General features: G+C 43.0%; 1 protein-coding gene and 1 long non-coding RNA gene across 2 annotated transcripts; both read left to right on the top strand.

The window, feature by feature from the left end:
• Positions 1 to 29,201: 29,201 nt before the first annotated feature.
• Positions 29,202 to 62,750, top strand: XPNPEP1 (X-prolyl aminopeptidase 1). Its single transcript, XM_028730331.2, has 21 exons — positions 29,202 to 29,321; positions 32,378 to 32,477; positions 37,260 to 37,380; positions 39,992 to 40,055; positions 41,751 to 41,855; positions 44,077 to 44,169; positions 44,968 to 45,111; positions 45,392 to 45,487; positions 46,987 to 47,068; positions 47,788 to 47,998; positions 49,327 to 49,416; positions 49,672 to 49,722; positions 50,603 to 50,661; positions 52,216 to 52,293; positions 53,426 to 53,497; positions 56,159 to 56,219; positions 56,910 to 56,979; positions 58,118 to 58,291; positions 59,642 to 59,718; positions 60,657 to 60,755; positions 61,423 to 62,750. Exons 3-21 carry the CDS (start codon positions 37,264 to 37,266, stop codon positions 61,549 to 61,551), a joined length of 1,872 nt encoding a protein of 623 aa, XP_028586164.2. The 5' UTR covers positions 29,202 to 29,321; positions 32,378 to 32,477; positions 37,260 to 37,263; the 3' UTR covers positions 61,552 to 62,750.
• A 6,034-nt stretch (positions 62,751 to 68,784) lies between these two features.
• Positions 68,785 to 79,122, top strand: LOC114596727 (uncharacterized). The gene is made up of 2 exons (XR_003706615.2): positions 68,785 to 77,987; positions 78,411 to 79,122. It is a non-coding gene; the product is annotated as an uncharacterized LOC114596727 (long non-coding RNA).
• Positions 79,123 to 144,179: the final 65,057 nt, after the last annotated feature.

Below are 144,179 nucleotides of genomic sequence, written 5' to 3'. Positions count from 1 at the left end.
GTAAAGGTAAAGGGACCCCTGACCATTAGGTCCAGTCGTGACAGACTCTGGGGTTGTGGCACTCATCTCGCTTTATTGGCCGAGGGAGCCGGCGTACAGCTTCTGGGTCATGTGACCAACATGACTAAGCCGCTTATGGCGAACCAGAGCAGCACACGGAAATGCCGTTTACCTTCCCACCGGGGCGGTAACTATTTATATACAGTGGTACCTCGGGTTAAGTACTTAATTCGTTCCGGAGGTCCGCTCTTAATCTGAAACTGTTCTTAACCTGAAGCACCACTTTAGCTAATGGGGCCTCCTGCTGCCGCTGCGCCGCCGGAGCAGGATTTCTGTTCTCATCCTGAAGCAAAGTTCTTAACCTGAGGTACTATTTCTGGGTTAGCAGAGTCTGTAACCTGAAGCGTATGTAACCTGAGGTACCACTGTACTTGCACTTTGACATGCTTTCGAACTGTTAGGTTGGCAGGAGCAGGGACCGAGCAACGGGAGCTCACTCTGTCGCGGGGATTCAAACCGCTGACCTTCTGATCGGCAAGTCCTAGGCTCTGTGGTTTAACCCACAGTGCCACCCGCGTCCCTTTTAACCCAAGGTACCTCTGTACAAATGTTATTGTGTTAATGGTTATTAGAGGAACTTTTCTCATGAAGCCTACCAGGAAATCTGTAAGAACTTCATCCTCCAGGGATCATATATTTGCAGGCATGTCCAAAGTCCATTCCGGGGGCCTAATCCGGCCTGCTGGTTGGTAATCCAGTCCAGTTTACTTTGGGGTAAAATCCTAAAAAAGGTCAACAACTTTGGTTGGCCCTTTGGCTGGCCCCCATGGCCCTTCACTCTATCAAATCTGGCCCTCTTTGAAAAAAGTTTGGCCACCACTCTATGACTACCGAATGTCTAGAGCCCAAAACTGACCCTGGAGTCGTCTTGAGCTGAAAAGAATTTGGACATGCAATAATGCACTAAGACTGTATGTAGAACAAAATCTTCTTCATTCGAGACACACAAATAGCTGCACTCGTTTGATATAAAGTAAATGTGCAATAGTTTTCTGGTCTGGGCTTGAGCCATGCAGTTCTATACCTCCAGTCCAGTGTGTTGACTTGTTCACAACTGCTGCTGCCCTTTAGAGCACAATCCCATGCTGTTTGCTCAGAGGTGAGTCCCACGACATCCAAAACACATTAGTCCCTAGTAAGTAAGGTATAGAATTGCTGTCCTGGCACTTACTCCAAAGCAGCATCAATAAACTTGCAATGAGTAAAGGGCAGTGGTTAAGTGACCTTATACAAGCCATTCAAAAATTGTATGTAGCAGTCTTTTCCCATGCATTAAAAAGTAAAACTTCCTGTGCAGATGACTATAAACAGGGTCAATCAGTGTATGCAGTAATTGCCACTCGATGGAAAACAGACCAAAATGTTCTCATTGGCTACTCTTTAAGTATGATTCTCTGTATTCTAAGGCTTCTCCAACCATCTTTTACTGAGCAAGAAAAATAATCTGCTATCTTGTTTGAAACTTGTAAGGAGTGGGGAATCGGTGGTCCACCATAAGTTGCTGAAGTACAGCTACCATCAGCCCTAGCAAGCATTGCCAATGGCCAGGGATGATGTGAGTTGTATTTCAGCAACATCTGGAAAGCCAAATGTTCCCCACACCTGTTATAAGTAGTTTCTAACTAAGCGACAATTTCAATAGTTCTTACTCGGTTACCATAAAAGAAATGAAAGTACCGTAAGTCTCCTAATGTGTGGTCCTGAACATGCCTATTTAGAAGTAAACCTCCCTGAGGGACGTGGGTGGCGCTGTGGTCTAAACCACAGAGCCTAGGGCTGGCCGATCAGAAGGTCGGCGGTTCGAATCCCCGCGACGGGGTGAGCTCCTGTTGTTCAGTCCTTGCTCCTGCCAACCTAGCAGTTCGAAAGCATGTCAAACTGCAAGTAGATAAATAGGTACCGCTCTGGCGGGAAGGTAAACGGCGTTTCCGTGCACTGCTCTGGTTCGCCAGAAGCGGCTTAGTGATGCTGGCCACATGACCCAGAAGCTGTCAGCGGATAAATGCGGGCTCCCTCAGCCTATAGAGTGAGATGAGTGTGCAACCCTAGAGTTGTCCGCGATTGGAACTAATGGTCAGGGGTACCTTTACCTTTACCTCCCTGAGTTCAGTATACTCTAGAAAGATTGCAACCATCATTTTCCCATCGCAGCAGAAATGAAACCAGGCTCACATTCTTGGGATTAAAACGCCAGGATTACAAAAATAATCAAGCAAACATCTTCCTCTTATGTAGTACTAATATTGTCCCAATAGTATTACAGCTCATATCATGCCAGAAAACCTAGTTCTCATTTCCTGCTAGTTCCCTCGGGGCAAGAAAGAACATCCTGTTCTTCTAATAGCATGAGCCAAGCAACAACTATTTTTTAGGGGAGAGGGGGAAGGAATCAAATCAATTTGAAAGTATATGAAAAGACAAGACAATGCTAATCCTGGATTCAGATTACATAAATGTAATAAGAGCAAAACAGATCTTTTCGAATCCATTATTTATAAACTCCAGCCTCACAGAAGCTTAGCAGGGAGTTCATATCAGTTCAACAGTGAAAATATCCAGGTGTTATCATATGAGCGATAGCTTATGATGCAGAAGGAAGGAAACACCCAAAGTTGAGGGTGTGTTTATGCAGTCCTTCACCCAGGGACCCGTTTTTGTCTTTTTGGAGAGGGAGTACATTACAACTTTAAGTGGGGTGAAGGAGGTGATAACAAATACTGTTCCAATGTGAAAGGTTGCAGGCTGGGTAGTCAAATTCATGCTATTTCAGTGACTTCGCAGGGGAAGTGTTAAAGTTCAATTTAAACACTTTTGTTTTCTATATGTTTGCAAAGAAAAGGGTGAATTCTTTGGAGGCTACATATGTCTCTCTTACACACAATATGATTCTTTAAGGGTACTTCCAGTCACGAGTTTATTGAGGGAAACACACTGCTCAGGCATGCAAGTTTTCCACAGTGTCTTCACAATGTTAGCAGCATAAAAATGACAACCTTGTATTTCCCCACACCACATTTAATTTGGATTTACCCATTCCATGGACAATCCGATAAGTTTTTTTTTTAATTAAAAAACCTGTTGCCATGTACGAGAAGCATGCTAGCTAAATGGTTTGTTAGCAATTTTATGCACCACCCTAAAAAGATGGACTAAATCACTCTTAATTTTTGCCAGCTACGTACTGGGAGGGTGGAAATAAACTCTTCAAGGAATAAGTCATCTGGAGCCTCTGGCCAGTTCTGGCCTCACCATAATTTGAGGGTGGAGGTGATTAGCTATTCCTGGTTGGGAAAATGCTCTTCCAGGAGTTTGCAACAAGGTAAGTAGCATGGTTTGGAGGCGAGGGGTTCACGGCACCCGTGTAAATATGTGAGTAATGTTGGATAGAAAATGGAAGAGAAGTTTTAAATAATTTACTATTTGAGCCGTTATGAGATTTACATTCAGATTACATAAGCATGAAATTCAAAAAGCATTTCTAGTATCATTTGTAAACATGCCCTGGAATACAGCCCTAAGCTGCTTCCTTGGGAACTCAGCACATTGAAAGCACTGGTGTGTACTTCTACATATTAAGTTCAGGTGACAGACTGCAAAATGAAGTTCTAGATTTTTCTAAACATAAATTCCAAGTTGGCAAATATTTGGATTATCTTTCTCCTTAAATATGCTTAAGTATTTGCACACAATCTGCTAATCTAAGTATATTTATAAATATACATGTAGACAATTACTGAGAGAATAATTCTCTGTCTACATACTGTATTTATAAAGAAATATGATTTTTGTTTATCTTGCTGGATTTCACTTCAGTCAATAAGGTTTGTCTTCCAAGAAGAAATTACCTCACACCCTACTATAAAGCAACACTTGTTATGGATTTTTTGCCTGTGTAACATAGGAGGCATGGTGTACTTCCATGTTGAGTTGAGTTGGATTCTCTGGGTGCTTTCAGGTGAGCAATTTATTGAACATTCATCCTGATGTGTTTACAGGGAGATTACATGATGTGGACTGCCTAATGAGCCTAGTCACTCTGGTGTTTTGTTTTGTTTTGCAGGAAGGCTAGACAGCCTTGCATCAGAGCAAGTGTTACCCTACACTTTCCAGTGCATTTCCCTATCAGTTTCATAATTGCAGAAAGACCAATATCTTGAGGGAGTGGATTTGTTGCACAAGACCTCCCAATCAACTATAACTGTGCAACCTTAATTTGCTGGTACATGATTGAATCCCACCCCAAAATAGCAACAGCCTACAAGAGTCCTATTATTATTATTATTATTGACTACTGATTATTGTTAGCAACAAACCTTCAACTCTTGATTCATCAAATCATTTGAATACAGTGTAAAAGTTACTCTTTATGTAATCATAAACCTTGGTGAGGCCAGCAAGGGTCCCTTCTCTGTAAAACTGACCAGTATGAGGAGGAAAAACATTTAACTGCACAGATTATTAATGGACATACCCACTGCCACTGTGAACCTGGTCATATGAATCCTGAGCACCTTGTCTACCAAGCTGGGATTCTCTTATCTTCCATTCCTTTGGTTATTTCTTTGCAGAATCTAGTCACATTCTTGGCTTTCACCACAATCTCCGTCAACGGGTCTTAGAGATCAGTTTTGCTCCATATGAAAACACACTTTTATTTGTTCCATGATTGCTTTTTCTGTTCATCCCATGAGTTCTAGTCAGGGGTCCAAGGGGTAGTATTTTTGTCCCGTCGCTTTATCCAGGAAAACGTGTGGAATCAGCAGTTTCAGACCTAGAGATCCAGGCTTGCTGTGTTTTCTAATGCTGCAATCCATGTTTACCTGGAAGCAAGCCCCACTGAAGTAAATGGGACTTACTTCTCATTAGATATTATAGGATCGCATCACAACTTTCAGTTTAATGTCATCCCTTGCTAATTAAAACTATATTGCTTTTCTCTACTGATTGATCTACAGACTGAACCCATTAAAGCTTGCAGAATGTGTTTATAGTTAGCACACAGTATGACATATTTCTTCCAACAGGATCCATAGAGCTCCTTTCAATACCAATATCATCTTTCCAGTTTCAAAAGTTACCACATTTCAGACGAATGAGGAACATTACACATTTTCCTTAAAGGGTTTACATCACCTGATATCTGCCTAGTCTCTGCTTTCTTTTCTCTCTTGATAAAAAATCCTACCTCATTTCCTCCTCCCATTCCTGTTATTGCTCTCTTTTGATTACTACTTCTTTTAACACTTCTCTTTCTAGCCAGCTAGATGGTACTGTCACAAGCCATCTGTGGTATTCATTTCAGTCAGGTCTAGCCTTCTGTTGCATTGCCTTGGCAACAAGATTTTTCAGTGAGGCAGCAGCTTTGAAGTTGTCCAGGTTTATAACAATATGCACCCAGCATGTTTTACTCACTAACACATCAGGTTGCCATGACAACTGTTCACAATATAACCTCACCTCCCTTGCTGCAGCATTTACCAGTTAGTACTGAGATGATCTCAGTCTGCAGACTGTCAATTCTGAGTTCATTAATCTTTTCTAAATGAGACCAATTGCAAAGTTGCTAAAGAATCAGGAAGGAGCTAAGCATATAATGTGGTCATCAGTTCCGCAGATAGAAAAGTAATGTCCATAGAAGAGGAATGAAGAGTGGAAGGAGAGAGCAAATATTTCAAAGTCTAACTGGGTATTCAGATGACAGAATGTGGATTGGTTTATTTACCTTTACCTTCCTGGCATGTTTTAAAGGGCAATCCTTAAGCCCCATTGTGTCCAAACAGGCTTGCTCTTAGATAAGTCTGTATAGGGTTGCAGCTTAAGTTTCCTTTTAGGCAACACTCTTGGGGCATTTTAAGAGTCATGAAATATTGGATTTACACCAATGGATATTCATTGGATTATGACTGCAATGGTAACTTTAATATGTTATTTTAAATATGGGAACTGTGCTTATTTATTCAGATTGAGCAATCTGGAACTTGAAGATGTTGATTTATGGGAATACTCCAATATATAACTGTGGTCCAATTTCTCCAACCATGAGACCCACTTCAATTTAAAAACAACCAAGCAGCTTTCTCCTCTTTCTCCATCTTTCTCCATCTTTCTCCTACTTTCCTTCTTACGCAGTTTAGCCAAGATTTACACATCAACAACAGACACACGTCTCCAACAGCATCCACATTAGATCCGATATGTGAAGGATCCTGCTTTGCTTTGTAGCATTAGCCCTGATAATGGTCTAATCCCCCTTTTGCCTTTGAACCCATAGCTGCATCTAGCTGGCAAATCCTCCCAGGCTGACTTACCACTAGCTTTCAATCTTTTTTATTATATGAAACTCTATTGACTTCTCTGCCTTGAAACTGCCCTTCATGTCTGCTATGCAATCCTCACGAATTCCAGTGAATTATGGGAATGTTCTAGGAGAACTTGTCCATCATCCCTGATCATCTATTTGTGGAGTTCTGAAAAACTTCAAAGAAGCCTCTGGATTCCCTAGAACCCAGAAAGCTATGGCTTAGGATAGAACAGGTGTAAACAATGTGGTATCGTCCAGATGTTGTTGCACTCTCAACTCCCATCAGCCACAGGAAACATTGTTGATACATTGTCAAGGACGCTGGGAGCTGTAGTCCAATGGCATTTGGAGAGCATCACATTGGCTATCCCTGGTATAGAGGATATACAGAAGTGGAACCTGAAACCAAATGTTGATATGTGGAATGCTCTTGGTCATAGTATCAGCCAGCTGTAGACTTTTCTCAATTCCACCTCCTCCAGTTTTCTGTCCCTGCTCCAGAGACATTAGTATTCTATGGTCATTGAAGCTGTTCAGTCTAAGGGACAATGTAAGGAACTTGATAGACATTATTGAATATTTGGATATGAGCATAGATAGACAAGCGGCCTTGGTATTCATAGATGCTGAAAAAGCGTTCGATAACATCTCGTGGGATTTCTTGAAGAAAAGTTTGGAAATGATGGGAATGGGAGAGAAATTTAGAAAAGGCATAGAAGCTATATACAAGGAACAGAAGGCAAAATTGGTAATAAACAACACCACAACAGAATATTTTAGTATATATAAAGGAACTAGACAGGGCTGCCCCCTGTCCCCTCTATTGTTTATAACAGTATTAGAAATACTAAACGAGAGACTGAGGGGGGCAACAGAAGTTACAGGAGTCAAGGTAGGAAAGAGGGAATACAAAATCAAGGCCTTTGCAGATGACATTGTACTAACCTTAGAAGACCCAAAAAATAGCGTAAAAGAAGCTTTACAAAAAATTGACGAATTTGGAGCCGTGGCAGGACTTAAGGTAAATAAAAATAAAACCAAAATGTTAGTTAAAAATTTAACAAAGGAAGAAATGATAGATCTAGAAAGAAGGACCGAAATTGCGGTAGCTAAGAAAGTGAAATATCTTGGGATCTGGGTTACAGCTAAGAACATAAATTTATACAAGGATAATTACGATGCCACCTGGAGGATTATAAAGAAAGACATGGAAATTTGGGGGAGGATGAAACTCTCCTTTTTGGGGAGGATAGCTGTTGTTAAAATGAACATTCTGCCCAGAATGTTATTTTTATTCCAAACCATCCCCATACTTAAAGGCCTAAAACAATGTAAAGAGTGGCAGAGAGCCTTGGCAAAGTATATTTGGCAGGGGAAAAGGCCACGGATAAAAATGAAAATTTTGATAGATAAAAAAGAAAGAGGGGGTTTTTCTCTCCCGGACCTAAGTTTATACTATGAAGCGGCTTGTATACTTTGGTTAAAAGATTGGATAAAACTGGAGAATAGAGAGCTACTGGACCTGGAAGGCTTTAATAATCGGTACGGATGGCATTCGTACCTTTGGTATGGGAAAGTGAAAGTCCACAAGAGTTTCTTAGACCATATTTTTAGGGGACCATTATATCAAGCATGGGAAAGGAACAAAAACCTCCTTGAAAGAAAGACCCCATGGTGGATTTCACCAATAGAGGCTTTAACGGTCAAGAAAATAAATATGGAGGAGATAAACGCCACCTATGAAGAAATGTTAAGAAAAACAGACCAAGGGCCCAAACTTAGACCTTATGAAGAAATAAAAAATTTATTCACTGGTTGGCTGCAATACCACCAGGTGAATGATTTGTTAAAAGAGGATAAGAGGAAGGTGGGTTTTGATGATAAAAAATCAAAATTTAATATAGAAGTAATAGAAGGCAAAAACAAAACCCTGTCCAGAATTTATGATATACTATTAGAGTGGTACACAAAGGACGAGGAGGTGAAGGAGGCAATGATTAAATGGGCAATTGACTTTGGTTATAATATTGATTTCGAAAGGTGGATAGAAGTTTGGAATTGTAACATAAAGTTCACAGCATGTATGGCACTGAGAGAAAATATCTGGAAGATGCTATATAGATGGTACCACACCCCTGTGAAACTGGCCAAAATGTATAGATTAAAGGACAAGAGATGCTGGAAATGTGGCGAGGTGGAGGGTGACCTATATCATTTATGGTGGACATGTAAAAAGGTGAAAGGCTTTTGGGAATCAATTTATAATGAACTTAAAAAAATATTTAAGTATACCTTTCCCAAGAGGCCTGAAGCCTTCTTGTTGGGAATGATGGATAAAGAAATTAAAAAGGAAGATAGGACGATATTCCTCTACGCCACCACAGCAGCGAGAATTATGCTGGCACAATATTGGAAAGTGGAAACTATCCCCAACATAAAGGACTGGCAGATTAGAATGGTAAACTATGCTGAGCTTGACAAATTAACAGGTAAAATAAGAGATCAGGATGAACAGAAATTTCTGAAAAATTGGAGCAAATTTTGGAAATATATTGGAATAAATGTTTAAAGTGAACTGACGGGGTTAGAACAATACGACCAGCGAGTGAATTTAAGACTATAGATTGAAAATCAAATACGTAATGGAAGGAGATATTTGATACTTATCAAAAGGATGGAAGGAAGTTCAGATTGTGTGTTTTTCTTTTTTCGGATGAGTGTTTTTTTTTCCCTTTTCTTTTTTCTTTGTAATTTTCTCTTTGTATTTTCTTATATGTCTGTTTTTGTGTATAACTTCAATAAAAATGCATTAAAAAAAGAAGAAGAAGAAGAAGAAGCTGTTCAGTCTTCTCTCAGCTGTTTTGAGAGGTGGGGTGGTTTTATTTGCTCCCTTAGTTTTTTATTATTAAATAAATGTTTTCTACTGCTGCAAACCTTAGGTTTCCCCTCTTGTGCACTGGTGGTACTGTTCTGGTTGCATAATAATTGGCACTCACCCTACCTAGAACACCTCCAATAGAAGAAATGATGGCTAAGGTTCAAACTGGCACACACACAATTCCATACATGCATTGGAGGTTTGGGGAAGTACTTATTCCCTGGCAGTGGCCAACAGCAGAAGCACTACCCTACCTGTGGCCCCAATTTTGTTGTATAAACCTGAGCACACACCTCTCCCTTTCACTAGGAAATAATAGCTCATGTATGGCTCTAGTCTTCTGCATCACAGCCTGGACAACAAAGAAGCTTCTTAAGCTCCTCTCTCTCTCTCTCTCTCTCTCTCTCTCTCTCTCTCTCTCTCTCTCCCCCCCCCCCCCTTTCATGGTCTTCCTGTGGTTTTATTCACTTGAGTTGTATAAAATAATGCTTTCACTACTTTTCATAATGGCTAATCCTTATACTTATTTTCCATCTCAATGACCACAGTCAGACTTTTCTTCTAGGGAACATAATTCAAAGGCCAAAACGTTGAACAATGGGGAAGTTTGTTTCAAAATGTAAGGCACTAGCAGAAAGACAGGATGCAGCATGTTTCAAGTGCAGCTTGTGCTTGCAAAAAGGAACAGGAAAGAAGCTACAGTTTTTCCTTCTTACTGAACTAACTTATTATCATCCCCAAGGCAGGAAACATCCACAGCAATGGGATAATTTAATGTAGGTTTATAAGGACAGATTTCCATGTCAGGCGTATTGCCTATATGAGCAGAAGTATAGGAGCAGTACTTCTAACATCATGAGCCACAATGTATCTACAGCCGTACCTTGTTTTGCGGCTTGGATCCATTCCAGAGCCCTGGCCTCTAGCCGAAAAGGACACAGGGCAAAGTGCCACGTCTGCACACATGCATGGAGCGGTTTGCACTTCTGCACATGTGCGAGCGGCAAACCCGGAAGTAACCTGTTCCGGTACTTCCGGGTTTGCCGCGGACGTTCATCGGAATGGATGCTAGACAAGGTGGACGTTCACAGAGGTATTACTGTACTTGCTATAGATGTGAATGTGCCATTGAATTGAATAAAGCTGAATTCTTTATAAATATAAAAGAAATGGAGAAAATTAATGGAGAAAAATCTTAGTACACTGACTTGAAATGTATGAGAAAGCCAGTAGGACTTACATTTAAGTAAACATGTTAGGACTTAGTAGATGAGATTCCCTTAATGTGTATAAAAGTTAACCCACCCTAAACTTGAGTGTACCAATTGGCTCCATATGATTAAAATTATAGGTGATGGGTCATCTCTATCTGCAATGGCCATCAGGCACACACACGTGCATAAATTTCTCACCTTCAGATGTTCTCATTTACTTCTGCTTATTCTTTCCATGTGAATCCTCACAGGAGATGAAGGACTACAGACTAGTTTTGATCTCACATTTTCCTGCCGTAGAAGAATATCCATGGAAGACTGCAAAACCATATGGGCAATGAAAGAAAGTGCCATGAACAGAACTTGGAAATCATGACACACAAAGCAGTGTCACATAATGGCAGTGTGACAGAGACAGACCAAAAGAATCAGGTGCTTTCGGGAAATACTGAAAACAAACTAGCACAGTGACAGTACTTTTGTCATGAGAAATGCTAAAGAGCTATACTTAAAAATTACATACACCTAAGGATGGGGGAGAAATTTGATTCAATTCATGTTTAAAGCCAAACCTACATAACCCACACTTTCTGAAATAAGTGAACCAAAGCATAGGCAGCTTTCAATATTCACACTTCACCAAAACTAGCGTGTGCAAACATGCATATGCTGTGGTAAAGTGTGCATTGAAATTCATATATTAGTGACAATAACATAAAAATGCATTATATTATGGAGAAAAATATTTCCAAACTTAAAACCCTTACCGCAGAGGTATGATGATCTGAGGATGTTTGAACCTATTGTCTATTTTAGCTTTCTACAAAGTGCATGGTTAGCATTAATGAGGTGTTGAACAGCTGTTTAGCTTTCAGTGCTAATCTGCTGTTCACATCTGTCAGAACTAACAAGTTAATTGGCCTTGAAAGCTCTAAACAGGCTATCATTAACAATATTGCAGGTCTGCAATATTGCAAAATGACATTCTCTCTGGCTGGGCCCTTGATAGTGCGTGCTAATGCAATATGAACAAATGTATCAGGAATATAAATCATATCCATGTACTCAAGCCAGGTGGTTTGAACCACTTTCTTACCTGGTTAGAAAGCGGCCAAGGGGAACGTTGGTGGACAAAGCTTGGATTTGGGTAGAGTGCTGATGCTGCTTTTGGACTTGCAGCCCTTCCTGCCTGAATGCTCGCTTCTGCATCCTCATAATACCTTTTCTGCCTCTAAAAGTTCTACTGAACAGATTGTCCTGGCTCCCACTCTTGAAAACAGCACTCAGGCTCTCTGCTTGAGGAAACCCAAAAGCTTTATTCACCAGATCAGCAAATGAACTAAGCATTAGCCCAGAGTACAAGATTTGTAAGTCTACAACAGAGTTCCAAGATACATGACGAAGAAGCAGCTAAGACAATGTCGCGGTACCTGACATGCACCTCCCACTCCACTTTTAAAAGAGCAGGGCAGGACCAGCCTTCATGATGGTGAGAAGTGAGAAGACAGTGCTTAGTTCTCGGGGTGGCGGCAGCCAGATCTTTCCCTGGTAGCAGGACCTGAGTCTATTCCCTCTGATTCTGCCAGCCCTGCTGGTTCATCAGCCACCCCCTTAGATTCCTCTCTGATGTGAAGCCTTATTCATTCTTGCTGAGAACCAAGGGCTCAGTATCATATAGTTATGGATCCATTATCCTCTACTTTGAAAACAATCTTGAATGAGTTGACATACAGAACGGCTTTTGAACTTTGACAGTTCCTCATAAACCCACAGTGGTGTGATAAGACCATGACAAGCACACACCTAGCAAGAGATCAGGGATCTTCCTCGATAATAAACTATCTTAAGCTCCATTTTGCTCTTACTCTGAATCATTTACATTTTCCACGTTCTTTCCCTTTCCCACTCCTTTGTGTGAACAGTTGCAAAAACAAAACAAAATCCACAGTAGGTCAACCCAATGGGAGTGTGTGGGGGGAATCTTAACCTCAAAACATACAATTTTGATTCAAGAGGCCTGATTTTACTTTATGTTTTGAACAGATGAAAATCGGCCTGTGTGCTACAATCCTATCCCGGAGGTTTTGTTTTGAGGGCTGGGGTTCAGAGCTCTAAGTATCCTGATATGGAGACATAGAACAGAAGCAGGTTCTGCAACTCCTTTCAACAGAATATACATACATACGTACATGCACTCCACTGTGGCAAGGTTCAATTTACAGTTGGCAAAAGTCCAAAATCAGTTTCCAAAGACGTGTTGATAAGCAACCGCACAGAGCAAGGAATTGCTTGCTTTTATTCACACAGTGTGCATTTTTAAAAGAGCTTGCAGGGCAGAATGGAGTGGTGGCACAATGGGACAAGGAGGAGGGTGTGTGTGATTCAGGTGATCAAAATCCATCACTTGAAGAAGGGCTCAGATGGGGAGCATCTGCTTTCTATGTGGAGGGTTCCTGCATCTCCAGGAAAGGCTGGGAAACCTGGAAAAGCCTCTGATAGTCAGTAGAGTCAATGCTGAGCTGATGGACCAATGGCCTGACTCACTGCAAGGCAGCTCCCCATGGTCCATACTTCTGAACAAGTCACACTGCTTTTTCTTTTTCTTTAAGGTGGCTTGGTGCTATGTTTTGCGTGTCATGCACAAAAAGGAACTGAAGGCTAGTGAAATTGCCTGGCTTCTTTGAATGCAGCTTGAGCATGGTCACTTAGCAGTCTGGATAGAGGGCTTGAGTGTTTCCTTGAAAAACAATATACAGCAACCAGATGCTGCCCCTCATGGGAAATAATGCTTCTGAGGCTTATCTGGAATGAGAAGGAAAGGAGCTGATCTAACTCCTTTTTTTTTTCTTTTTAACAGAAGCCTATTAAAAAAAAGGACTGGAGATACTGAATATATCATTATTTCATTAGACATCCAAGTTGAAGTTTATGGATGGATGAAGGCAGAAACGACTTGGACGAATATAAGGTTTCTCTTTAATATATGCTGCGGAGAGGAAAGAAAAGTAGGAAGAAATCTTGAAATTATTAATGGCGTAGCAAACAGTTCCCTCCCCCACACCGCCCATTAACTTCTTGTTTGGTTTCATGCATTGCATAGTAAAATCTCTTCCTTTGCAGTTTGGAACAAATGGAAAGAAACAGGAAGGTTATCTTGAAACCCTTCCCTTTTAACTTCGTATCTGTAATGATACTCTGTAGTGAAAAAGGTTAGGGTATTGGGCTCATTTAACTTATAGGAACATGGCAAGTTTATAATATATGAAAACATAATCTAGGGCATGCCTATTGTTTCTTAATAAAAGGTTGTTTTAAAATAGGAAGAAAATATTTGGGTGTGCGATATCTTCAAGCTTGATCGTATTGTAAGGTTGCTAGGCAACCAGGGGGAAAAAATAACACCACAAAATACAAGTGCTGCCTGGGATTTTCATCTTTTTTACTCTTTTTCTGTAGAAATGAGGAACAAGCCTTTCCCCATCTCTCTTTACCCTGGCCATTAAAAAAAAAAGATATATATCTCAAGTGAATTTTTTTTGTTTTAGGCTGTTTCCCCAGACCCACCCCAAACTTCTCAGCCACACCTCGTGGACCTATATAGAGAGCAGCAGCAAAGTATCTCCACTTCTCAGTGTCAAATTGGCACCCCTTTCTTATGCACCTAGCAGGAATGGTGAACCTGTGACTTTCTGGGCGCTGTAGAACTCCAACTGCCATCAGCCCCAGTCTGAATGGGCAAAAGTAAGGACTGAGGGGTGACAGTCCAGGAACACCTGGACGCCACAGTGTCCCCACTGCTGATCTACAGAAATCAAATAAGGTGAATAGCTCCCTCTCAGATACTGAACATGCACTATCTAAAAGGAAATGATTTTATATATTTAATATTTAGGGTGTGTGTGTGTTGGGAAGCTCAGTTGGGAAGAAGCACATGAACAGCTGATAGTTTGAAAAGTAAATGAGGGATAAAAATATTTCATCCTTTAATAGTTTAGTAGTTGTGGGGTGAAAACCCATAATAAGGTTCCAAGGCATACAAATAAATCATAGGCCATGAATAAGACCATTATTGTACCCACATCCTGACAGTCATAGGCATCTGGTTGGCCACTGTGAGAGCAGAATACCTTACCAGATAGGCCTTTGGTTTAACCCAGCAGCGCTCTTATGTTCTTGAATATGTCTCATTCACATGAATGTGCTTCCAAAAACAATTGTGTTTTGTGTAAGCTGGGAAAATTACCCTTTACAATGGTTCACTCTAGCAGCAAGCAATGGGATTTACTGGTGTTGGGTTGTTGTGAAACAGGTAAGTTAAGACTCTGGAAATTCATGACATGATCATATTTCAGAAGGAGTGTTATTGTTCAGTGCATAAACAGAGCTGGGTAGGGTACTTAAGGGGCCTGCCATCCGCCCCCCCAAGCTTCACAAATGGTAATTTGCTGTGATGAATAAGCTCCAAACCTAACCAGTTAACACACCACTGAATAAATTGTCTCCTCCCTGCAAATTGTCACATAAGTGTGCTCTCACATTTCACTTTCTGCAGTAGAAAATATTTTTTCCATGAAAAATAAGTTGACAGGCATTGGGCAGCTGACAGTCTTTCAGTCTAATTCTCCTCAAAGGGAAGTTGGGAGGATAATGTGAGGTAATGGACTCATGCTGCTTTGAGCTCCTTAGGTGGAAATAAATAAAGCTACAATCTTGCAAACAGTGGCTGCAAACGGGGAGAACTGCATAAGCAGCTGAAGTGATGGTGGTGGTCTTTGAATTTTCCAAATTCCACAAACTATTCTGGAGTTTTGGCAGCTCAGAATGGATTTATTGCTAGCTCTGTTAAACTAGTGGAACATCCTGCTCATCCCTAATTTATTTATACCATGCCTTTTACGATGGAATTCCAGCTGGTATACAAAGGGTTGTTTTCAGGCTCGTACAACCTTATGAGGTAGATTAGGGTGAGAAACCGTGATCTGCCAAAGGATAGCATGGTCCCATAGAATTCAATATGTTACAGACCACACACTGTGGCTGGTACAGTGTAACCAAGTGTCATTTCATCCTCTTTTCTAATTGACAATCCTTGTTGCTTTAGTGGTTCTTGCAAGGAAGTAATATTTTGCTGGGACACAATTTAGAAAGGGCAAACAGGCTAGAGGCCTCAGGGGATGGAAGCTCCCCCCCCCATTGCATGCACCCCAAACCTTCCCCATATCTGCTCCAGGTAGAATAGATTGAGGGGGTACACAGGGGGAGAAGAGGAAGAGAATTGTCCATAGTACAAGCAGAAATCCTTGCACAGATGGGAGAATTTCTTTAGTGCTACATTGGATTCCACCCTTAGCGCAGTAGAGGCTGAATATGCACCTATCTCCCATACTATTTCACTGAACTGGCAAGAACATCCAGAAAAAGACAAGTCCTGAATCTGTTCCCAAAGGGCTTTCTAAAATCCCAGCTAGAACTCATAGGTCTGGCCTCAGCTGACATACAATTCCACCTCCGTCTCACATTTGTTATATTACTGATTCACCTTACAGGTAGGATAACGAGACAATGTGTATGATGTTATTAGACACTCTAAAATAACTCTTTGAATGCCAAGTATTGTGAGCAAATAAAAAAATCATGGCAAATAGAAGGGGAAGAAATGGAGGCAGTGAGAGATTTTACTTTCTTGGGCTCCATGATCACTGCAGATGGTGACAGCAGTCACAAAATTAAAAGACGCCTGTTTCCTGGGAGAATAGCAATGACAAACCTAGACAGCATCTTAAAAAGCAGAGATATCACCTTGCCAACAAAGGTCCGTATAGTTAAAGCCATGGTTTTCCCAGTAGTGATGTAGGGAAGTGAGAGCTGGACCATAAAGAAGGCTGATCGCCGAAGAATTGATGCTTTTGAACTATGGTGCTAGAGGAGACTCTTGAGAGTCCCATAGACTGCAAGAAGATCAAACCTATCCATTCTGAAGGAAATCAGCCCTGAGCGCTCACTGGAAGGACAGATCGTGAAGCTGAGGCTCCAATACTTTGGCTACCTCATGAGAAGAGAAGACTCCCTGGAAAAGACCCTGATGCTGGGAAAGATGGAGGGCACAAGGAGAAGGGGACGACAGAGGACGAGATGGTTGGACAGTGTTTTCGAAGCTACGAACATGCGTTTGACCAAACTGGCGTGCTCTGGTCCATGGGGTTATGAAGAGTCGGACATGACTAAATGACTAAACAACAACAACAATTGTGAGCAATGACCATGTTCACTTCCGTAATTCTCCCTGCAAGTTGTAGGCATTGTAATGAACGGTAAAAGGAGGCAGCAGTTTTAGAATGGAAAGAGGATGTAAATACTAGCCTGGAGGACAGTGGAAATATGTGGGATATAATGGGATATGATGGCAGACACATTGGGTTAGCTGTGAGAGAGGTCTGAAGACACATGACTGCAACCCATCTGCTGAAGTCTGGCCTTGGGCAGTTTCTGGATGGCAGACATGCAGGCAACTGAATGGAAGCTGTTCTGAGTTCTTTGTAAGAAGAGCTGTGCTCAGGTGTAATAAATAATTAAGACAGCATGACAAGGATCTGTGTGGAACACCAATTCTTTTTACCCTCTGGCCCAGCGCAGCCCTTAGTCTGGATTCTGCATATCTCTAGTGATATCACTGGTTGCATGTTTTCAGATCTCTCTTTGAAGTAATAAAAGGGCTATAAAAAAAGAAAAGGGAGTAGTGTCAAAGTCCATCTGGATAGATATATACAATAGACATATATAGCCTTGCTACATGATAAATCTTTAGTGATTTCTCTCCCTAGCACTTAAAAAAAATATTTGTGAATTCTCTCTCTCTCTTTCTCTCTGTTGACTTTGGAGGGTGGTGTTTGGAAACAGCCTGCATCAGATACAGAGATAGGGTTGGGATATATACATATATATTTTTAAAAACATACGTTTGGAAATGTGGGAAATGAGATTTGGAATAGTGACGAAGGTGCAACATTTAGGAGTCGTGATAAGGGGGTGTTTATTTCCTGCTATGGGTAGGATAACAAAAGGGTAACATCCTCTGTCATATGACAGGCATTAGTACCTTCTGATGTCATATCCTGTTTTTTTAAATAATATGATCCAAATGAAATGGAAAAAGTGCAGCTCCAGATTCCAAACCCATGTTGCAAAGGTGAGGAATCATGTTTTTCAATTACTGAACTAAAAAAATAAAAAATAAAAATGAGCCATCAGGCATAGTCAAGATCAAAATGCTCTAAGTAGTAATTTCCTAGTCTAAATATTTAAATATAATAGGTTTGATAAATTAATTATTAAATATTTTACATTATGCACAGAGGATGGCATTTGGATTATTGAAGCTCCTACTAAACACCCCAAAATTAATATCAAATCATCCTTGGGTTCATTGCAAATCTCTCTCTCTCTTTTTAAAAAAGATATTTATTAGAATTTTACAAAATGAAAAAAGAAAAAAGAAAAATGCAGGGTTCATTGCAAATCTCATCCCACACTCTGGTATTTAAAACATTAACCATACATTATTCAACTATAACCAAGAATAAGGTCACCAGGAAGAACATTAATCTCAGTAAGCCTTCGAATAGTTCTCATTTACAGCTATACTAATCAGTCATGCCAATTCTAAATTTTGCTTATTCTAAATAGGACTGTAGATTGAATGGGCTCTTCTGCTCATTTATTTGTGTTTGTGCATCTACTGCTCCCAGTAGGTGCATTCCTTTAGTTAAAGCAGAAAAATAAGGAGGATAATCCAAAATCCAATTTAAGTGGTGTGTGTACACCATGTTACATGACTGATTATGTGGAGCAGGTATAAAATTATTATTATTATTATTATTATTATTATTATTACAGAAAGAAAGGAAGAAGGCAAATGGACAAAAGAGCTCTGTGGCTCAAACCTGACCAATCCTAAGCTATTTACCGTACTTACAATACAGTGTTCTGGCCTCTTCAAAAGCAAAGCAGCAAGCATAGTCAGTTGCAGGCTTCCTGGTGGTCAGTGATGGATGGTGGACCCCAATGGTAGGATGGTAGGAAGGAGATGACAGAACCTGATGTGAGAGTCTGGGACAAAGGCTTGTGTGCCATTGTTTTCTTTGAAGGACTCTCCCACCCACATTGGGATGAGTGATACCTGGCCCACCTTATGAGTTCCTCTCATGTTTGGCAGGTAAAAGAGAACTGACTCCTTTCAGGGAGTGGAGGGTGAGTGAGTGGTAGACACCCTCCAGGATCAGAGGAAGATGCTGATGCTGATGTTAATTAATGCCTGGATTTTCCCTGAGTTTCTGCAAGATAGAATCCATTGCTAACTTGTGGGGGTTTGATGGGAATTATGTTCTGACCTCACATGAGAAAACTAGAGGGCAGGTCTGGGCCTCTCTCAGGCTTCGGGGAGGGCAAGAATCACCTTGCTCAAGAAAATGGAGGCTCAAGAGACTGGACTTTGGTCAGAATATGAAACAGCAAAAAGGTTAGTTGTTCCAAGTTAATACCCAAGCTACACATACCTATGTTGGCTGGACCATTAGCTTATGTTTACTCAGTTACTAATACAGAGATAGAAGCAGATGGAGGGTGAAAAGTTGCCTTATCTGGAGCAGGGCAGGTGTGTGGAAACTGGCAGGATTGCTGATGAAACCTAAACACACAAGGGGCAATTCCTGTATGCAAATTACCGGGGATTAGATTATGTGAAGACAGGAAAATTTGAGAAGTGAGAAAGGTACAGAAAGGAGCAATGAATGAGACACCAATAATTACCAGTCTTGAGGAAGGGAGACTAAGGAGGTTCTTGAGTTTCACTGTGACCTGCAGGTGTGATGTTATGGCTGTATATGGGTTCCTGGCAGCAGTTTAGTTGATTAGATGGTTGGCTCTTCCAACACAAAGAGTTGGTTAGCGCTGCCTCTGTTTTCTGGGAAATACCCACAGGGTCAGGCCCTTAATAAGGCATCCATTCAGCCAAATTCCAAGGAACACCCTGCTGTGCTTTAGAATCTTTCTCATGCAGTTCAAAGATAGAAAGAGGTTTCCTCATAAAAGGGGTAACCAACATGGTGCCCTCCAGATGTTTTGGACTACAACTCCCATGATTCCAGAGTATCAGCTGCACTGGCTGGGGCAGATGGGTCCACAGCATGTGGAGGGCACCACATTAACTACCTCTGCCTTGTAGGACAACATATTGGCTTGTGCTCCCTGCAAGATCCTAACTAATATGAGGAAAACAGGAAATGTGGCTGAAAAGGATAGCGAGAGAAGACAAGGGAAAGGAAGCTGGAGAAGTCTTGCTCCTACAGGAATCCGCAGGGCTGGAGTAGGCTTGAAGAAGAGAGAAGTGGGGACAAGCTCAGCTCCTATTGCAGACATAGGTCAACTAGAACCAAATTGTGCATATTTTTTAAAAAATGTTTCCAATAAAAACCATTGCCTGGTATGCTGGTTCGAATGAACAGGGGACACACAGGTCACAAGAGGGAGCAATATCAATTTACTGCTTTCAACTGCTCTGACCAGAGGAGAACTATCCAGACAGCTTTATTTCTAAGTACGGTATTTGATGCACTAGGGACATTCCAGTTTTCTTCTAAGCAACAAACAATGCAGACATTTAAAATAAACGTCAATTTTAGGGTGTGTATGGAGCTATCTGTTAGCCATAAAGACTGCATCCAGCAATCATTTAGAAGCTTCGATAAAATCTAACATCTGATTTGACCAGCTGTCCTGAACATTTCCCTAAACCATGGTGATCCAGAATTCCTTTCACTGAATCAAGGTCATGAGCAACATGTCAGAAGAATAAGAAGAGGGGTAATAATGATGAGCCACAAAGGAAGAAGAAGAAGAAGAAGACGAAGAAAAAGAAGAAGAAGGGAGGGTCAGCTACATTTATTTTAAGTGACAGTCTTAATGCAATGTTGATATAAAAGGCGGAACTCCACATTAACTTGCATATGCAAGTAACAAAAGCCAGATGGCCGCAATTCCAGGAAAAAGCAGATTTAGGAGGGGGATTTAGGCTGCAATCCTATACCCACTGGAGAGGTGTGTGTGTTTGGGCTGCAGTACTACACACATGGAACTCAGTGGGGATTTTTAGTAGGCAGAAATAGGATTGTATTGTTGAGAGAGGAGAAATAGTAAAAGAATGTGATGCTTTGCCTCCCTTGCCTCTTATCAACTCCTCTCATCTCCAAACGCATTCGTGCCATCTTTGTTTTTTGTGCTGTGTATTCCTTTGGTGTGAATTTTTTTTACGAAGCATTGATTGTGTTTTTATGCTGAATTTTCTTTTTTTCTTTTCAGCTGCCTGTCTTGAGCAATGTTTTATTGGAAAGGCAGGGTGTGTGTGTATTCTTAACAACTAAGTACTATACGTAAGAAGTACGTACATTGTAGTTAAGCCCTGCTGTAACTGTAGGGCCTTGGGCTGCAATACTCACCTCACTTACCTACTGAATTCATGTCACAACAGACATGGTTAGGCTTGTGCTGGAAATCTGTAGTGCATCCTAATATAGTTTACACATTTCTAGCTTAAAGTAGGAGAGCGTGCTATTACAAATATGACAACAAGACCACAGCGGTCCGCAAGGTGTTTTATGTATGGTGGGTCACAGGGAAAAGCTAAAACTAGCCAGAAAGAGGTGGTGTTTGCCATGTCCCTCTTCCTTGCCATTCAACACTGAAAGAGCAGAAGAGGGCCTTCCCATACATTCTCAGCTTCCTGATTTGACCATCATGAAAACTGATCTGGAGGATCCATTGAGGAGAAACTTGAACTCCCTTCTCTATCCCCTAGAATTTGAGAACCGGAGGTTTAACAGGAACTGTTGCGTCCTCCTTGCCTGGCCACTGCCACCTGTTGTGCTCCTGGATCTGATTTGAGTGAGGAAGGCTTCCATGCATGGGAAACCACTCCTGTTTATCAAGGGGAAAACAGAATTTCTACAGGCATCACAGAGGGGCTGCTGCTATTCTAGACAGCCAGGATATGCATGGACAGAACTATATAACTTCATTAATAAGAACAGTAACTTGAACTTGAGCTTGAGCTTGCTTTTCCTTCCTTCCTCCTCTTCCTTTTCCACAAGTCTTTTGTCTGTTTTAGATTATGGACTTGAGGGAACTGCTTTAGAACTGATATCCATAAGCTACCCAAAGAGCCTTTTTGGCTAAAGGGCAGCATCTAAATGCCTTAAATAAATAACAGCCAATAGGCAATTACGGAAATCTCACTTCCTGCAAGGGTCTTATCATGCCAATTGCCCTTTGCTGCTGTGTGGGAGAGGGACTAAAACTAAGGCCCTTCCCTTCACAAATAGCAATGGGAGCCACGGCTCCTTTTATTACCGAAGGAAGGAGAGAAAACAGAATGTTTCCTCCAGGAACAGAAAGCTGTCCTATCCATCTCTCCCATCTGCTACAAAGAACTCAGACCCACAGCTCCCACTTGTGCAAACCCAGCTTGTGACCTTCCGAGTGTAACTGTAGACTTGCGTAAATAGCATTTCTGTTTAGATGAGCAGTTAGATTTCGGAATCCAAATGTTTGAGATGTCCGTGAGACCATTAGATACATTGCGGTCTGCATTATTTATAGTAATGTATAAGATATTTCCATATTTGTTTGGATTCCCTGCCCCCCATCCAGAGAACATGAACTCATATCATGGTTCACTGGCTGTTCCAAGGAAATGGGCTTGCATAGTATGTTATTTGCTGCACAGAAGTGCTGTACATTGAGAAAATGAATCATGTTGAAAGCTGCTTGCAGATGTTGTAAATAGCCTTTTGTATCCATATCTATTTCACTTCGTTTTTATTGTAAATTATGTTAAACAAAGTTGTAGAACAGGGATGGTTGATGTTGGGACACCAGCTCCCATCAGCCCCAATCTAGCCAATGGTCAGGAATTATGGGAGTTATAGTCCAATGGTGACTAGAGGACCACAGGTTCCCTATCCTGCATCTAGAGACTGGATGAGAAGTAGTGCCAAGACCAAAGTTAATAATGCAAGGTTGTAGCCAACTCTGACTCAGAGTACACTCATTGAAATTAATGGCTTTGGCTCACTTAGATTTATTGATTTCAATGGATCATCTCTGAGTAAATGTTGGTTGATTACAACAAAGTGTAAGAAGTACTAATCTAATGTTTTCAGTAAGCCTTCTTCCTCAGTTATTTCTTGTGGTTTTGTGCATTTTAACTATGTAATTTAAGATGATTTCATTGTTTCCACTAGATAAAAATTCTGCATGTCTCCGGGTGTTTCTAGGCTGTCACTATTTTGCAGGAAGTATTCAAGCATGTAGGGGAAATTTAGGTTTGCGCCCTTAAAGTGTTTGTGCCCTTAAGGTGGATTAGTTGTACCAGGGCAAAATACCGGTAATACTCTAATCCACAGTTTTTTAAGGCAACGAAACAAAACATCCAACTCATTGCAGTTAGGAAAGTGATGAGGAAATGCACTGAAAACTGTGGGGCAAATGAATGAGCAACATGAAGATGTATAAGCAACTCAGGGTCAATGTTGTATAATCACCTTTCAAACAAACCAGAATGAATGCTCCAAATAAGGCTGGAGATAATCTAACCTCTGCATATGTTTTGGGTAAACAAGTCAGGATGAATGCTCAGTAAACATGTTATTTGGAGGAGCCCTTAAACTGGATTTGGGATTTCTTCCTTACTGTGGAACTACCACAGTTTCCAGATCTGGTGTTTCATAAGCAAAAAGCTGTATTGCTCATGGAACGGGGATCATATTCCTCACTCCCAACTGTTTGTGAGCAAGCATTACTTACTTCCTGTTGTTGCTTAAGGGTAGTGAAGTTTTACCTTCTTCTTGCCTGGGAGTTTGAGTGATCAGAAAACATGATGTCCTGGCACTATCATGCAATGTGCTGGTTTGTCTTTTCTTTCCAACTCTGCCTGTAGAGGACCAAAATCTGGTTATTCATTTTAGACTTACTGGGTCCATTTTGACTTCGCTATGTCCTGTTTCCTGACTGGTCTAGATTTAGCAGTCCAGAGAACAGGGGCAGGGATATTTGATTTCTGGGGTAGCTACATGTTCTACTTTACAAAGGAATATTCTCTCTTTGAAGGTGTTTTCTACTTGAAGGGCTGTCTGGACCAAGTCCAATAAAGAACTACAAAAGAGCAGGGGCTTTGAAGTTGTCCATCAACAGCTAGCATCTGAAGAGCAGGTTGAACAGGTACACAGATCACCTGCCTCACTGTGTTGAGATGAATTGCATTTCCATTTAAATTACACTAATTATTTCCATATTTGCATATATACATACAAATTAGAATAAGCAACTTTATACAAAATTGCATATAACACTCGACTGGAAGCTGCCCAAAGTGGCTGGGGAAACTCAGCCAGATGGGTGGGGTATAAAAATAAATTATTATTATTATTATTATTATTATTATTATTATTATTATTATTATTAATATATACTGTATATATTTTGGCAATTATGTCCTGGTCTTGTGGTGATGCATTTTCTGGAAACTGAGCCCCTGTCTTTAACCTTTGTTAAGCAGCTCCAATATTAACACTATCCATCAAATCCACTGAAATTATTAACAATGAAATTGTTAATAACTAATAAGGTAACAAATATTCTCATATTTTGCTGCCCCATGCAATTCTGTCGCAGTATTTGTGAAAAGCACAGTTCATAAATGTATGTAACTTCATTAATAATATTTAGCTGTGACTTCAGGTTAAGTCAATTTTTAAAACAAAAACACAAAAACCAAATGAACCACCCCCTAGGCATCAATAGATCAAACTTTACAATCAGAGTACCATAAAATTCTCTTGCACTTGCTGCTCACTTGATGGATGAAGGGAAATTCCTCCCAGATTTAGCCTGTTAGCAATAAAACCAAGCAGATGATCTGCTGTGCCTTCCCTTGGCAGTTATAAACTGGGGGCTGCTGCAAGCCACATGATTATATTACTCTACAAGCCATGCTGCAAGTCCTGTGGGTAACCCCAGACTGCAGCAAACACGCTCTAACCTGGAAGCAATTATCCAAAAAATCCGGCACCACAAATCCTTTTACCTTCAGTCATAGCAGTTCCCTTTGCAATCCTATAGCAGTGGTCATCTGTAACAAACTCCCTTTTTTAAAGGGGGCTAAGCAAAAAGCCACCTGTGAAAATGTGCTCGAGGCTAAATAAACTGGCAAGCTGTTATACTTGAGGGAACAATCAGGGGAAATATATCAGATTTTGCAGTAATTACGCCTGTCATTTTGAGGCTATATGGATTTGGATGGGAGGAGAGGACTGAAACTGAAAACTGGTATCTGCTGAGATGCAAGGAAAACAGTGTATCCAATGTAGCACTAAGTTGAAGTCACTTAGCAGGACGTATTCTGCTGCCAATTTTTTTTACTTCAGCAGAATGTTGTTAAGCAAGATAATGCACAAGCAGGTTCCTGGTAGCTTTGTTGCAGGTGAGATAGCGCGACCTGTTGCGCACAGTTCTGCCTGCGCAACTATTGCATTGGATATCTCTGTAGTGTAAAATTAAAACTTCCCAGTCTGCTAGTGCAAGGGTCCTTGCACCAGTGGGCAGGGAATGCTGGATACATACCTATGGCTTCTATACTTTTATTAGAAGAATAAAATGACAATATTTGAATGAACATGTAAACATTAGATCAGGCAGCATTATAGGTCCTTGTGGGGCATCAATACTAGGAGCAAGATCATGTCCCTGGAAGTTTTGCAAGTTGTTGCAGGAGAGGGCCTGTAAATTACAAAATGAGAGGGATGTTTCAGGCTACTTTATCCTACCCACTGCCTTTGGGTCTTATAAGAAGCTGTTGCAGGAGAGAGACATAACAGGAGGGGTGTTTCTGGGTTCAAGTTGAAACTGTCAAGCTCCCTTGTTATTTGTTACTACTTCCATCCTGTTAATATAATCTTGTTATATTTATGGTGCTGAAAATTGGTTTTTTCATGTTTTTTCACATTTGCTATTATGTTGCTGTTTTGTCCTGTTTTGGAATTGTTTTTGCAATAGTTGCTTTAGACATGTATATTTGCTTTCTTTGTTGTTGCTTTGAGCAGGAATCATTTTGTGGAAAGGCAACATACAAATAAAATTGATGCTGGTGGATAGGAAGAATCTGCAAACATTTGATTGTCATCAAAGGCAAACCAGGTCTAAGCTGCTTACTTGATTTTGAACTAGCAGCAAGGCCTGCTTCCTGTTTTGCACTGCCCCACAAATATGTCCATTTGCTGCAAATTATGAGGAGCAGACACATGGGGAAACATACAGAGGAGCTATGATTGTTTTTTTGCTTCCTTAGGCCTATTTGGATATTTATAAACCAGACAATGCCAATCATGGGGTGGGGAGTGGAGTCACGTTCAGTGCCCCCCTCTGCACTGTGTGTGTGTGGGAATCCCACCTCTACAAATTCAAAGAAACCATCAGGTCTGTTTTTCATTTGCCTCAGACCAACACAGCCACAACTGTAGCTTACAAAAATGATGGGTAAAAAAACATCACCATGTGCAGGCTGCAACATTAATCCTACACGTTTGCTCAGAAACAAGTTTCATCCAGTTCTTGAAGGGTTTAGTCTTATCATCTTCTTCTTTGGCAATCACTCGGAGCTGAGTAAGATTGTCTTCCATGAGCACGGTCTTAACAGCGAGTCCGTAAGGACTGTGGAGGCCAATTCTGGATCCACACATCCTTCCACAGTGGGGACATAGGTTTCCGGGTGGGAGTTGATCACAGTGAGGGTTTGCCAAACATGTCTTCTTCTTAGCTTGTTTCTCCTTTTCGCCCTGAGTTCGTGCTTCTTCAAAGTTCATGACACCTTTGGTAAAGGCTCTTCTCCAGTTGGAGCGCTCACAGGCCAGTGTTTCCCAGTTATCAGTACTTACGTTACATTTTTTAAAGATTTGCATAGAGAGCATCTGTAAACCTCTTTTGTTGTCCACCGGTATTTCGCTTTCCATTCTTGAGTTGGGAATAGAGTAGTTGCTTCGGAAAATGATAATCAAGCATCTGAACAACATGACCAGTCCAATGAAGTTGATGTTGGAAGAATCATTGCTTTGACACTGGTGATCTTTATTTCTTCCAGTACACTGGCAGTGGTTTGCCTGTCTTCCCAAGTGATATGTATTTTTCCCAGATAAACACCGTTGATGGAATCTTTCAAGGAGTTGGAGATGGCGTTTATAAGTGGTCCATGTTTCACAAGCATACAGTAAAGTTGGTAGTACGATAGCTTGGTAAACAAGCATTTTGGTTTCCCTGCAAATGTCCTGGTTCTCAAACACTCTGCATTTCAGTCAGGAGAAAGCTGCACTTGCAGAGTTCAAGCAATGCTGGATTTCGGCATCAGTTTCTTATATATAAGTGTAGCACTGCAAGCTTAGGTTATAAAGTAATGATAGTTTGTTTTTTTAAAAAAAGGTTGTGGATTGAGTGCTGCATATGGACTAGAGAAACCCTATTATATCATGAAGATCATTGGGAAGGCCAACCACTGGGTGATATCCAACATTTGTTTCACTCAGGGTAGACCCATTTAAATCAAGTGTATTATTCCAATGGGTCCACTCAAGAGTATTATTTAGTTAGCTCTCACCCACTGTTTCTCTGCCTAACCTGCTCTGCTGGCGTTATGTGAAGGTAAAAAAAAAAATAGAACTCCATGTAGTGCTAAAAAGTGTAACTTTCAGGGGGCCTGACTACCAAGATCTTCCCAAGGGAGCCCCTACCATCTAAGGCAGGGGTCTGCAACCCGCGGCTCTGGAGCCGCATGTGGCTCTTTTACACCTTTGCCGCGGCTCCGGGGCTGATACTAGCGAGGGGAGGAGGCGCATTGTGCGCCCCGACACTCCCCACTGTGGTGGGCGCTGTACTGGCTGTGACGTCGCATGGGGGCGGTGCGTGCATTAGTCACGCACCGTCCCCACGTCACCTTCCCGGTTTTGCGGCTCCCATTTTTCCCCCCTTCGAAAATGGGTCCAAGTGGCTCTTTTTGTGTTAAAGGTTGCAGACCCCTGATCTAAGGCATGGTGGGGAACAATGAGGAGCAGGGCCTTTTCTCTAGGAACTCCTCTCCCTATTTGTCTGTCAGCCTCCACCATTTTTATGTATTGGAAGCAGGTAGATATATTTTTGTTAAATAATATTTGATTTTAATGAGGCTGATTGCTTTATCTGTTCTGTTTTACTGTGGATTTTGTTACATTATTGCATATGTATGTACACGTCTACAAACACGACCGAAACCATACAGCTAGCCATCTGTGGAATCACAGATCGAGAGGCCGTGTATTCATACATAAATAAACAGACACTGATTTGAACTGCTTGGTGAGGGATAAATGCAATCTTTATAAGGGATAAAAATTCAAATAAACTGATTGCATTGCTTTGCATTGCAATAAACAGTCCAATTCTGAGCAGCCCATTTCTTTCTCTTCCCATTTGCCTGGTACATATAAGCTTTAGTGAATATAAGCCACTGCTTCAGAAATGCCCTGGGCCTTATCTTTTGTTCTAGTGTGGCAGGCAGAAATTACAGCTTTACAGATAATCATGGGTAAACTTCACCACTCAAATGTCTGCCTATTACACTTGTGGCCTTGCCAAGGGGGAAAGGGTTTCTACCATAACAAAAGCAGAGTTCATTTTTGCATGGAAATAAACGAGCCCAACATCTCTCTTGCCCCTTTCCTTTTTAAATATATAAAACTTGAATCTAATTCTCCAATTTATTTTGAAGATGTATGCCTCATATCCCAGTCTATTGTTGTTTCAACTTTTTTCAAAAGTCTTAAATTATTATTTTTCTTATTTTATTGTCAGGGTAGCTCACCTGGCACCTTCATTACTTATCATTAGGCGCAAGCTGAAAACATTCTTCCCCCAAACCTTGGGCTAATGAAACAATCAATGGCCTCTAAAACTGTATGTGTGTTTGTGGGGGCGGTGATTGTCTGCTAGATACTTTTGTGTATTTTTGTGCTTTTACAGTGCAAATCTCCCTGCGTTCCTCAGATAAAGAGCGGTGTATTCTGGGCGTAGCCAAGCAGGGAGCAGGGAGGGGCAGCTGCCCCCCAAAATCAATAAAAATCAATAAAAATACATAGCAAGCTGAGGTTCTGCGCCCCCTAACAAAAGGCCTAATAAAAATCCTGGCTATGCCCATGTATTACATATAGTAATAAACAGTGCTTTTTTCTGGGGGTACACATACCCCTAATCATTTTGTGAATCTTTGTACTTTTGTCCATTTACTGTATTTGTTTACCCCGACTTGAACTATAAAACGGTGAATATCTTGAGTCAAAATGAGAGTGCCCCTAAAATTTGTTTTTAAAGAAAAAATCGCTGGTAATAAGTAACTAAAATTATCCATTTATAACAAAATTGTATTTATCTTTTTTTTTTTTTGGTAAGCGGCTTTGAGGGGCGTTAAATATCAAGCGGTGTGTTAGATCTTATGAAATGGCTAAAATAATCTCCCCGGGCGACTTTTCCTTCCTTCTGCCTCGCACACCAGCTAATAACTGAAGAAGCTCAGAACGCCAGAGCCAAGGGAAGCCCCCTTCCTGCTTTCCTTCCCTCCGGCGGGCGGCGAGCATGAATGGGAGCCGCCGCCGCCGCGACGTCACTGGCACGGAAGCGGAGGTTGCTCCGCCCCTTCCCTTTCCCCGGCCTCGGTGGCTCACGGGGCTTGGAGACGTCAGATTTGCATGGCAGCCTCCCGGAAGCGCTGAAGTGAGGGAGGCAAAACAGTAGAGGCGGCCAGGTGAGCGATCCGAAGGGCCAGGATGGCCGCTGGGTACAAACGGGGTGGCGCGCCCGGGAGGAGGGCAGGGGAAAAGAAGGGACGCGGAAGCTGCAGCTTGATGCATTGCAGGGGACCTCTGGGAAACAGAGGACCCGGCTTTCCAGCAATCTGAAATAAACTAATCAAATAAAGCTGTGAAGAAAATGGCTAGGCTTTAATTTCCCCCTGATCTCTGTGCAAAGCCCAAACGAAGAGTCTTGTGGCATCTTTAAAGAGCAGCACGTTTTCGCTTCCTTGGAGCACAGCTCATTTCATCAGATGCAGACCAGACTTATTAAGTGTGTGCATGCATATGTATGAGTGTGGCGTGGTGTGCATCTATCGAATCCAGGGTATTTTCATTGAGAAGGAAATCCCCATAGGTTCACTGGGGGTTATTCCATAGTAAATATGCAATAGGATCCCAGCCTTCAACGGATATTCTGAATATTGGCTGCATGGGACTTCCTGGGGGGGGAAAAATCCCCCCCCCCCCAATTTTGCTCTGTGCTTTCACTTGTTAGGAAATGTTTTTTAAAAAGCAGCTGATGGAGCCAGAAGGAAAATATGAGCTCTCACTCTTAAAAACAATTGTTTTATTAATGAAAGTGAAACTGCATTTGAGTATGACTGACGGGCCAGATGAGAAGCTTTCTTTTCTTTTACAATAATGAGCAACAAGGAAGAAAAAGAAGAAGCTGTTCTGTCAAGGTTATAATGCAAGATTTCAGGTGTTTATGCACCTGAGAAGCAAACAGAATTTTAGACATACTGACCACACACTGTATTCTAGCATTGGTTTAGTATTCCTTAACTAGTCTTCTAACAAGATAAAACAACACTTGGCTTGTATGAAGTCAGCACTTCTAAACTCAGAGCACCAGGTACTTCACAGAGTTCCCCGATGTAGCGAACCTGCAAAAGGCAGGTTGTTCACTGAAAAGCTTTATGCCTCAAGCTAAAATCCTGTGAACACTTGGCTATTGAAACACATTGAACTTAGTGGGATTTATTTCTGAAGAAATGTGTATGGTTGGACTGTAAGTTGCTTATGTAGGCCAGAACGTTTCTTAATGGCAGAACTCTCTAATGTACAGTCCTGGGGACCCATTTCCTGAATGCCCATGTAGCAGCCATAGTAACCGTTTCATAAATAAGCTATTTTATATACTCTGCATATTTTGTGGAGAACTTATTTTCCCAGGAGCTACTTAAAGACGCTCAGTGGACCCTGAAGGAAAGTGGAAGAGGAGAAGCTATGAACAGAGAGCTCATTTCACCAGCTCCTGAAGATGCCACCAGAAAAAAAATCTGCTTTTTGTGGCGTGTGTGTCTTTTGAACCTTATTTCTGTTATTACTCATTTATAGGCCTCCCTTCCACCCCATTTAGTATGTTACATTTCATTGCGGGTATACAAAGGCAGTAGATAGGTAGATAAATAAATAAAATACAGAAATAATATTAGTGTGTAGGGCTATTTTTAGCTACTATTTATTCTATTTGATTTGGTAGACTAGTAGAATTGTAGAGTTGGAAGGGCCCATGAAGATCATCTAGTCCAACCCCACCCACAAGGCAGGAAACCCCTAACAATTAAGAATATAAATAATCAAACCATTATTATTATTTTGGTTTGATTAGTTATATTCTTGTTGAAAACAGCTTTGATAGTTTTTAATAAAAAAGCAGGGTACACAAATTAAACAGGCGTACTGCTATTTTAGCTTAGTTAGTTGAACCAAGGCACCTTCCTTTGAGAGTGTTACTTTTGTGGGGAGGCCCTTGTAAGTCATCCTGAGCCCCTTGGAGGAAAGGCCTGATAAAGAAAGAAAAAAAAAAGGAAAGAAGTCTATTGCAGAAAAAATGTGTTCTTTGTAGCCATTTAAATGTGGTTATGTTGTGAGAGCCCTGGGTGCAAATTCTGCCCCTGAGAAATGACTCCTTTCTTTTTTGAAGTTCTTCCTACAGACAGAACGCCAGGTCAGCGCTTGTTGGTACATAATCCTGCAACTGCATGAGCAACTTCTTGTACTCCTGCCCGCCCCCAACAGTTCACATGTGTGCACACAACTACAATGTACTTTGTCCTCCTTGAAGTGTTGCCATCCCCCGTTATGTTTTCTAATATGTAGCTGTTCCAGTCTAAACTGATTACATATGGCCTGGACCTTGCTGACATTTATCACAATTTGGATCCTTCCACCTGACGTGCAGTCTGAAAGCACGTCAAAGTGCAAGTAGATAAACAGGTACCTCTCCGGCAGGAAGGTAAACGGCGTTTCCGTGCGCTACTCTGGTTCGCCAGAAGCGGGTTAGTCATGCTGGCCACATGACCCGGAAGCTGCACGCTGGCTCCCTCGGCCAATAAAGCGAGATGAGCACCGCAACCCCAGAGTCGTCTGCGACTGGACCTAATGGTCAGGGGTCCCTTTACCTTTTTGTCAAGCAGTTCAGAGCAACATAAATGGAACCATCTTGTGTATCTTCATAGCAGCCCTGTGAGGAAGGGGCGTCCCTCTTGGGAGTTCTACCTCCCTCAGAAGTTTGGGTGTGTGTGTGTGATGGCCTGGGAGGGGGCATCCTCTGTGGCAGCCCCTAAATTGTGGAATTCCTTTCCCACAGAGGTGTGCCTGGCTTCTTCGCTATACAACTTTCATTTCTTTACCCTGGCCTTTGACCCCCGACTTCTGCGATTAAAGGGCCCACCCAAATCCTCTGGTTGTAATCTGTTTTGAGTTTCGAATTGTAAATTGTGGTAGCCCACCCTGGAGCCTGCTGGAGTTTGATGATGATGATAAAAATCATCAAGTTTCACACGACCTTGAGCCAGCTGACTGGTTTGAGCCCAGATCTAAGTGCAGCCCTCTCCCCTCCACTATGGCACAATGCTTTCTGTTCTGGTGTTGTGAACTGCAACTAGAACAATCCTATCGCTGCAAGGATCGCTGCTTGAGATTAACCACTGTGGGAAGAGAAGGGTTATTGTGGCAAAAAGTCTCTGTACCTTTGAAGTTTTGCCCTTTGCTTTTTCAGGCACTGCTGAGTCAATGAAGAGCAAGGAAGGAGCTGAATAGTGTTTGTGCTGTCCAAAGCTGGGGAACCCAGGATTCCAAGGAAGGACTAACCAGGACAGGTATATATATATATATATATTTTGTGGGGGGTGGAGGTGGCATGTATAGACTGTGGTTCTGTCCTTTAAACTGAGGCAGTATTTTACACTGATGAGAAAATGTCGTTTAATTCCAGCTTTGTTTGTCTTTGAATACCACAGGGGCAGATGATAGCAGGGAAAGAATTAAAAGTTACTCCTTGCCTATAATTTAGTGCTGTCAAAGTGATGGAGGTAAATGGCACCATTGGGAATCTAGTGAAATTGGATAAATGACCACCCAAGGAAAATGGAAGGGAGAAGAAAAAGAGCAGCCCTCCCCCCCGCTTTTTGGCTAGAGGTCGAATAGGACTGTGCCAAAAACTTTATGGACACACAGTTTGAAGGTCTGGTCTTCTCAAGTCATGAAAGAGGCACACAACACAAATGAAATGAGAATGAACAAGTTTCTTTTTTAAAACAAAACCAAAATGTACTTAGCTATCCATGGAAAAAGTAAAATTGTTACTGCTTAGTTCTCTAACGGTTTCTTGATTTAGAAAAAAAGAGAGCAAAACAGCTTAATATTGTGAGATACATTCCCTTGAGTTCTGAAGGACTTGTTTCCTTAAGACTGATTTCTTTAAGAGGGAAGCTAATATAGGGAAACATAAGTGAGGACTTGTGGAACTGGGCAGATCTAAAGTGAGAGAGTGATTTGCAGGCTGCGAGGAACCCTGTGAGGAATCTAACTGTTTTAGAAACATAAACCTTCTAGTCCTCATTGCTGTGGTGTTTTTTTTTATTATAAAAACTGTTGTATTAAGGGGGATTTTGGCAGTAGAATTTTGTCTTGGCAATAAGGATATAAGGAGCTGGTTTAGGACAGTATGAATAATAGTACAGTATTGGCTAGACAGGCCACCAGAGGCTTTTCAGGAAGTTCTGAGACAGTGACCTGTCTCATAAAGATATTTTACAGACAAGTGGGCTAGAGACTCAGGAATAAACTAAATGTGTGACATGACACACACTGTTTAAAGCAGCTGGGGCGGGGGTGGGAAGAGGAAAGCATTGGATTGGGAAAACAGTGCTGGCGAGGCAGGGAATTTTCCTGATCAGAACTGCCTCATCTAAAGCTAGCTGCTATTTGCCCTGTGGGAGACAACGTGCACACTTACCCTGTCAATATTTTCATTACAGTGTCGGAGCGACGATTTGATCTTGCTTAATTATTATTAGCTTTTGCACCATAGCTTTTCAAGGGACAGAAGTTAAGGTTGGAAAAGATATGTGTGTCTTTGGGGGGAGGGTTAACCCCTTCCCCTAGTCCTGCTTTCCATCCAATTCAACCCCCCCCCCCCCCTGCAGCTACTTTTACCTTTGGGAAAAACAGGAGATCTGATTACAGATCTCCCAATGTCACATGCAGTTTGGTCCTCAAAAGCGAACCACGCTGGAGAAATGCTTGTGACATTTTTGAAGTGTTGCAACTGCGAATGCATTAGCACAGGAACTAGGTCCAGCCTCATGATACTTACACTTGATTTTTAATGGGAAACCTTTCCTCCCCAAAGCAGATGTGCTTTAAAAAATACCCACAAAAGTGGGCTAATGAGAGCAAATTTGTTACTTGTGTGCACCCCTGAACTATTTTTTTTAAAAGAGCTACTGTCATGCGTTACCTATGTTGTTTTAGACCTTGCTGTGTCAAGATCGCAGTTTTGGAGTGTGTCATTGCCTTTTGATCCCAAATCCTCCTTTCTGGTTGGACATTTGAAGTTAAATGCCTTGGTCTGATTGTTGCTTCACAACTGCACTTCAGTCACATTTATTGGCCACGTGCCGTACTCTTGCTGAGAATTAGTTAGCATGCAGCAAGGCCCTTTCTATTTTAGTGGCTAATCAATGGCCATTGAAGATGGTGGCCTGGTGACATGCCGGCAAGGCCATCTGTTATTGAATTTCTATCGACAGAGGAGGCCGGTCCATTAGGGCAAATGAGACACTGCCTCATCCCACCTCGCTGTGTCCTCAGCAGTCCCACTTGCTTGCCTTCCTTATTACAAGCAGTCCTCAAAAAGCATATTGTCTTCACCACAAAAAGAATATTGTGCAGTTGGAAAGAGTTTAGGAAAGGCATCCAAAATGATCAAGTGACTCTCCTGTGGGGAAAGGATGCAGCCTTTGTGACTACAGTGTGGTGTAGTGGTTAAGAGTGGTAGACTCGTAATCTGGTGAACCAGGTTCGCTTCCCCGCTCCTCCACATGCAGCTGCTGGGTGACCTTGGGCCAGTCACAGTTCTCTGAAGTCTCTCAGCCCCACTCACCTCACAGAGTGTTTGTTGTGGGGGAGGAAGGGAAAGGAGAATGTTAGCCGCTTTGAGACTCCTTAGGGTAGTGATAAAGCGGGATATCAAATCCAAACTCTTCTTTTTCTACTACTTAGTTTAGAGAAAAGGCAGGCAGGAGGAGACATGATAGATGTTCATACATTTATGCACGGCACAGAGGAAGTGGATAGGGGAAAGTTTCCCTCCCTCTCTCACAACGCTAGAACTTGCTGACATCCAATGAGGCTGAATGTTGGGAGGTTCAGGACAGATAAAAGAGAGCACTTTGCACAGTGCATAGTTAAACTTTGCAACTCACTCTCCCCTCAGAGGCAGTGATGGCCTCCAACTCAGATAGCTTTAAAAGAGGACTGGACAAATTCATGGAGGATAGGGCTACCGATGGCTGCTAGGCCATGATGGCTATGCTCTGGTTGGAAAATGTAGGAGGGGAGAGTGCTCTTGTGCTCAGATCCTGTCTGCTGGCATCTGGACGGCTACTGTGAGTATAGGAGGCTGGACTAGATGGACCATTGGCCTGATCCAGCAGGCTGTTCTTATGCCAGCCCCTCCCCCTCAATCTGCCTTTGTAGAACTCAGCAGGGAAAAATAGGTGGGCAAAACTAGAATTAGTTGGCTCTACTCACCACTGACTGATGGCCTCTCTGTTTTCTGTCCTACGGATCCTGATGGGCACCAGCATCGTCGTCAATCAGCAATGGCTTCATGCCCTTACGCCAAGGCAAGCTGCAAGTTCCAATAGAATCCCCATGGAGGGATTCAGTAAATTGGTGATATGGTAGTGGGCTACAGTGAGGCTGATCTTATTCCAAAAGAGCTCCAGTTTCTTTAAGTGGTGTAAAGAAAAACGAATTTCCACGGGCACAGTTCCCCCCGCCCCCATTACAATGTTGGAATAAAAAACAACCCTGCACTCACTGAACATTGTTCCGCAGAATAGCTCTTCCAAAGATAGAATCTTGGTCCCTTTTGGAAAATGGTTACCCGCCCTGACCAGATGGTATGTTCCTAATTAGAAGTATGATCTTGTAGCTTCTGTGTTGTGCTGAATGAATATTAGTGACTCAGTAGCTGACTCAGGGCCAATTCCAGTGTGAAGTTGCTTATTGTATATGCCAGTTTCCCCTTTCCCCCGTTTCAGATGTTAATTGACATATCTGAATGAGCACCCACTGTTCTTTGTGAGTGCCAAATTAATAATGTAGATGTGAGCCCAGGTTAATCTGCAGATGGACCTGCATGATTTTGTATAGCGAATATTCCAAAGCACTGGAATAGTACAAAATAACCTCAGTCTTCTGGGTAATGGAGTCATTTGGGAATCTGCAAATGGTGCCAAAAAGAGTTGTAATCCTGAATTGTAATCTGGGATAGAGATGATCAACGTATGCTGCTTTCTGGGATAACTGACCCAAGATTGTTTTGGCATTAAGTGGCATATAAATAAATGATAATGATAACTAGAAAGAAAGGGTTTTACAGCTGCCAGATCATCTATGATGAGAGGCAGGGTATGAATTTTATAAAAATAAATAAAAATATAGACATATCTTCCAGTAAGTGGTAGCTCTGGGGATTCAGTGATCTGTGACACATGAATTGCCCAAAGAATATTATTATGCTCGTCTTATCTAAATACACTTCCCCAACAAACCATGTTTCTTATTTCTCTATTTATTTTGTTTATATCTTGCCTTTCCTCCACGGAACCACAGGGCAGTGCACATGTTTTCCCCCTCCCCATTTTGTCATCACAACAATCCTGTAAAGGAGGTTTGGTTGAGAGATAGTGGCTGACCAAAGGTTCATGGCTGGTCGGGGATTTGAACTGCCAGTTCCCCACATCGTAGCCCAAGATACTAACCACTACACCACACTTACTTGGATTTTGGGAAGGAGACATGGAAAGTTGCAAGGGTAGGGCTGCCAGATCCAAACTTAGAAAAATGAAACGTTTTTTTCCCTTGGGAAATGTTTTACTGAGAAAGGAGGGATTGTGGAACCTACTGACTGTCCTTGGCAGTAAACTATAATACGATGGCACATAGGAAGCAGTGAGAAGCTCTAGGAACATTCCCCACAACTGAGAGCAGCAGCAGCTTGTGAATTGCTTCCTTCCTGTTCGATGTCCTTGCCCTTCTCACATGCCTCAGAGCATCTGTTGTGCTTCGTTTCCTAAAGTTTCCCATGCACAGTACTTCCTCCAATCTGCCACTCATGAGGCATCCACTGCCAAGAGATTCAACATTACAAATGCAAGGTCCTGGAAGTTGGTTGAGTGCAGTTGGGGTCAAACTGTACTACAGTAAAGTTGACTGGGAGAAGAAAGGGAGGGAGCGAGGAGAAAGAGAGTTCACTTGCAGGTTCTGGTTGGAAACCATGGAGTTTCTTTTACATATTTGAAATATATAGGTATGAAATCCACAGGACTCTCAGACTTTTTTTAATAAAAAAATATAATTCCAAATAGGAATATGGCTCCCAAGAAGACTACAGAGCTGCTTCATCTGCTTCGACAAGCAATGAGAAACTCCAAATATGTTCCAGAACCGATCCAAGCCTACATTGTACCCTCCGGAGATGCACACCAGGTATGGGATTCATCAGAATTGTCTTCTGTCGGTAGGATTCTTCCCTCTCTCGTGCCCCTCCTCCAAGAGCTAAAGATTAAGGTTCTTTAACCAAGTGTGCTTAATATGTAGAGGTATCCCTATTCTATGCTGCCATATCCTAAACCTATATCAAGGTGATGCACACTGTGAAAAGGTCCAGTGTTCTATTCTCACAGTGGGAATGTTTATGGGAGCCCACAAATAGGCTGGGAACACAGTAAGATTCCTGTCCCCCAGCAGCTACCACTATCCACTTATTAATCACCTTCTGAACTGCCATCTCAAGTCAATTTACATATGAGATTGTTAAACACAAAATCAGCAAATACATTTAAAACAAGACTGAAACCCTAGGAAAGCAGACACTCGTGGTTAAGACCCATTTCTTTGACTGGGAACAAAAAATATCTTCTGTTGTTTCTGGAAGGTGCAGGTAGTGGGGCAAAACGGGGGCAGCCACGTGGAAAGCCCTGCTCCAGGATTAATGGCTACTCCATTGTCCACGTTTTATGCTGTATGCAGAGAACAATGCCTCCAGCTGCCAGTGCGCAGTGTTCTTCATCTAATAAAGCAAGCAAACCAAACACGCACACAGCTATTCTGCTCTCAAGTTGCTGCAGGCAAGAGGGTTTTATTTTTATTTTTTTGCAGCTGCTACAGGTGCTTCTTTTCCTGCCTGAGCCTGCTTCTCTGTAGCTCTGGTTACACTTGTGAGACTTTTAATATGTTCCTGTGGATCTTGGAATATGACCTGCAAGATTCTTTATTTCTTTGTGTCGCTTTAGGGAATGCAGTAATGCAAAGACCTCGCATTATGCTTTTCCTGCTGGGCAAGTTTATCAGGTTTGTTCTGTTCCGTTCAGAGAGCTGAATGGACAGGAAGAAACCCACCCCTCCTTATTTTGTATCCACTAGATTTGCTGCATACCATGACTTCAGCAAAACCGTGTCCCCCCATGTACATGGTTTAAGCCTTGATTCTCAGGACACAAGTACATGCGTGCTGAAGTAGACAGAGTGACCAAGGAGTCCTGGGTTCAAAACCCCACTTGGTCATGAAACTTACTGGGAGATCTCGCAATCTATTAGTCTACCCTACCTCACTGAGTTGTCGGGAGGATAGAAGAAGAAGAAGAGTTTGGATTTGATATCCCGCCTTTCACTCCCCTTCAGGAGTCTCAAAGTGGCTAACAATCTCCTTTCCCTTCCTCCCCCACAACAAACACTCTGTGAGGTGAGTGGGGCTGAGAGACTTCAGAGAAGTGTGACTGGCCCAAGGTCACCCAGCAGCTGCATGTGGAGGAGCGGAGACACGAACCCGGTTCCCCAGATTACGTGACTACCGCTCCTAACCACTACACCACACTGGCAATGCATGGCTCCCTAAAACTTCTTAAAGGAAAGGTGGGATAAAAACATAATAATGAATTAGGGGGGGGGGGGGGAGAAGTAGAATGAACAGCCTGACTGATTTTCTACCAGTGTTCCTCAGCAAGGCTTCAAGTGGGGTGGTGGTGGTGGTAGGGCTACCTACCATTTCACAGCATCTTATGCAAAGAAAGCATATATACTTAATTTCATAAATTATTTGCGGGGCTGGATGGAAGCTGACGGTGGTTAGCCGTACTAGTCATGGTTAATGCTAACCAGAGGTTCCATTGGAATTAGGGTTTGATGCACTTGTAAACCTCGGTTGAAGGGTACCTGGCTAGGTTGAAGCATGATTAGCATTGATAAAAAATATCATTGTAAACAACAAGAAAATGGAAAATAGGAAGAGTAGGAAGGATGCATTCCCTAGGTTGCCTCAGTTTGCAAACCACTCTTTGCATGGAGCCGGTATTGTGACTGCACTAGTCTGTGAACATCAGAGCTGAAAAGCTACCTTTCTCATAGTTTTAGAAAAAGTAGATTCTGCCTTAGCAAATTAAGTTCTGAATTGCATGGGGTACATGCCGGCAGTGGAGACTTCTAGGCTGCTTTGCTTTGAGCTTATAATCAAGGCCAGAACAGCTTGTTGTCAGTGGTTGAAATTCTTAACGAGGAGATTTTAGGCAGACACCCATTTTTGAGTACTTCTCATAAAATCCAGTTAGAGGATGCCAGTAAAATAAAGCAAAGGTTACAGATTTGAGGCATATCGTCTATTACAGGTTCCAGGATCAGAAGATATTGGGGGCGTTTCTTCTGCTTGTGTTGCTACATCAAAGGCCTGACTTGTTTGGCTGGACAGTGGTGTGGTCAAGAGTGAAATAAACATGAGCGCTGGGAGAAATGTCGGAGGAAAAAGTACTGCAGATCTGAAGTAAACAAATGAAGAATAAACATGGAGGTTTAAATGTCTCAGTGGAATAATTATATGAAGGCAGCCTTCCCCAGCCTGGTGCCCACCAGATGTCTGGGATTCTCACCAGCTGTGCAGAGGAAGAGCTTGTTCAGATTTTTCAGTATTTCTTTGCATCTGGAAGAGCACCTGATAGGGCAGCACAGCTAATTCAGGAAGCATGTTCTGCTGCTCTTGGTGCCTCTCTCTGCTGTTGTGCATCATTAGGCTCACTTTCCCCTTTTTCTTTTCACTATTCATTTCTAGAGTGAGTACAGTGCGCCTTGTGATTGCCGAAGACAGTTCATCTGCGGGTTTGATGGCTCAGCAGGTATGTTCCCAGAACTGTGCTTGACCCCGTCACATTTGACAGTTCTTCAGCTTTGAATGCCAAGCTCCTCCTCTGAGGTTCACGGGCCAGAACATGAATCTCTCCAACTTCCTCTAAAGCTAAAGTGCTGTATGGTTGTTGCTGTTATTTTACATCCAGTCTGGATATGGCTGTTTAATAATCTCTGTGAAATTTGCAAAATGTCTTGATACACCCACCGCTTAAGACAATTTCTAAGTGGTTTACAAAATGCATTCAAGAGGTATAGATAACCCAACACCGAAACTGCAAAACTACAATATAATACAATGCAATAAAACAAAAGCATTCCTAAAAACAACAACGTAGCAGCTCATTTTGAAACACCGTTAGAGTCAGCTCCATTCTCTCTTTTTCCTTCCTCTTGCCAAAGCACATCCTGACTCACGAAATACAACACACAAATACAACACTTGCGGGGTGAATCGGGAGCAGTGAGAGGTGTGGCATGGGGATATGGGGTGTGATCTGAGGAGGATTCCGGGAGCAAGACAGGGACACAGGCTTTATGTTCTCTACCGCTGGTGTGTAGGATTGCAGCCTTAATCATAGTGGCATTTGTCGTATAAATTAAAAATGAAATGGGGAAGGTGATGTCAGCATCTGTTTCCTGATGCTTTTATATACGACAGAGGAGTAGGGACTGGTCCAAACCTGGCTGCTGTTGTGTGTAACTTTTTAAGGGGAAGAAATCTAGTCCCTACCATGCAGCATAAACAGTTCTCTCCACCACATTTAAGGCAGACTTGGTATATATTCCATATTACCTGCTCTGGGCAGATACGTCTATAGCAGTGTGGCTGCTGAACTTTGGTATGTGCGTAGGGGTGGGGTGGAGAGAGTTGGCTCAGCTCACTTCTGGAAAAACTGTTGTGCTTTGCAGTTTGCGTGCTGGGTTGAAAGAAAAACACGAAGGAAAAGTTTGACTTGTCCCTTCCCCTTTCAGCATCTACACCAGCTGGAATGGTGACGTAATACCCGTGTAGTAATGAGCTTTTGCCGACCCCCAGATGACCCTTCAATAAAGTGAAAAATCCTGTTAACTGTTTCATACAGTGATCGCAGCTTGCCTTTCTTTTTCCCTCTGCGAAGCCAGTGGAAACAGATTTGCTTGTAGTTTGGCAGATTGGGGGATTAAGTGGTAAACAGCGTTGGTTAGCCAAGTTCAATCTTCTTAAAAAACATTTTTTTTCTGCATCTGAAATCGCTGGGCATTGAAATTCGGCTAATGGGCGGGAAAAGCCTTGTTTATCTTTCATAGGGACAGTGTGTTCTGTTTAGCAGCATGTCCCGTGGTAACACGCATTAAACTGCAGCTATGAGATGTAGGTTTCATTTCAAGCTGTGTGTGTGATATATATGCATTGTAAGCATTGTCAAGCCAGCCATTTTGTGTTGCTTTGTTTACCCCTTACTGTAAAACAGCCAAGTCCAGGTGTCAGCAGCCTAACTATGGTTTATATCCCAGGAAGTGAGTATTTTAGCTCAGGCCTTCTCAAGGTAAACTCTACTGTTCTGGCCTGAATTTCAGATGCTTTGGAACAAGCTTAATTCAAGTTCGATTGTTTTATTTCCCTTCATTCAACGGGCACCACTGGCCATGTGTGTCTGTGTGTATAATATATGACCACCTCTCCCTTCTTCACTCTTTCTCAGGAACCGCCATAATAACAGTACAAGATGCTGCCATGTGGACCGACGGACGCTACTTTCTCCAAGCTGCTGAGCAAATGGATACCAACTGGACACTCATGATGATGGGTGTGTGAGAGCCCAAACTAGTGCTTTGCTTTAGTTCCCCTAGTTGTGCTTCTTAACCCATTAACGCTCCCTTGGTCCTGTTGTTACATGGAGAAAATAATGTTTTCTTGAACATGTTACAAGAGCAGGCCTCTTGCTTTCCCTTCCTAGTATATCTGCCCAAAGTCAGCGGTTATTTGCAGGCAGAAAGCAAGCAAATCCTAGTTTTTGGCTGTACCCTTCACCAAGTGTGAGTGCTCTCTGGAAAAATGCAATAGCATTTCTTGTGTGAATAGTATAAAAGCAAGTTGCAGCTTCCTGTACCAACCCTATGAGAAGAATATAATGGAGTTTGCTTGAATGCAGCCTGAGTGATTGACAGCTGCTGAGCAAAGGCGATAAAGGTGATGTGACCTTGCCCCATAGTGACCTCTTCATTTTGTGTTAGGTCTGATTACTTCCAGGCTCACTTGAAGGTGCAGCTGAGGGCCTGTGAATTGTGCACCCAGCTTTCCAAATGCCACAGTAAAGAGCCATACTGTGCTTGCAGAAAGTCCGCATTTAATATCTGAACATGTAACTCAAAATTAAGAAAACTCTTGTAATTTTTTGGGGGGCATAATTCTAGCTATGGAAATTGTACTGAATTGCTGTCATTTATATGGGCGTGTTGGGGAAAGATTGAGGAACAGAAACTGTGTGTGTGAGAGGCATGACATTAAAATGTTGCAACGTTCAGGGTACCATGAACCACAGAGATGGTTTCAGCTTCCCAAATGGAGGCACTAAGACAAGGCATCAGAATTTCTGACTAGTCCAGCACTCCCCATTCTCTTCCTTGTGCTGATCCCCCCTTTCACCATTGGGCTTCCTGAACACACCAGTTCCTCCTTTATTGCTGAACTTAGTGCCAGTACTTGCAACTTGTTGTTCCTCGGCCCATCCCTTGGTTGTTTAGCAACTGCAGTGCTTTCTGACCTTAGTGCTGATGAGGGAAGGGAGATAGGAGAAGGAAAGAGCTCGCATGGGACCACTTCTCTTTTCAGTGGTACTCCAATCAGTGGAGGCAGGCAGGGAAAGGAAGGGTGCTCTGTTTGGCTACCTCCCAGGTGCTTTGCTTTTGGGACTATCAGTAGCTATAGCTGAAAGGAATCATGCTTCAATGTGAGGAGAGCATGGTTTGCGTGCAGAAGGCTTCAGGTTGAAGGGTATCGGTTGGCAGAAATGGAAAAGTTCTGACATCTCCTAGTTGGAGTAGGCAACACTGGTCCATCTAGCCCAGGGTTCTGACTCAATTGTTCTCTGAAGCTGATTGCTCATATCATATCCGAGGCAAATAGTAGGGAACAAACTGAGTTATTAAAGGGGCAACATTCTGGGCCACACTGCACTGTATCACAGTGCTCCAAGCTCCAAGTCATTAATTTTGCTGGATATCTGCAGTGTTTTTAGGTGTATGGAAAGGAATCCATAAATGGGGTTTGTTTTGGGAGCAGAGGGCTTCTATGATAAAGGTTGGTGAGGGGTCATGGTTTTGGAGTATCTGTTCCATGGTTTGTTCCCCCAAAATACTATTGGGTATTCCAGGCATGGGGAAGTGGACCTGACCTGTGTGCTGGGTCCTTATCTCCCTCACAGGGGAGAGGGCACTTAGCCACCTGTCGGTAACCTGTGTTGCAATTATGTGCGCTGCACTTTGAAGTCCTGACAATTAGTCGACCGCTGCAACTTCAAAGAGCCTTGCATAGCTCTGTGCAATCACAGCTCATCAGCCGATTGGCAAGGCTTTCAAAAAGCCACGGGCGGGGCTCTATTGCCGTGTTTCTCAACTGGGTGCCATATGGCTCCCGGGGGGGTCCAGGATATTCCAAGGGGGCCACAGGTGAAAATCGCGTAAATGTAACCGCAGCACGAGGTTAGGGGGCCACAGAGGGTAGTGAGAAGTGAAGAAAAGAAATCATTTTTTAGCCTTTAGCTGCCCAAGAGGGGTGTGGCTTGGCCAAAATTGCATTCTGGTCAAATAGGGAGGCCTGGTGCGCTGGGGGTTCCCCACCGCTGGTGCTAATTCCATCTCTGGCACTGCAGTCTTACTTGGGGTTTGGGTATGCATTTCTGCACTTAAATTTGGTTATAAACCGCTGTGTTGAGATTTACTGCTCCCTGTCTTGTGATCAAGGTCTCCATGCTTGTGTTTCTTTTCTTTAAACTTTGCAATCTCTCTTGAATTCTTTCTTGCCTTCAGGTCTGAAGAACACTCCCGCGCAGGAGGACTGGCTTGTGAGTGTTCTCCCCGAGGGTTCCAGAGTTGGAGTAGATCCTTTCATCATTCCAGCAGGTTAGTTTGCCCTTAAATGCCTTCTGATTTGTGTAAATGGTTAGATTCTCCTGACCTGTGCTGCTTCACCACACAGCATCAAGGGGTTGGCTCTAACCAGGGTAGTTGAACTTGTCCTGAAACCCTTTCTCTGCAGCCAAGGTAGTTGGGGGTAGGGAGGCTGATGTTTTTCCAAGGAGGCAGTGAGATAGCCTGATTATTCAAGAAGGAGGTGGATTGGTTGCCCTATCGAGTTTCAGCTGCAAATGAATCTAGCAAACTTTTCAGTTGGGAATTTGAAGAAGGTCACAGGAATCTGGTTAATGGCAATATTTTTACTACTTTCCCTCTACAATCCCACAGTGGTTTGTAAGCTAACCATTCCTCTCCGGTTTCTTCTTCAAAACCATAAGGCGTAAAAACTTTTGTTTCTTGAAAAATGGAGAGCGATAAATTGTCAGAAATGTGATACGTTTCTGGTCCAAAGTTTTCTGATGAAAGTCTAGGGTTTAGTTGACCCTAACAGGAGAAGTTCTTGTTCCCTAATTCTCGTTGTAATGTACAGAACATGCACACACAATTTTCTTCAGTTTTTTAAATTGATTTTATATTTCATGAATGCAAATGGTGAGGTTCTTAATAAAATACTTTTTTAAGAAATGCAGTGGATAAATGATTCTGTTACCAACCCATGTGTTTAAATGTGTACTGTATCCCCCACGTTTCTGCTTACACAATGTCGCTTCACAGGGAAAGCTTAGCAGGCTGGGGATCTCAACAGCAGCATCCTTCTTACGTCACTCTTTCTGTCATCCTCAGATCAATGGAAGAGGATGTCCAAAGTTCTGAATAGTGCTGGCCATACTCTTGTGCCTGTCAAAGACAACCTAATCGATGTCATATGGACAGATCGACCACCACGGCCTTGCAAACCCTTGATGACTCTAGGCTTGAATTACACAGGTTAGCAGGATCCCAGTCACATCTGTAAGGATGTTGTTGATAATGAAATGACAATCTTGACAGGCTCCCTGTTGAATTGCATATTGGGCAGAGGTACTGTGTGTGTGGAAAGGATGAGACTAGTCCGGCCGCAACCATCATTTAATATCCCTAAAAGCATCTGAGATGAATTGGGCATTGGACATAAACGGCACCTGTGTGTAGATAAAAGAACTGCTTTGTTACATTAACCCTAGAGAATTTGGCTGGATTAAGTTCTCGCTTTCATTGCACGATGCAGGGATCAGCTGGAAGGACAAGATCACAGCCCTGCGGGGGAAAATGGCTGAGAGGAAGGCTCCGTGGTTTGTGGTGACCGCCTTGGATGAAGTGGCTTGTGAGTACAAGTATCCTGTTTCCTTTAGCATTGTTCAATTCCATGTTGGTTATCTACTCAGAAATCTCTATGCAGCTGGAAATGAGAAACCCTGCAGCATCCCCAGGGGTCAGTAGGACTGTGGGCCAATTTGGACAATAGAAGTCTGTCCTGGTGTCATCTTTGGAATGTAGAGATTTCAGTTGCTGGCTGTTCACTGGTCAATGGCAAGGAACCTTGTGCCAATTCCAGGAGGGCTGCTGCTGGGCTCAATATTACTAATTACCACGAATGGTTGGAAAGACCACCTTGTGCTGCACTTGTGGGTAGCTGCTGCCTGCTTACAGTCTGCTACCACTTAGTTCCCAAATACCCACCAAGCACAGCTGAGGAGCAGCCAGGAGCACAGTAAAGTGCAAAACAGGAAGTGGCAAGTTTGCCTATTGGGAGGCAATGGGGCCCAAAGGATAACGCGTTGGATTTGATCTGGGGAAACTGCTCGGTAGGCTGTGGGCTTGTCTTGTGGCCTGCTTTCTGCAGGGCTTTGCTGCACAAGTGAGTTCACAGTGGCAAACATGCTTGCACACCCTCACCAAGCAGAGTTGAACTCCCTGCCCATCATCAGAATGACTGCTGGGGCTGGTGGTGTAGCAAAATGCTTGTGATCTCCTCTCTGGGAGCCTGGCTTGGCTTAGTGTGATATGTCTCTAGAGACAGATGTGAGTAATTCCTGGATTTTACATTTTCAATAATAAGGAGTGAGCCGCTGAACCATGGGATGTTCTTTTGTTTTTGTTTATAATCCCAGGTGTAACCCGCAACCTGCACAGCACCTTGATTACGTTCCTTATCTCTTCCTGCACTTGGTCACAAGACTGAAAGCAATGCAGACTTTATGGTTTTAATACCAGCCATGTTCCCTCTCCACAATCCCACTCCTCCTGTTTCGCTTCCCTCATCCTCCAGCCCGATAAAGCGATCTGGAGACCTTGAAAGTTTGCTCACTATTTTGTGGGTGGTCCTAATAAATATAGGGCCCCGCTGTGGGTTTTCTGCTTTTTCCTTATGGTCCAACTTGGCTTCCTTTGTACTTCGTTTGTCTTATTTTCTTGTTACCAAAAGATCTTCCTTGTGCGTAGTCTGGAGTTCTAATGCCATCTTGTGGCAAAAGCCCCTTATTGTTCATTTAAGTGGTTGTGCTGCATCTCACGATGGATGGTGCTTCCCCACTGTTTTCTTAAAAAAAAGGAAGTACAGTGGTACCTCAGGTTACATACGCTTCAGGTTACAAACTCCGCTAACCCAGAAATAGTACCCCGGGTTAAGAACTTTGCTTCAGGATGAGAACAGAAATCATGCTCTGGCAGCGTGGCGGCAGCAGGAGGCCCCATTAGCTAAAGTGGTGCTTCAGGTTAAGAATGGAGCTCCGGAACAAACTAAGTACTTAACCCGAGGTACCACTGTAATGTTGAATTTTAACCAGGTTTGTGACACTGTCTTCTCCTTCCTTATTTTTTTAGGGCTCTTTAATCTCAGAGGCTCGGATGTTGAGTACAACCCGGTCTTTTTTGCTTACGCCATCATAGGAGCCAATACAATCAGGTAATGGAAACCGAGGCTTTCTCATTTATTTTGCTCACATTTACTCTGATGGTCAACATGTGTATATATTTTCCTTCAAGAAACTGATTGGCTGAGTGGGCAAGGACAGCAGGTCTTTAAAAGCAATAGGCTGCAGCCTCTGAAGGGGGAGGAATGGCAGTGGCACTGCACTCACTAGGAAGTGCAGTGTACTCACTAGGGGTGGCACTGCACTCACTAGAAAAGAAATAGGCAGCAGTGAAGTCTGGGGAACTTTGAGTAGGCAGCAGCCCCACAAGGCAGCTGTACCTGCAGAGACATTACTGTCCATCTAGATTTCCTCTGACCTCAGTGCCACCTCACTCTGCTCCTTCCTATGGTAGCACTACCATATGTTTTTCACCTATAAGAAAGTCTGTGCCCAGATTACCAATACCCTGCTACTGAGACCTGGAGAGCCAGCCAGCGTGGTGTAGTGGCTAGAGTGTTGGACTAAGGCCTGGGAGACTGGGGTTCAAATCCCCACTTGTCCATGAAGGGTGGCCTTGGGCCAATCACTCAGGATTGTTGTGGGGATTGAATGAGGAGGCGGAGAACCATGTACGACACCTTGATCTCTTTAGCAAAAAGCTGAGATGCAAATGCTATAAATAAAATGTTCAGTCATTCACTCTTTATTTAATTGTGTTTCCCGCAAGGCTCAGGCTGCTTTTCTCTATCTCTCCAATGTATCCCTCTAGGTTGTTCATTGACGGCGATCGCATGTCCGACCCAGGCGTGAGAGAGCATCTGTTGCTGGACTCTGCTCAGGACCCTGAGTTCAGCATCCAAGTGCTGCCGTACGACTCCATCCTGACCGTTCTGAAGTCCATCTGTGACACCCTTTCTCCCCACGAGAAAGTTTGGCTCAGTGACAAAGCCAGCTATGCCCTGACCCAGGCCATCCCCAAGGTCTGTAGGCTTTGGCAAGGCAGCAAATTCCTCTCACCCCCCCAGCTCAGGTCTGTCGCTATGCACTTCCACTCGGGGCGGATGCTTCCAAGCTTCCTTCTGTGGGGCTGTTGCAGGCCTCTTGTCCTCTGCTGCAACGTGGCTTTGAAACCCAAGCCAAGCTCTCCATGGGTTGCTTACAACCCCTATGGCAGGAGGAAATGACTAACTCATTAAAAGAATTTATCTGAAAGAGTGTCAGATTAGAATAAGGCAGGGATTTGGAAAAAAAAAATTGGCCCTGGAGCAAAAAACTACTTTTGCGGATTGGGCTGGAGAGGAATAAAGAGGTTTTGTTCTCATCGTTTTGTTGGGGGACAACGACACAGCAGCCTCTTCTGGCTTTCTGTGGGGAGGCTGTGACAAAACGCACCGTGAGACTTACTGTTATCCCATGTGAGGCATTTTTCTTCTTCACCTGTATGTAGAACATGAATATAGAAACCTCCATTAGCTAGAGCAGTGGTAGCTCTTGTGGTGCCTTCAGATGGCGTTGGACTCCAACTCCCCTCATCCCTGGCCATTGGCCATGGTGGTGGGGGCTCATGGGAGTTGGAGTCCAACCACACGGAGAAGGCACTCCACTGGCTACCCTGGGCTTCAGGAGCATGCCTTCTGTTTGAAATGGGCTCTCCTTTTTCTTTTTGCTTTCTGTGCTGTGTTACATACCTAACACAGAGTGCAAGAAGATTCTAAGGTACTTTTAGTTCAGTGTCCCATGTATATGGCAGTGTTTTGGCACAGTCCGCAATGTTCTTTGAGACCAGACTTCGCCCTGCTTCCTGCTCAGCTCATAAAGTGGCTTGCACAGAGCTGGAGACTTTCCAGAGAGAACTATATGCAGAGGTGTATCTGCTTCATGGAACCATAGAATTGTAGAGGGACCTCACAGATCATCTAGTCCAGCCCCCTGCAATGCAGGAATCCTATCTAAATATGTAGATCCATGGAATTGTAGACTTCAGATGGACCATCTCCTGGAGGGCTTAGAACAGTCCGAGCAGAATCGAGGGGAAATGACTGGAAAAGGTGCAGGAAAGGGCATGCAAAATGATCTGGTGGTCCCTTGTAAGGAAAGGCTACCCTTTGCCTTTCATGCAGACAGAAGATGATAAAGGATGCTCTTGGTCTGCATGCATCCTTTCTGTCTGGTCCCTGAGGCTTGGAAGGATACGAAGATGTAGCTAGCGCACTTCAGCTTAGTCTTAGTGGCCAGACAGCTCCAGGGCCAGCAGGCAGTTTGGGCTCCTTGCCAAATTGTATCTTTTCTTTTTTCTTTTTGGTCTTAGGATCACCGCTACCTCACCCCCTACACTCCCATATGCATTGCAAAAGCTGTGAAGAATGCAGCGGAGTCAGAAGGCATGAGGAGAGCTCACGTAAGTGATCTGCCCAGTTTAGTGGCTCTTTTCTGTTTCAGAGCTGCAAGTTATTAATTCTACTGAACTCTGCAATAGTTTTTGCAGAGTGCGGAGTGAAGTGTAGAAGTTTCTGCTTGGAAGTAGAAATGTCGTCTTTTTGCTACTGCCTACTAATATATTTCTTCCATTAAAATGTTTGGGGCCAGTTTTTCAGTGGGTTATTCAATTTCATTAATCCCTTTATCTTGTTTCTTCTTCTCCCTTTATTAACAGATTAAGGATGCTGTGGCCTTGTGTGAGTTATTTAACTGGCTGGAGAAGGAGGTATGGTTTTTTAGATTTTTACTGAGAGAAGACTGTTACTGTATAATAGAAGATTGCATGAATATAAGCTTTAGTATTGCTCACGGTAACTACTGATTACAATGGCCTAGAGGGAGGGAGAAAGCCACTGAGACTTGTAGGGACTGTGAGGGCTGTTCATATTTACACCTTGAGAGGAAATGATGACTTTTGGAGTCTGTTTTCGCTTGCCTTGTGTGATCAAAAGAGGAACGGTAAACGATTGGCTTGCATACAGGAGAAAAATCATGGCAGAGATTGCCATAGTGGAATGTTACTGGAAAGCATCAAATTCTCTTCTGTTTTTTATATGCTATATTAGTTTTCTCACAATGGCCATGTTCAGATATCACACTAAACTATGGTGCTTGGCACTACGTGAATGGGCCTGCGTTAGCCTTGGATTCAAACACTTCCCCCTCGCTCTGCTTTTCCAGTGCAGCCACATGGAGGGGATCAGAAGCTTTTGCTGCTGTTTGCCACCAATCACAGCTTAGTGGAATGTCCAAACTCAAACAAACTGTGACTAGTCTTAACCATGGTTTATTGAAAGAAGTCAACTTAGGAAATCAAACTATAAAGCTGGTTTCAATATAGCATAGTTAAGATTAGCCACACTTTTAAGTTTTCCAATGTAACACTAATATTCAATAGCTGTAGTCTACTGACGAGAAAGTACTGTTGGTTTAGCCACTGCTAATGTCGTTGAGCCCTGATATTGATGCCCAAGGATAGCATGGAGGGGTGGGGAGTCAACAGTGGCCTCTAAAGGAAAAGAGAGGGTGACTGGGCAAGATCCCATGAAAGCTACAACATGCTGTGTTTCCATTGTTGTTTACCAGGCTGCCATCTTTTCTATTAGGTTCCCAAAGGGAATATTACTGAAATAACAGCAGCAGACAAAGCAGAGGAGTTCCGTAGGTAAGAAGAAAGACAGATGTGGGCAATCTCTGGGTCATTATAGTCACTGAAGTTTTATATAGACTTTGGGGAAAACAGGGTCCATTTGTTTTATTGGGAGGCTGCGGAAAGAAGGGGTCCGACTTCCAAGGCAGGCAGTTTAAAGAAGAGCAAACCTTTAGGAACATAAGAGCATCGGAAGAGCCTACTGGCTCAGCCTCACAGTGACTAGCTAGATAACTTTGAGGAAAGCCACAAGCAGGACCTGAGCATAAGACACTCTCTTCTCCCTCAGTTTTCAGCACCTGGCATTCACAGGTGTGGCTGCCTCCTGGAGGCAGAGCATGATCCTTCATTAATTTGCCCAACCTTCTTTTAAAGCCATCCAAGATGGTGGATGCTACTGCCTCCTGTGGGAGTTTAACTATGTGCTGCATGAAGAAGTACAGTGGTACCTTGGGTTACATACACTTCAGGTTACATACACTTCAGGTTACATACGCTTCAGGTTACAGACTCCACTCACCCAGAAATAGTACCTCGGGTTAAGAACTTTGCTTCAGGATGAGAACAGAAATCGTGCAGCGGTGGCGCGGCAGCAGCAGGAGGCCCCATTAGCTAAAGTGGTGCTTCAGGTTAAGAACAGTTTCAGGTTAAGAATGGACCTCCGGAACGAATTAAGTACTTAACCTGAGGTACCACTGTACTTTCATTTGCCTGTCCTGAATCTTCCAACATTTGGCTTGATTGGATGTCCACAAATGGTTTTGAGAGAGGGTCCATGTCCTGCATAATTTCATGATCAAACTGGTGCCTTGTCTTCTCCTTGTTTGTCTTGCCTGGTTTCATACCTCTGTCTTAAACAAGCTCAGAACGAGATTGTGCTGTTCTTGGCCTTCAGGCTTATTCATCACATAGAATACTGTGCATGTCATTTTGGGCAAACAAAGTCAACCCTGTATCTAAGACCAGATTGGCAAACTTGGCTAGGGAGTCTGCTGTGCATGATGTGGGGAAAGTACACTAACTCAGTATGTTTCAGTACTCCAGCTGATACTTTTTTGGATGAACTAAGCAGAGGGTATAGAGCAAGCTCTGGTTTGAGATCATCACTAGTCCAGTTCCCAACCTTCTTTTTTTGGGTGGTAAAATAGGACGCATCTTTATAACACGTCTTCACACCATTGGTCCATCTAGCGCCATATTGTCTATACAGAACTGCAGTGTGTCTCCAAGTTTTTAGAGGGCATTCCCAACCTTACCTGCAGATATGGGATTGAACCTGGGACCTCCTGCAGGAAGAGCATATGCTCTACCACTGAGCTACAGCCCTTCCCCATACTTTAGGTTTGATGTTCATTGTCTTGCTAGAACAACTTGAGCAAGTTTTGGCCCAAATGGTTAATTGAGACAAATTGCAGGAAGACTCAAAAGGCTGATCATGAATGATGAAATCTCAATGAAGGGCAATGGCAGAAGATGAAAACCTTTGTTCTCATCCTTTGAGAGGCAGGATGTCTCCTTTCTGTAGAAGTTCTAAATGACCTTTGCTCATGAAATTTCTCTTTTTTCCAGCCAGCAAGAGAACTTTGTCGACTTGAGCTTTGCTACGATTTCAAGTACAGGCCCAAACGGTGCTATAATTCACTACAAGTAAGTAAGAGCAACAGAGTCCTTGCACTGGACACTTCACTACATAGCTGGAAGAACCTAGAGCACCATCATGCTAGTGTATCACTGCTTAGTTTAGATTAGGAAATGTTCGCTACTGTTAACCTTCAAGTTGGCTTCTATGACCAAATCTTTTCTCCAGGATCCCATTGCACTTGGTGTGGTCCCCATGCTATCTGAGGCTTAACAGAACTTCAGGGAATCACGTCAGTTGATGTTATTTTCCGTCTAGTGATATAAGGAGAGTTTGTGGTTGAAGCAGCAGAACAATGTATCTTGTTCTGTAACCATCTACTGTGTCCAAATTGTTTTCAGGCGGTTGGCTTCATGAAGATCAGTTGTCCCTGTTTGGCTAGCTTCCTGTTTTTTTCTACTAATGAGAGAGTTTGAGGGGTGGAGTCATTGTGGAGGGCTGAGGTTATTTGCTGCTGCAGAACGCAGAGACTAGAGGATTTTCGCTTGTCCTTTACAAGTTTCTCAGGGATTGCATGATGTTGAGGCTGGAAGCGTTTTTTTTTTTAAAAAGGAAAAAATCTTGACATCCACTGATTCAGTGAAAAAATTAACCTTGTCCCAAAGTGCAGCTTTCAGTGCAAAAACTGATAACTGTGCAGAATTTAGCACAACCCTAGTTGAAATAATGGTTGAATGAAGTGCAAATACATGCAAATACTTTACTTTATATTTTTTTTTTAAAGTGTTGGAATATTTCTTGGTGGCTCATAGACCTGTCTCCTGTTAGCTGTAGAATTTTCAATAGAGAATCATGTGATCAACAAGTAGGTGTAGATAACAAGCTCTTCCAGCCTTCTGATAGTCATTGTGAATGTGCTTCCACCACCAAATATTGTGATGCTATACAGCCTCCTATATAATTTAGAATAGTAAACACATGCTGTACAATGCTGAAGATGCCCTCAGACACATGATGCTGACCTAAATGGGCAGCTGATTTGATCTAACAGTCTATGAAAATTTACTAAGGACAAATAACACTCGGCCCAGAGTTCATAATTTAATTGTATAATTGAAGGAAGAACTTGTAATTCAGTCTGTTTTCACTTGCTGGTTTCAATGAAAAGGTGAGACAAATCATTTTTCTTTTCTTGAATAGGCCTACACCTGAGACAAATAGGACTTTATCCATGAATGAAATCTACCTCCTGGATTCTGGGGCTCAGTACAGGTAAATGAAGCTTATAGGCTACTTCACATTGGTGAACCTACACTAAATCAAATCCCACCTCAGATATAGATTTGGTATGGAAAAAGACACAGCCTTATACTATACTTGTTTAAGATAAACACCATGGAGAAAATATGAGTCATAGCAATATTATTCTGGCAAGTTGGGGGCTGTGCTGAAAATTATTTTGTTCAGCAAGGAATGGAGCGGAACTGATCTGTGGATGGAAATTGCTTCTTTAGAACTGGGATGGGGAACTTGTGGCGCTCGAGATGTTGTTGGACTACAAATCCCATTATCCTTAACCATTGGCCATGCTGGCTGATGGGAAGTGGAGTCCCATAGCACCTGAAGGGTCACAGGTTTTCCCTTCCTGGCTTAGAGGCTTGGCGTTTTTGTTTTTCTGAAATTTTAATGGCCCCCTGAATGGGAACTATGTGGATAAAACTTGTACAATGAGCGCCTTCTTCTCAGGCAGCCTAATTATCGGCTTCCTCGGTGCCACATTGTGAAGCAGCCACTTGAATATAATGAGTTATGCATCCATGACATTCTCTAGGCTGTGGGGCAGCCGGGCTGAACCGGCTGATGTTGCAAAGTTAACTCGAGTGTTTTTAAAGTCATGTGCTAGGGCAGAGTGCCTGGAGAGAGACTTTGCCCAAACCCCACCCCCCCAGGGGGAAGTTCTCAGGGTCCTGCTTAACTCCTGTTAATGTCAACAGAGGTTGTGGAAGAGCAGTTACGTGTGGATTGTGCTCTTTATTTTCAAAAGTATGGATAATTTGGGAATTCTCAGAGAGATACAGATCCCTTGACTTCTTTTCAGCACGGTACATATAGTTAAATTAGATGCTTGAGCAAAGCTCCATGACCTGTAGGACCATAGAGATGAAGGAGGCTTCCTTGGTCAGCGATCCCAACCCATTAGATAGAATTTCTTGATGAACTTGAAAACCTACTTTGCACCGGGTCCGTCTAATGAAATTAAGTGTGCATTGCACTTTCTGAACTCCCATATTTCAGACTCTTAAGGATTTCCCACTGTACCTGCCTTTTTCTTTTCTTCCCCATTTTTTAAAAAGTGCCGCTTAACACCTAGCCTGCAGAAGAAGTTCTGGAGAACTTGAAATATTTGCTCACCCCTCTGGGACAGGGTAGAGGAGTTATGCAGGGGTCCTGATAGCTTCCAACAACCCATGGATCAATAGAAATCCTGCTTGACTGGCTTTGAATACTTCCCCAAGCACTGCTCACATGCTCTCCAACTCACTTTCCCTAGTGCTGTTCTCGGAAGGTTGATTTTCGTTCCTTTGTGCTTCATGCACAGAGCTGCAGGATGCACATTTTGCCCTGATTTTTACTGGTTTGGCAGGATTTATTTCCCTTGTTTTTGTTGGTTTGACGTAAGGAAGTGTGTCCCGCTTTTCTCATCCTCAGAAACATGCCCCACAGTACCAAATTATGTATCATTTATGAAACATAGCATCCCAGAGCCTTGAGTTGCATCCAGTGACTTCAGTTTGTACGCTGGCAGAGCTAGCCGGGAGGGGGGGGGAAGGGGGGCAGAGGTCTTTTAGTACAATCTCTTGTGCTGGAGCCAAATCCTTTGTACCTCAGCTTTCCGAACAGCTTGCCCTGTGCAGAGACAACAATGCAGATGGTTATCCAGATTGGAATGTTCCATAAGCAGAGAGCGGGAGGAACCAACGGACACCAGGGCCGGGATAGCTGGAGGGATAACAGAATAGATTTGTTGGAAGAGAGTTCATTTCCTCTGAGCTACAGTTACAGATTCCGCTTGACATCTCTCCAGTGGCCTTGCAGTCTGTGAAAGCTTACTTGAACATGCATTAACTAGAGAAAAGTTGGGATAGGGCTGGAGCCAGCTTCTAGAAGCTGCTCCTTTTAAAAAATAGCATAACTAAATAGATTATACTTTGAGGTGTGGCAGAAGACACCTGGGTGTCCATTGGCTAGCTGAGACCTTATCTCAGGAGGGCGGGAGAAACCATCTGCTTTGGGGGTCTCTAATTGGGAGATCTCTTGCTAGCAGGTTTGGAAGGTCACAGCTGCCATGACCAATTACCCGTCTTGTTATTCCACCCTCTGTAGGCATACCTTGTCCTTCTCCTGCCCAGTGAACTTCTGCCAGTTGATTGCTATTTCTGCACTTTAGATTCCAGTAAGAAGGACGAGGCCCACAGAATATCTTCCTTGTGTGAGCTGATTGGTGGGCAATGGTCTCCTGGCATTTCCATGACCTGTTTCATAGCCTATTTCGATGCGACTCAGCAAGACCAGCAATGCCCATTCTTGTTACAGCTGAGCCTTACCCACTGCAGAACACTTGGAAGAAGCTCACAAAATTTTGCACTAGGCTGGCTATAGATTAAAGTATGTTCTTGCCTTTTCCGGGAAGTGCCATAGCTCAGTGTTAGAGCATCTGCTTTGCCTGCAGAAGATACCAGTTTCAATCCCCAGCATATACAGGCAAGACAGGGAGAGACCCCTGCCTGAAACCCTCGGGAGTTGTTGCCAGTCAGTGTAGACATCACTGAACTAGATGGACCAATGCTCAGACTCGGTATAACGCAACAGCCTATGCCTCCACCTTTCCCTTTGGATAGTTAGAATATGTTTTTCTCTTTCTCTTTTTGGAAGGGATGGAACTACAGATGTGACAAGGACAATGCATTTCGGCACCCCAACAGCTTATGAAAAGGTATGCAAGAATTCGGTTTTCATCGTTGATTTCCCCAAAGGGGTTGACTTAGGCAATTTTAGATACAATAAGCACTGTAGGTTTGTATGTGTGCAGATTTCACTTACTACAATGGACCGTGAGACGATCAAGTAGCTCTGCTTGACACCAAACCACCCCTGAAAGTCAAGGGTGGCCTTATTGTCCCTGGGCACCTGCAGCAACTCTCCCTCTTTATGGGTCCTGGTTTCATTCCCACCCCCACCCCCCGTTGTATCTATCCATCGAGAACCTTTTGGATATTCAGTTTTGTGGCATTATTTTTTCATAATCAAAACCACCTGAATATTTATAGAAGCAGTGTTTTCTCCAAAGGGGGTGGGGTGGGGCAGATGTTCTGGATGCCAATGTGTACAAGAGCCAATTAAAACATCTGGGGTGTAGTCCACATGTAAGCTGTACACCCAAGCTCTGACCACTGCTAGAAATTGCCCTTTATTTCACCCCTCCCTCCCTGCACACACACACACACATCTTAGGGAGATGAGATATACACTGGTTGCTTTTACTATCAAACTGAGCTGCTGCTTCAAATATATTGGCAGACCCCAGTCCAGAATTCTTTATGCACTTGTTCTAGGTTGCAAGTGACTCGTGGGCCAGGCCTTCCAATGGCTTCTGTTTTGTTCATCGTCTTCCCTTTCCTTCCAGGAGTGTTTTACCTATGTGCTGAAGGGTCACATAGCTGTCAGCGCAGCCATATTCCCCAACGGGACCAAAGGTTGGTCAGTTTCCCTTTCCTCTTCCTCAGCTGCAGTGGCACTCGGAATCAGATTTGTGTTTTCTCTGTTATCTAGTCATCAGGCCTTCACGAGGGAAGGGTTTAACAATGTGGAAGTACATACCCCTATAAAAGCAACTTAGGATGAATAGAATTGCCACAGACGCAGATAAAGCATATATACAAACTAAAGAATCTTAAAACTAAAATTGAATATTTCCCTTGCAAATCACAACAATTCCCCTTTAAAAATGGGGTTCCGGTTTTAGCACGTTAAGTAAAATAAAATTGACACCTGAAATTTAAGCCTGAATAAAATTATATGGAACCTGAATATAAGAGTGTTAAGAAACTTAGAACATAGGAAGTCGCCTTCTTTCTATGGAGTCAGACCATTGGTCCATTCAGTTCAGTATTGTCTGCTCTGACTGGCTGGCAGCTGTCTAGGATTCCAGGCAGAATTCTCTCCCAGCCCTGCCTGAGGATGTGGGGGGACCCCTGGCACACAATGCCAATATTCAAGCCCTGAGCTATGGCCTGTTTCCCCTCAATTTACAATTCTGAAACTCTCAGGCAAGACACAACATTATCCCTTTTAAAAAATAAATAAATTCTGCAAGATTGCAGATAAAAGGGGTATCTGTATTGTTCCCTCAGCACAGCACACAAAAGGAAAGGACACGATTATCTACACATCACACAATGGAAACAGAACGTGTGGTCAATTGCTTTATCTGAGAAACTAACTAAGAGAGTACATGCCCCAATGATGCAACTGATACAGATGATTTTGCTGAAATATGGCATCTCTTTATAAAGTATCCAAATGAACTCTCTGATGACTAGCATCCACTATATATGCATATAGATTTATGGGGAAATTTGTTGTATGAATTAGTTTTTGTTCTGGGGGAGTGGGAAACCAATTGTTTGGATAATATTATGGTCATGCTTACATCCTGTTTCCAAAGCTGTTTTTTTTTTAAAAAATCATAGTATATAAAGGACAGTATAAAATTGTATGCACATCTTTTTCAACCTGCAAGTTCAGGATATGACCGCCAGAAATAAGGCTGCTTGCTTTCTGCTCAGCTTGTTAATATATTGTGGACCTGCAACTTCCTTTTGTGTCTTGTAGGTCACCTCCTGGACTCCTTTGCACGCTCTGCCCTGTGGGACCAAGGCTTAGATTACCTGCATGGCACAGGACACGGAGTTGGGGCTTTCCTAAATGTCCATGAAGGTCCATGTGGCATTAGCTACAAAACCTTTGCAGATGAACCTCTGGAAGCCGGGATGATTGTTTCTGATGGTAATTAATTTATTCCCATTGACTCATGACTCTTGTTACATGAACTAGTGTCTTCTGCCTCTTTGGCTTTTAATATAAGAATTTCATGTGATCCTCTTGGCTCTCTAGGTTGTTGCTTCTGGGAAAGAATGGGAGGGTGGCACCTCTCCAGTCCTTAAATATCAACAGTGATTATATTAATACTTAGCATTTATATTGTGCTTGCAAGTGTCCAAATATATTTGAATCACAGACTCACAGACACCCCCCCTCCTGGTAAGCATCAGTAACTCCATGAAGAAATGAGAAAGAAACAGTTAAACAAACAAGAAATTAGACCCGCTTTGAGGAGGAAGGAAGTCTATTAGAATAGGATAACAATCGAAAATAGGGTAACATAAGTCCGTGTGTAAGAGCTTTCAGCTTTATGGTTATTTGTTTGTCATTTGTTTTGTGTTTTCTTTTTAGTTTGTTTCTTAAGTATCATGTGTTTATGTGGTGTAATAGAAAGTTAATAAAAAGCATAATAAAATAAAATAAATAGAGTAACTCCATCTCCAAGAAGCTGCTGCTCTGAACTACTCTTGCTTCATTTTATAGATGAGAGCCTGAGAAATGGTGCCTGGGCTCACCTTGCAGTGAGTGAGATTTGAGGCAGGGGTGTCCCTTAGCTGTTATGGCAGCAATTTGTCAGCCCGGGATGTATGCATTAAGGTCTGATTTTGCTGGCACAAGCGTTCAGTAGATTTGGTGCACATTATCTCTTGTCTGCCATGTGAATTTTGTGGGGTTTTCAGGCAACATTGCTGTTCAAGGGCCTTGGTTCTGCCCCTGCATAAAAAAAAATCACCCATCCTGGTTTCCTTTCTTACGGTTCTGGTATTTTCACCCCCAAGTGTTGCCTCACCAATGCAGCTTCTGTGATCAAGCCACAGAAGAAGCCTTTACAGTGGTACCTTCAGTTACAAACGCCTCAGGTTACAAATGCTTCAGGTTACAAACTCTGCTAACCTGGAAGAGTTACCTTGAGTTGAGAACTTTGCCCCAGGATGAGAACAGAAATCGTGTGCTGGCAGCGCAGTAGCAGCAAGAGGCCCCATTAGCGAGAGCACGCCTCTAGTTAAGAACAGTTTCAGGTTAAGAATGGACCTCCAGAACGAATTAAGTTTGTAACTAGAGGTACCACTGTACTGCCTTTCTCTATGAAAGGTGTAAATGTGTCTTTGGGTGTGATATGGAAGATTCTTTGAACTCCAAAATCTTCAGGTTGCTTGAACAGAAAAGCTGGGCCTTACTCCCAAGGTTGTTAGGAGGTTTGCCCTTTGGGGGAAATTTTTCTAACAGTGTTCCTGGCTAACTTTGTCTCTGCAGAGCCTGGTTATTATGAGGCTGATGTTTTTGGGATCCGAATAGAAAACGTTGTCATTGTCGTTCCTGTTAAAACCAAGGTGAGCGGTTCCTTTGCATGCTTGAGAGGAGCAATGCCTCCTTGCTGTGATTTGTGAGCGCAATGTCTTTCCAATGGGGAGTGAACCCACCTTCTTCCAAATGTTGTTGGGCATCATCCCTCACAACTGGCCATGTTGGCTTGGGCTGATGGCGCTTGGAGTCCTCCAGCATCTCAAGGGCTACAGGTTCCCCACCAATGATTTCAAAGCCACAGCTTTTCCATCCTTGCAGTGCTTGGTTGTTTCTGCCGTCCTGGAAGCTGAAACATAACTTTGGAAAGTATCCTTAATCTTCTATTAACTTTCCTAGTTGCTGATGAAAGGGAGTTTTTATGTAGGAATGACAAACGTAAGAGAACATTGGGTTGAAACATGGTGTTTGGCACAAGATGGCCAACCTTCACATTAGGACCGTCAGTGGTGTCCAAACTTTTTTCAAAGAGGGCCAGATTTGATGAACTGAAGGGCTGTGAGGGCCGACCAAAGGGCCAACCTTTTTTTAGGATTGAAGCTGTTGAGCTCTTTTTAGGATTGAAGTTGTTGAGGCTTTTTAAGGATTTTACCCAGGAAATAAACTGCCACAGGGACCAGATTAAACCAACCGGTAGGCCGGATTACACCCCCAAAACGGACTTAGACATGCATTAGGTTACTTGACTGAAAACATCTTTATAAAGGTGGTGAGAACAAATCTAAAGTCAGTTTTATGCACCAGGGACAGTTCTCCAGAGGGATGGATGACATGTCTGGATTTGCTTAGTTAAACTGTCTCAGAATATACCCTTAATGCCACCGTTGTCCAGTTTTCTGTCATCTCATGAGAGTTGGAGGACACCAGAATGGGGAAGGCTGCATTATGGGAAATCTGTGATGGTGAGAGGGGCACTTTTACTCAGCTAGAAGCTTTCTCCAATGACTAGGATATTTTACTTCCGTAGTATAACTTCAGCAACAGAGGGAGTTTGACGTTTGAGCCTTTGACCCTGGTTCCCATTCAAACCAAAATGATAGACGTTGATTTGCTAACTCCAAAAGAGGTAAGGAAAATAATAACTGTGTTGTAAAACTTGAGACTTTTACTGTGAGGACTTGAAATGCTTGGTTTTCTTCCCCCTCATTTCCAGACAGACCAGGTCTTGATGAAAACCTCCATCTTAGTACTTAGCTGTCTTAGTATTTACAGCCAAACCTGTCGTGGTCTATTGCCCAACCTGACAGTACAAATGGCACCGTGGTTATTTTGAGGATAGAATGTGGGAAGGGGAACTTCCAGACTGACAAAATTTCAGGAACTGAGTATATATCAGGTGAGGTTGTTTTGTTGTGATGTATTCATAGGTATCTTAAGAGCTGAAATTTAAAGACAAAAACAGAAACATGCTTGCTGGTACTCTTCCTGCCCAGCTTTTCTCTGCGCATCATGGTAGAGGGCATGGCTAGCTGCCTGGAACAGTGAACCTTCCACGCTGCAACATTTTGTTGCGAGTTCAGCTTGCCCTCACAATTGCCTTTGACCCCCCCATCCCTCCAAAAGTGATGCACAAGGGACTGTTGTATCCAGCTGCACTTCCCCATAGACATCAGTACACAAAGGGCTGCTCTTCACTTCAACTATTTGAGCTTTTTAGACATATATAATCCCTTCCCCCCTTGCAAGTAGCATTCACAGTGGCTGGAGATCAAGGTGCTCTCCTTTCTTTTTAGTGCGACTGGGTGAACGAGTACCACAGAAAATGCCGAGAGGTGGTCGGGGCAGAGCTCGAGCGACAAGGACGGCAAGAAGCTCTCCGGTGGCTCATTAGGGAAACGGAGCCCATCTCCAAGATGCACTAACAGCAGCGCACATCCTCTTTGTGTGTCTATGTGCGTTTCTGCGAGAAAGTCATTCCTTTTCACAATTGCAAGTGCAGTATTGGTTCAGCTTTACAATAATATACCATGCCTGGGGAGGGAGAGTGAAGTGGGGGGGGGGGGATGTGAAAACCCTTTCATATCGATCAGGAGAGAACTTGGTGCTGGGGCTGGGTGGGAGTGGATTTTTTTTGGGGGTGGGGAGGGGATTTCTTTCCTCACGATTCTTTTATTATTATTTTCTTGATAATGAGCAAAAATAAAGTGGGAGCTATGGAGTCTGTATCTTACGGAGAGGATGGGTCAGTGGAGAACAGCACGAGGTCGCTGAAAACTTGCTGAATCACTGGATTCTGTTGTTTATGCAACCGCCAAGCTTGTGCAGCTGACTGAAAACTACCTGGGAAGTGTGCAACGTGATGCAAGTTAATGGCTGCGATGTCCTGCCAAAGCGCTACAGAGAACAGGGCTATGCATCAGGTGGAGATGCTTAGTAAAATGGGTCTCCTGTAGGGGCCCGAGAACAGGTGTTCCCAAGGACCCTGTACTGAAAACTTCCAAAGCCTTGCTTTTCTGCATTTTGCACCTCTCAGAAATGCAGCTCGGAGCAAGTTCACATGTACACAGTGACTGCAGCATCGTGTTATCTCTTGGCTGCTGTGAAGTGCCCCTCCCCCCAGCTCAGTCCTGTGCATGTCTACTCTGAAGAAAGTTCCACTGTGCTCAGTGGGTCTTACTTCCAGGTAAATGCACAAAGATTTGTTGCCACAGAAGAGAATGTCCAGATAGTCCTGGCTTACCTTGAGCAAAATTATTTTTCAATGGATGCGGTTGTGTGTCATTGAGCAATAAGTGATGGGGAAAGGTACCTTCTTCTACAAACCAGCCCCGACTTGCAGCGTCTGTAAGTTGCTTCTTGTGATGAAATTGTTTTGGACACCTGCGGTGTTTAAGCATGCAGTATAAAGCAATGGTAGCCACTTGGGTTTTTGTTTCCCCCCAGCTCTGAGGGTGTGGGCTCCTGGGTGTGACCATTAAGCAAACGTTTAGTGTTGAGGATGGAGAATGTTCAAAAGCAGCCTTGATTGTTTTGAGTGAACCTTTTACACGGCTAGGAACATGTCTTTGCTCTACCCGCAGTCAAAATCTGGAAGTGCCAATAAACATCATATACTTCTTTACTGCTGTGTCCAATTTCACAGATTTCTAAAACCCCACAAATGCACCCCAAGTTTCTGCAATGGGAGCAGGTTGTGGACTCTTAGGCATTCCCCCTCCCTTAATTTAATGCAGTCTGATTGAACAATGTGAGAAGCTTTGGAGGCGGGAGTAAGGGCTTTAGTCTTCCTTAGGATCAGAGATCTGAATGTGGGCTGTCTACGCTTTCACTCATGCATTAGAGTGGACACGTAAAAGTTAGATCTATTTTGTTTATTTGTTAACATTGTTAACTCACCGTTCTCCAAAGAGCTCTGGCGGTTCTGTCAAGTCCACCCTTCAATCCAAAGATAAACCAGGTAGCTCTTAATATTTCTGCAAAAAAAGTGTTTCAACTGGGAAGTTGTTGCTGAATTGCTCTTGCCTTGGGACACTGAACAAATATTCAACATCAAAACTCTATTCCATTCCAGCAACAGGGAGTGCCAGGACAGAGCACACCCACACCCACCCACAGGTAAACAGGGGAAACAACTTGCTGCAAAATATTTTTGCATACACAGTTCTTTTCCTTCCATTTTATCTTCACAACAACACTTGAGAGGTTGGATAGGCTGGGAGAGGAGGACAGGTCCAAGGTCATCCAACCAAATAGGGTCATTGCTGTATGGGGATTTGAACTCGGGCCTCCCTCATCCTATTTAGACATTTTAACCACTGTATCACCTGGGGTCTCTTTGTACTCCAGACCATGCACTTTCTATATTATTGAGCCCGGTCTGAATCTTTAACAGGAGGAATTGCTGCATGGGCACTAAATAATGAAACGATGCTCCTAAAATAATGGCATTCCAGACAAACACTCTTCAAGCAAATCTTTGTTAAGGCTCAGTGTCATTAATTAAAAATGGAACAGGCTCTCGCAGTCCTTAAGGACTGAGGGCCCTGCTCTTGCCACTTACCATCTGGCCTGGGGCGGGGCCTGGGGCCTCATAAGGACTGTGTGCTGCTTGCGGCCTGCTGCCCAGGAAGACTCCCTGAGTGAGTGCTTGAGGGCCCTGCTCCTTCCTGCCACTTACCATCTGGCCTGGGGCGGGGCCTGGGGCCTCATAAGGACTGCGTGCGGCTTGCGGCCTGCTGCCCAGGAAGACTCCCTGAGTGAGTGCTTGAGGGCCCTGCTCCTTCCTGCCACTTACCATCTGGCCTGGGGCGGGGCCTGGGGCCTCATAAGGACTGCGTGCGGCTTGCGGCCTGCTGCCCAGGAAGACTTCCTGAGTGAGTGCTTGAGGGCCCTGCTCCTTCCTGCCACTTACCATCTGGCCTGGGGCGGGGCCTGGGGCCTCATAAGGACTGCGTGCGGCTTGCGGCCTGCTGCCCAGGAAGACTTCCTGAGTGAGTGCTTGAGGGCCCTGCTCCTTCCTGCCACTTACCATCTGGCCTGGGGCGGGGCCTGGGGCCTCATAAGGACTGCGTGCGGCTTGCGGCCTGCTGCCCAGGGAGACTTCCTGAGTGAGTGCTTGAGGGCCCTGCTCCTTCCTGCCACTTACCATCTGGCCTGGGGCGGGGCCTGGGGCCTCATAAGGACTGCGTGCGGCTTGCGGCCTGCTGCCCAGGAAGACTTCCTGAGTGAGTGCTTGAGGGCCCTGCTCCTTCCTGCCACTTACCATCTGGCCTGGGGCGGGGCCTGGGGCCTCATAAGGACTGCGTGCGGCTTGCGGCCTGCTGCCCAGGGAGACTTCCTGAGTGAGTGCTTGAGGGCCCTGCTCCTTCCTGCCACTTACCATCTGGCCTGGGGCGGGGCCTGGGGCCTCATAAGGACTGCGTGCGGCTTGCGGCCTGCTGCCCAGGAAGACTCCCTGAGTGAGTGCTTGAGGGCCCTGCTCTTGCCACTTACCATCTGGCCTGGGGCGGGGCCTGGGGCCTCATAAGGACTGTGTGCTGCTTGCGGCCTGCTGCCCAGGAAGACTCCCTGAGTGAGTGCTTGAGGGCCCTGCTCCTTCCTGCCACTTACCATCTGGCCTGGGGCGGGGCCTGGGGCCTCATAAGGACTGCGTGCGGCTTGCGGCCTGCTGCCCAGGAAGACTCCCTGAGTGAGTGCTTGAGGGCCCTGCTCCTTCCTGCCACTTACCATCTGGCCTGGGGCGGGGCCTGGGGCCTCATAAGGACTGCGTGCGGCTTGCGGCCTGCTGCCCAGGAAGACTTCCTGAGTGAGTGCTTGAGGGCCCTGCTCCTTCCTGCCACTTACCATCTGGCCTGGGGCGGGGCCTGGGGCCTCATAAGGACTGCGTGCGGCTTGCGGCCTGCTGCCCAGGAAGACTTCCTGAGTGAGTGCTTGAGGGCCCTGCTCCTTCCTGCCACTTACCATCTGGCCTGGGGCGGGGCCTGGGGCCTCATAAGGACTGCGTGCGGCTTGCGGCCTGCTGCCCAGGGAGACTTCCTGAGTGAGTGCTTGAGGGCCCTGCTCCTTCCTGCCACTTACCATCTGGCCTGGGGCGGGGCCTGGGGCCTCATAAGGACTGTGTGCTGCTTGCGGCCTGCTGCCCAGGAAGACTCCCTGAGTGAGTGCTTGAGGGCCCTGCTCCTTCCTGCCACTTACCATCTGGCCCAGGGCGGGGCCTGACAGGCCTCACCAGGACAGTTGTTACTGCCGGAGAGGCACAGAGTGTTTTTAAAATGTGTTTTTTGTTTGTTTGTTTTTTAATTCTTTGGATTTTTTGTATGTGCGGGGTGGGGGTGGGATGGATGTTGGTTGGGCTTGGGGAATTATTTTAATTTTTTTTATTTTGATGTTTTTGTAATTTTTACATTTTTCGTTTGTATTGTTTTATTGGTTTTGGTTGTTTGTTTAAGGTGTTATTTTGTTTTTAGGGGGAGGGTTCAGGGCTGCCGGGGAGTGGGCCCCAGCCCATAAAATGGCTGGGGCATGTTCCACAGGGCAGGATGCACTGGGACAACCGATCTCAGTGATCACGGGTAGGAGGAGGAGTTACGCTAAGACCAGACCCTATCATTACAGAGGAGGCAGGTTTAGTCGTTGTCTGAGGACTATCCCTGCCTCCGGGTCTGGTCCTGACCGGATGGATACTAGAATCAGCAAGGGATACCCACATGACCTGAAGGTGCTGCTGTGCAATGCCAGGTCAATGATTCATAAGACCACTGCCATCCATGACTTGATCATGGATAGAGGATTTGACCTGGCATGTATAACAGAGACCTGGTTGGATGAAGCAGATGGGCCTGTCCTTGCCGCTGCTTGTCCACCAGGTTTCTCTTACGCACAGCAACCCAGGTCATGTGGGCGGGGAGGGGGGGTTGCAGTGATTTTTAGGAAGTCATTAGTTTGCACCAGGCGTCCTGTTGGGAAGACCCAGTTTTCTGAGTGCATGTTCTGGAAGTTGGGCAATAGGGGCAGTACAGGATTCCTTTTGGTGTACCGACCTCCCCGCTGCACCAAGGATTCCCTGCCTGAGCTGCTTCAGGTCGTGGCGGATGTTCTCCTGGAGACACCTAGCTTGGTCGTCCTAGGGGATTTTAACATCCATGCCGACACGACCTTACAAGGGGCCGCTCGGGACTTCGTGGAAAGCATGGCCTCCATGGGGCTGTCCCTGAATAAGTCTGGCCCAACCCATAGCCGTGGACATGCCTTGGACCTGGTGTTTACCTCTATGGATGTTGGTGATCTGACACTAAGTAAAAGCGAAACGAAAGAAGTGCCATGGTCAGATCACTTCCTGGTGCAACTGGACTTCTCTGCGACCCATCCCCTCGGCAGGGAGGTGGGACCAATTCGGATGGTCCGCCCCCGCCACTTAATGGATCCAAATGGTTTCCAGAGAGTGGTAGGGGATGCTTTATCCCATGTTGATGGCCTTTCAGCTGATTCCCTGGTGGCCCGCTGGAATGTGGAGTTAACCAGGGCTATTGACTGTTTGGCTCCGAAGCGCCCTCTCCGATTGCATGGAGCCCGGACAGCCCCGTGGTTTTCCACGGATCTGAGGGCAATGAAACAATCGTTGAGACGGCTAGAGCGCCGGTGGCGGAGAACTCATTCCGAATCTGACCGGACACAGGTTAGAGCTCAACGTCGAGCCTACCAAGTGGCGATAGCGACGGCGAAGAAGAATTTCTTCACCGCCTCTATTGCATCTGCAGAAAACAGCAGCAGGAGACTTTTTCAGGTGGTTCACAATTTAGCGGAACCACCTGCAACATCGGGGCCCAGTACGGGCCACATGTTCTCCTGCAATGATTTTGCAAAGTTTTTTGCAGATAAAATCGCTCAGATTCGGGAAGAAGTAGACTCCACCGTGGGAGCAGGGCCGGGGCGGGAGAGTGCTAGAGTTCTGTCTAGTCAAGTTGAGTGGGATCAATTCCAATCTGTTACCTCCGAGGATGTGGACAGGCTGCTTGGACGAGTGAAACCAACCACCTGTCTCCTGGATCCTTGCCCATCCTGGCTTATAAAAGCTAGCCGGGAAGGACTGGGCGATGGGCTTCGTGGGGTGGTGAATGCTTCCCTCCGTGAGGGAGCCTTCCCAGACCCGCTGAAAGAGGCGGTTATTAAACCGCTTCTTAAAAAACCATCTTTAGATGCGGCCACGATGGCCAACTATCGCCCAGTCTCAAATCTTCCATTCCTGGGCAAGGTGATTGAGCGAGCGGTTGCCGAACAACTCCAGGCACGCCTGGAAGAAGCGGACCATTTGGATCCCTTCCAGTCGGGATTCAGGCCTCATCATGGGACTGAAACTGCCTTGGTCGCACTGGTTGATGATCTCCAGCGGGCTAGGGACAAAGGTGAGAGCTGTTTCCTAGTTCTGCTGGATCTCTCAGCGGCGTTTGATACCATCGACCATAGCATCCTTCTGGACCGTCTTGAGGGGCTGGGAGCTGGGGGCACTGTTATACAGTGGTTCCGCTCCTTCCTCCTGGGCCGTGTTCAGAAAGTGGTGGTGGGGGATGAGTGTTCAGACCCCTGGGCTCTCACTTGTGGGGTGCCTCAGGGTTCTGTCCTCTCCCCCATGCTTTTCAACATTTACATGCAGCCGCTGGGAGAGATCATCAGGAGGTTTGGGCTGGGTGTTCATCAGTATGCGGATGATACCCAGCTCTACCTCTCTTTTAAATCAGAACCAGTGAAGGCGGTGAAGGTCCTGTGTGAGTGTCTGGAGGCGGTTGGAGGATGGATGGCGGCTAACAGATTGAGGTTGAATCCTGACAAGACAGAAGTACTGTTTTTGGGGGACAGGAGGCGGGCAGGTGTGGAGGATTCCCTGGTCCTGAATGGGGTAACTGTGCCCCTGAAGGACCAGGTGCGCAGCCTGGGAGTCATTTTGGACTCACAGCTGTCCATGGAGGCACAGGTCAAATCCGTGTCCAGGGCAGCTGTTTACCAGCTCCATCTGGTACGTAGGCTGAGACCCTATCTGCCTGCGGACTGTCTCGCCAGAGTGGTACATGCTCTGGTTATCTCCCGCTTGGACTACTGCAATGCACTCTACGTGGGGCTACCTTTGAAGGTGACTCGGAAACTACAACTAATCCAGAATGCGGCAGCTAGACTGGTGACTGGGAGCGGCCGCCGAGACCATATAACACCGGTCTTGAAAGACTTGCATTGGCTCCCAGTACGTTTCCGAGCACAATTCAAAGTGTTGGTGCTGACCTTTAAAGCCCTAAACGGCCTCGGTCCAGTATACCTGAAGGAGCGTCTCCACCCCCATCATTCTGCCCGGACGCTGAGGTCCAGCGCCGAGGGCCTTCTGGCGGTTCCCTCATTGCGAGAAGCAAAGCTACAGGGAACCAGGCAGAAGGCCTTCTCGGTAGTGGCGCCCACCCTGTGGAACGCCCTTCCAGCAGATGTCAAAGTGATAAATAACTACCTGACATTCAAGAGACATCTTAAGGCAGCCCTGTTCAGGGAAGTTTTTAACATGTGATATTTTATTGTATTTTTGGTTTTTATGGAAGCCGCCCAGAGTGGCTGGGGAGGCCCAGCCAGATGGGCGGGGTATAAATAATAAATTATTATTATTATTATTATTATTAAGAAGTTAACAGTGACCTGTCTCCTGCTGTATTTCGTCTGATTTCTGTTCATGCAAATCCTCTTAATTGTCCCTCACGGTGGCAATTTGCTAGTGCGGTTGCCATAGTCAGGCCCATATTGGTTCCTACTAATATTAAAACACGTCACTCTCTGAGGCAGGAGTTTGATGGAATTAGACTGGGTTTTGCAATACGAACGCAAAGGTGCCACACGATTAAAAGAATCCTTATTAAGAAGTGCTCAGTCATTTTGTGCGAAGAATCAGGATGAGACAAGACACTCAAAGGCAAATAGGCCTAGTATAAATTTGCAGCACTCTCAAGTGCTGAGGTGAAGATAAAAAAGCAATTAATTATTATTTTTTTTGGGGGAAACATGGAGTGAAGAACGTCCATTCGGCAGCGGAATCAAACCAAGGGTACTATTGAAGAGAGGGCAAAATCTGCCTTCCAATACTGGGATAACCATGGGATGGGGGCAGGATTTCCCCCCTACCTTAAGTTGTCCTCTCCTGCATTTCCTCTACTCCCCCCCACAGATTAGTGTCATTTGCTTCCATATAGGAGATGTGAACTCTCCCCCTACAGTGACCTAGTGGAAGGAGGCGGCTGCTGTGGTTTCCATTGCAGTCATATCAGACATTGCAGCCTCTTTATGCTGCAGAGACTAATGGGAGCCATTTGTGTGTATAGGAGAAGCAAAGGGTTCAAGGACAAGAAGAACCTCACTAGATCCTGACCCAGAGACCCATCTAGTCCACCATTCTGTTCCCACAGTGGTCAACCAGGTGTTAATAGGCAGTCCACAAGCAGGACATGAGCACTATAGCACCCTCCTGTTTATGTTCCCCAGAAACAGATTCAGAAGCACACTGCCACTGATGCTAGAGGTGATCTCATGACTGGTGGCCATGGCTAGTTTCCTTTTCCCTCAGCCGTCTTAAGTTGGTGGTGATCACTAGGCCTTGAAGCAGCAAATTCCAGTGTTTTAATGATGTGCTGCTGTGTTATTTTTTTTTTTTTGTCTGCCCTGAATCTTAAGAGCATTCAGCTTCACTTGCATGACCTCAGTTTCTAGTACTGCAAGAGAGGGAGAAAACTGCCACAATTCTACTTTTTTATATAAGCAGAGACTTTTAGGGAGGCTTTTGGGTCTAGCTGAAGTTACGGTAGCAATAAGAAAAGCACATAATAAGAACTTCACAGGCTATGAAAGGCACCGTGTTGGCATTTTAATTAGCTTGCCTTTTTAATGCTTGTGTACTAGCTTGGAAGAATTTTAATACAACAATTAAAGCCGGGGCCTATCTCTTCGCTGTTCTGTGTCCTTGGGGGATTTCCAGTGGAAGCTTCTCAGACTGGGGGGAGGGGGGGAACCCACTTTGCTTTTCTCATTAAATTTTTTCAAAATGTGGGTTGCTGCAACAGATGCATACTGATATAATAAGATGGTGGAGTGGGGAGAAGTTCTGAGAAAAGGAACTTTCTCTGCCATTTTTTTATATGGATTCCTACTTGAAAGGAAATCAGTGCCACGAACAATATTGGCTTATATACCTTTTAACTGCAAGAATGAGTGTGCCACACATAACCTTAGCTCAGAAGAAATTCTAATTCTGAATCTTTAGGGATGCACCTGTCCAATCAGAAAGAACCTTCTAGAACCTTCTGTAATTATTATTTAAAAGCCTGCCAGTTGAATATCAGATTTAAGACTAACTCATATTGGCCCAAGTTCCCAAAAGCTGGGAAACTGGAAACTAAGGCTGATGCCTTGTGCTCATATGACACAAATATGTAATATGTTCAGACCTTCTGGTCAATAATCAATAATCTGGCTGCTGCATTAATTACCAGCTGTAGTTTCCGAACTGTCTTCAAAGGCAGCCCCAGGTATATTACACATTAGTGTAATCTAACCTAGATGAATTTGAAGATGCTTTGCAATTTTCTGATATCCTTTCCCCCCTTTCTCATAGAGGCCCCTTTCTTTAGTAGGCCTCAGAAGGACAGTATATTCAGAACTGAAATTTTGATTTGAAACCTTGTTTAGGCTATAGAGTTTCTGCTGCATTTGAGATTTGAATAAATAATCCATTCAGCAGTCAGAAAGACCTGGCATTTGTTCGGCACGCCTAAGGTATCTTTGCATGGCTTAGAATAGTTGATCCAGCAGGCGAGCGAGCAAGTCTATCCTGGCATTTGGGCTAAGTGCAAAGTTGAATGAAGCATCCTCTTGTATCTTATTAATATTTAGGATCTTCTATCAATGATTCATTTCTCCAGGGTGTTTTTTCCTCATCTCAGTGCCATCAGCTTAACTTGCATAACTTCCCTGGGTACTGAGATAAGAACTTTACTTCTTGCATCTGCCAAGGCTTTTTCTGAGAGAACTTCCACAGACATGTCACATATTGTCTGATGTCAGGGAACGAAGGATCAAGGAGAGAAATGTAGAAGAAGCTTCACCACTGGGATTTCACAAAGTAAAAGTAAATCTACTTTTTAGAGTCATTCCTAATCCTGATGAACAACAAATTTCAAAGATGAATAATAATAAACCTTTTTTTTTTTACAACTATACCTAATAATCAAGGTACAAAAAACCATAGAGTTAGTTCTATGAGGCCAAGAGGAGCTTTCAGCACCATCTTAAGCATGTTTACTTGGAAGTAAGGTCCACTGAGTTCAATGTGTCTGACTCCCATATGCATGGGGTCACAGCCCTAGCCTTGTTTTCATTAAAAAACAAAACAAAACTTCACTGCACTGCAAACTGCTTTTGAAATCGAAAGGGGTTTCCAAAGCAGTTTGTACTATGGCAGGGGTCACAAATGTGGTGCCAAGGTGCTCACCAATACATCCTAAGGCACTTGCAAAAGGTCTCAATAAATATCCGAACTCAGTTCTTGTTTGCATTGGTTTAACTACATTAAACCACAGCCCCTTGAACATGCTCACATTTCATTGGATGCCAGGATTGGACACCCATCTTTCATTCCATTCAGCAACAGAGGAGAAATGCAAAGAGTTTTCAAGCAGATTGTGCACAAAGAACCAGGAGGGAACGTGATTTCCATTTCCTCACCAAAAACTGATAAAACTGATTTGCCCTTGTGGGAGAACCACTGCTCTCATCTTTCTGGAATTTGGCAGGCTTTATTGCCTCAGAACAGGGAAGCATGTCTGGAATTTGCATGTACTTATGGCAAAAATTTAAAAACTCATCGAAAAATTTCTCTGCACAACAACCCCATGAGTGAATCATCACCTGAAATTTGGCAGGCTCAAGCCATTCTTGAGAGACTCTTAACTGCAAATTCCAGCCACTTCTGTAAAAAAAGAGAGCCATATTTATTTTTCCTATCATTGTCAATGGGGAAAAATAGAGTTTCTGATTAAACAGGTCAAATTTGGGTCCTGGATAACAAACTGAATCAGAATGACATAAGCAAATCTAAAACCTTATCAGGCTGTGTATTACAGTCACAAGGCAAATTTTGTGAGTGCTGCTAACTGCTTGTTTCTGTTAACATCCAAATTATGCAGATTGATTAACCTATATGATTGACTAATATTTCTTAAATTGGGGGATATCCTAATGTTTAGAGGATATGCACTGCTCTTCTGAGACGTGCCAGACTTTTCTGATGCCCACACAATAAACCCTGGCTTTACAGCTGTGATCCTAAAGCCACTTACAGGCTAGTAAGTTACACAGTAATCAGCAAGACAAATTTCTGAGAAAACACGGTTAGGACTACACTATTTGAGTTCCAAGCAGCTCCTTCCACTAGGAAGAACATTGGCTATTAGCTCTCTTTTTCCACTGGCAGCAGATTCAACCCTCCATTGTGGACAAAATTGATAAAGGGAGGGGAAATCTTTTGGCTCTGGTTTTTAAGTGTTGCACTCCTGTTGACAAGGCTATGTGTTTCATTGCTGGTGTTAAAAGTGGCTGCGTTGGCATTCAGAAGCAATTGGCTCGGCAACAATAGTCAGGAACGCTGTTCTGTATTGCTTTCAATAAGGACTCCATTATACCTCAGAGGTCTAACATGAGGGAGCTATTTTCCACCACATTGTTTGTTTGTTTGTTTGTTTTTGTTGCAAAAATACCCTCTCCTGCTGATATAGCAGCCATTCCACACTTTAAGAATTTATAGCACTGGCTTTCCTTAGGAGTTTAATCTCATTGATCATCAAGAGTCCTAATACTGCACTTTCTAAGGAAGGGAAGAAATAAAACAACTTCCTTTGATCAGGTATTCTTCTATATATGGAATCGAGAACAGATGCTCTGAGTATTGTCAGTGAGCCAAAACAAGAAAATATCAATTACGGTACTGGGACATGTATCATCAAATGCATGGCCATGTTGCATCTAGTGTCTAGAGTCCTGTCTGAGGAAAGCAGTTGCAACCAAACTAGGCTGGGGACAGGCTAAATTTGAGTACAAACTAAAGTCAAGTGAAAGTGGCCAGTGGTAAGGCACTCTGTACAGCAGTGACAGGAGACTTGCAGGCCTACAAATCTTACTGGATTCCAACTTCCATCAACATGGCCCCAGATATCTGCATGGCCACATGTTCCCCCTCCCTGCTGTACATAAAGTAGAGCTTAGGGTAGCAGTCTAAGAAAGTACTTGTGGTTACCAATGTCTAAACACCTCACATACTCATGATAATAGCACATTGCTACCTATCTGGCCAAATGAAGTCTACAAGCGCGTTAAGGAACAGGCAGTTTCACTGTTTTACAATCAAGAGCCCAATACCTCTCAATGGATTTCTGGCTAGAAAATGTGTGCTGACCAGGTTGTGCTAGAAGCTGTAGCACTTCCATATTCCATTCAGCTATGAGACATCCTGAGGTGTCTATATACCAAACTTGTACTGCTGCTCACATGCATTCATTTGGAAGAACTAATCTCTTTCCTGTTGCAATTGCTAAAGCGAATATGAACCCCACCCCCACTTTCATCCCTAGGTACGCACTGAGGGCTTATTTACACTTCCTCTTGTTCTGCTACTTTCCCCTGGGGAAAACTGCTCTTTAGTGGTTAATAGGAGCAAATGGCAATTCAGTTTTTCTCCGGATTGCCATTTGTTTTGATCTATCGCTAAAGAGCGGATTTTCCCCTGGAAAGGAGCAAGCAGAATAAAAAACTGCCCAGACCCATGCTTTCTATGCATGGTGTGGATGAACCCTGAAAAGAGTAGAAAAAGTGTTCCTTTGCAAAACAGTGAATGCAGTCCATTAAAGAGTATTAAGTGGAGTAAACAAGCTTGCGTTAGGTGATCTTAAGTGTGTGCCTTGAGTCCTAAGGGGAAAATAACAATGACATGTCCCTATGGGGGTGACAGGGACAGTTTATAGTAGATTTTCTCTGACAGGAAAGTGAAATGTGTGGTCACCTGCGTGTCTCTGACTATCAACATCACAATATGTGGAAGCTTGTTACGCGTCTGCAGCAAGAACAGAATAAGTGGTGGTGATTTGCTGCTTGCACATGCCAAGCTGGTCATCTACAGGGGACTTTAATCCCCACAGGAACACTGACTCCCAAATGGAAAGATGGGAGCCAGCCTTATTTCTTGCAAGCCACCTGAGACCCTGCTCACCAAGCAGAACTCTCAAATTTTCAAAGAACAACGTCGGCAAGTGTAAATCTAATGGCTCACAAGAGATGCCAACGCCTCACTCCCAGAAGCAGGGCGTGGATGCTGTTAAAAGCAAGTCAGAAGCCTGATGCAGTTTTAATGCAAAGGAAGTGTATCAAATAGCAGCTTGTTTTTTATTTTTAATGTTCCAGTTCTTTCCTTCCCTTTCTTTCTCTCCCCAGTGTAGAATGAGAGGAAGAAATAAACAGGCCCTAAATGCAACCAAATCAACAAGGCAGCTAGCAGACCCTACGTATATATTTTATTTATATACACCACGACTAGCAACCTCGTAGACAATAAAATGGAAAACCCATCTCCAGCGAAGTGTTTTTGACCTTTCTCTCGGTGTGAGAGAGCGCGAGAAAGCGAGAAAGATTTTAATGACAGAAGTGAAGAAACTGTATAATATGTCCTAAAGACAAAGAATATGCAGTGAAAGCTGGCAAAAAAGGTGCAAAGCCTAATGAAAGAATTAGCCTTCTTAGACATTCAATAGATATACTGCATCTAGCTCCCCTCCGTGGAGGCACCTGAAAATTAGGGCCACCCTGATCCACCGGATCAGACTGATTCAGTAGGTCTCTCCTTTTCATGGTCTCTCCTTTTTCTTGCTCCTGCCTTCCTCTCATTCCTTCCTGATGCCCTGCTCTCTGACAGCCCTATGACCCAGGCCTACTCAACAAGTAGTGATCCAAAGCTGTTTCAACCCAACCGAACTGAGGCCCAGATCCTGCTCTGATCCTTGGCCCAATTTGGATTAGGATTCAATCTGGTGTACCACCCTGCTGAAAACCCATTGAGTATCAAGAAGATGATAGACCATCAATCGTTTGCCATTACAGTCTTACCTTGTATCCTGAATGCCTTGCGAGTCAAACGTTTTGGCTCCCAAACATCGCAAACCCAGAAGTGACTGTTCTGGTTTGCGAACGTTCTTTGGAACCCAAACACTAGACACAGCTTCTGATTGGCTGCAGGAACTTCCTGCAGCCAATTGGAAGCCATGCTTTGGTTTCCGAACATTTTGGAAGTGGAATAGACTTCTGGAACAGAGTCCGTTCGACTTCCGAGGTACCACTGTAGTTTTAAATAAAATACTCTTATTTCAAAAGTCACATCAAAATGTATGTCATATGAAAGGCCTGAGCTAACATACATCATGTGACTAAATGGGAGAGTTTCAAGAGTATGGCAACTGAGATCCATCTTTTGATTAATTATCCACGCTACAGTGGTTGTTTGCACTTTCCTCTTTTGCTTGTTAGCAAATAAGACAGTATTTACTATTCATTGCTTGATTAATATTTTACACAGCATGCACAAAATATCAATCAACTGCCATTAGACAGTGTAGCTTGATTTCCAAGTGTATGTCCATACATACATCTAACCCATTATTGTCAGTGAAATCAAATATTCAAGTTACAGGTGTTACATTAAGCAAAGGAGTAAATAGGTCTCAGCTCTCTCTTTAAAGATATAATGAGCCCCACCACACACACAGACACACGCAAACACTGTGTACCACATACATAAGCCTCAGATGCTCAACAGCCATCTCAGTGGAGTAAGCAAAGTGAACCTTCTGACATTTCATAGTCCTGCTTGCATATCCTTTCTAAGGTTGCAAGTCTGTTTACACTTACCTGAGAGTCGGCACCACTGAGCACAGTGGGACTTCCAAGTAACCATATACATTGTGCTCTTGGCCACCTCCAACATAAGCATCACGTTAACAGTGTGAGGGGACGTTCTGCTGTATTTACCTCTCAAAGTGTTTAATCTTCACCCCATGAGCAAATCAGGCCAGAAGCTGCTTTCTGGCGTGTATTCAATTCATTCTGTTTTTCTTTCACACCACAAGGGGTCCTTCTTCTACCAGAGACTTGCTTGTTCCATCCCATCAGTATTCCACGGGAGTCTTTTTAACTGTGGCCTTTGTGTACGCTGCTTGAAGATAGAAGGGATGCGTTTTATTTATTTATTTCAGTTTATATCCTCGCTCCCTCTGCCCATAGGCTCAAGGTGGCTAGCATTTTCACGGGACTCGCCATGTTGCACAAATCTCATGTAAATATTTCCCTCTCCTTTCAGATTTCCCTGCCCTCCTTTGAATGTCAAGGGTGTATATTTTCTCAGATAGATTTTAAAATATTTTAAAGATCAGACATGCAAAATAAATGCTTGCCCTGATTAGTACTCCACTCATGTGAGTTCCCCTCCTTGCTCAGCTGAGTTTGTTCGGTTTAAAACATGCCGAGGCTGGGTTTTATGCTTCTCACTGTGGCACAAACTATACCTCATATATAGGGTCTATGATCCTATGGCCCAAACTATACCTCATGGGGTCTATGATCAGATTCCATGACATTTGACTGCGCCCTGAAATAAGATATAGCCCAAAATTCAACTGCAGCAGCTGTTCTGGGATAGGGCAAGCTTCACCTTTCTTGCCATGCTATTTCCCCATATTAATTTATTAGTCCACCTAACGAAGAAGAAAAATACAAGTATCAGAGATGCCAATGAATCAAGCCCATATCACACTGTCTACACCCAAGTAATGAACAGACTTGTCAAAACAGTGTTGTAAGTGTGTCTTGAGCTGTGACGGGAACTCAAGAATCAAGACTTTTAGCACATGCCAACTACAGTTCTCTGTCAGTGTTGGGACTTTGTGAGTACTCAGGAATTGTATATAATCGGATTACTGTGTATAGGACAAGCATGTCCACAACAGCCAAAGAGGCCAATGCGACCAATGCTTAAGAATATGGAGGGTGCAGAAAGGTGGGAGTTGGTGATAGGGCAGGTGGAACAGGACAGAGAGGTTTGCAGGGTTGGAGTAGGCTGGTATGCCAGATAGCAGCTATCTGTCTAGGCAAAAGCAAAGAACAGAGCTGAAAGCCAAGGTCACCAGGAACCTCTGGTAAGGTTGTGGGTGAAGCAAAACAGAATGCAACCTATGCCTGATTCCTTCAAGTAGCTTGAATGATACTTGAGAAATTATTCTGGTAGGAAAATGAGAAAGGCCGTTTGCTGGAGAGACCATCTCCTCCTAATGCATAGGTATAAGGGTTGATTTATGAGCCAAAAAGCAAGAGAAAATTAGGAGTGTCTATGGGTATGTCTGGGTGGCGTTATGGGTTAAACCACAGAGCTTGGGCTTGCTGATCAGAAGGTTGGCTGCTCAAATCCCTGCGATGGGGTGATCTCCCATTGCTCCGTCCCTGCTCCTGCCAACCTAGCAGTTTGAAAGCACGTCAAAGTACAAGTAAATAGGTACCGCTCCAGCAGGAAGGTAAACGGCGTTTCTGTGCACTGCTCTGGTTTGCCAGAAGGAGCTTAGTCATGCTGGCCACATGACCCGGAAGCTGTACGCCAGCTCCCTCGGCCAGTAAAGCAAGATGAGTGCCACAACCCCAGAGTTGTCTGCAACTGGACCTAATAGTCAGGCGTCCCTTTACCTATGGGTATGTCCAGACAATCTGTTTATTGAGCATTCATCCTGATTCACTTGTACAAAAAGCTTACATTCAGGTCAAAGGTCTGGAAACGATGCCTTATGAGGAACGGCTAAGGGAGCTGGGCATGTTTAGCCTGGAGAAGAGGAGGTTAAGGGGTGATATGATAGCCATGTTCAAATATATAAAAGGATGTCATATAGAGGAGGGAGAAAGGTTGTTTTCTGCTGCTCCAGAGAAGCGGACACGGAGCAATGGATCCAAACTACAAGAAAGAAGATTCCACCTAAACATTAGGAAGAACTTCCTGACAGTAAGAGCTGTTCGACAGTGGAACTTGCTGCCAAGGAGTGTGGTGGAGTCTCCTTCTTTGGAGGTCTTTAAGCAGAGGCTTGACAACCATATGTCAGGAGTGCTCTGATGGTGTTTCCTGCTTGGCAGGGGGTTGGACTTGATGGCCCTTGTGGTCTCTTCCAACTCTATGATTCTATGATTCTAGGTTAGATTATGAACAGTGGTCACCTAACTTTTGTTCAGAGTAGATCTATTGAAGTTAATGGACCTAATGTAGCTGTATTCATTAATTGAAATAGTTTACTCTGGGTAAACCTAGTCTCAATGGCCCAACATAACATTTGCCAAAGAGCCGATTGGTAATACTCTGTTGATTGCAAACATATAGATGGCTTTTGCTCACCATGACAAAAAGCAACTTTTTCTTTCTCCTTGCGGCGAAGCTATATCAGCAGCAGATGGCCTAAATGCTGCTGAATTTATCCAGTGTTCTCTCCCCCATACTTAGGAGGGCATTGAAGGCCATTTCCCAACCTTGCCTTTACTCACTCATGTCTTAAGATGTGAAGCACCTTCAGAAGATGAAGAAGAGGCTTTGTAGGCTTCCCATCGGCAACTGATTAGCCACTATGAGAACAGGATGTTAGACTAGATGGGCCTTTGGCCTGATCCAGCAGGGCTTTCCTTAGGTTTTTATGTGCTTTCTCACTAAGAGAAAAAGAAAAAGAAAACCACCATCAGCATTGTCTCCTGGAGTCTTCTCTCCAGCTCTTCCCTTCAATCTTTCACATGCAGACAACTTGCTCCAAATCCCTTTATTCTCTCCAGTGGTGTAGTGGGAAATTATGAAGCGCAGGAGCTCATCATGACAGGTCCCAGCAGCAGGGGCATTGCTTGATCTTTTGGAACAAATCTGGGGGGGGGGGGAGCACATGCTGATTTATATGCATCACTGGCTCTGGCAAATGAATATGTGGGTGGCTGGGCCTCATCAGGAGTGCATCTGGCCACACTGTAAGGGGAAGAAGAAGGGTCAGGAGATGCAGGATTTGGCACAAAGGACCCCAGGCAAAGCAATGACCTTGTCCTGCAGCAATGAACCCAACAATGTAGGCAGGTGTATGGATCCACTGATATATACCACAAAGCAGCTGTACAAAGTATAATGCCCAATAATCCCATGTTAGGATCAGCATGACTGCAATACGTAGCATAAGTGCTATTGAACTCAATAGTGCTCACTTCTGACTGCATAAGTTCAGCTTGAAGGAAACATATTGAGCTTCAACAAAAGATCTTCAGTCAGCGGAAATGCAACCTTTAGCTTTCCATTTGAAATTGCAAAGAATCTCAAGAAAGAAGGGTTATCGTTTAAACTGATAGGATGAAGCAGGAACCCCACCAAAAAGATAATAATAATAATAATAATAATAATAATAATAATAATAATAATAATAATTAATAATTTATTATTTATAGCCCGCCCATCTGGCTGGGTTTCCCCAGCCACTATGGGCTGCTTCCAACTGAATATTAAAAACAATACAGCATCAAACATTAAAAACTTCCCTAAACAGGGAATTATTATTAGCCGCTCCCTGCCAAAGCTGTCTGAAGGTCTTGAAAAACAGGACAACATTGATGGTGATTGCGATGATGAATATTAATGAAGTTTTGATAGCATATTCTTTCCTCTTTCTTGAGAAAAGGTAAGTGTATGTGTAACAGCTGGTGTCATTTCAGCAGGAAGAACGAAGTTTGAGACTGGCTAGATTTAACCTGAATAAATTTAGCCTATCCCTACATTTGATAGATCTTATCAAGTTAATTGTTTGCTGATGTTTCTGTAACAAATCTCTTGCTAAATGAGGTTCCTGTGAAAGTGCTTTAATCAAAGATAGCACTGAACACACACACACACACACACACACACACACACACACACACACACACACACAGCTACCATAATAATTCTTTTCTGTCTCTCTTTAAAGCAGGAGCAAAGATAAAATTCACCACTCATTTCATCACTTTGCTTTAAACTCAGTGCTTGCCCCTACAACATTGCACACAATGGCAGCCAAATATATTTCAAAATCTGCTGGCTTGCGCAGCAGGAGGCTGCATTCAAACATTCCCACCAGCTGTGGGGCAGGCTGCTTCATCTCAAAAGACATGGCTGCTTCTATTTTCCAGAGCTCCACGTACACCCTTCCCTCCTCCCTTTGTTAGGGTCCACATGCTCTTGCTAACTTTAAAACACCCTTGTTCCCACCGCAGTGTGTATGTGCCAGTGATGATTAGAAATTTATCCAAACGGCTTGGTGTAAAGAAACCCTGAGATGTTTACCTGGTGAAGGTAACAATAAATTACTAGATGGAAAAGAAAGGCAAGCAAGCTGGCATCTTGTCCAAGAAACTGCATGCCCAAGTACCTCTTACAAAACTGGATTTATAAACATGAAAGTGTGAGAATGAGACTGAATTTGAAGATTATTTCCCCAGCAACTTCAAACTTCTAAGTCAATGGAAATGTTTTTCATTTACGTTAGCAAATTTTGGAGCAGAGCCTTGCCATTTCTGCAAAATGTTTCAGCATTTTGACTTTATCTTCACTGCCACTTGCCTTGCCAAGTATAGTCTGCAGACGTGTTTCACCTCCCCAATATGATTACATCTGAATCTTATACCAGCAGTTTATACTGGGTTTCCATGTGTTTCACTGATGCGATGAAAAGAGGAGGAGTTTGGATTTGATATCCCGCTTTATCACTAACCGAAGGAGTCTCAAAGCGGCTAACAATCTCCTTTCCCTTCCTCCCCCCAAAACAAACACTCTGTGAGGTGAGTGGGGCTGAGAGACTTCAGAGAAGTGTGACTAGCCCAAGGTCACCCAGCAGCTGCATGTGGAAGAGCAGGGAAGTGAACCCAGTTCACCAGATTACGAGTCTACCGCTCTTAACCACTATGCCACACTGGTTAACCAGAAACAAAGGAGAATCTAAATCTCGAATAGCTGTGCCTGTAAAGGGAATCTTGGCAAGTGCAGCTTTTCTCAGTTGTCCTTCAGAATCTGATCTGCTAAAACTCCTTCTCCACATGATATTAAGCATGGAAAGAGTCAATCACGCCCCCCCCAGACAATTGAGCATAATATGAGGCATTCTCGCCAGAAGTGTGTACATTCAACACACCAGTGACTCCAGTAAACAGCATTTGCAAGTTTCAGAAACATGCAAAGCCTTTTTGAACAGAGGTGACAGTGAGACAGAAGTGCAACAGAACCGCTGTTACATTATGTTTGACCCTCTTAGACTATACCTGTGCTAAAAGTTTGTAGTACCTATTTAAACGATCATGGCGACCCTCAAAGATTGCTGCAACTTGGTGAAGTTGTATATGAAATCCCTTGCTACAATTTCAAGAGTTCCCTGGGGAAAGTGAACATAAGTTGAATCCTGAAGGATCAGTCCAATGGTCTATGTATTGCAGCATCCTCTTTCTTACAGCGGCCTCAAGATGTCTAGAGAAAGCCTGAAAACAAAGATATTGTTAGTGGATAGCCCAGGGAGCTCAACTCCCTCTTTTGTGCCAAGCTCTCTTGCACCATTCCCTCTCATTAAAAAAAAGAAAAAGAAACATTTCTTTTCTTTTTCTTTTTTTTAAGAAAACCTTGCTTACAGATGTATAGATGACTCTAGGGAAATTAAAATGGTGGCTCACCATGTTAATTTCCCTAGAGCCATCTTTGCATAAGCACATCTCTAGCCATGCCCACAAGCAGGTTATGAGGGTAACAATCCTCTCCTCCTATTATTCATCAGCAGCGAATATTCAGAGGTAATATCCTCATCCTGGAGGTAATAGATACCTATCATGACCAGTGACGGCTGGTAGCTCCTGGACCTGGTGGGGCAGCTTATAGCCAAGAAGGTCATGTAGGTGGAGCCTATAAGGTCACATGGGTGGGACCAGGGAAGTCACATAGTGGAGGCCATGTTGTTCTGGTTTTCTTCCCATCCTCCTCCTTTGTAAAGGTGTGGACACCAAAACGTTGCAGTTGCGCAAGTGCTTTGTGCTTAACTAAACTGAAAAGTGTCTAACCTGGTTTTTGATGGGGTCCCTACTGTCACAATTTCTAGTGTGGATTAATGTCACAATAACCACTCATTACTTAGAAGCAAGCCCTGCTTAATTCCATGAGAATGGCTCCCAGGTAGGACCAGAGGCTGAGCTGATTAGTCTTCAGAACTGACAGCAGGATTCTTGTTAAACTTTCAGCCCTACAGAAAAAGATTACAGCCCCCATGTTATTCCTTTCTTTGCCTTTGTTCCAGAATGCAGATAGATATTAAATTGATTAAGATGCAGGAGACAAGGGTTAAAATCAGCACTCATCTGTGAAGCCCCCTGGCTCACCTTGGGCTATTCACTGTCAGCCTATGTCTCAGGTTATGAGGCTAAGATGTGGAAGAGGGGAATCATGAATGCCATGAAAGGAAACCTGGCTTGCATGCTTTAATTGGTTCAGCAGAATAGCTGGTCATGGGAAGGGTTTGGAAGTTTCAGAATCTTGAAAGTCTATGCCCCACTTTGTCCAACAGAGGAGCCTCCACTGATTATGGCCAGTCAAGCCACTGATAACCTTGTTCTCTGTGAATTTGCCTTTGAAGCCATTTAAGCAGGCGAATGACTGCTAACAAGCAATGGAAGTGTCTGGTATAAATATGCCATTAACAATTCCCATCTATCTTCAGCTTAAAGAAAAAGGAACCCTCCCATTCTTTAAATATAGCCACCCGAGGGCCTAGAGAATTGTCTTATCCATATGGTATGAAAATCACAGCATGCGGAATCCCATATGGTAATAGCAACTACATTGTTCATGCCTTAAAAGCTGTTATCTCTTAGCATGGTGATAGTTTGTCAAGACAAATTTCCACAGCTCTGTACATGGGGAATATGTAAAACATCATGAACCTGCTCACATGACGATTAAGCACTCCTCCTTTATTCTAGTGTTAGTTCCAACTAAAATATAGAAGATAGAGCTACCACCAGACTGATAGATAGATAGATAGATAGATAATTAATTAATTAATTAATTAATACATACATACCCTGGCCATCTGGCTGGGTTTCCCCAGCCACTCTGGGCGGCTTCCAACAGAATATTAAAATACAATAATCTATTAAACACGAAAAGCTTCTCTAAACAGGGCTGCCTTCAGATGTCTTCTAAAAGTCTGGTAGTTGTTTTCCTCTTTGACATCTGGTGTGAGAACATTCCACAGGGTGGGTGCCACTACCGAGAAGGCCTTCTGCCTGGTTCCCTATAACTTGGCTTCTTGCAGTAAGGGAACCACCAGAAGGCCCTCGGCACTGGACCTCAGTGTCCGGGCAGAACGATGGGGGTGGAGACGCCCCTTCAGGTATACTGGACCTAGACTGTTTCTCCCCCAAGAAAGGAGGCCCTGCTTTGCTCAATTCCCATTCTCTGCATATTTGGCCTTTCAATATCTCTTCAGGTGCATGGGGTTATATTTAAATTTGCAGAGCTATATCAGTCTAGAGCTTTTAACCGCCACTTCCAGGTATTTTTCTTGTAAAATGTAAGACACAGTAAAGATGGGGAATTTAGGAAATAAGCCAAAATATAAATTGTTTTTATTTGGCTCTACGTTAATGGTCATTTGCTGAGCTAGTCCTAAAGGCTTTAAAGGGTAAGAAACAACATCCATAGACATATTTCGATCAGACACCTTCCCTGCACCACTAGTTAGGCGATGCCGATCCCATACCATCACTTTCTCAGAAGTAATTTTGGGAAGTTTAATTTTCTTTTGGACCTTTTGGCCAATTAGAGCCTGAGGGCTGGACTTAGGACCAGCCAATGGAGAAGTTAGTTCTGAAGCTAGCCCCGCCATGTGGTATATTAATTCTAAAAGGTATGTGACATTTCTTAATTACTACCACCTTGGCCTATCCCGACTGTAATAAAGGCAAAAAGAACTCTGTAATCCCAGAAGAAAGAATGAAAACAATATCAATGCACAGATGAACTTCAAGCCCTGACTTACATCTTATAAGACCTCAAACTTCAAAATTCAGTTGTATCCTGGAAATTGCATCCTACAATTGCATTGTATCCTGCTTGCAGACTGCGGGTTCTGAGTCAGGAAGAAGGGACCCTCTCTTTAGCTTTTGCAACTGTAGGTAAATCGCTCTCTTAAATTTGAGAACCATGTGTTCCAAAAACATCTAGATCATCCTTATGAATCAATATGCTGAGAGGCAACCAAGAATCTTGAGGAGGCCTGTCAATCCCATGGTGTGGTTCTGCTACAATGTCTGGTCTTGGCTCTGGCGCTTTCCTTTGGTCACCTCTTGGGTGACAATTATGGGTTTTTATATCTCAGAAAACCTTTGGCAAATGTACAAGCAGGAGGGAAGCCCACTGGAGCATCTTCAGTGGCCAGAGGATTGGAGAAGATCAGCCTGCATCCCAATATCAAAGAAGGGCAGTGCCAAAGAATGCTCCAACTACGCCACAACTGGGCTCATTTCACATGCTAGCAAGGTTATGCTTAACATTCCATGGTCCATGGGGTCACGAAGAGTTGGATTCGATTAATGACTAAACAACAACAACAACAATTCAACATAAGAAGAACCTGCTGGAACAGGCCAGTTGCCCATCTAGTTCAGCGTCCTATTCTCACTGTGGCCAAGCAGATGCTTATGGGAGGCCTACAAGCAGGACCTGAGCTCTCTTCTCTCCTGCAGTTTCATGCAACTGGTTTTCAGAAGCCTATTGCCTTATTGATCTGAAAGGGAACATCCTATAATCAGAAGAATGATGAATCTAAGGTAGACTCAGTTTTGAATTGATAGCTTTGGTATCAAAATGCACTGAACAAAAGTGGGTTCACCATCACGTGTGACTGTCAAATTCTACATGCTCATTTTGTCCAGAAGTGGGTCCCATTATAAGGTAAAGGTACCCCTGCCCGTACGGGCCACTCTAGGGTTGTACGCCCATCTCACTCAAGAGGCCGGGGGCCAGCGCTGTCCGGAGACACTTCCAGGTCACGTGGTCAGCATGACATCGCTGCTCTGGCGAGCCAGAGCCGCACACGGAAACGCCGTTTACCTTCCCGCTAGTAAGCGGTCCCTATTTATCTACTTGCACCCGGGGGTGCTTTCAAACTGCTAGGTTGGCAGGCGCTGGGACCGAGCAACGGGAGCGCACCCCGCCGTGGGGATTTGAACCGCCGACCATGCGATCGGCAAGCCCTAGGTGCTGAGGCTTTTACCCACAGCGCCACCCGCGTCCCTTTGGGTCCCATATTACGAGTCCTAAATATAATGGGTGAACAAACCATAAAATGACTCACACAATGCTGAACTCTTTAAAAACAACAACAACTATAACCCCCTCAAACCCTTCATGTTGAAATCTTTAAAAAAGAAGGTATGCTCTCCTCACTCAGATTGCCTTCTAGCTGTGTTTTGAACTATTTCCATCAGCTACAAAACACGTTAAAGTTTGATTTGTCGACACAGCTTGAACTTCCCATCAGCATTTTACATCACTGAAAATTGCAGTCTGTCGGAGGATTGGCTGCTATGACACTTTGTGCATCTGCTTAAAAAACACAAGCAATTGAGGCAAGAATAACCTCAAATCCCCCCCCCCCCAGTATGTTAAAGCTTCACAACAAGGTCTCTTTCGAGTTTGCCATAAATATGTATGATTCAGGCAACCTAGAACAGCAATCTTGGTATAATGATGACGGAGGGTAAGAAGACTTTTGTGGGATGACCCTGGAGCCTCTGCTACCTTCACTAAGGTGGGCCACTTTAAAAAAAAAAAAAGAAGAAGGAAGAGGAGAAAGAAGCCTTATTTTAAACTTACAGTGTGCATAAGAAATGATATTTGAGTTTTAAGCATGTTAAACGAAAGTAGAAGTTGGGTGTATTATGGATGCATGCTCTATATTATTTTATTGATATTATCGTTATGAATTTGTGATGGCCTTCACCTAGAGCAATAAACTTATTGACTGATCAAGAAGAAGTTGGGTTTTTAAGCAGGGCTGGATCTAAATGCATTGTAAACTTTGTATGAGAAACCGGGTTAGCAAAAATGAAACTCCACAGCGCCATCTGGTGTCAGTGTTATAATGCACATACAATGCATATAAAGTGCTTTTGCTTTGCCAATATAGCTGAGTCCTGGTTAACACAAACTAATGAGCGTATTGGGGATCTGAGTGGAGTGAATTGGTGCAGAATGTGGCACAAGATGAACTGTGCAATAACTTCACCTTGCATCCAACTCACAACCCAATGCACAACACATAGCTGCTGCAAAACTGCTGAAAGGAACCATTCCATCAGTTGAAATCCTAAGACCACACAAGGCTAGAATACCTTAATATGCACCAGCAGGACTTCCTTTTCGAAGCTTCCTTCTCCCTAGATGTTTGCTCTGTCCACTGCTCTGCCTGTATGCATAGTTTTGGGGGTAGCAATTTTTGGTGGGAAACGCATGAGGAGAAAGGGTTATGTCTCCTCCTCAGATTTCAGCATCAGATGCCCCCTTTTCTAAGACACATGGATCATGTAAAAATCAATCATGGGACTATATGCAATGCATAGCTCCACCTCAAGTAATTTCAAACCTTTATAAGTCAATGTTTCTCAAATTCAGAAACCACCAGAAGGCTAAGACAGATTCATAGGGGAATTAGTAGCCTATCGGAGATGGGTTGTGGTCATATGAGGAAATGAAAGGAAAGATTTTTCTTCTGGGTCAGAAGTTGCTAGAATGGGAATCAATTGGTGCATTTCAGATAAAGACAATTTCTGTGGACTGATGCCCTTATAAAAATGATTGGGAATGGCTACATTAGGGGAACAAGTTCTGTAGAGTAATCAATCCTTTCTGCTATGTACTTATACCTCACATCCTATGAGAATCACTTCTATAAATAGAAATATCACTCAAGAGCAGCAATATTCTGCTGGCATTTACCTACCATCCTGGCCCCACTGAGCAGACCTGTACAATAATCTGCTTATCTTTTCCAAGTGTACCATTTGCTTCCCCCAGAAAAGAGTGTCAGGAAATGGAAGTTGTTGCAAATCAGGAAAGGAAGCTATGGAAGACTCTGCCTGGGAAACTGGTTTTATACCTACTCTGAAAGTGGATTGATGGCTTGACCATGTGAATGAACTGATTTATGTCTTCTTCTCTAGGAACCTAAGTTTCAGTCAGATCTGTGGCAAAACGCCACATGCAGCTGAAAAACAGGCATGACAAATGCCTCATGAAGTTTCACCGAAAGGGACTCCAAAGACTCAAACCACAGCACGTGAGCTGAAAGTAATAAGTTTTTGAAGAAAACAGGGGAAATTCTGCTAGTTCTACTTAAGTATTATGTTTCAGGTGACATGAATGCTACATTTCAGTCACTTGTGGTCTGTGATGGCCAATTCATACAGTCATCACATGATATTGCAGTCACATCAAAGTCCAGCTCCAACTGACCTGGGATTGGTTAGAAACTGGATGGGGCCAGTTTAAGGTGCAATCCTAACCTTCCCCATGCTGATGGGAGTTTGTGGGGCCACCACTGCAGCTGCAGTGGAAGGGGTGTCTGTGTGTTGGGAGAGGAGGGGAGAGACAGGGCAATTGGGCCCAGTTTCGGTCCAATGCTATCATGCAATGCCTGTGGGATTGTTCTGGAAATTTCCTCTCACCAGTGAAGACGCTCCAGTGGGCTTCCTTCCTGCTTGTACATTTGGTGGGCACGACGGGGAAGGCATTGGCTTTGGAGTGATGCTTGTGTCCTTTTATCAGCACAAGCCAATGGGAAGCTACTTCAGCCAGGAGAGCTGGGCAGGGATGCCCTTCTGCCTAATCCAACCTCTGCCCTCACTCAGCCCAATGTAAAGTGGGATTGGACCATTCTGCCCCACGGGCATATGCATAAGGCTACAAATGGAGGCAGTGAGAGATTTTACTTTCTTGGGCTCCATGATCACTGCAGATGCTGACAGGAGCCACAAAATTAAAAGACGCCTGCTTCTTGGGAGAAGAGCAATGACAAACCTAGACAGCATCTTAAAAAGCAGAGACATCACCTTGCCAACAAAGGTCCGTATAGTTAAAGCTATGAAGTGATGTTTGGAAGTGAGAGCTGGACCATAAAGAAGGCTGATCGCTGAAGAATTGATGCTTTTGAATTATGGTGCTAGAGGAGACTCTAGAGAGTCCCATGGACTGCAAGAACCTATCCATTCTGAAGGAAATCAGCCCTGAGTGCTCACTGGAAGGACAGATCGTGAAGCTGAGGCTCCAATACTTTGGCCACTTCATGAGAAGAGAAGTCTCCCTGGAAAAGACCCTGATGTTGGGAAATGGAAGGCACAAGGAGAAGGGGACAACAGAGGACGAGATGGTTGGATAGTGTTCTCGAAGCTACCAGCATGAGTTTGACCAAACTGCGGGAGGCAGTGGAAGACAGAAGTGCCTGGCGTGCTCTGGTCCATGGGGTCACGAAGAGTCAGACACAACTAATGACTAAACAACAACAACAACACCTTCCACAAAAACAGAGGTAGACATTTAGTACTGAAAAACCTCATTCTCCTTCCATTTTCTTCACAGACTGTAAAAAAATGAAGATGCTCTCCAACACCTTGACCTATCCTGACTGTAATACAGGCACAAAGAACTCTCTAATCCCAGAAGAAAGAATGCAAACAGTATCAATGCACAGATGAACTGCAAGCCCTGAATTACCTCTTATAAGATCTCAAACTTCAAAATTCACTTGCATCCTGAAAACTGCATGCATGCAATTGCAAAATGCATGAGTACTTTTGGGCATATTTGAAAAGAACCCAAGTCTACCTGAGCCATTTCATCCTCTGCTTTAAACTTGCAGAGAAATGAACTACATGTGCATACTTGACACAACAGCAAAGCCCTTGCCCCTCTCTGCTGTCGTCTGCTGAGCAGCTGATAAGAAGGAGAGATCCAAAGAGCCAGATGAAATCTGGTTGGGGGCTAGATCCTGCTTGCAGACTGCGGGTTCTGAGTCAGGAAGAAGGGACCCTCTCTTTAGCTTTTGCAACTGTAGGTAAATCACTCTCTTAAATTTGAGAACCATGTGTTCCAAAAACATCTAGATCATCCTTATGAATCAATATGCTGAGAGGCAACCAAGAATCTTGAGGAGGCCTGTCATTCCCACGGTGTGGCTCTGCTACAATGTCTGGTCTTGGCTCTGGCGCTTTTCTTTGGTTACCTCTTGGGTGACAATTATGGGTTTTTATATCTCAGCAAACCTTTGACGTTGCCTTGGCTCCCCTTATTCTTTTATCTTCTGTGACCTTAGTGGCAGCGTTGTCACCATTCTGCATCGGCTTTTAATAGCTTCGTTACAGTCTTTTGCTGACTGAAGGCAGGAACACGCTGATGGAGATAAGTGTGGAGAAATGTGGGTTTTTAGAGATAACCACAGCTGTCTGTGGGATAAAAGATGATTGAACTTAAAGGATAGGAGAATTGATTCATCTGCTGTTGGAACACCTAATGGTATTCTCTGTGTTTTTAAGGGCATAAATTGCATGACACAGAAGAAGAAGGGGGGGGGAACCACATCGCCCATAAAGCTGGAGAAGATTCTAGGATTTCAGCCTAAAACAGTAAAGCTCCGTGACCTTTTCTTTCTTAACGTTTATAGCAAATCATTATGATGTAATGGAAAGTGCTTCATTTTTAAAAGAAAATTCAGAACAACTCTTTGCAGAGAAATCCTTCAGAATTCTGGAGGGGTTTAACTAGATATAATATAGGAATCAATACCTTACCCTTGTAGAAAAAATGTTCCCCAAAGAATCAGCCTCACAACAAATTGGTAGGGTAATCATCATCACTACCCATGTGGCCAAATGCTGCACTGGGGCTTCCTTATTTGAAGGAAGATATTCATAGGGCTAGGGGTACTTGCTTCACTGAAGGCTCCCCCAATAAACTGCATGGTTGTACAGGCGAGCGTGGAGATTCTAGAGTACCCTGCCTGCAGTAAACATCCAGCATTCCCTTTCTTGAATGTACTGGAATGCCAAATCCCTCTTGAGCCCTCCTGCTTCTGCCTCTCAACCCTCCATCTCTCCAATGGGTTTGGCACAGGTGGCACAGGGATAAGCTAATCCCTCCTGTCTGGAATGGTGGCAGAATTTTTGTTGGTGGTTATAGGATAACATCCCAGGTTCATTCAAAATGAAACCTGTCTACCAATTCCTACAGGAGAATGTGTGTTGAAACCCGCTCTTTGCTCAATCTCTAGCGCTCCTAATCGTATGATATGCATAAAACGATGGACAAAATGCATTAAGGGATGCCAAATTATATAAGGGGTTTTAAGAATGCTTCTCACAGTGTGAAAGGGCAGTGGTTAATACGTTTTTGCGGTTGTAAGGTCATAACCAGCAGATGGTATTTAATCTAAACACAGGAACTTGGAATAAATCAGTGTGGTCTCATGAAAGCTCTCTTGGACACAGAAGCTGTTGGTGGCAATGAAACGTCTGAGACTGCAAGGATTGGAGTCATCAGCCATGTAGAATAATACTCACAAATGGCTTCCCTCGAACCATTCTGGAGAGGATTCTGTTTCCACGACACCTAGCACCATCCTGCAGAGTGCTGCTTTAATGCTTTCCTCCGGTTTGAAGGGAAAAGCCATATCCCTGTGTTAAAGATGCAGCCTTCCCCAGAGAGTCTTTTGCTTCTGTCTCCTGAGGGGTCAATTAAAGTTTCCCCCATCGCTTCCTGCGGCACAGGCAGAAAATGTGCCTTGGCTCCTCTTGTTTTGATTTACTATATTGCTGTAAACAGATGATGCAGCACAAGAGAGAGAATCTAATCTGCTTTCTTCCCATCGTCATCTTCGAGGCTCTTGCAAATGAGTCAATTAATTTGAACCAGTGCACCCTTTTGCATGAAAAGGTGCAAAGCCGGCAGATATCCAGACTCTTGCTGAGTTCTCAGGGGAAAGAGGGGAAACTCAGTTAAATGTGGGAACACGCACAGAAACGCACACTCACAGACAAAGATGCAAAGCTTGCAAAGGCTTTAAGTGTCCTACAGATACCTTTCTTCAGTTTAAGAGATTTCCTTCGCTGCTCTTCACCCCCCTCCCCCCCCCCGACCATGTAAAGGATACCACGAAGCGGGCATTTAAATTTTTATGAAGTGCCTCCTTTATTGCCTTAATAAATCCTAGTTTGGTTTGCAGAACGCAACCCCATTGATGTTAAAGAGTTTATATGAAAATTAAGCTGCCAATCTATCTCCTTAATTAGACAAACGCCTAGATTAAAAATAAAACAAATGTCAGCTGGAAATGAAGGGTTAGCTTAGCTCGCCTGGGAGAGGGATTTCTCCCCGCTAAAATTGTTTGCAAAGGTTAATGGACTCATATCTTATCGTTAGGATGAGCAAGGGGACAGCTACCCCACTCCCGCGTTGCGCCTTTCATTCGCGCTGAATTATTTACACCTAGAAATGAGTTACATAATTATGAACGCCATAAAAGTTAAGCTGAGTTCATTTTTCAGGAGGTTGCAGCCGAGCCGGAGCTTGCTGTGCCTTTGATCTTCTCTGCCCTTTAAGGTATATGCTGGCTGGCTGGCTGAGCTGGCACAGACATTTGTAAACTGCCAGGGCAATGTTGATTAATGAATTTTTAATCCAGAACATCTTTTCATTCTCCAAAGCAAGATGTTTCTTAGCTTGTTGTCTTTTATTCTCTTTCTCTTTCTTCCGATAAAGATCATGGCTTCAAAGCAAGGCTGGCTTTTCTGATATGTTCTGCAAGAGTGTTGGGTAATTACTGGAAAGGTCAGGAAGCAAAGTTCCGTTCAGGCGCTTGTAACGCTTGAGAGGCAGAATGGGTGAGGTGCGTAAAGCAAAAGTCCAAGGAAAACACACACACTCACATCCCACTTCTTGTGTGTTTTTACACATTTGGTCAATTGCCTCTCTTGAGTTCACAGTCCTTGGAAAGGATGGTTTGTGATCCATTAGGGCCCCTGGGTCTTTTTTTTAATAAAAAAAACATAATTTTATTGCTTTTCTTTTCTCATAACAAATATTCAATATCATCACTTAACATTTATTTTAGAGTTTTCCCTCTCCCTGTTGACTTCCCCCAATTTCCTTTTCTGGTTTGTTACACCAAATGTTACATTCTGCTGTTTATACAAATGTTCTGTTGGTCACCTGTTATATTTCTTGTTTTCTGTAAATAAAGTTGTAAATGTCTATTTAAATCCTGCCAACAAATACATGTTTTTTTGTTTGTTTCTGCAATGGGCCTCTGGATCTTTTCAAATTGCAGATTTCACTCTTGATTAACACACAGTACTGCTCACCTGTCCCACCAAGGTACAGTCGTATCTTGGATCCCGAACACCTTGCAAGTTGAATGTTTTGGCTCCCGAACGCCACAAACCTGGATGTGAGTGTTCTGGTTTGCAAACGTTCTTTGGAACCCGAACGTCCGATGGGGTTTCTGATTGGCTGCAGGAGCTTCTTGCAGCCAGTCGGAAGCTGCGCCTTGGTTTCCAAAAGTTTTGGAAGTCAAACGGACTTACAGAACGGATTCCGTTGGACTTCTGAGGTACCACTGTATTTGCTTTCATGAAGTCACATGCATGCAAATGGCCCTGACCCATCCCTCTCAACTCATTTGTGGTGATGTCAAAAAGCAGCATGGCTTGCTTTTGCATGCACCGTCATGGTATCATGGCAGCATACCATGTTATTCTGACCTTGTTTGATTTACTTTGCTATCAGGCCAGATTGAAGGCTCATGTTAATAAACTGTTATGGGTTAGTGGAGGAACAGGGATCCCCCAGATCCCTTGCTGCTAGATTTCCCCCTCTAGATTTTAATAATAAATTTCACAGGGATTTAAGCATTTGCCACCATTTTTCAGTCGTGGACTTGTTCAAGAGCACTGAACAAATATCTACTGACAAACGTCTTTCTGAAGAAAGAAGACCTTGGGAGGCGTTTGTTAAAATTGTTATCACATTATGGAGCCACACAGCCAAACATGAGAAAGTGCCTGGTTTGAATTTGCAAGGAAAATGTCAGTTCCGAAAACATTGACCCAAGCATCACGAGTGAGTCCTTGTAAAGCTGTTGTTGCCAAGCCTGGAATTGGAGAAGCAAATGAGGGGAAAGAAAGATTGGGGATATAAAAAGCATAAATGTTTGTCTCCTCTCAAGGCTGAACTGTTTTGCAGAGGACACTTTCCATTTACCTTACCGCATAGCTTAAAAAGCTATTGGAAGCAACGGCTGTCTAAATGCTTTCAACCAGTGGCCCCTATTCATCTTTCAGAGTTACATGTTTATTGGTGGGGAGGGGCTGGTGTCCTCCAAAAGAACTTGACAAGCTGGTAACAGATCCCTAGCTGAGTGAGCAGCGATGAGGGCATTATCAAAAAACGAATCTTCTGCTTGGTTTGACCTGTTGACATGCCTGCTGGTGGCATTGGAAGATCTGCCAATTTGTTTGAGTTGATGTCCTCTTTAGAAATGAACCCATGACAGCCTCTGAACTGTTTGCAGAGGTTGAGTGCATCCTTTCATTGCATCACTGAAGTTCAAAGATGTGAATTTCTCATTCAGAACGTCCCTGTGGACCACCCAGTTTTAAAGTATTGTAGAAAGAGGAGTGGGAGCCAATATTCAGCTTCTCTTCCAGGGCTGGGGAAAGAAGGAGGAAAGCTCAGGGCAGACATGTTTTGGCATGCAAGTAGCAGGTTTATGGCCTGGATATGGCCCCTGCCTGAAATTCTGGAGAGTTACTACCTGTTATGTAGATAACATTGAGTTAGGTAAATGAATGGTCTGACTCAGTTTCCTATGAAGCAATAGAGTTCAAATGTGAGGAAGCAGATTTAGATTAAGCATCAAGGAGTGGGAATGATCTATTGAGCCTCTTCTAATTCCTCAATTTATTATCCTGCACAAGTCAATATCAGCCCACTGGAAGTGTGGTGGGCTGATATTGACTTGTGCAGGATAATAAACAACAGTGCTCATTAACATTATAAATACTTTTTGTCTAACATAAATAGGATGCAAAAAGCAATTTAATATTGTGCGAGATGCCCTCAGTCTTTGGCTTTTAACCTTTCTGTAGTACCAGCTACCTAAGACCACAACTCTTCTACCTGAGCCTCCAACACTCATATAGAGAGCTAATAACTGAATAAGGGGGCTTGTCAATAACCCCCACTTGCCACGTTTAACCTTTTCTAGAGCTTTTATGACTACCAATCATCATCGTTTCATGTTGCAAAAATCACTGGGAGAAAGAAAAGCTGGTTAAAGAATGAAAATCTTTATCTTTTTTGAAGCACAGGGAAAAACCCACTCTCATCTGATCACACAATCTAAGGATTTGCTATTCACATTGTCAGATATTCAGAATTGAAGACTCTTTGCCTGTGAAGTGCAAAATATTTCATCTCCAATTTTCCCTCTGTTATTTCCCTATTATTATATATACCTATTAAAGAACGCCTGTGCCTTTCCTTTGCCATTCACCTATAATTTTATAAGCAATCTAAGACAGAGCAAGTCTGGGGTAGAAAAGATGTATCCTTAGGTTGGATGAAATTGCTGAAAAGAACTGACAAAGAGAGACAGACAATTGAATTTATTGTCCTGGTATCTTTCACAAGATGGCCTCCATTTTGTGCCGTGAAGAAAACCCAGTTGGATAGGTATTGTTAGTGTACAAAGTCCTGACTCTTTCCCTTACTTGGGGTCAGGAAGCATTTTCTCCCAGGTTAGATTGACTAAGGATCCTAAAGTTATTTGCTTTGGCCCTTCATCATTGAAATTGTTGGCTTCTATCACAGCTCACCAGCAAGAGGAAATACAACGGCCAAGAATTAACAGTGTTAGGAAAGGATAACTTTTTCTTTAGCGCTTTCTCAAAATTTCAAATGTGCCTCCAGACTCAAAAGGTTGGTGACCACTGGGCTTAGCCCCTTGATTTTACAGTATTCATATTTAAATGAAGCCTTTGGGCATTCATCCTGATTGGTTTGCACAACGTTTACACTGAGGTTAGATTGTACCTGGTTTTATTGAGCATTCATTCCGATTTATTTGTGGGACAGTTGTACAACAATGAACATTCATCCTACATTCATTCAGATTTTCTTTTGGGGTGGTGAAACATCTTCCTGTTAGTCATTCGTTCACCCTACGCTTTTCAATGCATTTTCCTGTCACTTTCCTAACTGCAAATAGTCTGCTTCTTGTTTAAAATGGATTTGTTGTGAACCTATCCCTCCTGCATGATCATGAATCATTTTAAAAATCTGATCCAAACACATTTTAAAAACTATGTTTCTGTTACTCATTCATTCAGTCATTCACATGAACAGCAGTGAGAGGCTCAATAACACTTAAGTGGCACATGTCTAAGTATTACAGTATGTGTACATACATTACATACACATTCCCTCATACCCAATATAATTCCTTTATTGCCTTGCTGTACTTTTCTCCCTGCAGTTTAGGGTGTATAACCCCAGGGTATAGATCTGTCTTTTTCTATTCTGTACTAATGAACCTGCTTTAGTACTGCACCAGATATCCCTGATGGCACTATATAAACAACAACAAAGTAGTAAACTGCCCTACAAGTATATTAATTAATATTTTGCAGCTAGGAACTGGGAAACACACACACACACACACACACACACACACACACACACACACACACACACACTTGTAATCCTTGGCAGTCCCTGTAACATGAGGACAAGTTCGCTGCTCCTTTTCTTTATGAGCAGAGTTTATGGAGGCAATTTTCAAAGACTCTTACAGGTATGTGAGCATAATCAACAAGGCGAGTTCTCACAAAGTACATAAGGTGGTAAATCTGTGTCTGGGCTGTTGAACCACTTCAGACTGCAGTGGCTTAAGCACCTCATTCTTTCTACGCCTTCACTACAAATCACTCTCTGACAATGGTGCATTGCAAGGCCGAAGCAAAGGCTGCAGGGTTTGTAGTTTGGCAGAAAGCACACCCACTCATCCTTCCAGGAAGTGTTAATCTGAGGTGAGCAGCACCCATGCATGGGTGTGTGTGTGTGTGTGTGTGTGTGTGTTGTGTGAAGAGAGGAAAACTGAGTGAGTCAAGAAGTGTAATGTCCTGTGGCTGGAACGTAGCATCAACTCAGGTACAAAAGCAGAAAGCCATGCATGTCTCATGTCCCCTTTGCAAGTGCGCCAGACAGTTTACAAGCCTTAAAACTAGCTTATGTTATATACAATGTCTTTCTTTCTTGTTTCTGTATGTTTGTAAGATTTATTACTTCATGTACCTGACATTCAACAAAAAATGTTCAATAAAAACCACAAAGTGGGTTAATTCCCAAGAAATTTCTCTTAATTCAGGAGTGGGGAGCCTGTAGCCCTTCAGATGTTGCTGGACTACACCTCCCATCATCCACGACTATTGACCATGCTGGCTGGGGTTGATGGGAGCTGGGATTCAACATCATCTGGAGGGTCACAGGTTCCCCATAGCTAACTCTGAAGAAAATTACATCTTCGTTTCCTTATAAGTTAAAAATTCCCTCTACTGAGGTATCTTTTCTTCCATCTATCTCCCAGCATTTTTATATAGTCTTTCCAATCCAAATGCTTATTACTGCCTACCAATCCCAGGGGCTGACAATGTCCATTCTGATTCCCTAAAGAAGAGGGATATGAGCAAGGCCTAAACACTCTCCCCTCTCAAGTGTGTCAGTCCAGGTCCTTAGCCTTAAGCAGCGAAATTTGATGTTCAAGTCCTGGAGTTGCTGATAGAGACTCTCCTTGTCTTGTACGAGCTTTGGGGCAAGAAGCTTAGATGTAGCTGTAAAAGTGCTGTAGCAAAATGACTGCGAACCCCTCTAACTTCTAGGTGCAGGATAATGGCCTTTTATTAGTATTGGCTGACCATTATTTCTTTTGTTCCAGTATTAACAGCCTTTGCTCTGGGCTCTGCAGAGTGGCTGGAGTTCAAGCTTTAACTGATAAGTGACTATGAGGATGATTATAGTTACTGAAGATGAAAGGAGCTCACAGGATAATGAAGCAGGAGCTCAGAATTGCCTTTTTACAGCTGTTTGGACCCCTTTCATTTCCCTGAGCAAGTTAAGAATATCTGAGATGCTTTTTCTAAATTGCTAAAACAACAATAAGAGCTTTGACAAAGGGTGCCCTCTCCTCTCCGCCCCTCCCCGCCTCACTTCAAGTCCTGTATCTGTTTAAAAGTATTGATTCCATGAAGTCATTTATTTAGACAGTTCTATACTACGGCATGATATAAGTGGTGTTGTCTCTTCAGGAATCAATGCCTTGGTACGCTTTGTTTCATCTATTGAAAGAGGGATGCTATTTGCCCTGTGGTGGCAAGACTTTGGGCTGCCAGCCCATCAGATTTAATCAGCTAAGCAGGAATGAACCTGTTCAGTGAATAGGGGAAATTCAGGTCCTGAAGGAAGGCGAACTCATGAGACTATGGTCAGGAAGTTGCCTCATAGCAGGAGACACCTCTTGCCCATCCAGCTGAGTTTTGCCAACACTGGCTGGCAGTGGCTCTGCAGGGTCGCATGCAAGATTCTTTCTAAAGCCCTTCTTGGAGAGACAAAGAATTGAATCTCAGACATTTTGCATGCAATGCACATGCTCAACCTCTGAGCCACATCTCTCCTTCTGGTTGGACTCCTTCATTCCATCACTTATCTACATGTACCAATATGCTTCACTAGTTGTTTATTTAGTTACTTATTGACTTTTTGCCCTGTCCTTCCTCAAAAAGGAACCCAGGGCAGCAAACAAGAAATATAGCAGCATATTTCCTGAAATATTCCCCATCCACCAGAAGGGGTCTTTCTGGGAGCCAAAGCAGGCAGAACGAAGGCATCGCATTGTTAGCATCACCTCTCTCCTGCAGTACCATATAGTACAGTCTCTGCACTGCTACTTTTTTGTCCCCCAGCCCTTGCTATCAGCAGCCAATGATATTCAGCTCGGGTGGGAAATGCACAACTGTGTCCGTAGTCTGTGGATTTGGAAAACAGGCTTCATTTTTAACAACATAGCCTCCTTTCTAGGGACTGTCCTTGTCACGTGAGAATGTAAGACTATTCTGCTGAATCAGGCCAATGGCCCATCTAGTTCTGTTCTCACAGTGGCCAACCAAATGCCTATGGAAAACTCGCAAGCGGGATCCAAACACAAGAGCACTCTCCCCTCCTGTGGTTTCCAGCAGCTGTATCCACCTGTGGCATATCACATGAAGATTATTCTGTAACAGACCAGATGAGGAGAAAAAGAAAGTTTTTATATATGTGTGTGTGTGTGTGTGTGTGTGTGTGTGTGTGTGTGTATGCTTGCCTTTTGCATGCCACAAAAATATGCATTTTAATAAGCCTCTTTCTTCAGCCAGGTTTCATTCTAAGTGCTGAGTTCCTTTCTATTTTCCATTAAGTCATTCCATGTAGGGGTTTCAACCCTCACAAATGTGCTGAAAATACCCGTATAAATCCATTCCTTTCCTCCATTTTACCTCTTAAAACTTGTAACTTCTTCCCAATGATTCCCTCTCTCCCTTCCATTTATGTTTGACAGTTCTTAAATCCAACCTGTTTTAAGAGGAGCTGAAGAGGTCTAAACAGAGAAAATCTCAAACTAAACCAGCCTGTGGGTGACAGATTACAAGCTGCTTTGGGCATTAAGGCTGGCGAAAACCGCTTACAACTGGCTGTAACCAAACCTACAGATGCCAGAACCTTTGAGAGTTTTCTTGTCTATAAAGTCACAAATATTTTACTCCCACACGAAGCCTAGGGGATATTTCCACACTTGGCTAGGGCACCTTTCTGCTCTGGATATGTTTCTTTACATTTTTTTAAAAACAACAACGACACAGTTTTAACATTTCCAGCATATAGAAATGACTCACATTCATTGCTTGCCAGTTTGATGAGAGCAAGGTAACACAAACCTCAGTACAGCGCATAAACAAAATGCAGGAGCACTGGTAGTTTTCTTCATGCCCCCCCACCTTTGTATTTTTGAGGCTTCAAGTGGTCCCAGTTCATAGGCCTGATGCTGGAGACCACCTTGCTGAGAGTGCTGGAGGACCTGGGAAGGCAGGACCCTGACTCCAGCTAAAACAAACTCTTGAGTTGAGGTATTGTCCAGGGCTTTCTGTTGGGGGCTGTTATGGTTTTTGCTACCTTGACTGTTCAAAATGTTTTAAATTGCAGGTCTTTAAATTGTGGGGTTTTTTTTGTTGGGGTCTACGATGTGCCTGGGAAGCAAGAAGCAGGGAAGGTCCTATAGTGGTTCAGGGGAGGGGAAGGTATGGTGTGAGAGGTGGGGCAGGCATGGGCAGTTGGTGTCCTATCAGCTTGTGACTGCTGTTGAAGAAGAAGAGTTTGGATTTGATATCCCGCTTTATCACTACCCGAAGGAGTCTCTAAGCGGCTAACATTCTCCTTTCCCTTCCGCCCCCACAACAAACAGGTGAGTGCAGCTGAGAGACTTCAGAGAAGTGTGACTGGCCCAAGGTCACCCAGCAGCTGCATGTGGAGGAGCGGAGACGCGAACCCGGTTCACCAGATTATGAGTCTACCGCTCTTAACCACTACACCACACTGGCTCTCCAGCATGTTGCTGAATGCCAGGTTGGCTTGGAGTAAGACCTCCCTCATTCACGATCTGTTTCTGGATGAAGAGGCTGATCTGGTCTGTATCATTGAGACCTAGGTGGGTCTGTTATATCACAATGTTCCCCAGCTGGGGTTTGCACTCTGCACATATCCTACATTTATGACCAGTAAGGTATTCCCTTAGGTAACCATGTCTATGAAACATTTGCCTCTAATTGGGTTCATTTCATTTGGACCTCCTTTGTAATCATCCAATTTGCCTGCACCTCTGGATAGCATATTCATAAGGCTACCTTTGCCTTATTAGTCCTGTGTGAAATTTAAAAGCAAAATGTATTCGAAAATGGCCTGACTTTGCTACACGGTCAGGGTTAAGGTGATGCTGCTACTGTTCCTTGTAGCCTCATCATCCAGCAACTGGCTATATGGGATGCTGAACTCAAAGTTCCAGACACAATTTAATGTCAGAAGAGCACACAATTGAATGCAAAAAACATGTGTTGTCATCACTAGCTGGGCTGCTGTCATCTGAGCTGCCCCTTAGGTTACAATCCTATGCATCCCCATTGGGATTAATTTCCAACGAACGAAGTAGAATTTATTTCTGAATAAACATGCATAAGATCAGGCCAGAGGTTTGGTATTTTTGTTTGTTTGTTTAGAAAATGCTCAAGTTTCTTATCTGTCTTATCCATCATAATATTCTTTTCACTCTGGGGATTATTTTTCCAGATTACTACAATGCTGGTGACAGCTCCCGGGTCTGAAATGTATTTAAAAACTTTCCATGAATATATAAACATGTGTGTATAATTCATTGTTTTCAGCTCTCGTATAGATACGCTAGTTTTAGAATGATGGCATCGGTCCAGCTGACATCTATGCTTCATGCTAAACCTGACAATTAAACTGCAGGAGGAGGAGAAGCTCTTAAGTATGCAAAGCAATGCGCTTCCGACTTGGATACACTGTAAGCGTGTGATTTTTCAAGATTAAAAAGGACATTTCTGCATCCCGATAATGGTCTGAAAATGGCTGAGCCATTGTTTCAATCCAATGGATTAGTGTAAGAGATATAAAAGGGCATTAAACGTGAGCTTTCATGATTTATTAGCTATTCATATATATCTGCCTTTCTCTTCCAAGAAGCCTGCTTCTAAATTTGATTGGGAACAAATATTTAGCTTGTTATCCGAATGAGAAATTGTGGAAGTTAACACCAATACACATCTATGTCTTCCCCTGCTGCTTCACAGGGGTACCAACAGAATTGTCTGGGCCCAGTGTATATGTGGGTTGGGTCTGCCACCTCTGCACACAAAGAGGGCACTTTGGCATAGGATGAAGAGCATATGCAAATTTGCACCAGCTTTTGTGGGTGGGTCCCAAATATAAATCGAGGGCCACATAAGCAACAGGGTGTCTGATAGACATAATATCAGCAGACAAAGCTTTCTCCATAATTGTGTTTCAGTATTAGAAAAGGCCAATTCCGTTGCTTTCCCCCAGGGCCATCCCTAAACCATGCAGAGAACTCAAAAGTTTCATGAGCTGTAAGCTAGTTATATCACCATAGGCTTTTCATCAATTTTAATCAATGGCTCTTAGGCCAGCAATACTGCATTCAGTGTAAGAGCCAGTGTGCTGCTTGAAATGGGCAGGTGGGTGAGAGAAGTGAATGATGAAAAAGTGTGCACACCCACAATACCCCCCCAACCACCACGCGAAGACCAGATTGTGCCTTTATTTATTCATTTGTACAGGAGTAAACCCTCAATTTTGTAGCCGACCAGACAATGCATCAATGTTGCTTTGTAAAATATGGCATTACTGCTCTGAAAGCATTAGTTAATGACACAAAAAGAATTGCACGATAAATTGTAGGCATAAATTGTCATGAATTATTTTTCATTTAAGGAGTGGTGGAAATTTACATATAGATTAAACTCTAAATATACAAAATGCCAGGTTTTTTACGCTTTCTGACACCCTCCCAACTCTTCTACCCCTGAAGTGTGACGTAAGCTCAAACATGCCCAAGCCCATCCTATTGAATTTTGAAGGGGGGGGGGATGCTATTACCCATTGTGCTACAGGGCAGTGAGGGTTAAAGGCTTGCAAATTAAAGAGCGGCAGGCTATGCCACATTTTAAAAATGAATGCAAGAGAGAATCACAGCAAGCGTAGAACCAGAACTTGACCCTGGGATATGCAAGAGGAATGCTAAAGATGAGGGCATCTTGAAACATGCAGAGTGTATTTTTTGCTACAGGAGTTGGGTGGGTATTGCAGTTAAGTTAGTATTCTTGATGAGCTCTCTTTGTAAATTAACCATTACTGCCATGGGGCACATGGTTTAGAGAACAGGTGGGCATACTTCATACTTGTGAGATCTGTGGCGATCACACAGGGTCCCCAGATGTTTCACCGTCTATTGGTGTGCCACCACTTTATTTATAGCTGCCACCACCCAGGCCCTACCTGGTACAATACTGAGTCCAGTCAGGGTTAAATTGGAACATAAACTTCTGTTTATTTATTGCAGTTTAACAAGCATGTGGTTTCATAAACGGTATCGGTCAATTACAATCATGGGGTGCCTATCCAGACCTATAACTTCCGCTACCTGCTCTCACTCACTAAACCACCTCTCAGATATTTACTTGTCTTCCTAGTGCCTAACTGTTCCCGACTCAGCTTATTTCACTACACTAACTCAAACTACCCACAGACTCTATCTCAATTCACTCCCACTCCAACCAACCTCCCAACGAACTCCTCCTTCGCCCCTCCCAGAGCTGGTTTTATAGTCCCTCTGACTCCACCCCTGGGTTCTGGTTGGGTAACTTGTTTAACTATTTCACCTCCAGCACTCTCATATGTTAATGTCACATGATTGTTTTTTTTTTACTAGAATCCTGAAAGCTACCAATCAGCTGAGGCGGGGGTGGAGCCAGAGACAAAGTAGTGGTGCAAAGGCTTGGTGCCAGTTACCTACAGCACTGGGATGATTTGCATACACAAGTAATTTGCAAATCAGTGTTTATAACAATATGATTTGGGAGGTGAGGGCAGAAGTCTTTTTTCTTTTTTGCTATTCTTAAACAATTGAGAATCAGACACCCTTGCTGATCTATGGCAAATATCCAGAGATTTGCCAATAGATCCTGACCTACCTTCTGCCCTGGATAAAAACAGCCGCTTCTTCCCCAAATATGGGTGACCAAAACAGTTCCTGCCCTTTAATATAACTTTATTTTAAAAGTATCCAGTTGCTACAGTAAAAAACAACAAACTCTGATTTGCAGTGTATATGAGGAGCCTGAAATGAAAAAGTAGCATTGGAAGTCACATCAGGACTGCACCAGCACTGCTGTATGAGAAAAGCAATAATTAACTCGCAGGAAAGGTGAAGAAAGTTCCCAGCACTTGGACACAACAGGAATTGTATGAGGTCTAAAGTATGTCTGAGTCTTTCCTGGATGACATTAAAGAGATCACCAGGCCTTGAGGGCAGGTGTGAAATGAAAATTTTCTCGTCACAGATGACATATTTTACTTATTAAGTAGAGCCTTGGAGCCATCTTTGAACAAATATTAATTATTCTTGTTCTTTCTCGCTTAGTTTTTTTTTTGGTCTTATTACCTGCAAGATATGATGTCTTCAGCATATAATGATCACTATATAATGTGGCCTCTTTCATTGCTGTTGATGCAAACCATGCTTTTAACTGAAGGCATTAAAACTTCACAAGCACACATCCTGCTTTGATTGATTGATTGATTGATTGTACAATAGTTGTCAAGTAAATATTTTTCATATACAGTCGTACCTTTGTTTTTGAACGGAATGTGTTCCGGTAGTCTGTTCGACTTCTGAAACATTTGGAAACCAAGGCTTGGCTTCCGATTGGTGGCAAGAGCGTCCTGCAGCCAATCGGAAGCCGTGGAAGTCGCGCCAGACATTCGACTTCTGAGACAAAGTTCACAAACTGGAACACCTACTTCCAGGTTTGTTGCGTTCGAGTTCCAAGTTGTTCGTGAACTAAGCTGTTCGAAAACCAAGGTACAATTGTATTCATTTTGGGGGCAGAGAATAGAAATGATATCCCCTCCTTTTTTTTGGGGGGGGGGGGAGGAATCAACATGGACACATGAGGGAAGTGTCCCTGGGTAAGAAATCTGTCAGTGTTCAGATGATTATTCCTACGTTGCAGGAGATTTGACTGGATGACCCTTGTGATTCCTCCCAACTCTATAGTTCTATGAATAAGTGCTATGATGCCTGGTGATTTTACTTCCATTACAAAAAGCTAGAAAAGCCAACCATTTTTTTCTCACCCCACCCCACCCTTCTTGGAAATACACTCTCTGAAGAAATGAAAGAGAGTGAGCTATGGTTTTAAATTGTTTGTGAGGGAAAAGAATGATGTTCACTGGCTACCCAGGGTATACCTGGTATCTTCTTACATAAGAAGAAGACTGTCAGGAGTGCGTGCAGGAGCCAGGCCCTGTGACCAGTAGGGCTTCGCAGGACTGGGGCCTTCCTAAGTTTGTTCTGGAAAGGCAAGGCGCAGCCACACAGATGAGGCCACTTGGCAACTCACTGCACCTGGTGGCAAGAGCTGGGAAGGGATTTAAGGTCAGCATTTCCCTTCGGCTCTTTGCCACAACAACACGTTTCATGCCTTGCTACGTTTGGCTTCTTGCTTCCTAATCCTCGGACCTTGGCTTTTTGACTCCTTGTTTCTTGACCCTCAACTTCGTGACTCCTTGCTTCTCAACCCTCGGACCCTTGACTTCATGATTCCTTACTTCTTGACCCTCTGACCCTTGATGTCATGACTCCCTGCTTCCTGACCCTCTGACCCCTGGCTTCTGGGCTCTCGTTCCTGCTCCCACCCCGCCATCTTGCCCCTGGTCCTGATGTCCTCAGCTGGGACTTCGATCACCCATAGACTGGACCGTGACAAAGGCTTTTGGACACAAGCTGTGAGGGACTTATTTAAAATGGCAGAGGAAAGTACTTCCTGGCCAACATGTGGCATATATCTGTTGTGTGGCCATGTAATCAGTATTCTGAGGATCCGTGGAAAGTCACGGCACCTTCAACTATGCTGATAAATGTCCAACAGCATGGATAACAACAATTACATACAACTACTATCTTTGCAATATTGTAGACCCAGGACAGAAAAGATAAATGCAGCAAGTCACATCTACACTGCAAACCATGTCAACAAAGGGAGGTATAGGGGATCCCTAACATCTCTGGCCAATTCATCCTTTATATTATATATGCTAAGACTAAGAGCTGATATTCAGCATTGTTTGACTTTAAGTGGAAAAAGAGCAGAGGAGAAGCTACCTTTAAATTCCCGACCTTCTGAATGTAGCTGGAAACCTCCTGGTGCCTCTGAACAATTAGGTAGCAATCCTATGCACACGTTGCCTGAAGTTAGCCCCACTGATCTCAGTAGGACTGATTTCTGAGCAGACATGTACAAGATTGCACCGCTGCTCTAATAAAAGACCCTGAGGCATTAAAGTCTTTCATACATTTTATGAGCACTCCAATTCGCCTCAGTACAATAATTTCACTGAGAACGCATAGTCAGTTTCTCTTCTGCTTGCTCTTTCTCAGCCGATCTATTTTCGAGTGTTCTACTGGAGTCAAAAACCCTGACTTTAGAGGAGGGCCATAACTGAGTGGTAGAACATTTGCTTTGTATGCAGCACATCTCGGGTTCAGTTCCCATCGTCTCTGGAAAGGGCTGGGAGAAACCCTAAAGAAACACGGGCAGCCAAGCTTGCTGGGGCTGTTGGGAGGTGAAGTTTAGAGACATCTGGAGGGCCAAAGGTTCCCAACCCTTGTGTGGTCAACATTGAGGTAGATGGGCCAGTTTCTTATGTGCATAGGAAGAAATATAGGCAGAAGTTAAAGGCAGAGAAGCCCTTAAATAATGCTCTGATTTCTATCCTCCCAACACAGTACTATTGAATAAGGACAACATAAGATATATAATTAACTTTTAAAAATCAGATTATATTTAATTAATTTCTTTTTGGCCAAGCGTGCTTTCCTTCTGTTTGAGGAGCTCTGTATTTATGATGGGTCTTGTCATTTAATTACCTTTTATGTTTAAAGAGCTCTTGCATACAAATTTCGTTGGGAACTTGGAAGGGAGAAAAAGAGTTCAAAGCAGATTAAAGGAATACTTTCACATTGTTGAACATGATGTCAATCTGGCGTTGATTTCCTCTCACTCTAGTGCATGTTTTTAGTAACCATACAGGATGAAAGGGGTGTACGGGGTGTTAGAGGAGGAGGAGTGCTTCTGATAGGGGACACATTATGCTACCAAAGGTAGTTTGTCCACCTTTGGTACCCAACTGCACTCAGCTCTCACCTGTGGTTCCTAAAAGCTGTCAGTGTGTACAGCCGCCACACCCTGGGAATGGCTTTGATTGGCTGGCTAAACGAGGTGAGGGTAGCCGCTGGGTCTCAAATCCTCAGTGAGTTAGGGACTTCCCCTGCATGCAAAGACAGGCTCTGGTGGATTGTGTGGACAAGACCAATAGTCAGGAAGGTGGTTTCTGCACATGCTAAAGAGGGAAGTGAGGGGCAGATGGGGCTTGTCAATGTGGGAAGGAGATAGAAAACTTTGATCCTAAACTGCAGCTGCCATGTGGGAGAAGAAAAGGCTATGAAGTAAACCCTACACAAATCCAGAGTGGAGTCCCTAAAACAGTTGGATGGCGCCTTGTTTGCCTCCTTCCAACAACAACTGCAGCCAAGCTGATGCCATACGTATTGCTCTCTTTTCCGTTGGCCCATATCAGCGAGACCGAGAAGGGGATCTTGTTATCTAGGCAGCCCAGGACCTCTATACACACTACCCAGGCTTGTGTCCCGGGGAGGTTACTTAGGTGCTGCTAATGCAGTGATTTGACCTCACCCCTGGAGGCACACTCCATTGTCCCTCAAGACAGACTGAAGACAACAACAACAACAAGATTAAAGACGTAACAATAATGCTAATTGGTTGCTGCCCTCAACTGAAAACCAAGTGGGGAAGAGCCAGTGTGGTGTAGTGGTTAAGAGTGGTAGTCTTGTAATCTGGGGAACCGGGTTTGCGTCTCCACTCCTCCACATGCAGCTGCTGGGTGACCTTGGGCTAGTCACACTTCTTTGAAGTCTCTCAGCCCCACTCACCTCACAGAGTGTTTGTTGTGGGGGAGGAAGGGAAAGGAGAATGATAGCCGCTTTGAGACTCCTTAAAGGGAGTGAAAGGCAGGATATCAAATCCAAACTCTTCTTCTTCTTGTTGTTCATTTGAATGGATCCAACTTTTGATGGGTTATGTAGCCATTTTGCAAATCTTGGCTGTGTAGTCATTTGAACACTTACAAAGTAAGATGTGTATTTTATATAGTAAGAACTCACTTCCTTTATGTACAGGAACTGCAAATATCAATGCATGTGGAGGCAAGTGTGGGTCGTTTATCTTATTTCAACTCCATGCTTCCACCTGCTTATATATTCCACTGTTTATTTGCCCAAACTCAAAGCAGCCAGGTTAAATGCACTTGCTTGACCCTTAGCTCCCTAAGCAGGTGATTTGGGTCATAGAGATGCATGTGAGAAATATATTTGTATCATGTAAATCCATCTCAGCTCTGACTACTTGATAACACTTTCAGTGTGTGGCAACTGCTTTAAGAACCTACTCCTTCCCTCTATACTTAGCAATAGCAAAAATCTTTTAAAAGGCCACATTCAGTATTTCCTTAGATGAACTTGTCAGGCTCCATTTGCTCCTCAAACATCCTATCTTATTTTACAGCCTTCAGATGCCTCACTTGAGAAAAGTTCCATGTTTTTGCTATTTTCCCCACTCAAACAATTTAATTTCTCTCTCTTTCCTTTCCTCATTCCCTGCATACCCCTTTAGGAAAGGAGCAGTGGAGTGGGACAGACAAGATAGCAATTGCAAAAGATTTCATTTTTAAATCTTTACCTACGAATGAGTTTTATGCCACAATAAAGAGGGTGAAGGGGCTAGGAGTCAGGTGGTGAAGCTGCAGAGCGTAGCTGTTTAAATAGTTTGCTCCCTAAAATTCATCCCTGTGTTGTTTGATACCTTTTTAATAGGCTGTAAAAAAAAAAAAAAGCTGTGGCAGACCCACAGAGGGAATGACCATGTGAAAACCGCAGTGGTGGAGATGAAGGGGACCTGAAAGATATAAAAGCTTAGGCCATGCTCGCCCTTCATGGTACAGGAATTGCTTCCCCACAGAAAGACCCCACACCACTCCAGTAAGAGTTTGAATCCAGGGATCTATATGCATTGAACCTAATCCAGGGCTTGCCAATGTATTTCACTTCAGATTACTGTTAGTTATCATGTCTTGCTAGACTCCAACTCCCATCATTCCTGATAGTTGGCCATGCTGGCAGGGACTGACTGTTGGAGTTGGAATCCAACATCTGGAGGCCACCACATGGACTACCCCTCAATTCTAATAATTTCACTGTGCAGCAGTTGGGAGGGTCTTTGTTCAGCCCCCACTTGGATAGCTATAATTGAGAAAAGTGTTGGAGAAGGAAGAACAAGGAGCCAAAACAAATACAACTGAGGGCCTGCCCTGGGATTTTCCAAGCTGTTGGCTGAATAAGAAAATGCGATTAGGCTAATTTCTACTGAAGGGTTTAGAGGAAGAAATCTCTTCAAGGGCCAACACCTGTAGCTGTTGTAGATAGTATTTGGAGGCTATGAAGGCTGAAAGAAAACAATATTCATCTTCATTTTGTATTTATTTTTTATCATTTCCTTATCTATTTCTTTTAAATTAGCAACCCTGCTCCTTATGCACAACTGCAGATGCATATAAACTTGTTTCACAATGCACAATCTGTTTTTGAAATTGCACAAAATGTGGTTGCTTCACGTTAGAATAAACCATGACAGATTCTTATTCACCAGGCATCTGTAAAATATCTGAAATTGGTCTGACTCCAGTAATGGTGAGCAAAGGCTTCTGTATATCCATCAGGTGATTATTTTAATATGGAGTTAATATACTCCACTTCCTCAAAAACCTATCCCATCGCATTAAAAGAGATGTGTTTGCTTGATGTTAAAATCAGGCCTTAAAGTTGCTTTACAAAGCCTCTTCCCCAAGAAGAATTAACTGTTCTTTCCAGATGGTTGAATATGAGTTGCACGGCTGGTTTTACTCTTTTCCATTGTGGAAGATGACCTGATGCTCTAGGACTTTCTCACTCTTTCATTTAACAGAGCAGAAGCTACAAAACAAGCCACTGGACCATTAGCCAAAATCAATTAGTCAGATGAGATCAGGCATCCAGTGAGAGAGACTGGAATGCTAAATTCTTCTTCAAGAAACTACTTTGATAAAATGCTGAATCTGTGCTCATTAAGACAGAGGGGGGGAAATGCTTAAGAGGGAGTTTAGCCAAAACTCTATTCAAGTTGCTTTAAGTAACATAAAACCTAAACCATGACAGCTACTATCTTGGTGGTATTTATTATCCAGTGAAGAAGAGATATTATTAGTAATAAACCAAATAGACAACAATATTAAAGTTCATTAGATGCTTTGCTTAGCTAGCAAGTTGACCGGGCCATTTGTTGGGGAAAGACAGAATGAGTTCAAAAGTTGCTTTTTGCAGTTCAGTGGAGGGATCAAAATTTGCCTTTGGAGAAAACACACACACACACACACACACACACACACACACACACAACCGAATAATATAGCTCCAGACCAAAGATTAGTAAGAATGTCATTTTAAGATTTTACAGACCTAATAACAAAAAAGATCACTGTGAGTTGTCAGGAAAGCAGTGCATTTATCAAAAGGTGGATAATTTTGATAAGGCGTGTTTGAGCACCTCAGCAACTAGGTGATTATCCAGCCCTGAGAGTATGTGGAAACATGTGCAGCACTTACCTACAAAAAGAGAAATGGAAAAGGCCAATGGACCAGAAGATAGCGCGTATATGATGACCTTTGACTCTGTGACTCGCTGTGGCTAGAGACCAGGGCCACATTCACACCATACATGCAGGTTGTTAGGAGACCTCTATTGTCTTCACAAAGTGACAATTCTTAGAGTTTTCTGCAAAGAAGGGTTGTTAAGCTGGTCTGGGAATGGTAGCTCTGAGAGGGGAATGAAGAATTCTTAAGAACTCTCAGCACCCTTAACAAGCTACAGCTCCCAGAATTCTTTGGGGAAAGCCATGACTGTCTAAGGTGGCATCATAGTGTTTTAAATGTATGGGATGATTGTGGCCCAGAGCTTTTACCCGCTATCTCCTTAGTTCATCGAAGTCTTGGTTTCTTACATCACAATGTCTATATAAGATTTAATTGCTGTGTGGTTGTCAGGCTTTTAAACAGAAAGACATGGTTTAGGTGAGAAGTGAATTTTGTGTGAAAAGAATCTAGAAAAACGACATTCCTGTGGGGAAAAACCTCCAACCCGAAAATTTTGATAGCGTTGATTTACACTGAAATCTTACAAATGCTTACTTGAGAGTTGGGATGTAGGGCAGGGATAGTTGTTGGTTCTCATTTAAAGGGGCACTTGACATAATTTGCACTTTCTGAAACAATACCTGAATGAAAACACAACCACACGTCAAAATGTGCAGTTCTCCAAATTTTGCAATGCAGTTTTCTGGTCATCTAACATGTGCAAAAATGCGTTTGACATGGTAAATAATAATGAATCTGTTAGTGAAAATAACATACAATATAGTTCTTTGAAAAAATGTGTATATTTGGCAAAACCAGATACGAATGTGTATATTGGGAGAAATTCACCATAAAATGCTGATGAATTTTGAGCACTTACAAAAAAAAAGCAAACTGATGTGGAGAAGTGTACGTAAGATTGGAAAAATATGAAACTGAAAGAACTGAAATAGATTTGCCCATCCCTACTTGGGAGTAAGTCCTATGGACTCTAATGGAACTTGCTTCAAAGTAGATGTGCACAGGAGCTGAGCTGCTTCTTTAACAAAATCTTATTGAGGTTCTTTTCAGAACTTATGCTTCCTTGATAAAAAAAATCTCACGTTGCCGAGGTGCTAATTTGATTGGAAGTATAGCCTAGAACACAAAATTACTAAGTGAGTAGCATTTAATTCCCACCTTGATGTTAATTAGTTTGTCATGCAGAGCATCCTTGGGCTAGAGATATATCAAGAAATGAGCATTAAGTAACTAAATTGAAGAAGTGTGTTATACAATCTGGCAATACCTTTTAAAGCTCAAACAATTAGCTTCCCAGCAGTGATTTTCTTGGTCTTAATTTTCTGTTTTGCTTTGCACCTGGTTTTTACCTACAGAAAATGGCACACAGTGTGAAGACAGAAACTGATATCAAATGAAAGAATCTGGATGCCTAACAAGATAAAAAATAGCCCAAACTTTTACTTTAAAATATAGCCAGCCAGACAGTTCCAAGTTTATGAGATGTTTTATATTTCTTTGTCTAGTTTCTCCTTTGCTGTTAATATGTCAAAAAAGTAAAGGATGGAAGATTTATTCAAAGTCAGGCAAGTGAGCAGCACTGGAGGTTAGTAGAACCTACTCTAGTTTAGTGCTCTGAAGTGACAGTCTAGACCAGGGATCCCCAAATGTTTTAGGTCTGGAGGAACATTTGGAAATCTACGGAGCTGCTGTGGGCACCACTAAAATCCCCATTTTGCAGGAGGAAAACTGGTGATGCTCAGAATCCCCCCCACTAAAGCACATAAAACACCTCCCCTCCGAAAAGAACACAGACAAAAAAATCAGGCAACACCTCCCATAAAAAGGCAACTCCAATACAAACAAAAAACATACTAGATTTTTTAATTTTAAAAATGGAGTGGGAGGATATAATGGAAGGCTCCAGGCGGGCTTTCTGGGAATGCCATTGGGTTCCATGGGTCTTCTTATTTGGTGAACATGGTCTTAGCAGTGTGTCCGTAGGTGACTGTGGAGGCCAATTCTGGATCCACACATCCTTCCACAGTGAGGACATAGGTTTCCAGGTGGGAGTTGATCATGGTGAGGGTTTGCCAAGCGTGCCTTCTTCTTACATAGCTCATTTCTCCCTTTTGTCCTGAGTTTGAGTGTCTTCAAAGTCCATGCCACCTTTGGTAAAGGCTGTTCTCCAACTGGAGTTCTCGCAGGCCACCAGTTGTCAGTGTTTGTACTACTTTTTTGAAAGATTTGCCTTGAGAGAGTCTTTAAACCTCTTTTGTTGACCACCAGCATTATGCTTTCCATTTTAAAGTTTGGAATAGAGTAGTTGCTTTGGAAGATGATAATCAGGCATCTGAACAACGTGACCAGTCCAATGAAGTTGATGTTGAAGAATCATTGCTTCAACATTGGTGATCTTTCCTTCTTCCAGTACACTGGTATTAGTTCGCCTGTCTTTGCCTGTCTTCAGCATGCACTGCTCTCCACACATAAAACAAATTCACACACAGGTGTCTTCCAAAAATACATCCCAAACCCATTCTATGGGTGCCATGTTGAGAACCCCAGATCTTGACTGAAATGCTTAGAGTACCTTTAGTTTCTTCCCATAGTCTTTTTTCTTAAAAGGGTATGTTAATCTGTGGTACCAATCTCAGAAGTAGCTTCCCTTTGGCAGTAGTTGCAATATACCATGATCCCCAGTGAAGGGAGAGATATTTCCTGTCTGTCACATTCTAGGCTGCATTTCCATCAATGCAAATCCACGAGCCAAATGCTCCTTAGAAGCTCAAACAACTCACTTCATCTGCATGCATTTCAGATATCCAATCGAATGGTGTACATTTGCGCTGCAGAGCAGGCAGGTTTAAATCACTAATGCCACAATGGCCATCAGCATAGATGGCTTAAAATGGGATTAGACCAATCCATGAACAAGAATGCTTTCAATGGCTACTTGCCATGATGGCTGTTGGCTACCTATGGCAGCAGAGGCAGCATGCCTCAGAATACCAGCCTCTGAGGAGTATTGGCAAGAAAGGGCTATTGCACTCATGCCCTGCCTGTGGGCTTCTATGGGCCCCTGGCTGGCTACTCTGTGAAAGAGGATGCTAGAGGAGGGCTCTTAGCATTGTTTTGTTAATGCTTCTGCACTGCCCAATGCTAGCTATGCACACTTCTATTTTTATAGAAAAAGAGGTGCTGGAACTCACTGTGAACTTCTCTCTTGTTCTCTTAGAATGGCAATGGCGCCCACCTGAGAGGTGCTGGAGTTGAGTTCCAGCTGAAAAAAGCCGTGGCTATGTGCTAAATTTAGGTAAGTAGTCTATAGGCCAGGCCAGATAAGTAGCCTGTAGGCCAGGCAGGATGAAAACAAGAGAGAAGGAAGGTAACTTGTCCTCTTGAACGAGAGAGATATTGCTCAGTTATAGATAGAGCAGGTGACAAAGGTTTCTAGTGCCTTCCCTCAGTTCTAAGCCCACTTCTTGTGCTCCACAGAATAATACTCCAGCACAGACTTCTACATCATGGGATTGCTGGGACAGCAGAGCAAACCTTCACTCACTGTGTTCACATTTCCAGCTTACAGCTGGTCTTGCTGAACAGTGATTGCTAGTTGGATCATGGCCTCTTTTTCAGACCTAGTTTGCAGAAAGCAAAGAGATGCAGACAGGCTGCTAGGGCCCCTGATCTGAGATCCATGACATTTTGATGGATTGTACAGCTTCCCTCTTTTGTAAGAAGACAGATATTTTCATTTTGTTACATTATGAGCAGCAGAGCTAAAACTTCTGCTGGCAATGAAAATGTTTATTATGCCTCTCTTTTGCGCATAACTTTTTATCCCTTTTGCTCAAAGCAGCTGACAGCAGTGTCCTCCCTGAACAGGCATAAAAATGGAGGAAAAGGAAAGCAATAGGCTTCTATTAGCCAAGTAATTGCCCTTGCTGGAACCGTCAGCATCCCATCCCAGGGCACAAGAAGGCAACAACCTTCTCTCATGGATTGGCACTATAGTGTAGCAACTAAGAATAATGCAATACGTGCCAGTGGTCCTGCAATTGCAGGTGAGTCCAGTGAGTCCACGGCTGGTGGGGGCCAAGGCATGGAATATGCAAATAATCATAGGACAAATATCTTGGGATTTAGCAGGCCACAACTTTATCAGTTACAGATGTCAGCAGGTTTTGGTGTAGGCATTGGGTGTGCATCCTGAATCATATAGTCCATCTGTTGGTTGATAATTTCGCAGTATCAATCCTGGGTTAAGGATCGCCGTAAGACGTACATTAAATTGGAATGATCCATCCAGCTTTGGCATTTTGTGGGGGATGCTATGGTCCATTGGCTCCTGTCTGGAGTTTCCTGCTCCCCTCACAATATTTTTATTCAGGTTGGTACCCCTGACCATTGGTGTACAGAGGGGGGCAGGGGGAGCACACTGCACCGGGTACCATTTGGGAAAAGGGTGCCATCGCGGATGGCGCGCCACGCCTCCGGGATTTGTGCCAGCCACGCCTCTGCCTGTTCTCCGCTCCGGGGGCTGCAGCATGTTGCCCCGCCACTGGCCCTGACTCAAGATGTGCCTGACTCAAGGCAGAATAGAGTGGTACTATTATTTCCCTGGATTGGGACACTATACTTCTGTTGATGCAGTCTTGTTCAAAGGAAAATTCCACTGGGTGAGTCTAAGCATCTTTGTCTAACTCTGAGCAGCTCCTTGGATTCCATCCATGAAAATTAATTAAGAACTACTAAAGAACAGAAATAAAAAAGCAGGGCGGGTGGATGGACAGTCTCAGCTGCTAATAAACATTTTTAACCAAACACTTGGTTTGGGGCAGGGGGAAAGGAGTTTCAGATCAATATGCTGTACTGTTACATCCATCAGACCTGGTGCATGGTGATATGACAAAGGATGCTGATTTGTTCCTGCTGTTTTCTACACCACTGCTTCATTTTGCTCCAGCACTTTTTTTTTAAAAAAACCTGTACTTATGTGAAAAGCAAGGAGCTGCTGCTTATTGATAGCAGAGGTAGTCTCCTATATCAGGAACAGAAGCAAGCTCTGAACACAGCTGACAGTTTGGGCTCTCCTAGGCATTTATCATAGAATGGCACGCTGGGTGCACAGGCCAAGTATCATTGCTAATTCAGTGCTCTCCTTTTGTGGAGTGAACTGCATGGCTCCTTCCATGTGTTCATGCTCTTTTTCACCTTGAGAGCACCAGTTCATTACAACGGGGGGAAATCCATATTAATGCATTTAGTCAGTAGCTTAGCAGTGAGTGTCTCGCCATGAGCTAACAGGCCTGAACTCCAACATCTGAAACATTTATATGGAGGAATGATTATGATAATGCCTTTCTGGCTGCATCTATCATTTATGCATCTGAAATTGGTCTTATGGCAAACAACGGCTGGCATGTTTCTTCCCTTGTTCAATTAGTAGCAATAGGGACTTGGAAATCATAGTCAACTTGCAGAAAGTTTAAGAGCTGGCCTAGAGCTAAGAGCCAAGGAATTGCACAGTGCATGTTATTCTTCCATCACCATAAATCTAGACAAGCCGTCATATGGTGAAGTTTGATCTTACAGCACCAGTCCCTCCCCACACTTGCAGAGGTGGAGGACCTGTTACAATAGAATCAGAGGGTTTCAAGTAGCTAGAGCTGGCAGTTAAGTCTAGTTCTTTATTGAGCCATGCAAGGAAATTCAAGACACAATTGCTCCTAAGTGTCCTCTCTAGCACTGCGACAATTTTGCAACCAGACTTCAACACTGCCACTGCTGCAATGGTAGTGATGGCTGCGGCATGCTCCAATGCTGCCTCCTCAAGGACTCTTTGTGAATATGAGGTACTGCTGGTTTCATCCCACCCCTAGGGAGGAAATGGCAGGGGCTGCCTTCTGGGGTCTCCTGGGGTCTGAACCCACCCAGCATGATTCAGAGTGAGCCCCACACCCAGTGATGGCCTTTGATTCCCACTTCAACCATCATAGAATCATAGAATCATAGAGTTGGAATAGACCACAAGGGCCATCGAGTCCAACCCCCTGCCAAGCAGGAAACACCATCAGAGCACTCCTGACATATGGTTGTCAAGCCTCTGCTTAAAGACCTCCAAAGAAGGAGACTCCACCACACTCCTTGGCAGCAAATTCCACTGTCAAACAGCTCTTACTGTCAGGAAGTTCTTCCTAATGTTTAGGTGGAATCTTCTTTCTTGTAGTTTGGATCCATTGCTCCGTGTCCGCTTCTCTGGAGCAGCAGAAAACAACCTTTCTCCCTCCTCTATATGACATCCTTTTATATATTTGAACATGGCTATCATATCACCCCTTAACCTCCTCTTCTCCAGGCTAAACATGCCCAGCTCCCTTAGCCGTTCCTCATAAGGCATCGTTTCCAGGCCTTTGACCATTTTGGTTGCCCTCCTCTGGACACGTTCCAGTTTGTCAGTGTCCTTCTTGAACTGTGGTGCCCAGAACTGGACACAGTACTCCAGGTGAGGTGTGACCAGAGTAGAATACAGTGGCACTATTACTTCCCTTGATCTAGATGCTATACTCCTATTTATGCAGCCCAGAATTGCATTGGCTTTTTTAGCTGCCACGTCACACTGTTGGCTCATGTCAAGTTTGTGGTCAACCAAGACTCCTAGATCCTTTTCACATGTACTGCTCTCAAGCCAGGTGTCCCCCATCTTGTATTTGTGCCTCTCATTTTTTTTGCCCAAGTGCAATACTTTACATTTCTCCCTGTTAAAGTTCATCTTGTTTGTTTTGGCCCAGTTCTCTAATCTGTCAAGGTCGTTTTGAAGTGTGTTCCTGTCCTCTGGGGTGTTAGCCACATTTTAGATAAGGTCTATATGACATCAGATAAGGTTGTTTTGATTCCTCACCCCACAACTATTCCCGATGTAGATTTTTATTCCCCACTTGTTCCTGATGTAGATCTTCACTTATGCCTTCTTCCCTGGTGGTAGTGAGGAGAGGTGCCATTTTGTGAGTCGCCTCAGGTGCTAAAATGTATTGGGCCATGAAAGCATTCACAGATGACTTAGTAATAACACTACAGGAGCCAGAATCTAGTACAAAAAGAGTTCTGGAATTGATACAAGAATTTGGTCGGGTGGCAGGATTTAAGTTGAACAAACAAAAAACTAAAGTTTTGGGGAAAAACTTGACGCCTTTAGAAATAGAGGGGTTTCAGAAGGAAACAGAGTTAACTGTGGTTAAGAAAGTGAAATACCTGGGGGTAAACTTGACGCCTAAAAATTTGAATTTGTTTAAGGACAATTATGAGAAATGCTGGTCAGAAGTTAAGAAAGATTTGGAAACTTGGTCGAGACTGAAGCTTTCCTTGCTGGGCCGAATTGCTGCTGTTAAGATGAATGTCTTGCCAAAAATGTTGTTCTTATTTCAAACCTTGCAGGTCGTGGACAGAGTGGAATGTTTTGGAAAGTGGCAGAGGGATATATCAAAGTTTGTCTGGCAGGGCAAAAAGCCCCGAATAAAGTTTAAAATACTAACTGATGCAAAAGAAAGAGGGGGGTTTGCCCTGCCGGACTTAAGGTTATACTACGAGGCGGCAGCCTTCTGCTGGTTGAAAGATTGGATCTTATTAGAGAATACAGATGTCCTAGACCTGGAAGGTTTTAACAATTTGTTAGGATGGCATGCGTATCTGTGGTACGGCAAGGCAAAAACACATGGAATGTTCAAAAAACATATTGTCAGGAAAGCAATCTTTATGGTCTGGATGAAATACAAAGACTTACTTGAAAGTAAGACTCCGAGGTGGTTATCACCAGTGGAGGCCAAGGCGTGGAAAAAACCCAATATGGAGGCCGGTTGGCCGAAATATTGGGAACTAATAGAAAAAATTGGTGACAATTGGAGGTTGCGGAGCTTTGAAAACTTAAAAGATAAGGTGCAAGATTGGTTTCACTATGCCCAAATTAACGAGGTTGTTAAGTTAGACAAAAAAACAGGATTCCAGGTGGAAAAATCGAAACTTGAGACAGAGCTGTTAGAACCAAAGACCAAGGTATTATCGAGAATGTATAACTTGCTGCTTAAATGGAATACACAGGATGAGACAGTTAAATCAGCCATGATAAAGTGGGCTCAAGACATTGGTTACAATATCATGTTTGAAGACTGGGAAAGGTTATGGACCACCGGTATGAAATTTACGGCATGTAATGCCTTGAAAGAAAACATCATGAAAATGATATACAGGTGGTACATGACCCCAGTCAAGCTTGCTAAGATATACCATTTGTCTGATAACAAATGTTGGAAGTGCAAGGAGGCTGAAGGAACATTTTTTCACCTTTGGTGGACTTGCCCAAGAGTGAAGGCCTTCTGGGAAATGATCTACAACGAGTTAAAAAAGGTGTTTAAGTACACCTTCCCTAAAAAACCGGAGGCCTTCCTCTTGGGTATTGTCGGCCAAAGGGTGTTAAAGAAGGATAGAACGTTTTTTATGTATGCCACCACGGCAGCAAGAATTTTGATCGCCAAATATTGGAAGACTCAAGATTTGCCCACACTGGAAGAGTGGCAAACGCAACTGATTGACTACATGGAGTTGGCCGAAATGACTGCCAGAATCCGAGACCTGGGAGAAGAAGCAATGGAGGAGGACTGGAAAAAATTTAAGAACTATCTGCAAAAATTTTATAAGTTATATGAACTATAAAATGACGCATAATTTGAAATGCTAGCCCCAGCAATGAGTGTGTAACATTTATGAAATTGGATAACATTATTGAAAGAATCAAAGTTTAAATGTTAAAAATGATAATATGTTTTGTTTTCAGAGTAAATGGGCAATAAGGGATTTAAACTTAAACTGCAATTGAAAGTATAAAAGAAACACATGAAACAAGGTTATAACTTGCTGATAAATTTATTGTTAAGAATGCATTGTGCGGGAGATGTGGGGAAGTTCGATAGAAAGTTGAAATAAGTTGTTGAAGGGTTATGATTCTTTTTATCTTCTTTTTGTCTTTTTTTTCTTTTTTCTTCTTTCTTCTGTCTATGTCTGAAAAAATACAATAAAAACTATTAAAAAAAAAAATGTATTGGGCCAGCCCTGCTTGTAATGAGGGCATTGCTTTGTGATAGTGTGGTCTCAGCTGCAGTTCTCACTGTGGTTTAACTATTAACCCCTCTTCCCAGGGAATTGTGGCAATTGCAGCTCTGTGAAGTGAACAGAGGTCTCCCAACAATTCTCGGCACACTTATTTGCAGATCCCAGCACTCTTTGGGGGAAACTCATGATTTTTGAAGGTGGTATGATACTGTTTGAAATGTATAGTGCAGAGGGGGTCATAATGTTGGACAGATCCAGCACAGGTCTCACATATTCACTTACGACTGCCTGCTGCTACTGTTTGCTTCACTGTGGCCCACTCCCTACCTAACGCTGGCCTCCATGGGAACAAGGGGGCAGTGTGGAGCCACAGATGGCAGCAACTTTGCCACTGCATGTGACATATGAAGAAGACCTTAGGTAGCAGTGGATGGCAGTGTCTCTGTGATGTTTCTCTCTTAATGAGCAATTGTGACTTTCTTGATGCAAATCTCCTTGCATCCTTCCTCAATGATTCTGCTGTTGTTATTATAATCATTTGCTTGACATTCCATTTATTATGAAGCCAGTTATTCATGGAGGGCCCCTTAAAAATCAAGAAAAAAAATATTCTGTTCTTATTCCAGATGGCTTCATAATTAGTTTTAATACTTTTGCAGATGTTATATGGAAACTTTAGGATGTTTGCCAACAATGGTTTGATAAAGCTAATGAAAGTGAGTTTTTCAGTTGATTATTCACAGCATGAAAACAAATAGGTCTTTCATGTCAATTAAATGCAATCTGGACTGTTAAAACACACACACACACACACACACACACACACACACACGCCTGTGGCATGGGAATCCAAAGCAGGGTTTTAGAATCCAGCAACCAACATCAGGAGCTGTGATCAGGATGCTGTGATTAGGCAGGAGTAAAACAGAGCTGCAGTTAATCACTGGATACAGTAACGCTGTAAAACTAATGCAACTAATGGATTAAACAGCAGAAGTTAATATAAAGTAGTAGCTAATTTAAATGAGAATATGTGAGTCTGTTGAGATAGGAATCAAATCCTATCTTCAGAAGGTACCAAGAAGATACCCAGGCATCTCCAGGTAAAAAGGATCAGGTAGAAGTTGAGTCCATGCAAAGCAAAGTACAGTAACTATTATGCCTGAGACTTTACATGGTGCAAAGCGCCTATCAAGGAGAGGGGTCACGACCTCTCATTTATTTATTGATTGCATTTTACCTCCAAGGAGCACAAGATGGAATACATGGTTCTTTTCCTCCTCATTTTATCCTCACAACAACCCTGTGAGGCAAGATCACTATGTGAATTTCATGACTGAGACTGAGAGTCCTAGGCCAACATTCCAACCATTACATCACACTGGTTACTTCAGCAACTCCCCATCTCCCAATAACAGCTTCTGGCCAATCCCGTTTGGAACGAAGGCTTTGTAACTTGTTCCTTGATTTAGCTGGGTGCCTTAAGAATATGGAAAACATGTCCTTCTCTGCCACTTTTGATGCCATTGAGCCTTCTTGGTCATCTGGCATGGGTGGGACTAGGAGGCAAGGTCTTACAGTGCCTCCAGTCCTTCCCAGAAGGTTTGGCCCAGAAGGTGGTGCTGTGGGACTTCTGTACCTTTCTTCCAGGAGAAGGTATATATTTGGCAGGTCTAAGCTATATCTGAGATCTGTAATGAAGCATAAATATCTATTCCCAGAATATGTTGTGGTGTTTTTTCCCATTAGCCTGCAGCTTAAACATTTGATGAAATGTGGAAAATCACTGCATACTTCTGCTTTGTGTGGCACTCCTTGTCACAGAAGTGAACATGCAGTATGCAGTGATATCCCCTGAACATCCTCCCACCCTTACCAAACACTAAGAAAGCTCAACTTGTTCACTCTTTTGCTGACATTTTACAACCTTTTGATCCCCTCAAACAAACATCAAAAGGGAGTATCTTTTTCGGATGGTACAAAAGTGTTCCTGATGCCCCTGTTTTGACTCGGCACTACTAAAAACATTCTTTGATTAATGTCATTGATTGTTTATCTGAATGCATAATCATCTTGGGAATAATCATGCTTCTTAAGGAACAACAGCAATTGACGCAGTGCTCAGAAAATAAAACCAGCTTAATACCATGCTAATATATAATTAAAAAATCTGCAGCTCTGTGCCACGTTGAAAATACAGCTCTATTATACTTATTAATATCAAATGCACTCAATTATAAATGAAGTTAACCTTTCCAAAAAGCCTGTTTTAAACTGCTATAATTTTGTTCCTGCAAGTAAATACAGTTAAAAGTTTTCTAGTACTGTTGGCAAAAATGTCCAATGATGACTGTATCTACTTGGCAAGTGTTGCAGAGCTGATTGCTCCTACCAAAGAGCAGAAAAATATCAGCTGCATGTTTGAATTATTCAGACAAAAATATGTGATAAGTTGCTGTAAAGCAGGGGTTACCCAACATGGCACCCTCTGGTTGCTGTTGGAGTAGATCTTCCATCAGCCTCAGCCGGAATAGCCAACAGTCAGACATAATGCAGGTTGTGGTTCAATAGCAGATAACCACATTGGCTATTCCTGCTGTAAAGCACTCATATACTGAATCACTATTAGAAGTGGTGATTTGCCTCTGCTGTGGGATGTCCTCAGTGGCAAGTCCTTTCACAAATGGAAATAAGGTGGAACAGGACCTAACCTTAACTTCCAGCTAATCATTAAGAAATGGGTAAGACAAAGCCAGGCGCAGGGAAGATTGTCTTTGTGTGGTTCAGAGTTTGCCAGATCTACAGATGGAAAATTCCTGAGTTTATTCACACCCATTGCTCTGTTGAGCTCTTTAACTTCAGAGTATGCTAGGTGTGCCAAACTCATACAGGTTTTATGTAAAGTGTATCCATAGATGTGTGTTTAGGATAACAAGTGTTGAATCAGTTGGCTATGCTCTGGGTAATATCTGCATGTCATTCTGCCTGATAACCATTTTCTTCAAAGGCATTGTACAGAAATTAACTAACCATTAGTTAGTTTCATTAACTAACCATTAATTTTCCATTGTTACCAACCTGGGGGCTGAGGTCACCCGGCAGAACAGAACTGAAATATTACATATTTGTTATTAGGCACAATACAACTGTAGATGCTGTACTAGGTGAATATCTTTGGCAGCAATAGTACTGTGGTGATGGATTGTTTTGACACTCTTCAGCAGGCACTCTATTGACTATCTGCCAATCATTCACACCAGTTACTTGATCAGTGAAACTGCTGTAGTTTTGACATCAAATTATTAACACCCCTTTGCATCACACCTTTTGGGGTGGGGAGACTGTAAAGTGGCTATTGATGCATGAATTCAATATGTACAAATGCCGACATATAAGCAAGCACACACACAGAAGAGAGCAGAGACAGTTCTTTTGTTTTTTTAAATGAAAGTTTAAGAAACTAGCCAGAGTCATCCCTGAATTTAGAATTGCAGAGTTGCTTAAAAAATGAATCCATTTTCATATGAGCCCCTTGCTATCTCTGTAAGGATAGCATTGGATGTGGCACTCAGCTCCCTTGTCTAAGCACAGATGCTGCTGCTCTCCTTTTACGCCATTTGCTATTCCATAATTAAGTACTTTTAAAGGTAAAGGTAAAGGACCCCTGACAGTTAAGTCCAGTCATGAACGACTCTGGAGTTGCAGCGCTCTCCTCGCTTTACAGGCCGAGGGAGCGGATATTTGTCCACAGAAAGTTTTTCTGGGTCATGTGGCCAGCATAACTAAGCCACTTCTGGCAAAACCAGAGCAGGGCATGGAAACGCCATTTACCTTCCCGCTGGAGCGGTACCTATTTATCTACTTGCACTTCGACATGCTTTCGAACTGCTAGGTTGGCAGGAGCTGGGACCGAGCAACAGGAGCTCACTCAGTCACAGGGATTCAAAACACCGACCTTCCGGCCGGCAAGTCCAAAGCTCAGTGGTTTACACCACAGTGCCACCCATGTCCCTTTACCCATCCACAACTTTCATTGACCCAAACAAAGCATCTATTGTCAGTGGTTTTTTTAAAAAAATAAAGGGTCTGACCTCCCTTTGTCGCCTCAGCCTGGTCCTCAGACCCTTGTCAGCATAAAAGAGTCCACGAGAAAAGTATCCTTGCAGAGTACTTTCTGCTTTTATTCTTAAAAGTCTTTCTGCAAAAGCGACTGAACAACTGTACACACATCAACACTACCAGCTTTCACTAACTAACTAACCAACCAACCCAACAACAAACTAACATTTCTCACTCTATATATACAACCCGGTGCAGGCTGCTGACTGATGCTGACCCAGCTTTTTAAGCATTAAAGAAACAGCAGCCAATTTCTAGCCGTGACATCTATAGCCTCTGTCAACACTTTAGTATTTAGCACACATACAGCAAGGTAGTTACTGGGCTGTGGTCAGTTGATTTATTCATGTGCTACGGAAGACTGGAATCAGTTTATAACCATACCTTTCCATCTCAACCCCAATCTCGTTCCATAGTCATTCTTGGAGACAAAAGGTGGCCAGAACATCCAAACATCAAATGCAACCAGGGCTAGACTTTGAATCACTCTAGCAGCAGTGCTTTGTAGGCATCCCCTTTTCAATTTGTTCTATAACATTAGGCCAAAACCAAGAGAGTTGCTGCCAGTACTGAACTAGACACTTGTTAGTCCGACTTGGTCTAAGGCAGCTTCCTGAGTCATGGCATTCTGTCTCTGAAATGACACATCCTGTCCCAGGAAAGTGAGTAGGCTGTAGAGAGCAACCACGCCCAAACTTGAAGTGGTGGCAAGGAATGGAAGTAGGCAAGCCAAGCCACTTGGTATTTAAAGGTAAGACCCTCTACCCTTAATTCTCACCTTCCCCCAACCCCGTTTGCTGAATATACTCCCTCCCGCTTTCATATGAGATGAATGGTCATGTAAAAGCATTTGCGGCTGTTCAGTCCAGCTTTACAATGCATTTAAAAGTAAGCCCTATTCACTGCAGTGGGGCTTACTGCTAAAGGGTTAGGACTGAGGTGTTAAATACAAAAGGGATGGAGAGAGACAAAGCCCCACTCCCTTTTCCAGACACCCCCTTCATTTCTTCTGCTTTTTGCAAAAATTACAAATACTGATCTAAGCCATGAGTTGGCACTTAGTATTCTTTTCACAGCATACTTTGAAGGTTGGCATCTGTTGCAGTGCCTTTATTCTCATATTTTATAGATTGACCTACCTATTGTAGCAGACTGTGCTTTTATTCATGTAATTGTTTAAATTGTTTATATTGCAGTTCATATTTCCCCCCCCTCTCTTTTATATTTTCTTGTCTATTTGCTTCTAATGATCGGGACTGGCACAAAACAGGATAAGAAAAGAACCAAGATACTTTATTGTTGATTTCCAAAGGAGTGCAGTATATTTATAATTCTGAAGTGTTAGGGAGTCTAGGGAAGATACTAAAGATTTGCACACACATTGACACTCTCCAGTATTTTTTCCAAATTGATCACCACTTTCTTCCTAACAAAAATAGCTTATTCTCAAGTAAAAATCAGCACATATTTTTAATATTTTGCATCTAACTGAAATGTTTGAGATGGGGGAAACGATTGTTTAAAAACTATATATTTTGAATAATTTATTAAATCCTGCACACAGTGCCTGATGCTGTTCTCAAAGTAAGCTTGTGGTTGACAAACCTCTAGGGTATTCTGGTCAACATGGTATCCTCCTGATGCTGTTGGACTCCAATTCCCATAAGCCCCAGCCAGAAAGGCCAATGGTCAGGGATAATGAGAGTTCAGCAACTGAGCTGAATTCAGTGGTACAAGGAGGAAGTACTGAGAATGCTCCCTCCATAAACTTTTTTTGTTCATTCTTGGTGTGTGGATGGAATTGTCAAGAGAGATCCCCATCAATCAGAAACTGTGGAAGAACAGAGTTAAGAAGAACTTATTTAATATCTTAGCCACCTCAAGCTTTGTGGGTCAAAGCTGGTACCCAAAAAATATTTCTAGAGCAAGCTGTCATTGGCTGGGGACAAAGAACATTCCTAATTTGATTCTTTTCAGGACTCCTTTTTCTGGTGACATTTGAGTGGATATGAAGGGGGAAATGTTGAAGAAGACCTGTCCCCCTTCATTCTGGGGGAGGGGACGGAGTTGCACTTATGCCATGCCATACCATTTGTTGTTCCCATTTGGGTAACTATGGAATTTGGTTTGTGGGAACAGAAATTTCTAGCTCAGATACCTGCAAAAATAGAGATATGAGTGGTTGGAGGATGCCTTGGGAATGTAAGAACTAAGTGGGCAGTGCTATGTAGGATCTCTAGTGCTCAGTAGTTGGCACTTCAGTGGTCTTTCCATCCCATAATTAGAAGTGGAGAAAGTCATGCAAAATTGTGCATAATGGTTCTAAAGTACAGATTTCCAGGTTTTCCTTGGTACTGGATATGCTAAGGTAATCTAGATTGTGTACCCATGTGTAGCAGACAAATTTTGGATCACTAGACAGAGGCAAAGGCATCTGACTATTCTGGAGTTCTAATGCCTCTTTGCATAGCTGGAACAAGAAACTCATAGTGAAGGAGCTCATAGTACAGAAGGAGAATAGCTAGTGTATAGTTATCGTTCTCTCTCACTCTCTTGTTGTGGGTGCCTGAGCATACCACCTCATGGAGATTGGAAACCAAAGTCCTGTGTTGGTACTAAAAACAGGGTAGCGAGATCCAACTCTTCCTCCACTCAAAATTAGGAATGTTACCAGGGTAACATTTTTGATGGAGTGAGGAGTTTCCCAGAATCATATTTGTAAGATTTCTGCAAAACAATTTTAGGCATGATTGAGCCAAAGTTAAGTACTTTGAGGTCCCATTGATTTCAGCTATGGAGAATTAAGCACATGCTTAACTTTCTCATTAAAATCAGTGTCATGTAACTAATTATGCTTAACTTTAGCTCAATCATACCCATAATCTTTGCACGCCTGTTGTCTCTGAGGCCATTTCTCAAGTTGTGCCCATGTTGCTCAGGGTGTTGAATAGCTCATCTGATTTGTTGAACCAATATTATTCTAGTTTGACATCCTTTTTGTCCACTTGAACAGACAGTCTTATTCACACTTCTGTATCTGACATCTGATCTCATTGAAAATTGATTACTTAGCATTTCCCCTGCATAGCAGGGAAGACCTTTCGCCCAATACCGTCTCCAGACAAGGGATCATTTTAACAGTATTTGACAGGAGAGCCTGTGGTATAGCTGCAATATTGGCAACCAATTAAAAGAATTTATGGGGATGGAAAATAACAGGGATCATCACCTACCACCCACCTTTGAGTGACAGAAAGAGAAAGTTTAATTTGAAAACTTTATAAGCGTAAAAGTAAAACATCCATTAAAGACAACCCAACCATAGAATATTCAGGTTTGTGATTGAACACTGAGGGGGAAAGTGCATAAAATCATTCCTTAACTTTCCTTGAAGTTTCAGAAGAGTTCAAAATGTTAGGGACCAACAACTTGTCTTGCAACTGAGCCAATTGTTCATTGGGAAGTTGAAACAGCATCAAAATCTGCTTAAATTATATGACCTCAGTTTCAAATTGCACTGTCTATGAAGCTCAAATAATAACAGGTTTGTAAAGATAGTGACTTGGGCCCAAACAACATGCAATATAGTTCTCATCGTAGCTAAAGTATGTTGTTATTAGAATCCCAAGTGAATAGGAAAAGTAAAACAAAACAAGCAGCCTGGTCTTTTCCAGTTTTGCTTTCTGATCTAGGGTAGAACAGGGCAGAAGGTGGATTGGATCTATTAGTAAATATCTGGGTAGTTTGCTGTAGATTAGTAGCGTTTCTGGCTTGCAATTTTTTAAACAATAGCAGCAATGAAGCTACTTTCCCCATCCAAATTAGGTTGCAATGAAGAAAAGCCAACCAGGAGTGGACTTTGAGTGAAAAGACCTGGGAGTTCTATTCAGTGCTGGTATCAAAAACAAATTCCTTGGTTCAGGATATGCTCAGAGACGCCCTTTTTCTTTTATTAAAAAACAAAAATCAAAATGCAGTTCTTGTATAACTGGCGGTGGTTGGTAAATCTTGGGATTCTAGTAAAAAACAAAGTAGATCAGAAAAATCAGAAGTCTGTCCATCTCAAGAGCCAGCTTCTAGAAAAGATAGGGTCAGTGCTGGTTCTTTTTGTTTAGCCTACACCCACCCACCCACCCACCCCTTAAGATAGAGTTGAGGAGTTTGTGGCTCTCTAACTAGGGATGTATGAGGGCAGCACTGTTTCCATTTCACTGCAATTCGGTTTCGGTCAAATATGTCATTGTCTCACTGCTATTTAACACAAATCACATACATATTGAAATAACTTACATTCATTTCAGCATAAAGTAAACATCAAAACACTGTTAAAAAGTCATTAATTATGTATGGTTTGTGTACTTAAAAAAAAGATGAATACCAAATGTATTCACTTGATTGATTTCTGTTCCTGACCATCAGTAAACACGCTTGCTGCTCATGCATTTCCTGGTATTTTAAACCAGAATTTATTTATTTATTTGCTTAGTGTTCTGTGGAAATACAACCATGGTTTGACAGACTAAAATTACGTCAAAAAGTCACTGAATCAATCCATCAGACCTTAATAAACTATTCATTGTGGCAGTGACATTTTTATTGTTTCATGTTGTCCCATGTATGAGATTATCTTCCAGTTACGCTGGAAGGGAACAGCAACATTTGAAACTAGAAGACTGGAGGAAGTTCTCTTTTCTGTATACATTAAAAACAACAACCCAAACCTGAAGAATAAGAGGAAGTACTCTTGGACGTGTCTGTTTGTTAGATCAGAGGTGGAGCTTACTGTGAACTATTCTCTTTCTTTTGAGAGACCTTTTATGTTTTATAACTGTAAGCAAAATTAAATCCCTGCTCCAATTACAGAGCAATGGCAAATGTGGGGCTGCTCACTCTCTGGAATAGTTTCTGTATTATAATACGTACTGTAAATGGCTCCAAGAATCCACACAAATCAGAGACACAAAAAAGAGTGGTGTGGGTCAAATTCATCTTTATTCTGTTTCCATGGTACTTTTTTGTGGGGATCTGAAGCAGAGCAAATCCCAGCTTCTAATTTGTGGAACAGTTTTAAGGGTTTGTTTCCTTTTTAATGCTTGAATTGGAATCCTCTCCCTTGGAGAACTTCAGCTACAAGCAGCGCTGACATTCGGGTCTTTTGACAGCTTGGGGAAAATCAAAGGGGAACAAAGCAGATAATTTGATATGTAATAGGCAGAGAAGCATAAGGAGCCAAGTTGTAAAATAAGAAAAGCCCTCATCTGACCAAATAAATAAATTAAGCAAAACATACACGGACGGTTGAAGTGAGTAAGCCATGGCCTTTAATGCATAAGGAACATAAGAACATAGGACAAGCCCTGCCAGATCAGAACAAAAGCCCATCTAGTCCAGCGTCCTGTTCTCACAGTGGCCAACCAGATGCCTGCTGGGAAAACTGCAAGCAGGACCTGAGCCCTAAAACCCTCTCCTCTCCTGTGGTTTCCAGTAACTAGTGTTCAGGGGCATACTTTTAGCAGATTCAGGACACTAGAGCCAGTGTGGTGTAGTGGTTAAGAGTGGTGGACTCGTAATCTGGTGAACCGGGTTCGCGTCTCCGCTCCTCCACATGCAGCTGCTGAGTGACCTTGGGCCAGTCACACTTCTCTGAAGTCTCTCAGCCTCACTCACCTCACGGAGTGTTTGTTGTGGGGGCGGAAGGGAAAGGAGATTGTTGGCTGCTTTGAGACTCCTTAGGGTAGTGATAAAGCGGGATATCAAATCCAGACTCTCCTCCTCCTCTCCTTCTGTGTCTGAAAGCAGAAACCTGCCAAGGTCACTAGTGAGATTAAGGGTTCATCTAGACTTCTTTTTTTGCTGCATTTCTAAGATCAGGTCCTGGCTTTAACGATATATGTCTGAATGTTCTTTTTGTTTCCAGAAAATCTGTGCTTTACCGCTGAATCAGAAGACATGGCCATTAGGTTTTCCTTGGATTGTCATTTGCTCTGGTTCTGAAAAAATAATAACATGAAAAACCCTCAGATCCAGAGCTTTAAAATATGGTCCTGTGCCTGGAAAACATGATGATAAGGGAAGTCTGGATAAGCCCTAAACCTGGAGAAAACTCATTGGAAAGCCAGAATCATTTGGATTTCTCTCTGTTTCTCATTTTCCCCCCAGTCTTGTGTTCAGTTCTCCAGTTTCTATACCAATTTGTGTTTTTTTTAAAAAACCCAAAGAAGTCCTTGCAAACTTCTAATATACACAATTCTTATTTGCAAATTTGCCTAACATACATATTTTTGCAAAGCAATTTCCCCTAAAACATTGCACTTGTGAATGTTACTTTCACTAATTAATGGTATGCATTTTTATGGACTCTTTATCCCAATATATGCCCCTCCATCCATTTTGACAGGATGTCCTTTATAGAACCATAGAGTTATCTAGCCCAATTCTCTGCTTGATGCAAAAAATCTAGAACTACTGCATCCTCAGCCCATAACTGTCAATCCTCTGTTTGAAGACATCCAGTGATGGATAGCTCATTATCCTTCTAGGGCTACAACAAACATTGGGAGCAAGTCCCACTGTGGGGGGAAATGGCCTTGATGCAAAAAAATCCAGCCAAAGTTGAGTACTTTACTGTGCAACCCTTTAGGTGTGTACTTGGAAGTAAGTTCAATGGGGCTTACTCCCAGTGAAAAATGCATAGGAATGTGCTGCACAGATTTTACTAGTTTCAGTGGGAGAGATAAGCATGTAGAATACGCAGTTCTATGCACACTTACCCAGTGACTTCAGTAGGACTTGCTGTATATGCGCCTTTTGAAACAAAACAAGAACCAAAATCCAGTTCCCCAGTGAAGTATTGTGCACAAGAAAGCTTAAAAATTAACTCAGCTATATCATGTATGTATTAGATTTCTGTAAGGGGAAAAGGTTAGATCGTTTAAAAACTGCAGGTCCAGATCATCCATTACATTGGAATGGAAGCCCCATCTGTCTTGTTTTGTTAAAACCACATGAGGTCCTCCTAGGATCTTAAAGCTGAGCAGCAGATAAAAGGCAGCAGTGCTCAGGAAGAAATTAAATTAATCCAAATTAATGAAGGGAAAGCAGGACGGAGCACCACAGACGCAGAGAATTGGGAGTAAATCTACTTTAATTCTGTAGATGAGATGTGTTTTTATTGATTCCCTGTTTTCTCCTGATCAAACGCTTTGCCAGGTTTGCAGGGGTCAGAATTACCTCTTGTGATGCTGATGAGGGCAAAACCTCACCGGCAGATGCTTATTAGCTCACTTAGCTTGCCGATAATCTAAATAGATAAGAGTGTGGGCCAAAATGACTGTGCTGGACAGTGGCCTGGGAAGGAAGCTGCTGTGCATGCTTAATTTATTGTTTCATTTCCCCATTTCAATCTGCCATGCTGCTTCTAGGCACCAAAGTGGGCAACCAAAGATAAAAACATATGCATGCAGGTCATGCCAGCTCTTCCCACATTTGGTCAATCCTTTGCATAATAAAAAATCTCCAGTGCATGCCATGTCTCACCCCTCTTCCACTCTCTTGTAACACTTAAAAAAAAAAAAAAAAAGGCAAAGGACCTCTGACAGTTAGGTCCAGTTGCGAACGATTCTGGAGTTGCGGCAGACAGTTTTTCCGGGTCATGTGGGCAGTATGACTAAGCTGCTTCTGGTGAAACCAGAGCAGCACACAGAAATGCCGTTTACCTTCCCGCTGGAGCGGTACTTATTTATCTACTTGCACTGGCGTGCTTTCGAATTGCTGGTTTTCAGGAACTGGGACCGAGCAACGGGAGCTCACCCCGTCATAGGGATTCAAACCGCAACCTTCCGATCGGCAAGCCCTAGGCTCAGTGGTTTAGACCACAGTGCCACCTGCGTCACTAACACTTCTTAAAGGCCCAGGGACAGATGGAATCATACCATATCAATACTGGTGAGGGGAGCCACCAGAAAACATTTTTGTATATGACAAAAGCAGTCCAAATTAACTCTCCTAGAAGCAGAGCAGATGGGGATACAGAGGAGCCCACTGGAGAGAGACATAGCCAAGCCTTGGGTTTATCTCCTTGTGGCCACATTCCAGGAGAGGACGTCTTTGTTAATGTGTATGCATCATGGGAGGGAAATGGTGGGAATTGTCACACCAGTGCAAGGTATGTATGAAGAAACATACACTGAGTAGTGGTTGCTAGATTGCTAATAACTTGGCACCCCTAGTTAACACATGTATCCTGCCAGTAGTCATCCAGTGGCAGTAGATGCAGTGGGTGGCGTTGTGGTCTAAACTGCTGAACCTCTTTGGGCTTTCCAATCGGAAGGCTGGCGGTTCGAATCCCCATGACAGGGTGAGCTCCTGTTGCTCGGTCCCAGCTCCTGCCAACCTAGCAGTTCAAAAGCACACCAGTGCAAGTCGATAAATAGGTACTGCTGCGGTAGAAAAAGTGCTTCTGTGTACTCTGGCACTCGTCACGGTGTTCTGTGCGCCAGAATCATTTTAGTCATGCTGGCCACATGACTCGGAAACCTGTCTGTGAACAAACACTGGCTCCTTAGGCTTGAAGCAAGCTGAGCACCACACCCTATAGTTGCCTTTGACTGGATTTAACCACCCAGCGGTCCTTTACCTTTAGATTTGTTGGACTGTTGTATTGCCCTGGTAATGGACCTGATGAGAGCCAGCAGACTGAAGCTCAACCCAGATAACACCTAAGCACTGTTAGTGGGCTCAGAGGATGGGAGGTTGTGTACTCTTGATGGGGTTACACTCCCTCTGAAGGAGTGGATATGCAGCTTGGGGGTACTTCTGCCTCCATAGAAATGGCACCAAAAGCATTTTGCTGCTGTGCACAGCAGTGAAACTGAACTTGATCTTCAGTTACTCAAAGTTTGCTATTTTAAAACAGGGCTGGGGGAAAAAGAAATGCACATCATTAAACTCCCTTGGCTCTAGAATCACAGCGAAGTTGCTATTGTTATTACTTAATCAGTAGAGATATTCTTTAACCAGCTTCATATCGTCATATCTGAAAGCAAAAATCAAAGAGCAATTAAGCAACTCCACTTAAAGCTTAATTAAAATATGAAACCTTTGCTTTCAAGCAATTAACCTGACATTTCCCCCCTTTAAATTGCATGTCCTTATACCCTCGTAAATGAAATAAAATCTTAATTTGAAAGCTAGGGCACTGCAAATCGCTCCTGTGACTTTGTAAGAGCTCGGAGAAGTGATACTTCCAACTAATGCCGCCAAACACAGCACTTTAATCCAGATAAGAGGGACTAGCTGTATGGCATATTTAAAAACACACCTTGTTATTAAAAGACTTTTCTGTGATTAAACAATTATAGGATAAAGATGATTGGCTCAGAACATAGCCGTCTTCATTTGAGAGCAACAAAATTTCAGCAAGATGAGAAATGGAAAGGTTGGATATAGTTTAATTTTTGTCAGGTTATACCTGGAATGAGACCCAGCAATCAGGGAGTGTCAGATATTAATAGGAACATAGGAAGCTGCCATGTGTCACATCAGACTCTCAGGTGAAGCTCTACAGATGCTGAATCAGTCTCTGGGTTTGGTAATGAGCTTCAGGGTGGCCAGTAAACTGAAGCTGAATCCCAAGAAGATGGATGTGCTGTGAATGGATGGTTCCTTTGTCCAGGAATTCAGTGTCTTTGGGATGCGGTTGCACCACTCCATAGTTGGAGGTGGTACTCCTTGATATCTCTTGTCACTGGGGACATGTGGCCTCAGTAGCCTCAGTAGGCTGGTGCCAACATAGATAAACCAGCATGAGTTTGACCAAACTGTGGGAGGCAGTGGAAGACAGAAGTGCCTGGCGTGCTCTGGTCCATGGGGTCACGAAGAGTCGGACATGACTAAACGACTAAACAACAACACAACAACAACAACATAGACAAATTTTCAGCATCAGGCAAAAACCTCCCCTTTTGGAAGGCCTTTTAAAGTTGATGAATAATATATTTTTAGAAGATACATGTGTATTAATTTCAATCTGATTTTGCTAAATTAGTTTTTTTATGGAACTGTTGTAACATGTATGCTTGGATCATTTATGCTGATTCACTGGATCATTTACGCTTAGGAAGTAGCAGGATATTAATCCCATAAATTATATGTTTCCATCTAGCCTAGTATTATCTACTTTGACTGGCTAAAAAGCTTCTAGTATGTTTCCTCACCAAATTCAAAGGGCTGTTATTGACTTATAAAACCTTATTTGATTTGCGATCTTATTACCTTATGGAGTATCTGTTCCCATATAGATTTGCCTGGTACTCAGTTCGTCATCTGTGTTACGTCTCTGAATACTCCATCTGACTGAAATGCAGATGGTGGCTACTAAAGAAAGGGTCTTTTTGGTTGTGGCTCCCAACCTTGGTAATGCTCTCCCCAGGGAACCTGGCATGCTGCTGACTTATGGTGATTATGTTATTGTGTTTGATGCCTGAGGGTTTTTAAATAAATTTTTAACTGACTTTTATTTGGATTTTTAATATTTACTCGTGGCATTTTACAAGGTGCCGTGAGAGCTTCGGGTATAAGACGATGCATAATACTGCTATCTACTTTTGAAATATCTACTTTTGAAATATATACCAAGTCTCTATATCTTAGGCTTGCCATATGTCAGCTTAAAATCACTATTTTTGGTGGGTTTCTATGAGCTCCACAACATTGCGAGTGTCAGTAATTTTACTTTTTGAAATATGACAACCCTATTACATCTACTAATTGGTATTTCTCCTGTTCTCCTGCTTTCCCCTTAAATGCACCTTTCCCCACCATCTTGTATGCTTTGCACAGTTTGGATTGTGTAAAAACTATAAGTTCGTAACATTATATTCCAGATTTGTATCCCTTCCCTGTGACATGGACAATGCATAGTTAGTAGGGACTTGGTGAAACACTTTGCCGAGTCATCTAGATAAAAGACACTATCATTAATGTGAGCTCATAAATGTAAAATGATTAATATTGTTTTATGAGGGATATTATCAAGAGCTGTTTGAATACCCAAATAAATCATATCCAATGGGTCACCTTGACACTAGTACTCAAAGAACAGGACAGAACAGGCAAGAGGGGGTTGGGGTGAAGCTGGTCAAAAGGTTTTCGCTGCCCAAGGGATAGACAAGCTTGCACCCTCTTCTCATTGTAGGTTTGGATGCCGACTGGACTGGCAGTTCAGGTCTTACTTCCACCATTGATTTTTTAGACCAAGAAATTAAGGCTTAATTTGGACAGGGGAATGGGAAAAGAAGTGCCCATTATTGTACTACAAGTGATTGCTGAAGTGTCATTAGGATTGCAGTTTCCATGCCAATGCTGCTGTTACTGCTACCTGTTCTAGCACCACTTATGTGATTACTGTACATTTATTTTGTCAACAGTACACAATGCAGGCATGGCTCAGACAGGAGTGCAGGTTGCAGCTCCTTGGACACTGCAGCTGCATGGGGCAGAGATGTTCTCTTTTCCTAGCTGCCACTCAGTGGTGGTCTATGGGAAGGGCCGTGCTCACCCCTAGATTGGCCATTTCAATGAGGATGGAAGGATATGTTGATTTTGGTTCTCTCAGATTCTCATTTTTCCAACCTTAAATTGACTTCTTCAGATTTCTGCACCAATGTGCATTTTTAACAAATCTTCCTCAAAATTCACCAGCATTTTAGTGTGTTTTTCCTAATGAACCCATTTCTTTATGCAGTTTTGACTAATGTACACATATTTGCAAGTGGTTTCCACTGATAACACTTTTGTGTTCACCAACTTATTATTATTTTTCCAGGCACTTTCTCCTCATATGTGCATTTTTATAAACTTGGGTTGGTGAACTGCATCACAAAATTTGTATAAGTGCAAATTTCAAAGTGTTGTGTTTTGGTTCAGATAAGTGCTGTGTTGTGGCTTTCATATGGTTTTGTAAAGTGCAAATTTGATATATTCACCTCTAAATATGGACGGAATAAAATTTTTCTCCCATCCCTACTGACTACATACGTTACACGAATAAGACAGATGGGAGGACAAGAAGGAGACTCATACACCAATGGAGGACAGGAATTACAATGTTGGGATAGTTGAAGAAAACCTTGATGAAGCAGTGAGTTTTCAAAGGGCGCTTGTATTCTTTATTACAATTCTTTATTACAAACCTGGTAAGTTCATTTTGTGTGTGCTATAACTATGCTTCTTCCATTTATCCTCTGCCCTTCCCCTCTTATCTTCTGAAAGTAGGTGCAGAGCCATCTGCCATTCTAATATGCTTTCTCTCAAATAGCCTCCAGACCATAAATCAAAATAAACCAAATAGCCTTCAGACTGAATTATGAATTAGCCTGATTTGCCAAGTTTATCCTTAATGTACCTTCACCAGTTCCACCGGAGTTATCGGCTGTGTGTATTTCACTTTGACCTTCATTCAGTCTGCTATTAATCAGCATTCCCAACAGGTTTGCAAACTTGCTGTTTTAAAGTTCACCCACTCTGCTCTGTCCCTAAGAGGGTAACCTTCAACGGTGATATCAAAACTCAAAATACATTGAGTATGGAAGACCAGCTGGGATATGCACTTCCCCTCGACCTCAGTGAATGATTTAGCTAAGTTGAGCCAGCGTCTCCTGTACCTTTGGGTAAAGCCTCACTTAAATGGATTAATTATGGCTGAATAGTGTATTGGTACTAAGACACAGCCTGCTGTATACCTGCCTGCCTCGGAGCAGAAATCATTCTTTGACATTTTTCAGAGCAATAGGAGCAAAAGAAGCTCCCTTATACTGAGTCAAACCATTGGTCCATTTAGCTCATTTCATCTGTGCTGACAGGCAGTGCATCTCCAAGAATCTCTCCTAGCCTTACATGGAGATGCCAGGAACCAGGTACCTTCTACACGCGCAGCAAATGCTCCACCACTGAGCTATGGTCCTTCCCTAGATGTCACACAGTCATCTGAAAGGATAAGGAGGCGTGCTTAGAAGAAGAAGAAGAGTTTGGATTTGATATCCCGCTTTATCACTACCCGAAGGAATCTCAAAGCGGCTAACAATCTCCTTTCCCTTCCTCCCCCACAGCAAACACTCTGTGAGGTGAGTGGGGCTGAGAGACTTCAAAGAAGTGTGACTAGCCCCAGGTCACCCAGCAGCTACATGTGGAGGAGCGGGGACGCGAACCCGGTTTACCAGATTACTAGTCCACCGCTCTTAACCACTACACCACACTGGCTTAGAATGGAGACTTCTTTATTTTTTAAGATATAGATATGTTATAGCAGAATAATGTTTTCCTGCCCTATAACCAACTAGACCCCATAACAAAGGGGTCAGTTGCCACCTCTCCCATGTGGATGCTGCTGAGGAAAAAAATGAAGTATCATGGCTGTTGTATTTAGTGATTTATTCAAGAGTGGTACCTTGGTTTTTGAACGTCTCTGTTAATGAATTTTCAAACTCCACGAATCCGGAAGTAAATGCTTTGGTTTTCAAACACGCATTGGAAGTCGAACATACCACATGGCTTCCACTGAGTGCAAGATCCTGAGGCCTATCTATTCAAACCAATGCAAACCATATGCCCTGCTGCATGGTTCACGTCCACATGGAATAATTTCCTGTGGAGTTTATGAATAATGTTGGAACTAGCCCTCATAAGACAACCAAACTGCAGAGAATAAACATAACAGATACTGTAATATATGTTGCTTGTTCTTCTATACATTTTAGATTGCTAGCCTGCCATACACTACTCACAGTTAGGAGAAGGAGAAAAATCACCAATGTAGCCTTAAGGCTCCTATTCTGCATTGGTCTCTCTCTCTCTCTCTCTCTCTCTCTCTCTCTCTCTCTCTCTCCTATTCCACTTAATGTAAGGGAATAATAGCATTTGAATGTGCAAGTACCACACTCCACTGAAAACCAAGGAAAGCTTTCCCATTTAGACTGAAGCAACACTGAAAGGTCAACCTATTAACCTCTGTAACTTAAGAGCTCCAAGGGTCACCTCCTACTGATTCACAGGAGCAGGGAAGGTAAAATTATCCTTCCTGATGAAAAGAGCTGTTACCACGCTATGGCCCTTTTATTATAACTGCAAAATCTTTAAGGCATAGGTATGGCTAAATTGTGGACCTCCAGATGTTGAACTCCACTGCAGCTAGCATGGTCAATAGTCAAGGATGATGGCAACTGCTGTCCAACAACATACGGAGGGCCACAGGTTAGCCAGCCCTGCTCTAGGGCCTTTAAGAGCATCTTACTCTGATTTATTGGACTACTTCTCCAAAAGTAGTGAAACATGATTTGGAACAATGCAAATCCTCATTTATTTCAGTTCTGGCTGATGGCAATAAGTTTCTGTAGGTAGCTGGTATTTTACCATGGCATTTGCAGATGCTCAGCTATTTCCCTCACTCTTCAGGATCATGTCTACACCTAAATATCAATAGCTGTGAAGAAGAGAGGAGCAGTATAGTCCAAGCACTGTTGTTCTGTTTACAAGGAAGCACTCAGCAATGTAAACATGCAGCACGATATGAACTTATTCATCAAGGCCCTTTGTTTTCTGGCTACATCCTATGACATCCTATGCCCTTTTAAAATGTGGTTTTTTTGGGGGGGGATTATTGGGTTGTTCTTTTTATTTGGATTATATATTTTGTGGTTTTATATTTTGATTTTGTTCTGTGAACTGCCCTGAGACCGCTGGGTATAGGGCAGTATATAAATTCAATCAATCAATCAATCAATCAATCAATCAATCAAATAAATAAATAAATAAATAAATAAATAAACAAACAAGGTAGACTGTGATCTGCACAGATGGGCTTAAAAGCACATAGTGAAGAAATCATGTGTCTGAATCAAATGTGGTCGTCATGTGTCGTTGCTGACAGATGTTCAGTCAGTGGTCAAAATGTGGGTGGTCTTCGCCTGCTTCCAGCTAGAGGGGAAAGACTACCAGACTGCACCAAAGAGGCTGAACTCAATTTTTATGGCTGCTAGATCTATCATTAGTATTCTCCACAGAATTCAGTTCTCTGACTTCTGCAGCCCTGGAATTAGTGCAACAATGAGAGAATCTGGAAGAAGAGCTAGAACTGGCCACTAAGATGCAAAGGCAAATGAAATGCAAATGAATGGAGGCAAAGGCTAACCCCCCCTCATTAAAAACATGCAAAGTTTGATTAATCAGATATATCATCACTTGACACTGAAATGACAACAATGTTTGCACCTGACATGCCTGTAAGGGGAGCACGTTCCACAAATGAAGAAGGCTTTCTCCCCATCAAGTGCTAATGAGACTCCCTTAACCGTGGAACACAAAACAGGTATTCACATGTTACGTTCACTGAGTATACAATCTGTGCACCTGTGTACACAGTAGTTGAGCTGCACAAGTCAACAAGTGTTTCATCATTTCTCATAAACACTTCTACACATGTGCAGACAGTTTGTACCTGTGTAATGTGTGAACAAACCCAAAGAAGTGCCCTGATCTTAAAGCATGGGCAGGCCGAGTGCTCTTCATCAGCTATCTGGGTCCCAAGCCATTTCGGACTTTAAAAGCTCACCAACACCTTGACTTGGGATTAGAAGCAAATAGGCAGCCAATGCAGTTGTTTAAGGATTGCAACTTTTCTAGGATCATGGGATTGCAACAAAGGCATGCAAGTACTAGGGTAGCAGTTGCCAGTGTGGTAGAAGAACAGGAGTGCCTCATAAGTGTTCATGCTAATCAAACATGTATTAAGTTAAGAACAGGTTGTATTGGCTTCAGCATCTAATAACACCCCGATGATGATGATGATGATGATGATGATGATGATAATGATAATTTATGGAGGTCCTGCTCTCCAAGCAGGGCCTCCGATTGGCCCAATCAAAGTTGCACTCTTTGGCAGAAAGGCTGCCCCTTAAGACCGTTGGCTGAGGGGAATCCCCCAACAACAGCCCACAGGGACTGGTGGTGTTGAGGGAGGAGCAGCTGCAACTGTTGCCCCTCCCCCCGGAAGTGGTGAGTGTCCATTATTGAAATACAGTGGTACCTCAGGGCAGTTTATATGGTTTCAGTATGTATTTGTTTAAACACATGGGACAAACACAGGTACAGTGGTACCTCGGGTTAAGAACTTAATTTGTTCTGGAGGTCTGTTCTTAACCTGAAACTGTTCTTAACCTGAGGTACCACTTTAGCTAATGGGGCCTCCCGCTGCCACCACACGATTTCTGTTCTCATCCTGAAGCAAAGTTCTTAACCCGAGGTACTATTTCTGGGTTAGCAGAGTCTGTAACCTGAATCATCTGTAACCTTGAGCGTCTGTAACCCGAGGTACCACTGTAAATAGATCTAAGTTAGTCATGCCCATTATTTTCCATGGGTCTGCTTTGAGTACGACTACCATTAGATGCAACACGATGTTTTTGCCTTCACAAGATGTATTCATGAATATAAAACTCAATCACACAACCAATTCTCCCTGTCTGGAGGCCTGCCTGCAAGATGGAATGAGTCACAGGCAATTTGATCCTATATCTTTGTTCCACTGACTTCAAATTGTACTTACCACCTCAGAATCTGGTGCATTTACATCCTTTATTTGCTTTAGCATGGAATAGCTAAAGCTAATAGCATCAACTCTGTAATTCAGCTACTACTAGAACACCAGGCTGCCTTTTCCATCCATTCTTCATAAATAAGGGATGATTCTGGCCAAGAAATGAAGGGCAGAAACTGATCCACAAGGCTAGTTCACTGCAGCAGAATTTTCCCATGTCAGAGCAAAGCAGTGCAGAGTTTTAACTGCAGCAAACACAAATGAGCATTTTCTGTTTGCTGTGACGGCTGTTAATATGGGTATTTAGCTAAAAGCATTTGGGCGAAAGGACATAAAGTGAAATAAAGTTCAACGAGTTGTTCCAAATGGACTGCAAGCACTGGCAGCAAAAGGCCTACAAGGGACAAAAGAGGCCACTCCAAAGTGCTCTATGAATGTATGCCAGCGGACCTGAAAATAACATAATGGGTTATTGCTTTCCAGGTTGGTAATTGTCGCTATATAGTGTTGGAGAAACCTTGTTCATTTTTGAGTGGGACATGCCAAAAGGAGTTAGGACAAAGCAGCAGCTTGGCAGAGCAAGATACTGACCTAGCTTGTTCCATCTTACCTGTCCCAGTGACCGTCTTCCTTGTGATGATCTGACCACTGACAGTCTGCATTTGGCTCTTGAGGTACAAATAAGCAATTTCATGTTCTTGGAGGACATATTTTTCTCCCTTTACAATCAAGCACCCTGGTCATTTTGTTTTGCTGCATTTGTAGCTTTTCCTTTTCCCTTGTAGAAAAGGAACGTGTTATTTGTTCTGGCGATCAAACATTTTTGTGAAGTTTTCTCCTCATGTGCTGGTTTGTATACAATTTTTCCTAATACACATCTTTTTGAAGAACAGTTTTCCCTAATAGAATACTTTTTTTGTATGGTATATTCACTAATACATGCAACTTTAACCTAAAGGCTACCACACCGCGTTCGATGAGTTGCTCCTTGAAGTCAAGTCGCAACTGTATTAACGGTGTTAAGAAAAAGGAAACAAACTTGCAAGACGTTTCCGTCTTGCGAAGCAAGCCCATAGGGGAAATCGTCTTGCGAAGCAGCTCAAAAAACAAAAAAAACCCTTTCGTCTAGCGAGTTTTTTGTCATGCGAGGCATTTGTCTTGCGAGGTACCACTGTATATGGGTTAGGGAGCATCAACTGATTTATGATGGCTTTTATATTTGAAACCTGTTCTCAGCTCTCCTTTCCACATATTTCCTCCAAGCTAACAAAGTCTAGTTCCATTTCCTAAACCCATTTCCTAAACCCTTTAATCATCTTTATTTATACTAGCCCTTTCTCTTTATTTGCAACTGAATTGTCTTAAGTGAAATGCTTTAGTTTATACAAGCACCAAACTAGAGCTGAGGAAAGTAGATCAGTTACCTTCCAAGGTTTGCTTGCAATGCTGCACTTCCAGTCCCTCTGATGCGATGCAATTAAAAAACCCTTGAGTATAATTAGAATCCGGGCTCAGTAAAAAACGACCCTGGTGCTTGTATAGAGAATTTCTTGTTCTTTTCTCCCCGGTTTTGGGTGCACAAAGATGCCTTTTGAAATTAAGAGAGAGGGGGAAATAACATAATGCTCACAGGCAAGGCTCTGTTAAGTCTTAACGGAAACATTTCCCATTATTATTGGGAACAGCTATTCCAAATTATGTGACTAGTACATACACAAGAATGTGATCAGATGAACTTAATTTGTACCACGCGTGTTGTGCATTGATGTCTAGTATGTGAGTTCTATTGCCAGTCATCAATGCTAACTATGCAAATTGGGCAACCTGCCTGATCCTCTAAGCTGAGGTAGGTTGTTGATCTGTCACAGTTGACATCTTCTAGCAGATGCTTTCTTCTGAAGCTCTTAAACTGTTTTGGTATTGTTGTCTGGAGAGCAGTGAGGTTGGATTCCGGGTCCTCAAAATTCCAATGCAGAATCGAGTGCTAGAAACCATATCTTGTGGCTGCAATATTTGGTACTGGGATACCTGAGGGACTATCTTTTCCCATATGAACCCACTCACCAATTAAAATCTTGTACAAGATTTGAATGTGAATGAAAGAGGAGTCCTCCTGCATTAGATCAAAGGCCCATCTAATCCAGCATGTCAAACTCACAGTGGCCAGTCAGATGCCCATGGAAAGCCTGCAAGCAGGACCAGTTTGCAGCTGGATTCTCCACACCTGCGCTTTCCAGCAACTGGTGTTCAAAAACATAGCCATTGATAGCTTTCTCATCCATGAATTTGTCTAACCTCTTAAAGTTGTCCAATTGATTGACCATCACTACATCCTGCTGCACAGAATTCTACTTTTTAAGTATGTGTTGTGTGAAGAAGTACCTTCTATTGTCTGTCCTCAATTGTCCAGTATTTAATTTAATTGGATGCCCCAGAGTTCTATTAATACAAGAGAGGTAGAAGAACATCTCCTCATCCACCTTCTTCACACCATGCATAATATTATATATCTTGTGTTCCCCTTACCTTTTTTTCTAAGCAATGAAGTGCCAAACATTGTAACTTTTCCGCATAGGGGTGTTGTTCCAGCCTCGTGATAATTTTGGTTGCCCTTTTCTGGTTGCCCTCCAGCTATTTTGGGACCACAACTCCCATTATCCTTTTTGAGTTGAGGCGACCATATCTGTATGGCATCAACTCTATGATTTCAAATGTCCACTAGTGAAAATATCTACACTAATTTTGGTTTCCTCTAGTTTGTCCCACAAAGCCAAAACTGCATTGAGGAATGGCCACAAACTTATCTAAGTTTTAAAACAGGATGATTCAGCTCTACCCAGACTTTCCAAATTATTTTCTACCAATAACCTTGCTTTAATAATCAATAGTAAACAAAATAAAAAACACAACTTGATGGTCCTCAGAACTGCAAGAAATATAATGCAATCCATCTGCAGAGTTGGAAGAAAAAGACAAATGCCGTGGATGAAGTTCAATCGGAAAGTTGTCAAGAAATTTAACTGTTTCCTTTTTTTTGTTGACTGATAATCTCCCTATTTAATATTTCTTTTTACCATACTCTAATTTAGGGGGGGATAAATAATTATTTGACTGATGGGCCATAAATCGTACTAACTTTCAGTGCTAGCAAGGTTAGAGTTAATAGATTATTGATCAGCATAATGGTTTGGGGCAAAGTCATCCCCCCCCAATGCTTTTATTGGAGAGTTGTCTTTTGGATCCCAACCAAGTAAAAGCATATTGTCCTCCTTTGGATAGAACATCCATCTGCTGATTTCAAGTCCTGACAGTTACCAGTATCACCCCAGGGTTATCTGCATTATAGCTGTTGTTCAGCAGCTCCTTTCAGAGCTATTTTTTTCCTTTCTCTCTGAGGCTGGTAGATCTTTTACAATGGACTATGTTAGGTTTAGAAACACTGTAATGTGGAGGCTATATATTCTTGTAACTTCGCCCACTAACACCTGCTGACACTTGGCTAATTTTCCAGTTGTGTGACTCTGTGCAGTTCTGTGAGCAGAACAGCCAGAAATGGTACATTGCTGGCAAACCCTCTGTGTCCCACAAAGTTATCTGAATAAATGATTAAAGATGCTCTTGACAATGCTGACATCAAGATGCCAAAACGCCTGTGTTTACGGGAGAGAAGTTAATGGATTTTGCAAATTATACACACTGTGAACTTTTTACTAAAGGTGGAATCATGAAAAATTATTCCCAGATATGACTTTAGGGTGGTTGTTTTTTAACGGAGGGAAGACTTTAATGGATATGGATTTCACCACTGAGTTATAAAATTAAAACAGAGATGCTATAATTTTAATAGTGGAGAGATACTTCGTGGGTAGAAGCTAGACTTGTAGACCAGCACAGCATTCTTTAGAAACATAAACCATGAAGTTTGTTCTATACCTGGCATGGCCAAACTTGGCCCTCCAGCTGTTTTGGAACCACAACTCCCATCATCCCTAGCTAACAGGACCAGAAGTCAGGGATGATGGGAATTGTAGTCCCAACACAGCTGGAGGGCCAAGTTTGGCCATGCCTCTTCTACACCATTACAGTCAACTGGAGCTTTCATTGAGATGTAACTTCTAGCTGAAACTATCAAGCCCCTACTCATACAGCACCAAAAGTGCCTTATGAAGCACAAGATACTTAGTAAAGCTGAACTGCTAAATGTAGGAATAACTACAATTTGACACAGTGCTAAATCACTTGTTTTGAATCCTGGGAGAATATTGTTGTTTCACAGAACTGGGTGTGGTGTTTTTGTTTCAGGGCAGGAATCCTGACTGCCCAAACTGAGTCTTGTCCTAGGGTTCCCCATTCTCAATCCATCAAGATC

This window comes from Podarcis muralis, chromosome 6 (genome assembly GCF_964188315.1).
Source record: "Podarcis muralis chromosome 6, rPodMur119.hap1.1, whole genome shotgun sequence".
In the NCBI taxonomy this organism is placed as follows: Eukaryota; Metazoa; Chordata; class Lepidosauria; order Squamata; family Lacertidae; genus Podarcis; species Podarcis muralis.
Note: the sequence above shows the minus strand (reverse complement) of the source record. Positions and strands in the feature narration are given on the sequence as shown.

Bases quoted from the DNA above. Each gene is read 5' to 3' on its own strand.
- XPNPEP1 (XM_028730331.2), top strand. From the start codon at position 37,264: ATGGCTCCCAAGAAGACTACAGAGCTGCTTCATCTGCTTCGACAAGCA. The intron at 52,294-53,425 runs GTAAGTAAGAGC...TTTCTTGAATAG, and splicing joins GGTGCTATAATTCACTACAA to GCCTACACCTGAGACAAATA. The intron at 53,498-56,158 runs GTAAATGAAGCT...TCTTTTTGGAAG, and splicing joins GATTCTGGGGCTCAGTACAG to GGATGGAACTACAGATGTGA.